The sequence below is a fragment of the Macaca nemestrina genome, chromosome 3 (assembly GCF_043159975.1).
Source record: "Macaca nemestrina isolate mMacNem1 chromosome 3, mMacNem.hap1, whole genome shotgun sequence".
Classification (NCBI taxonomy): Eukaryota; Metazoa; Chordata; class Mammalia; order Primates; family Cercopithecidae; genus Macaca; species Macaca nemestrina.
In genome coordinates this window covers 191,205,789-191,343,545 of record NC_092127.1, presented here as the reverse complement: position 1 = coordinate 191,343,545, position 137,757 = coordinate 191,205,789, and the positions used below count along the sequence as shown (strand labels likewise).

Below are 137,757 nucleotides of genomic sequence, written 5' to 3'. Positions count from 1 at the left end.
CCAAGCTGGAGTGCAGTGGCACAATCTCAGCTCACTGCAACCTTTACCTCCCAGGTTCAAGCGATTCTCCTGCCTCAGGCTCCCAAGTAACTGAGACTACAGATGTGCATCACCACACCTGCCAAATTTTTGTATTTTTAGTAGAGACAGGATTTCACCATGTTGGCCAGGCTGGTCTCCAACTCCTGAGCTCAGGTGATCTGCCCACCTCGGCCTCCCAAAGTGCTGGAATTACAGGCATGAGCCACTGCACTGAGCCAGGAGTTTTTTATTGATTATTTGGTGTTTTTACCTAGACAATCATGTCATCTGCAAACAAAGATAGCTTTCTTCCCTCTCAGTCTATATACATTGTATTTCTTTTTCTTGTCTTATTGCACTAGCGAGGACTTCAAGTATAATGTTGGATGTGAGTGGTGAGAGGAGGGAAACATCTTTGCCTTATTCCCAATCTTAGGAGAAAGCATCCGCTTTCTCACCATTAAGAATGACATCGGCCGGGCGCGGTGGCTCAAGCCTGTAATCCCAGCACTTTGGGAGGCCGAGATGGGTGGATCATGAGGTCAGGAGATCAAGACCATCCTGGCTAACACAGTGAAACCCCGTCTCTACTAAAAAACACAAAAAGCTAGCCAGGCGAGGTGGCGGGCGCCTGTAGTCCCAGCTACTCGGGAGGCTGAGGCAGGAGAATGGCGTGAACCCAGGAGGCAGAGCTTCCAGTGAGCTGAGATCCGGCCAGTGCACTGCAGCCTGGGCGACAGAGCCAGACTCCGCCTCAAAAAAAAAAAAAAAAAAAGAATGACATTGCCCAGCTAGGCACGGTGGCTCATGCCTGTAATCCCACCACTTTGGGAGACCGAGGTGGGTGGATCACCTGAGGTCGGGAGTTCGAGATCAGCCTGACCAACATGGAGAAACCCCCATCTCTACTAAAAATACAAAAAATTAGCCAGGCGTGGTGGCACATTTCTGTAAATTCAGCTACTCAGGAGGCTGAGGCAGGAGAATCGTTTGAACCTGGGAGGTGGAGGTTGAGGTGAGCCACGATTGTGCCATCACACTCCAGCCTGAGCAACAAGAGTGAAACTCCATCTGAAAAATAAAACAAAACAAAAAAAAGAATGACATTGTCCAGCGCGGTGGCTCATGCCTGTAATCCCAGCACTCTGGGCGGCTAAAGCAGGCAGATAGCTTGAGCCCAGGAGCTTGAGACAAGCCTGGGCAACATGGTCAAACACCATCTCCACAAAAATTGCAAAAATGTTAGCCAGGCATGGTGGTGTGTGCCAGCAGTCCCAGCAACTCACCACTGCGCTCCAACCTGGGCAACAGACACTGTCTCAAAAAAAGAAAAGAAAAGAAAAGAAAAAAAGAATGCCTTTAGCTCTAGGATTTTTGTTGAATTTTTAAAATCTAGTTGAGGAAGTTCCCTCTATTTCTAGTTTGCTAATTGTTTTTATTCTGAATGAATGTTGGATTTTTCAAATTTTTTTCTGCATTGATTGATAACATCATGTGTTTTTTGAACAAATTTTGAACAAGCTTTGCATAATTAGAATAAATGCCACCTGGTTATATAGTGTAATTATTATTTTCATACATTGTTAAATTGGTCTTGCCATGTTTTGTTAAGAATTTTGGCATCTATAGGCCGGGCACGGTGGCTCAAGCCTGTAATCCCAGCACTTTGGGAGGTTGAGGCGGGCAGATCACAAGGTCAAGAGATCGAGAGCATCCTGGCCAACATAGTGAAACCCTGTCTCTAGTAAAAATACAAAAATTAGCTGGGCGAGGTGGCAGGTGCCTGTAGTCCCAGCTACTCGGGAGGCTGAGGCAGGAGAATCACTTGAACCCGGAAGGTGGAGGTTGCAGTGAGCCAAGGTCACGCCACTGCACTCCAGCCTGACGACAGAATGAGATTCTATCTCAAAAAAAGGAAAAAAAAAGAATTTTTGCATCTATATTCGTGAACTACATTGGTCTGTAGTTTTTCTTTCTTATAATGTCTTTATCTGGTTTTGCTATTAGGATAATTTTGACCTCATTGAATAAATTAGAAGTGCTCCCTCTGCTTCTATTTTTGGAAGAGATTGTAGTGAATTGACATAATATCTTTCCTCAATGATTGGTCAGATTCACCAGTGAAACCATTAGGGACTGGTGCTTGCTTTTTGGATGATTATTAATTATTGATTCAATTTCTTTAATACTCAGAGGACTCTTCAGATTCTTCTAATTCTCCAGGTGTGAGTCTTGGTAGTTTGTGTCTTTCTAGTGATCAGTCTATTTCATCTCAGTTAAAATCAAATTTTGAGGCATAGAGTTGTCATAATTATTATTTATTTTCTTCTGCTTGCTTTAGGCTTGATTTGAAGTTCTTTTTCTAGTTTCTTAAGCTTTGAGTATTGATTTAGATCTTTCTTCCTTTTTATTGTGTGCACTGCTTTCCCTGCACCTGACAAATTCTGATAGGTTGTGTATTTTTACTCTTATTTAGTTCAAAATCTATTTTTTTTTTTTTTGACGGAGTCTCGCTCTGTCACCAGGCTGGAGTGCAGTGGCGCAATCTTGGCTTACTGCAACTTCTGCCTCCTGGGTTCACGCCATTCTCCTGCCTCAGCCTCCCGAGTAACTGGGACTACAGGCGCCCGCCACCACGCCCGGCTAATTTTTGTATTTTTAGTAGAGATGGGGTTTCACCGTGTTAGCCAGGTTGGTCTCGATCTCCTGACCTCATGATCCACCTGCCTTGGCCTCCAGAAGCGCTGGGATCACAGGCGTGAGCCACCGCGCCTGGCCGAGTTCAAACCCTTTTAAAAGGTCTCTTGAGACTCTGGCCCATCTGTTATTTAGAAGTGTGTTGTTAAATCCATTTTAAAGTTTTCAGCTGTATTTCTGTTATTGATTTCTAATTTAATTGCACTATAAGAACATATTTTTCATTATTTTTATTTTCAAAATTTTGTTAAGATGTATTTTATGGCCCAGAATGTGGTTTATCTTGCTGTATGCTCCATGTGACCTTGAGAAGAATGTGTATTGCGCTGTTGGTGGATAACATAATTTGTAGATGTCAATTATGTCCAGTCGAACAACAGTGTTGTTTATTATTTTTTATTTTTATCTTTTTTTTTTTTGAGACTGATTCTTTCTCTGTCGCTCAGGCTGGAGTGCAATGGTGCGATCTCAGCTCACTGCAACCTCCACCTTGTGATTCAGGTGATTCTCCTGCCTCAGCCTCCTGAGTAGCTGGGATTACAGGCACGTGCCACCACACCCACCTACTTCTTATATTTTTAAGTAGAGATGGAGTTTCACCATGTTGCCCAGGTTGGTCCCATGTTGCCCAGATTGGTCCCAAACTCCCAGCCTCAGGTGATCCACCCACCTCAGCCTCCCAAAGTGCTGGGATGACAGACGTGAGCCACCGCGCCTGGCCAACGGTGTTGTTTAGTTCAGCAATGTTCTTACTGAGCCTCTGCCTGCTGGATGTGCTCATTCTGATAGAGGGTAGTAAGTCTCCAACAGTAGTGGAGGATGTGTCTCTCCTTACAGCTTTATCAGCTTTTGTTTCATGTGTTTTGATGCTTTGTTATTAGATGTATGAACATGAATGATTTTTATGTCTTCATAGAGAAACAACCCCTTTATCATGTTGTGATGCCCCTTCTACCAATCATTTTCCTTGTTCTAAAGTACTCTTTGTCTAAATTAATATAGCTACCCCAGTGTCCTTGGATTCATTTTAGCATAGGATATATTTCTTCATTCCTTACTTTTAAACTATGTGTGTCTTTATACTTAAAGTGGGTTTTTTACAGACAACATATATATATAGGGTCAGGTCTTAGTTCTTTTTATCCACTCTGAAAATCTGTCAACTGGTGTATTTAGGCTATTCACACTTAAAGTGATTATTGATATAGTTGGATTAATATATATACCATATTCTTAACTCTTTTCTCTGCATTGCACTTAGTCTTCATTATTATCATCCCCTCTTTTTTCTGCCTTCTCTGGTTTTAATCGAGCATCTTATCCCATACTCTCTCCTCTCTTAGCTTATCAGTTATACTTGTTTTTCTTTTTCTTTTTCTTTCTTTCTTTTTTTTTTTTTTTGAGACAGAGTTTCACTCTTTTTGCCCAGGCTGGAGTGCAGTGGCGCAATCTCAGCTCACTGCAACCTCCGCCTCCCAGGTTCAAGTGATTCTTCTGCCTCAGCCTCCCGAGTAGCTGGGATTATAGGCATGTACCACCACCCCGGCTAATTTTGTATTTTTAGTAGAGACAGGGTTTCTCCATGTTGGTCAGGCTGATCTTGAACTCCCGACCTCAGGTGATCCACCTGCCTCGGCCTCCCAAAGTGCTGGGATTACAGGCGTAAGCCACTGCACCTGGCTATACTTGTTTTTCTAAAAAAAATTTAGCATTTCCCCAGAATTTGCAATAATCATTTATGACTACTCTAAGCCCTCTTCCAAATAGCATTATACTGCTTCACTAGAGTGCAGCTATCTCACAGCAATGTACCTACAATTTCTCACTTCCACACTTACAAAATTTCTGTCATTTATTTTACTCATCCATGTGCTATAATCATGTAATATACTGTTACTATTATTACTTTGAACAAATAGTTATTAGAGAAATTAAGAAAAAGAAAATATGTTACTTTCCTGTCATTTATTTGTTTTCTGCTGCTGTTCCTTTTTTCACGCATATCCGAGTTTCTGATCTATCTCATTCTTCCTGTTTCCAAGGAACTTCTTTGAACATTTTCTGCAGGGCCAGACCACTGGTAACACATTCCTCAGTTTCTGTTTATCTGAGAAAGTCTTTATTTCTCCTTCACTTCTGAAGGAGAACTTTACTGGATATAGAATTATAAGTTAGCACATTTTTCTTCTCAACACTTCCAATACTTCACTCCACTCTCCTCTCGCTCGCATTGTTTCTGATGAGCTGTTTCCAACGTCTGCTTCCACTCTTGGTCAGATGTTCCCCCACCCCCAGCTTCCCTCGAGGTTTTCAGGTTGGTTTTGTGCAGTTTGAATATGATGTGCCTTAGGATCCGTTTTTTGACATTTGTCTTTTTTCACAGTCACTGAGCATCCTAGACGTGCGGTTTGGTGTCTGTCAATAATGTGGGCAAATCTCAGCCATTATTACTCCCACCATGTCTTCCCCTTCCCTCTTTCGGCTCCTCCCGGCACCCGCCGCCCTCCGGCACCTTCTGTATCTGTCTCTCTGCTCTGCTGCCTCCGCTCGTGGTTCCCTCTGCATTTCTCCTTCAGACACGCGCAGCCTCCGGACGGGCCATGGTGCTCTGCATTTCTGCCTGGCATCTCCTGTGCTCCAGCAGCCTTGTCCTTCCAGAGCGTCCATCTCTTTGCTTATGTTACCGTCTGCTCTCATGTGCTGCCTCCTTTTTCTAGTAGCGCCATTAGCATATTGATCATCGTAATTTTACTTTTTTTTTTTTTTTTTTTTGAGACATTGTCTTGCTCTGTGGCCCTGGCTGGAGTGCAGTGGCAGCATCTTGGCTCACTGCAGTCTCCGCCTCCTGGGTTCTAGTGATTCTCCTGCCTCAGCCTCCTGAGTAGCTGGGATGACAGGCACCCACCACCACGGCCCAGCTAATTTTTGTATTTTTAGTAGAGATGGGTTGTCACCATGTTGGCCAGGCTGGTCTTGATCTCCTGACTTCAGTTGAACTGCCCGCCTCGGCCTCCCAAAGTGCTAGAATTACAGGCGTGCGCCACCTTGCCCAGCCTGATCATAGTAATTTTAAATTCCCAGTCTGATAATTCCCAACTTCGTGTCACATCTGAGTCTGGTTCTGAGCTTGCTTTGTCTTTATGGACTGTTGCTTTTTCTCGCCTTTTAGCGTGACTTGTAATTTTTGGCCAAAGCAGGAATTGGGGCAAATCAGCCTTGAGTGTGGGATTTGGGGTCCATCTGGCCCGGAACTGGGCTGTATTGAACATTGGCTGCAGCTGAGGGTGCCAGCAGCTTCCGCGCCCTTGCTTGTGGTTTGCTTTTGCTCCCGTATCAACTTGAGCTGCCATAACAAAATACCACACACCAAGCGCCTTAGACAGCAGGCATTCGCTTCTGACACTTCTGGAGGAGGCGAAGTTCCAGATGAAGGTGCTGACCAGTTCTGTTTCTGGCGAGGGCTCTCTCCCTGACTTGCTGTGTCCTCGTCCCATAAGGGCACCAATCCTCTCGTGGGGGCCCCACGCTCGTGACCTCACCTAACGCTAATCATCCCCCAGGGCCCCACCTCCACTCACCGTCACATCTGGGGTGAGGGCTTCACAGATGCACGGGGGGAGGGGCACGTAATCTGGTCCACAGCAGGGACCACCCAGCAACAGACCTCAGTTTTTTGTTGTTTTTTTTTTTTTTTTTTTTGAGACGGAGTCTCTCTCTGTCGCCCAGGCTGGAGTGCAGTGGCGCAATCTCGGCTCACTGCAAGCTCCACCTCCCAGGTTCACGCCATTCTCCTGCCTCAGCCTCCTGAGTAGCTGGGACTACAGGCGCCCGCCACTGTGCCCGGCTAATTTTTTTCTATTTTTAGTAGAGACGGGGTTTCACCATGGTCTCGATCTCCTGACCTTGTGATCCGCCCGCCTCGGCCTTCCAAAGTGCTGGGATTACAGGCGTGAGCCACCGCGCCCGGCCCAGACCTCAGTTTTAAAAGTGTGGCTCTGGCCAGGTGTGATGGCTCATGCCTGTAATCCCAGCACTTTGGGAGGCTAAGGAGGGCAGATCACCTGAGGTCAGGAGTTCGAGACCAGCCTGGCCAAAATGGTGAAATCCTGTCTCTACTAAAACATACAAAAAATTATCTGGGCATGGTGGTGTGGGCCTGTAACACCAGCTACTCAGGACACTGAGGCAGAAAAATTGCTTGAACCCAGGAGGCAGAGGTCGCAGTGAGCCGAGATCATGCCACTGCACTCTAGCCTGGGCAACAAGAGCAAAACTGCGTCAAGGAAGGAAGGAAGGAAGGAAGATCCAAGAGTCAGGCATGTTTGCCCATTCTGTTGTCTGGTCACCCCAGCTCTAAACCAGGCAATAAGTGAATTGCCAACACCTAGGAAACCCCTTGTTTCCAGCCTCTCAGCCTGCAGGCGTGTGGAGACCAGCTCAAGGTTCTAACACATGACCTTGTGTCTCCATGCGAGACTTTTGATTTTGCACCAGACGTTGCCCAATCCTAGGAAAAGCTGTTTCTGGGCCTTCCCCTCCGAACGGCATTTTTAGGCATCCTGACTTGCAGGAGGCACAGGCCTGCCTCACGGCTCTTTTTGAAAATAGAAGTTTGTGATGAGCAAAGATTGGCCCCCGAGGTCCACCCAATGCCTGCACTTTGTCTGCCTCCTCCTTGAGCTGTGGAAGGAAAGCTGGTCACTGGGATTAGAGCAGCCTCCGAGCATTCACCCCTCCCTCTGTCCAGGGCCGTCACCTGGACAATCAGGAACTACCTTCTGTCCCAGGCACCCTCCGGACTGGAGGCCCCTGCCACTCCCTTTCTGAAAAGCCTCTCGGACATTCCCATCAGAGCCAGTAGAAGCCACAGGGAAGCCACGGGTTAGGCCCTGTGGAGTTCAGGTTTCTGTCTGACCTGTCAGGACAGCTGCCAGTTGGGCTTAGTGGAGCAATTCCCACGGCCCAGCCATCTGAGCTGAAGCAAAGCTGCATGAAGGGCCTGTGGGTGCAGGGCTGTGGCTCCCACCTCCCTGCCGGCCACGCGTCAGGACCCAGAGGCTCGCTGCAAGGGCAGAGGACGTGCCTCGACTCTTGCATCCTGTGAGCAAGCAGAGCCATTCAGAAGTGAGAGGCAGCCAGGAGGAGCGGGCATGGTCTGTGCACACCCGGCAGTGGCGGGAGCCTGTTGAGCTGGCCAACTTCGTGACTCAGGGCCCCGCCATGATGCGCTAGATGGAGCTGTGGGGAGAGACACCCTAGCACAGCAACCCGTCTGCTGTAGCGAAGCCCCGGGCACAGGCAACAGTGACCCACAGTTAGGGGCGGGGTGGCTGGGCCTAGATGTCTATCACCTTCCCTTTTAATATAACTTTCTAGTTTATAGGTTACATGATTTAATTGTAAAAATGGCTATGTTTAACAACTGGCTCTCAGAATTCCTGAGGATTCAACAACTAGCTCAGAATCTCACCGTGAGTGAGAGGAAGCCCTCAGCCCTGATGCCAGGACACACAGTAGATCTGGCGGTGTCAAGGCCCTGGGCCCGGCAGGGAAACGTCTCCAGAAACAAGGCTCCTGAGCCGCAGGCCCCAGGGCTATGAAGAGCCATCTCCGTTCAGCAGGCCCCAGGGCTATGAAGAGCAGCCTAGCCTTGCTGTTTGCACCTGCTGTTTTCCTAAGTCCTGTTCTGGACCCACTAACTCCAGTTGGACTAAACTGACTTCTGCACACATGCACGGGACCAAAGCCCCTGACCAGTGCAGGGACACAGAGGGCGGGACATACTCAGATAAGGGCTGGGAAGCCTGGGAGCTTCTGCTGAGGGTGGCACCAGCAGCAGTTCCACGACCGTGACTGCAGCCAGGGAGGCTCAATGACGGTGACTGCGGCCAGGGCGGCTCCGGGACCAAAACTGCGGCCAGGGCGGCTCCAGGACCGTGACTGTGGCCAGGGCAGGAGAGTGCGGAGGCCACTGAGGAGAGTCCACGCCCATCGGTGAGGCAGGAGTCAGTGTAGGCTGCAGACCGGGCGGAGATTGGAAGGCAGGGGTCAGGGTCACTGGAGAAACATGGCTCAGGAAAGGCTTCAGGGAGAAAAAGGTGTCAGACACCGTGTGGAGAGAGGCTGGTGCTTGAGGGCTGCTGGGGGGCCGGGCCTCAGCAGGGAGGGAGGGAGGGGCTCTGGAAACAGCAGAGCTGGCACTGAGGACGTCACCAGGGAAGAACAGTGACGTGCATGGACCTGGAGGATGCCGTTGGCCGAAAGAAGCAAGGATCTCACTCACGTGTGGGATCCAAAAACCCTGAATTCATGGAAACAGCGAGTGGAAAGGGGGTTGCAGGAGGCCGGGGCAGGAAGAGAGAAAGCAGAGACATTGGTCAAAGGGTGCAAAGTGTTCGTTAGCTGGAGCTGTGGGCTTCAAGGTCAGCCGCGCTGCATGGCGGCCACCGCTGCTATTAATCACAGCACACAGGGTGCTCGGTAAGTGCGGTTTGCTTCCGAGGATTTATTAGGTGGGAAAAGTTTTAAGTTAAAAGAACAATAAGAATGTAAAACAATACAGTAGAACAGCCATTTTCATGGCATTGCATTGCACTGGGTGCTGAGTCATCGGAGATGGTTTAAGGTGTGGGGGGCGTGTGCAACCTCTGTGCAAACTCTAGACCATTTCCTATCTGGGACTTGAGCATCCTCGGATTTTGATATCAGAGCGGCGTCCTGGAACCAGTTTCCCTGAGGATACCGAGGGATGACTGTGTCATATACCAAATTGCTAGAAAATCGATTTGCAATGTTCTCACCACAAAAAAGTAAGTTGGTGAGGTGATGGATATGTTGATTAGCTTAATTGAATCTTTCTGCAACAAATACATAGATCAGAACATCACACCAAACCCCGTAACACATAAACCCCATAAATACACACAATTATTCAACCGAATATAAACTAAAATCAGTAAAATCAATGTATTGGGAAATAAAGCTACGAACGTCTCACTGCCCTTGGCAACAGGAGAGCCTGGTCCTGTTCCCACCATGAGCTGAGTGCCAGGGGGTGGAACTTCAGAGGGCCTGGTGGGGAGAGAGCCGGGCTAGGACGCCGCAGCGGAGGAGAGGGAGCTGGCACCACGCGGTAGGAGACCCAGCAGCTGCCGCGAGTGTGAGAAGGCGGGGCCTGGAGGGGCCTAGGTCTGGACCTTGACCAAGGAGGCAGAGAAAGGTGGACCCAGGAGGGCCCTGGGGTGAGTCTGAGCCTGGCGGCAGCACTAACCCAGCAGCCAGGGGCCCGTGCGGTGGGACGTCCTGCGCAGGGTCTGGCCAGGACCTCGTGGAGTGCGTCAGCAACGCTTCACTCTCAGACACTTAGCGGAAGCCACAGGAGGCCCCACATCCAGAAACCACGGCCGGATGTTCTCAAAGCCCAGCTCGCCACAGGCGGTTCTGCAGCAGCCGGGAGGAAGAAGGGCTGGTCGGATGTCTGCCTCTGTAGGTCCAAGCGGCGGATTCCACTTTCCACTCGTCCACTTGTGAGTGATGAGGGGATGTTTGCCTCTGAAGGTCAAAGCAGCAGATTCCACTTTCCGCTTGTCCACTCGTGAGTGATCAGGGACGTGACCGCAGCCTGGAGGCCTTACCGCCAGCCGGTTCCCAGGCCCCGCGCGTGTGGGTGCCACACGCTCAGATGAAACCTGGCCACGGAGCCGCCAATCAGGGTCTGTGCCGGGCTCCACGGCTGGGCAGGTGGTCAGATGCAGGAGCGCACCTGTGTGTCAGGCTTGAGTTGACCCCGTGCTGCTGTGGTCAGACAGGCGTGAGGGTGGGGTGGTCGCAGGCCCACAGGTGTGCCCCTCCCTGCAGGTGCTGCTGTGGTCGGCCAACAAGGTGTTTGAGGAGCTGACGGACATCGAGAGGCAGTTCCACAAGGCCTTCTACACGGTGCGGGCCTACCTCAACTGTGAGCGCTACTCTGTGGGCCTCCTGGACATGACCAAGGAGAAGGTGAGGCTTCGGCGGCTCAGGGACCCCCTGCCTGGCCCGACCCAGGTCCCACGCTGACCGCCCCACCCTCACCTCTTCTCTGCCCAGGAATTTTTTGACGTGTGGCCTGTGCTGATGGGAGAGTCCCAGCCGTACTCGGGCCCACGTACGCCGGATGGCCGGGTGAGTCTTAGGGGAGGGGCCCAGGGCCCGTCCACATGCCTCTGCTTCCCTGGCTCCAACTTCAGGGCAGGAGAAGGAGGGATAGGAGTAGGGTTTGGGGAAGTGGGAACTGGCGGGGGGGCTCCCGGGTGCCTATCTGTCGTCTCCACCAGGCTCCCCTACTGCTGCGCTCCAGGGATGGGGTGTCCAGGGCTGGTCCCCAAACGAGGGCCGCCAGGCTGGCTGTGAAGGCCCACGTCGGCTCTGATTGCGGGGACTCCTGCTGCCCCATCTCCCCGCGTGGGACCTCCTGTGCACGTGTAGGGTGTGTGTGTGTGTGTGTGTGTGTGAGAGTACGGGCCCAGCTTGTGCGTGGGATTGTGTGAGACACAGACTGGGAAGACAGATCTAAACCACGGCGTGAGATGCGTGTCCCGTGAGTATTGGTGACGGTCTGCTTGTGTGTGGACGTGGGTGTGAGTGCGTCCGCGCTCGTAGAATTCCTGTGCACGGCAGAAACATCTCGTCATGTGTGTACACATGCACAGTTACATGTGTGGGAGTGTGCATGTGTGTGCATGTGTGTGTCTGTGTGTAACTGTATGTGTGCGTGTGGGAGCCCCTGGGAGCTTGGCCAGGCTGTGTGTGTCTGCATGTAACTGTGTGTGTGTAACTGTGTGTGTGCGTGTGGAGCTTGGCCAGGCTGTGTGTGTCTGTATGTAACTGTGTGTGTGTAACTGTGTGTGTGTAACTGTGTGTGTGTAACTGTGTGTGTGTGTGTGTGGAGCTTGGCCAGGCTGTGTGTGTCTGTGTGTAACTGTGTGTGTGTGTAACTGTGTGTGTGCATGTGGAGCTTGGCCAGGCTGTGTGTGTCTGTGTGTAACTGTGTGTGTGTGTAACTGTGTGTGTGCATGTGGAGCTTGGCCAGGCTGTGTGTGTCTGTGTGTAACTGTGTGTGTGTAACTGTGTGTGTGTAACTGTGTGTGTGCGTGTGGAGCTTGGCCAGGCTGTGTGTGTCTGTGTGTAACTGTGTGTGTGTAACTGTGTGTGTGTGTGGAGCTTGGCCAGGCTGTGTGTGTCTGTGTGTAACTGTGTGTGTGTGTAACTGTGTGTGTGTAACTGTGTGTGTGCGTGTGGAGCTTGGCCAGGCAACCCACCAACCGAGGTCTTTTGTTTCTCAGGAAATCGTCTTCTACAAAGTGATCGACTACATCCTCCATGGCAAGGAGGAAATCAAGGTCATTCCGTAAGTGCCGGGTTTTGCCAGAAGCATCCCCGGGGGAGGGACCACCCCTCAGACCCGGGCTCAGCCTCCAGGGCCATCCTCCCAGGGCCTCCCATGGTGTGGTCAGCAGCGCCGGCCTGGTCTGGCCCCACCTGTGGTGCTCTGTGTGCCGTGGGGCATAGTGGAGTGGGGGGGTGAGACAGAAGCCAACTCACTGTTCTGGGAGATGGTGAGGAGGACGTGGGCAGCGGAGGAGCCTGAGTCACTGTGGACATCCAGAGTGGACGTCCAGGGACCAGGCAAGCTGTCCAGGTGGCCTCGTTAGCACCAATTGAGCATGAAGGCTCCAGGACCTGACCCTGTCTCCACCAGCCCAACCCAGACAGTGGAGCCTCCAGCTGGGAGGCCGAGTCTTGGCCCTGTGGGGCTGGAAGAGGAGGGAAGTCCAGTCCGGAGGTCAGGGCAGGACTCCAGCCAAGGGAGGGACAGCTGTGTGGCCCAGTGGCCCTGTGATCCCATAAGCCTATCGGGACCCTATCCCCAGACCCCAAGCAGGAACCAGGATCCAGATGCCAGGCTTGAGCACAAGTCAGGGTCAGGGTGGCAGGGCAGGCACCAACGCTGAGTCCTAGAAGACAGGCTGAAGCCACACAGCCTCCAGAGAGGGAAGGGTTCCAAGAGCGAGGGGCCCCAGCATGGCAGCATGGGGAGGAGGGAGAAGGAAGCACAGCCGTCCTCCAACCCGCACCCTGGCCTCCTCAGCCCCCTGGAGCTCAGAGAAGAGAGTAAATGCTGAGGATGGCACACTGCGCCAGAGACCCCCAGACCCCTGCACACATGCCCAGTCCATCTGACTCCTGCACATACACGTCCAGCCCAGCCCAGTCCCTCTGACCCCTGCACACACATGTCCAGTCCGGCCTGGTGCCTCTCATCCCTGCACACACACGTCCAGCCCAGCTCGGCCCCTCTCACCCCTGCACACCTACATCTAGGCCAGCCCTGCACTTCTGACCCCTACACACACACGTGCAGCCCAGCCCGGCCCCTCTCACCCCTGCACACACACGTCCAGCCCGGCCTGGTGCCCCTCACCCCTGCACACACACGTCCTGCCCAGCCCAGCCCCTCACCCCTGCACACACACGTCCATCCTGGCCCGGCCCCTTTCACTCCTGCACACACACGTCCATCCTGGCCCGGCCCCTTTCACCCCTGCACACACACGTCCAACCCAGGCCTGGCCCACCTGACCCCTGCACACACACGTCCTGCCCAGCCCAGCCCCTCACCCCTGCACACACACGTCCATCCTGGCCCGGCCCCTTTCACCCCTGCACACACACGTCCAACCCAGGCCTGGCCCACCTGACCCCTGCACACACACGTCCAGTCCAGCCCAGCCCCTCTCACCCCAGCACACACATGTCCAGTCCATGTGACTCGTGCACGCACACGTCCAGTCCGGCCTGGCCCATCTGACCCCTGCTCTCTGCCCGCAGCACACCCCCAGCCGATCACTGGGCCCTGGCCAGCGGCCTTCCAAGCTACGTGGCGGAAAGCGGCTTTGTGAGTCCCGTGCTGTCTGGAGCCCCCACAGCCTTACCCTCGCTGGGTGCAGCGATGTGTGCTTGTCCTTGTCTCTGCCACGTCCCAGGCTCCTGGCGGGCCTCCGTGTGCCTCAGCGAGCCCCCAGCTGCTCTGCTTTGCCTACTTAGAAGCTCACCTCGGCCGGGCGCGGTGGCTCAAGCCTGTAATCCGAGCACTTTGGGAGGCCGAGGCGGGTGGATCACGAGGTCAGGAGATCGAGACCATCCTGGCTAACATGGTGAAACCCCGTCTCTACTAAAAATACAAAAAACTAGCCGGGCGTGGTGGCGGGCGCCTGTAGTCTCAGCTACTCGGGAGGCTGAGGCGGGAGAATGGCGTGAACCCGGGAGGTGGAGCTTGCAGTGAGCCGAGATCACGCCACTGCACTCCAGCCTGGGAGACACAGCGAGACTCCGTCTCAAAAAAAAAAAAAAAAAAAGAAGCTCACCTCAGGGCCACATAGGCCATTTTAGATCACGATAGACCCTCAGCTGCTTTGGATGAAATCGTTTTTTGATCCTTTTTCAGATTTGTAACATCATGAATGCTTCCGCTGATGAAATGTTCACATTTCAGGTATCTGTCCGTGCCTTGGTAGAAATAATACTTGCTTACAAAAGAAGAGGTTTTGATTCAGCAATAATGAAGTGAATTAGTTTTTGCCACTTAAGAAACAACCTCAGCCGGTGTGGTGGCTCACGCCTGTTATCCCAGCACTTTGGGAGGCCGCGGCAGGTGGATCACCTGAGGTTAGGGGTTCAAGACCAACCTGGCCAACATGGTGAAACACTGTCTCTACTAAAAATACAAAAAATAATTAGAGGCTGGGCACGGTGGCTCACACCTGTGATCCCAGCACTTCTGGAGGCCGAGGCAGGCGGATCACGAGGTCAGGAGATCGAGACCATCCTGGCTAATACGATGAAACCCCGTCTCTACTAAAAATACAAAAAAAAAATTAGCCAGGCGTGGTGGCGGGCGCCTGTGGTCCCAGCTACATGGGAGGCTGAGGCAGGAGAATGGCGTGAACCCAGGAGGCAGAGCTTGCAGTGAGCTGAGATCCCGCCACTGCACTCCAGCCTGGGTGACACAGTGAGACCCCGTCTCAAAAAAAAAAAAAAAAAAAAAAAAAGACCGGGCACGGTGGCTCACGCCTGTAATCCCAGCACTTTGGGAGGCTAAGGCGGGCGGATCAAAGGGTCAGGAGGTCAAGACCACGGTGAAACCCCGTCTCTACTAAAAAAAAATACAAAAAACTAGCCGGGTGAGGTGGCGGGCGCCTGTAGTCCCAGCTACTCGGGAGGCTGAGGCAGGAGAATGGCGGGAACCCAGGAGGTGGAGCTTGCAGTGAGCCGAGATCGCGCCACTGCACTCCAGCCTGGGCGACAGAGCGAGACTCCGTCTCAAAAAAAAAAAAAAAAAAGAATTAGAATTAGCTGGGTGTGATCTCAGCTACTCAGGAGACTGAGGCAGGAGGATTGCTTGAATCCGGGAGGTGGAAGTGGTAGTGAGCTGAGATCACGTCACTGCACTCCAGCCTGGGTGACAGAGCAAGATTCCGTCTCAAAAAAACAAAAAAGAAACAAGTTCGAAATCCCAGCAGCTGGCCAGAAGCCTGTATTTCATGCTCACTGGTCTGGAGGTCGGCTGAGGCTCAGTGGGGCTAAGCTGATCTTAGCTGGACTCGCTGGGTTCGCTGGGCCAGACAGGGCTCGGCTGGACAAGGGTTTGAGTCTGCTCCACTCACGTCCATCTGGGGCTGCATGGCCAGGGCAGGCTCACTCCTGGGGAAGGTGGAGGGCCAACCGGGCTGGTCCAAACACACTTTGTCCCTGGGGGCCTCCTCTGGGAACCAGCCCACCGTCCATATTTCACTGGCCGGGCCCAGGACCCGTGGGATGGGAGACAGGAGCAACCATATCATTCCCAGGGTCCAGGGCAAATAAAAACATGGGGCCCCTTGATTAGCAATTAATTATGAAGAACTTTAAGAGGGTGACAGCAGAGCACTCAGCCACACACGGGACGGAGAGCGGCTCCTCGGGACCCCAGCCCCACACGCACCCGTGAGGCCGTGACCGCAGCCCCCACACACACATCTGTGAAACCACCCCTGGTGGGAAAACGGCCTCTACCTCCTCCGGTGGGAAAATATCATGACACAAAAACCATGGACATAAACTCCAAATGCAAAGAGGGAGAGCGGGAGAGAGGGAATGCAGAGAGCAGAGACAGGAATGAGTCCAGTTGTCACGGCTCTAGGGGAGAAGACGTGAGGTCACTCTCCCTGGCCACACTGGGTCAGGGCCAGCCTCAGGGCAGAGCTCAGCTCTGGACACCGCTCCCGCAGGAAGGGGCCCTGGATGACTCTGGGTGGCTCATCAAGAATGTGCTGTCCATGCCCATTGTCAACAAGAAGGAGGAGATCGTGGGGGTCGCCACGTTTTACAACAGGAAAGACGGGAAGCCCTTTGATGAACAGGACGAGGTTCTCATGGAGGTAAGCACCTGGGCAGACGTGGTTCCACCAGGGATGCCCTGCGAGGGGTGGGGCCTGTGCAGTGTGGGGGCCTCCCTACCACGCATTCAGCCGTGCGTGCGTGCTCATGTGCGTGTTATGTACGTGTGGTGCGCATGCGGCCAGGGAGAGGATGACAAAGGGCCCCCCCCCCGGGCAGGGGACTCTGTAGAGCACCCGGGAGACCCCGCACGGAAGCACTGCAACACCACGGTGGCAGCCCCAGGACCTGCCTGCCAAGCCACGGGCCCGGGCACATGGGCACACGGGAGGGGGCGCGCCAGGAGCACTGAGCGCCGGTGACACTGCCACCCCCTCCAGTCCCTGACACAGTTCCTGGGCTGGTCAGTGATGAACACCGACACCCACGACAAGATGAACAAGCTGGAGAACCGCAAGGACATCGCACAGGACATGGTCCTTTACCACGTGAAGTGTGACAGGGACGAGATCCAGCTCATCCTGGTGCGGCAGGGGCAGGTCGTCCAGGGGTCACCCAGGGGTCATGGCTGTGCGGCAGGGGCACGTCACCCAGGGGTCATAGCTGTGCGGTGGGAACAGATCGCCAGGGGTCACAGATGTGCGGCAGAGGCAGGTCGCCCAGGGGTCATGGCTCCCTCTGTGCAGTGGGGGGCCAGGTCACTCAGGGGTCACAGTGGGGGCAGGTCGCCCAGGGGTCACAGGTGTGCAGTGGGGCCAGGCTACCCAGGGGTCACAGCTCTCTGTGTGGCGGGGGCACGGCCCTGGGGCCAGAGCCGAGTACAGCCCTGGCATGCCCCCTGAGATCTCTCTGTCTGCATGGCTCCGGTACCCCTTCCCTGTGCTCAATCTCCCCAGCCAGTGTGGCCTTGTGTGGCCAGAGCCCTCCTGGTCATCATGAGAGAGTCCCATCATTATACCTGAGGACTGTAAAGCAGTGCCCAAGAGACAGGGCAGGTGGGAAAGTGAGCAGGCCGTGCACACGGTCGTTTGTCTCCAGATCAGAGGCTGCCACGGCCTTCCCAAGGAGAAAGCATGAGCTCTTGGCAGCACCTTCCTCCAGCTCACACGGGGTGGACGCACTGCTGTCACCTCGTCCCACACGCGAGGCTCCTTCTTGTGACACATCTGTGTCTCTGTGCTAGCCAACCAGAGCCCGCCTGGGGAAGGAGCCTGCTGACTGCGATGAGGACGAGCTGGGCGAAATCCTGGTAAGAACCTCACTCCCGTCCCTCCCGTGGAGGCCGGGCACGTGTGAGGCTGGGAGGAAGCATTCTCCATTCTCCGGGACCCGAGGGTGCTTTGCACACACAGTGACATCGGGGATGTTGGTGCTCTGTGTGTGTGTGTACTTGTGTATCTAAGCACCTCAGTGTACGTGTGTCTACCTAAGCTTTCAGTCTCAGCCAGTGTGTCTCTGAGTGTTTGCATGACCAGAATGTGGGTTTGATGTCTGCACTCCTGAGTGTATCTTCGTGTCTTCCTGTCTCCTCTGTGCTTTGCCAGATGTTTAGTCTTCACCAGATGTTTAGTGGGCCTGACTTGGACTAAGTGTCCGTCTACGTCATTTCTGCTGTCGAGTGCCTAGGTGCCTGCAACACCCAGTGTGTGTGCATCTGCATGTGTGCACATATGAGTGTGTGCATGCATATGAGTATGCACGTGTACATATGTGGGGGTGTGTGCACGTGTGTGTGCGCACACATGGGTGTTTATGTGTGTGTGCTCATGTGTGCACAGGTGGGTGTGTATTGTGTGCGCATGTGTGTGCATATGGGTATATAGAGACACATGCTTGTGTGTGTCTCCCAGAGACCATTGCTGGATCAGTGTGGGGATTACATGGTGTCCCCATCATCCTGTGTCTGCCTGTGCAATTCACCCAGAATCTCCCGGGGCCGTGTGCCTTGTGAGGAGGCCTTGGGCCGAGCATGGGAATGTGCTAGTGAGTCCACTATTGTGTGTGTTACCTCATGGCTGTGTGTGAGCCTACATGTGTGAGTCTGCACGTGTGTGCCTGCGTGTCTGTGGGTGTGCCTGGGTGCTCATGTGTGCGCCTGTGTGTCCACACTGGTGCCTTTGTATTCACGGGAGTGGCCGTGTGTCCAGGTGTGCCTGTGTCACGTGTGTGTCTGTATCCGTGTGTGTGTGTGTTTCTTTTCATGTGCACACCTTTGTGTTTTCTTATTTCAACAACATCACCCTGTCCACCCAACTGGGCAAGTTCTTCACTCTTGGGCCACAGGGTAGAAGAGGGGAGAGTGAGGCTGAGTCACGGGGGCATGTGAGCAGCCTGGGATACAGGCTGGAGCGCCGGAATGACACGTCTCCTCATAGATGCCTGGGGTGTCTGAGGCTTGACAGGGGATCCTGAGAGAAGAAAGGATGAGAAGTAAGTGGGGGCTGTGGCAAGCCAGCTTCCCTCAGCCCACAATCCCTCCCACAGAAGGAGGAGCTGCCAGGGCCCACCACATTTGACATCTACGAATTCCACTTCTCTGACCTGGAGTGCACTGAACTGGACCTGGTCAAATGTGGCATCCAGATGTACTACGAGCTGGGCGTGGTCCGAAAATTCCAGATCCCCCAGGAGGTGGGAGACACCGCAGGGCGCATAGTCAGGTCCCTGAGGGCGCCCAGGATGTGGGGATGGGGATGTGGTCACGGCCTCAGTTTCCCCAGGAGATAATGGGGACGGAATTGGGGGTTCCAGATCCCACAGGAAGTTTAGAAGGCAGACATGTTCATCACAGAACAGGTAAAATGCATACGGGAAGTAAGCATAAAACAAATAATTGGATGGCTGGATTGATGGGTGGCTGGGTGGGTGGAAAGGAGGAAGGAAGGAGGGAGGTTAGGAAGGAAGGAAGGAAGGAAGGAAGGAAGGAAGGAAGGAAGGAAGGAAGGAAAGAAGGCAGGCAAACAGGTAAGCAGAAAGAAACAAAGAATAAATGAATGGATGGGCGGGTGGGCCAGTGGCAGTTGGATGGTCGGATAAATGGGTGGATGGGCGGGTGGGCCAATGGTAGTTAGATGGTTGGATAAATGGGTGGATGGGCAGGTGGGCCAGTGGTAGTTGGATGGCTGGATAAATGGGTGGATGGGTGGGTGGGCCAGTGGTAGTTGGATGGTTGGATAAGTGAATGGATGGATGGATGGATGGATGGATGGAAGGAGAAGTGGGTGGATGAGTGATAGATGAGTAGGTGGGTCAATTCATGAATTAATAGATGGGTCGATGAATGGGTGAATGGATGGGTGGACAGCAGATGGATGGTGAATGGATAGATTTAAAGTTTTATTATTAGGAGTTCCAAGGGATTTGATCATTAGGCACATCATCCGGCAATCACAGGGGATCTGGTGTGGGGTGCTGAGGAAATGGAGGCATCCCGTCACCTAAACAGAGAGCACAAAGCGGCCATCCAGGTTTGGCCGCAGCGGCGCTCCTCGGAGACCCCATGGCTTTCCCAGCCCTCGTCCACAGCTCTGTGCCCTCCCTGGGTTCTCCTGCTCTGCCCTGCTTCCAACGTTGCATCTCAGGGGGCTTCCCACAGCCCAAGGAAGAGAATCCTCTTTTCTCATGCCCCTCTGAGAACAGGTGCAGCAGGCCGGCATTTTCAAAATAAATTTTACTAAATACTAAGGGAAAACACTCAAGAAAAGATGTATAGAAATATTTGCAGAATGAAAAATATTTCCAAATAATTTTCTGACCCTAAAAATCACAATGGCTGCAGGAAAAGCTCCCAGTGACCAGCATTCTCTTGCCCTGCAGACGTCGGCTCTACCATCCCAGCCTGCAGCCCACACATTCTGCTCATTCAAATGTCCATGCCTAAAACTGACATCTTAAAATATGCTGTGTCCCCAGGGGTCCTCCTCCCAGCTTGAGGCCAGGCAGTCGGATGGAGGCCGGGCAGCCCCTGAAGGCTGGGGCTGTTCTCAGCTCCTGCCCTGCCTGGCTCCACCCCATAGGTGCCAATGTGGCAGCCCCTACCCAGGAAGGCCAGCGGAGGCCAGGGGGAAACGCAGGGTTGGGGAAGGTCGGGGAGTCCAGGAGACAGGGTGTGGGGTTGACGGCACGGAGCAGAGCTTCCACTATGAAGTCAACCACATGTGCCACTCTGGCGACTTACACACTGGCCGCCGGAGCCCTGTGTCCTCTCGGCTCCCCTAGGTCCTGGTGCGGTTCCTGTTCTCCATCAGCAAAGGGTACCGGAGAATCACCTACCACAACTGGCGTCACGGCTTCAACGTGGCCCAGACGATGTTCACGCTGCTTATGGTGCGTGGCTGCCAGAATGACCAGGGTTGTGCAGGCCCTCCTGGTACCAAGGGCAGCGCTCATGCACCCGGGGGGATGAGATGGGGGTCCTCCCAGGGCAGAGGGATGGAGGAGGGCAATGCCCTCTGACACCGCACACCCCGCCCCCAAGTCCTGCAGTGGTTGGAGGGCACCCGGGCCGACTCCTCTGCCATCCCAGCCCCTCACCACTCCCCACCCTGCTGGAGCCAGGACCGGTGAGCAAGGCGGCCCTGTCTCTACAGACCGGCAAACTGAAGAGCTACTACACAGACCTGGAGGCCTTCGCCATGGTGACAGCCGGCCTGTGCCACGACATCGACCACCGCGGCACCAACAACCTGTACCAGATGAAGTAGGCACCGCAGGCAGGCGTGTGAACTAGCCCTCCATCAACTCCATGCCCTTGGCATGAATCAGGCTCCACATAGCAGACTATGTAGAAAGTGGAGTCCACAGCCGGGGCAGTGGTCCACACCTGTACTCCAGCACTGTGGGAGGCCAAGGCGAGCAGACTGCTTGAGCCCAGGAGTTCGAGACCAGCCTGGGCAATATGGCAAGATCTCTCCTCTACAAAAACTTAAAAAAAAAAAAAAATAGCTGTGTATGGTGGCGCACGCCTGTGGTCCCAGCTACTTAGGAGGCTGAGGTGGGAGGATCACTTGAGCCCAGGAGGTCAAAGCTGTGTTGAGCCATGACTGTACCACTGTACTCCAGCCTGGGTGACAGAGCCAGACTCTGTCTCAAAAAAAAGAAAGAAAGAAAGTGGGGCTCATCTGGAGGGGCTGCAGAGCAGAGGGTGGGCTGAGGGCAGGTCCCATCAGCCTCACCCCCACCACCTGTGTGACAGGTCCCAGAATCCCTTGGCTAAACTCCACGGCTCCTCGATTTTGGAGCGGCACCACCTGGAGTTTGGGAAGTTCCTGCTCTCCGAGGAGGTTGGTATCCTCGTTTTTGGTTTCTGCTGTGGGCGCTGGGGATGCAGCGTCCGCAGGACCGCAGAGCCCTATCCTGCGGAGCAGGGTTCTGATGCGGAGGGTGAGCACTGGGTGGGTGAGCACTGGGTGAGGGCGGCAGAGAAGGCCCAGGGCCGAGGCTGGGGGCAGGTGCATCGGAGGCTCTGGGAAGACGCTTGTGGGGCTTGAGCCACATCTGGAAAGGACCCCTCGTGGGGTGGGGTGGAAGCCGAGGGGGAAGCGGCCTGGGACCCACCAGCGGGGGAATGAGGGGCAGCCAAGCCCTGAGTGGCCCCCAAGGACCTGGACCCTCAGCGGCCCCCTCCCTGCCCTCCCCAGTGGTGACCTCTGAGGCCATCTGCGTCCCAAGCCGACGACCCCGGGCGGGAGCCGCTGGCGGAGGTCTGGGCACCCTGAGGAGGGCCCTGAGCAGCAGGAGGATTTAGGGGTCCCGCCCACCGAGGGCCGGAGGGCGTGAGAGGCACAGGCAGTTGGGGCGGAGGGGGCGGGGTCCCCGGGCACCCCAAGAGGTGACCGCAGGGCGCCTGACGCGCTGGGCACGACCTCTGCAGACCCTGAACATCTACCAGAACCTGAACCGGCGGCAGCACGAGCACGTGATCCACCTGATGGACATCGCCATCATCGCCACGGACCTGGCCCTGTACTTCAAGTGCGCGCCTTCCCGGGAGGGGCGCCTCGCGGGGCGGGCGGGAAGCCTGGGACCCCCAGCAGACACGGGGGCGCAGCGGCCGTTTAGCCCGGGGGACGCAGCCCCGGATTCTGTCCCTGCCCGCTGGTCCCGCACACCCCGATGGGGCCTCGCTCAGGCTGCGCTCCTCCCTGCAGACGGGCGCTTGGGGCGGGGTCTCCACACTTGCTCCCACCTGCACCTCCCTTGTTCCTGGGTTCAGGAAGAGAGCGATGTTTCAGAAGATCGTGGATGAGTCCAAGAACTACGAGGACAAGAAGAGCTGGGTGGAGTACCTGTCCCTGGAGACCACCCGGAAGGAGATCGTCATGTGAGCGCGGGCGGAGGGGGCACGAGCAGCTCCTAGAGGCCTGTGAAACAAATGCACCGTCCTTATTTCCCCCCAGCGCTCAGGGAGAGGGTGCAGAGGTGGGGAGCGCACAGGCACTGCCTTGGTCTGTAGCCCTTGGCAATAACTTACTTCATTTTGACTTTCCACTTTTTCACCTGTAAAATGGTGATTCACAGCCAGCGCCTTCCCAGTCTGGTCATCCCAGCACTTTGGGAGGCCAAGGTGAGTGGATCACCTGAGGTCAGGAGTTCGAGACCAGCCTGGCCAACATGGTGAAATCCCGTCTCTACTAAAAATATAAAAATTAGTCGGGTGTGGAGGCGGGCGCCTGTAATCCCAGCTACTCGGGAGGCTGAGGCACGAGAATCGGGAGGTGGAAGTTGCAGTGAGCTGAGATCGCGCCATTGCACTCCAGCCTAAGTGACAGAGCAAGACTCCATCTCAAAAAAGAAAACACATATAGACCACCTGCCCTGAGCAGATGCCCATCAGCACTCATGCCCATCAGCACACATGCCCATCAGCACTCATGCCCATCAGCATGCATGCCCATCAGCACTCATGCTGGCTTGTGTGTCTGTAGGGCCATGATGATGACAGCCTGTGATCTCTCTGCCATCACCAAGCCCTGGGAAGTCCAGAGCAAGGTTAGGACACAGGGCCCTCCAGACCCAGAGTCCGCACCTCTCAGCACAGGGGACTGCTGGCGGGGGAGGTGGGGGGCAATGGGAGCCTCGCAGACGAAAGACCATTGTTTGCAAGGAGCGCTGAGGGCTGCCTCCTCCTCCGCCTCTGGGCCAGGCCAGGGTGGCAAGGGTGGGGGTGCTGCAGTGTGCCCAACCAGAGCCCTGTTTGGTGAGGACCCTGGGGGTCTGGGGAGGAGAAGATCGAGGCTCGAGGCTCAGAGCCTCACGGGGCGGAACCAGGCCCCTCCGCATGGGCTCAGAGCTCCACAGACAGCTGCTTTCCTGTGCCTCCAGGTCGCACTCCTTGTGGCTGCTGAGTTCTGGGAGCAAGGTGACTTGGAAAGGACAGTCTTGGATCAGCAGCCCATTGTGAGTGCTGCTTCTGGAACCTTCCACTCCTGAAATGGGCGTTAGAGACCCTCTTGGTCCTCGGGAGCCTCAGGTCCTGGCTAGGGGTCAGGCAGGGGGTTCTGAGGTCCTGGGGCTTTATCTCAGTTTGTGGGGTCACATGACATGCGTATGGGTGGCTCGGATCTGGGTGCAGCTGTGGCTTGAGCGATGCTTATGCAGAGGTGACATCGTTGGCACTGAAGGAACGAGGGCCACTGGCTCATCACCAAGAGCCTCTGGGTCCAGACAGCTCTGCAGGTGAACCCCAGCGGGGCCGCGAGCCATGCCCCAGGAAAGCCCTGGGGAGGGTGCTGGGGCAGAGAACGCATGGGGAGTGTCCCGGGCCCACGCTGTGGTATGATGGACAATGCCAGGGTCCTCAGGTTAGCAGCAGGGTCTGGATACCTGCTGGCAGCAGGAGAGGCGCCAGCAAATGGGAGAGGTAGGATAGGCGCCGGGGAACAGGAGAGGCAGGGCTGCCCCAGCCCCACGTGGACCAGGTAGGAGCTGTGCTTTCTCACACACCTGCTCCAGTGGGTGGTGACGGGCTGTCTGGAGCCTGCAGTGGAGAGGGCTTAGGCCAGATGCAGCCTCGGCAGGAAAGGGGGCCTTGGTTGGTCAGCAAAGCCCCACAGGGGAAGGACAGGCAGCAGGTTCATCCCCTGGACCCGGCCTCTAGAGTCCTGTGTGGTTCACCCTCCATGGGGAGGCTGTGAGGGGACTGACAGATAGCCCAGGGCACTCAGGGTCTGACACTAGAAACAGCTCCAGAGCACGTCTGTCTGCCCCAGGCGAGTGCATGGCAAGGTCCTGGTCAGCCAAGTGTCTGGGCAGTGCAGCTTGTCCAGGCTCGGCACTGCGTACAGTGCCATCCCCCTCCCTGCCTCTCCCCATTTGCAAGAAGGGTCCCCAGAGCCAAGAGGGAGCGGCCCTCAGGGGACCATGGGCTGGAGCCAACAGCAGCTGTGGGAAGGAGCTGCCCACAGTTCCTAGGAGCTGTGGAGCAGCTGGCCAAGGGGGAGGGTGTCAGCTTCCCTTCCCGAGGGCCAGTTTCTGTCGGGCAGGCTCCGTCCCAGGCTGTGTCTCCATAAGCACATCTGTGTCGCAGGGTCAGGGGGCTGGGCGGGGTCCGAGGAGCTACCTCCCTGTCACTGTTCTCCCGCCCTCTGCTCCTCCCACCAGCCTATGATGGACCGAAACAAGGCGGCCGAGCTCCCCAAGCTCCAAGTGGGCTTCATCGACTTCGTGTGCACATTCGTGTACAAGGTTCGTGGTTCACGGGTGTTCCGAGGTGACTGGGGCAGTGTGGCTGGGAGCAGGCAAGGGGGCGTGGGCTGGAGTCGCGTGGACTCACACAGGGGCCCGGCGGGCGTCCTCACTGGAGCAGGGATGCCGGTGCTGGCTTCATGCCACTCTCGAGGAGGAACATCAGTGTCCGTACCCCCACAAGTGCCCCAGCCCGTCCTCACCCTGCTGCGCCCCTGGAAGCTCTGAGCCCTTTCCCAGCCCAGAATGTCCTCCGATGGCCTCCAGGCCCACCCCAGAAGTCCCTCCTCAGTGGCCCCCGCCGCAGCCAGCACACTCTGTTTTGGGGGCCCTGGCTGCAGCCCTGTGGGTTCATTCGTCCCATGTCTGTGAACCCTCGAGGCGGGGCTGGGTCGGCCTGTCTGCTGGTGTGCCTGCCCGCAGTGGCGTTTGGAAAAGCAGGAGGAGCCACATCCCTGCTAATCTGCCACAGTCCGATGCCAGCTGAGTCTCCAAAGATGCAAGGCGGGCACTGAGGGGGAGACTCGCTGGGGCAGGGGTCTGACCGTGGGGCCCCGGTGTGATGCCCACAAGAGCCACCTGCCTCCGGCTGCTCTCCCTGGTGATGGAATCCACGCCCCAAGGAGGATGCCATGGGTTCCACATGAAGTTGTCCTGGAGCGGGACGTGCCCACTCCCCGCCCTGGGTCATCAGTGCTAGGGAGAAGGTGGGACAAGGGAGGATATTTGGGCCTGAAGTGGCTGCAGGTCACGACCCCACTGCAGGTGCCCCCCACTGCCTTCCCCACCCCGCCACACTCCATGTGTGATGTGCGCGAGTACACACGTGTGGTGTGTTGCATGATGTGTGCCGTATGTCAGGGGGAGGGATGGGAGAAGGCACTGCAGGGCCTGCTGTCCACCTGCGCCCACCACTCCTCTGGCCAGCACCCTGCCCCCACCCTCTGAGCTGTTCTGCTCATTCTTGGGTTCCTCTCCCTGCAACACTGCGGCTTAAGCATTCACACCCTAAAGCTCCTGGCTTTAATGTCACCAACACCAGCCCCAAGGTTTCTCCCTTCGTAGGGCTCTGCTGGGAAGGTGACCCCTCCGTGGCGCTCCCTCCTCCTGCCAGGCAGTTCCCCTACGAGGGGGAGGGGCTGGGGAAGGGCTATCTTATTTTCGGAGAGCAGGCAGGACAGGACTCGTGGTGACTTCTCGACCCCCCTCAGGAGTTCTCCCGTTTCCACGAAGAGATCCTGCCCATGTTCGACCGACTGCAGAACAACAGGAAGGAGTGGAAGGCACTGGCTGATGAGTACGAGGCCAAAGTGAAGGCTCTGGAGGAGGAGAAGAAGGAGGAGGAGAGGGTGGCCCTCAAGAAAGGTCTGGCTCTGTGTGGCCTGCGGGGCAGGGACTCGGTGACTCTCCCAAGACGAAGTGAAAAGACAGGGCGCAGAGCAGAGTTAAAATGGAGAAAAGCAGAGCCACTTTCAAGCAGCCCCGAGGTGGACAGGGCCATGGTGCAGGGAGCGGGGCTACGGCAGGGGAGAGCAGCAGCTGACTCCATCTTGGTAGCAAACCCGAACTGAAAAGTTTCCTGTTCCTAGCCGATGAACCCCATTTTTCACTAAAGAAGTAACTACATGTTACATTCTTTATAAAACACATATAACAAGTTGTAACAAGTCAGCACACCCCCAAGTTCAAATCCCAAAGGCATCGTGGTCTTGCCATTTGCCCGCAATTGGCTACCTTAGCTCTGAGGTTTGGCATGCTATTCCCACTACCCCATGCTGCTCCCACTACCCTGTGCTGCTCCCACTATCCCACGCTATTCCCGCTACCCCATGCTAGTCCCACTATTCCATGCTGCTCCCACTACCCAAAGATATTCCAGCTACCCCATGCTATTCCCACTACCCCATGCTGCTCCCACTACCCCATGCTATTCCAGCTACCCTATGGTATTCCCACTATGCCATGCTATTTATCCCACTACCCCATGCTATTTCCCTACCCATGCTATTCCCGATGTCCCATGCTATTCCCCTATGCCATGCCAGTTCCCTACCCCATGTTATTCCCAGTATCCCATGCTATTCTTCACTATACCATGCTATTCCCATTATCTCATGCTATTCCCACTATCCCATGCTATTCCCCTATGCCATGCTATTTCCCTACTCCATGCTATTCTCACTGTCCCATGCTATTCTTCACCACACCATGCTATTCGCATTATCTCATGCTATTCCCACTACCCCATGCTATTCCCCTATCCCATGCTATTCTCACTACCCCATGCTATTCTCACTACCCCATGCTATTCTCACTGTCTCATGCTATTCCCACTACCCCATGCTATTCCCCTATGCCATGCTGTTTCCCTACCCCATGCTATTTTCACTATCCCATGCTATTCCCACTATGCCATGCTATTCCCACTATGCCATGCTATTCCCACTATCCCATGCTATTCCCCTATGCCATGCTGTTTCCCTACCCCATGCTATTCTCACTGTCCCATGCTATTCTTCACCACACCATGCTATTCCCACTACCCCATGCTATTCCCCACCCCATGCTATTCCCACTATGCTGCACTATTTATTCCCCTACCCCATGCTATTCCCACTATGCCATGCTATTCCCACTACCCCATGCTATTCCCACTACCCCATGCTATTCCCCTATGCCATGCTATTCCCACTACTCCATGCTAGTCCCCTATGCCATACTATTTCCTTACCCCATGCTATTCCCACTATCCCATGCTATTCCCCTATGCCATGCTATTTATTCCCCTATCCCCATTATGCCATGCTATTCCCACTACCCCATGCTATTCCCACTATGCCACGCTATTTATTCTCACTGCCCCATGCTATTCCCCTTCCCCATGCTATTCCCACTACCCCATGCTATTCCCCTATGCCATGCTGTTCCCACTACTCCATGCTAGTCCCCTATGCCATACTATTTCCCTACCCCATGCTATTCCCACTATCCCATGCTATTCCCCTATGCCATGCTATTTATTCCCCTATCCCCATTATGCCATGCTATTCCCACTACCCCATGCTATTCCCACTATGCCACGCTATTTATTCTCACTGCCCCATGCTATTCCCCATGCTATTCCCACTATCCCATGCTATTCCCCTATTTCATGCCATTTCACTACCCCACGCTATTCCCATTATCCCATGCTATTCCCCTACCCCATGCTATTCCCGCTATCGCATGCTACATAAACAAGGAGACTTCAGGGCTGTGGAAGGCCATGACGAGCATAATCAGGGCACAGTGTCAACAGGGGCTAAAGCACTAAGAAAGGCTCAGCCTGGCTAATCAGCTTGAACTGGTCACAGGCCCAGGCACTGTCGTTCCTCCTGCAGGGGTTGGTAGAGGTCACACCAAGCAGGAGGGAACGAACAGGGCTGGTGTGCACAGGTGGTCCCACTCACCATCTTCCGTCTTCCCTTGCAGTAGGCACAGAAATCTGCAATGGCGGCCCAGCACCCAAGTCTTCAACCTGCTGTATCCTGTGAGCACCAGCCTATGGGGACCCGATGGCTCCCTCAGTCTTCACCCACTAGGATGTGGGTTCTGCCTGTGGCCATTTGCTACCAGAGGTTAGGAAGTCCAAGAAAATGACTGAAGATCATTTTGGATATTTTAATTTTTTTTTTTTTTTGAGATGGAGTCTTGCTCTGTCACCCAGGCTGGATGGAGTGCCCTGGCACAATCTCAGCTCACTGCAACCTCCAACTCCCAGGTTCAAGCGATTCTCGTGCCTCAGCCTCCTGAGTAGTTCGGACTACAGGCGCCGCCACCACACGCAACTAATTTTTGTATTTTCAGTACAGATGGGGTTTCACCATATTGGGCAGGCTGGTCTCAAACTCCTGACCTCAGATGATCACCCCGCCTCAGCTTCCTGAAGTGCTGGGATTACAGGCATGAGCCACCATGCGTGTTTTTATAAACTGAAGCCAACTGTGAATAAATTGTAGCTTACATTACTCATCGTTTTTGGATAGTTACCACTGGGAGGTCTTTGAAAAGGGTCCATGCATGAACTCTGAAATCACTGAGAACATTTGCAGCCACACATGTACATATGTGTATACAGGTAGACAGATGGACACAGGCTGTTTCTCATCTGGTTTAGAAAAACACACATGCTCAGAAATTCAGAATAAAATAAACAGAAAACCACTTGCCCATTATTTGTGGTAAAATGATAGCAGAAGCCACACTACATTTGACCCATCAGAAAAATTCTGCCAGAAAGGTCAAGGCCACAGGTAGAGCGGCCATCCAACTTCAGTGGTCTGAGCAGAAATGATCTGTAATGAACACCACGCAGTGGCTCTGATGGCTCCAGATGGCACCAGGAGGGGAGGGCGGGGCTGGATGCCGATGCCTGTGCACCCCCATGACTAAATATTGGTGAGCCTGGAGTAAAGGACAGAGGCAAAGAAATGGACTTCCCAGTTGAAATGGGAATTATGTTAAATTCGGGATGTTCAACTCATGATGGGAGCTCCAAAGCATTTGCTCCCGACAATGACACTTAACTAGATGGGGTCATTGGGGTGGGTGTAGGAGAGCAGCAGACGTGCCCAGCACCGCCAGAGGCCTGCAGGAAAGGGGTGCTGGATTTTTTGTTTTGAGACAGTCTCACTCTGTCACCCAGGCTGGAATGTAGCGGCATGGTCTTGGCTCAATGCAACCTCCACCTTCTGGGTTCAAGCAATTCTCCTGCCTCAGCCTCCTGAGTAGCTGGGATTACAGGCACCCATCACCACAACCAGCTAATTTTTATATTTTTAGTAAAGACGGGGTTTTGCCATGTTGGCCAGACTGGTCTTGAACTCCTGACCTCAAGTGATCCGCCCACCTCAGCCTCCCAAAGTGCTGGGATTACAGGCGTGAACCACCGTGCCCAGCCTTCATTTTCATCTCACTGGTCAGAGACCCCTGGTATCCAGAGCCTGGGACTGGGATGAGGGGCTCCTAAGAGGTTCTGAAGGACCCTGCAACCAGCCCCTCTGGACGCCAGGACAGGATGTGAAAGCATCTTGCTCACTCAAACCTCACCTTAACCAAATGTCCTGAAAAGCTTGTAGGCTGCTCCTCCCTCTGGCCTCACATGTGCAAATGAACTCATTTTACAAACTGGGGCTCCAAGCCTAGATTTGTTCAAGGCATGTAATTGGGAAGTAGCAACTTCAATCTATCCATTGCAAACCACCAGGCCAAGGGTTAGAGTTGTTGGCAAGCTCACAGCCAGGAGGGTGAGAAGTCCAGGAAGCCTGTTGGAGAGGGAAGTCGCTCAGGCACCACAGGACCACCTTCCTGCACAGCTCAAACAGCACTCAGGCCCTGTCCTCATGAGGTCACATCACTGGACTTTTAGTCCCAAGTCTGACCTGGCCACCTCCTGGGATCAAAGGGAGGATTTGTGAAGTGGCAGGTGGGGGCAAGGAGTTATCGTGGAGGACCCAGCTTCCAACTGTAAGGGCAGCAGCCAGTGCCCACCTCTCCCCATCCAGGAGTCTGGGCTGCTGACAGCAGCAGCCTAGAACTCAGAATCAAGACAACCCCAGTACTCATGAGGCCTCCAGCTAACTGACCATTACAGACGCCCTTTGGGGCGCCCACCTGGATGCCCCAGACAGAACAGGCAGCGCGCGTCTGTCCTTCTCGCTGTGTTTGTATGATGCATTCTGGGTCTGTGAATGGTCACGTGGATTAATACTTTTGAAACCCCCTCCCTGTCTTCCACCTCATGTGAACTGGGAGATGGACAGAACTTCAACCTAGGAGTTTGACAACCAGTGACAGCAAATGAGAAGGAGCCAGAGTATCACACATCACAGGAAGCTTTATTCATCCGCTGCTGCTCCAGAGAGAGGGTCACGGGGTCACTCACTTTAATATGCTGTCATCTTGGGCTAGAAGGTTAGAAGAAAAGCACATGTTACTACACGCAGGTAACCTAAAAAGACGTCAGCTTCCCAGTTGTTTTTGTTTTTTTGTTTTGAGATGGAGTCTCCCTCTGTCACCCAGGCTGAAGTGCAATGGTGTGATTTCAGCTCACTGCAACCTCTGCATCCCAGGTTAAAGCGATTCTCCCGCCTCAGCCTCCTGAGTAGCTGGGATTACATGTACCTGCCATCATACCTGGCTAATTTTTTTTTTTTTAGACAAAGAGTTTTGCTTTGCTGCCCAGGCTGGAGTGCAGTGGTGTGATCTCAGCTCACTGCAACCTCTGCCTCCCGGATTCAAGCACCACCTCCCAGGTTCAAGCAATTCTCGTGCCTCAGCTGAGTAGCTGGGATTACATGCCTGCCACCATGCCCGGCTGATTTTTTGTATTTTAGTAGAAATGGGGTTTCACCATCTTGCCCAGGCTGGTCTCGAACTCCTGAACTCAGGCAGTCTGCCTGTCTCGGCCTCCCAAAGTGCTAGGATTACAGGCATGAGCCACCACACCCGGCCATGCCCAGCTAATTTTTGTAGAGACAGGGTTTTACCATGTTGGTCAGGCTGGTCTTGAACTCCTGACCTCAGGTGATCTGCCCGCCTCGGCCTCCCAAAATGTTGGGATCACAGGCATGAGCCACCATGCCTGGCCAGCTTCCCTGTTTTTAAACAATCCACATCTACTTAGCTCTGCTTGAATGTCCTTCTCCATTTTCCTTATCCCTGCACAAACCTGGGAGGGACAATCTATAAGAGCTAGTGTCACACGTACCTTCTGCCAATTCTCTGGCAATCCGTTTCAGTTCATCCTGCCTCTTCTTCTCCTCTGCTTCTATCCTCCTCTCCTCTTCTGCCCGAGGTTTTAGGTAATCTGTTTGGGGGAATGCAGGGGAATAAACTTCACTGGAAATGCTGCATAAAAGGAACTGAGTCCACAGGTCAAGGTATCTTCAGCGACGCTGTGAACCAGAAGCACCTGCTATCCCCTCTCTTTATGTCAACGAGAGTCAACGCCTGACCTTCACCCTAAAGAGTCCAATCCAGAGGCTACAGGGTCCCTGCTGCCCACTCCCTCATGCACTGGCTCACTCGTCCTCTGTGAACAGGGGCTGCCTCCCGTCAGACCTCAGCACTCCAACACCCACTCAGCACCCGTTTTCAACAAGCAGCAGCCGTTTTCGAGTCCCCCGCCCGAGCCTCAGAGGCCTGAGCTTTGGGTGAGCTGTTTCCACTCTAGGGGTCCCGCTCGGTGGAGGACACGGTCTGCCTCGCATGAGTCCCAGCCCCACTTCCAGAGCTGGAGTTCACCAAATGGCAGATGAAGAACTTCACAGGAAAGCCGAGCAGATCCCGCCCCGGCCCCGGGCCCGCCCGCGGTCACTCACTGTAGCGCGTGGCTCCGTAGGCCATACCGAGGAACAGGGCAGAGTAGCGGCCGAGCTGCGAGAGAGGTTGATCAGAGGCGGCGGGAAACCGGACTCGCGGGATGGGGGTCGCGGGAGGAGAGGGGGGGTCGCCGGGCAGAGGTCGCAGGAGGGGTGGGGGTCGGGTCGCCGGGCGAGGGTCGCCGGGCGGGGATCATGGGGGCGGGGGGCGGGGGGCGGGGGTCGCAGCCCGCGGGGTGGGAGCTGCGGGGCGGGACACGGAGGGGCCCAGAGCACTGCTCGGCGGCTGCAAAGCCTGGATCACCTTGATGAGCGGAGAGACCTCCACCGGCGGCACCATCTTGTCCCTGACCTCCGCACCGGAAGCACAACCCGCAGTCGGAGGCGGACGCCGCACAAGCCCGCAAAGCCTTGGAGGCAAAGGCGGAGCTGGACGGACGCATGCGCTGTCAGCAGCGAGAGAGCGGGGCAGGGGGGCGGGGCGCGCCTCCTGGTGGCTGGAGGGTGACTGCGCACTCCCGGGCCGTGGTGACGTCACGTGATGCGCACGCGCACAAGGGCCGGGGCGTGCGCGGATGACCGCCGGCTGCGCCCGCGCGGTTGCTTCGTGAGGCGGTGTCAGCGCCGAGTGGGCCGGGGGTTTCTTTTCGCCGCAGGGCTTGGGCCCGGCTGTCTCCCCGCGCCGCTGCTGAGGTCCTGTCGTGCGCGTCCTGGCCGTGTGTCCACACCCCAGACTGCGGACTGAGGCGCACTCGGTCTTCTTGCGGCGCGGAGCGTCCGGGACCTGAGGTCAGGGCGGCTCGGGCGGGTCCAGCCCCGCGGTCCGTGCCCACCTGAGGGCGGCCTGGGCAGGGGCCTGGGGGTCCTGGGAGCGGAGTGTGAGCCAAGCGCAGGTGGCTCCCCGGGCAGGTCCTTCCCCTACAGGGCAGTGACCCTCTGGCCAGTGTCTGTCGCCGGCCGGGCCGCGCTGGACTCCGCAGCCCGCGGTAGCATGGCCTCCAGGCCGCTCTGCCTGTGGCTGCTCTGCCTGGGGGCACCGGACGCCCTTCCCGCCGGAGCTGGAGCTTCCTCACCCCAGGATCTCCCATCACTTCCGTCCCGAGGAGGGGCTGGGATCTTCTTGGGAAGACCAGCCCCCAACAGAGGCTGCTCCCTGGGTCCCCCGACTCCAGCCTTCAGGACTCCACAGCTCCAAGGGCCTGCCCTGGCCCAGGCCTGGGGACCACTGAGCCCCTCACTGGTCTTTGCTGGCCTCTGTCCACCTCCCAGTAGCTGTGTGTCTCCCACAGCTGCCCAGAGATAGGGCCTGCGGTGCCCATGTAGCCTCCCCGCTGTACCCGGGGTGCTGACCTGGCAGCCCCATGGACACCAGGCCTGGAGTCTGGGCAGGAGCCTTGCCCCTCCCACGTTCTGGATCTTCCTGGCAGCAGCCATGCTGTCCGTGTTGGGCCATCTGCGGGCCCCCTTTGGCCCCATGCAGTAGTGACGCAAGGCCTCCTGTGTCCCCTCTCCTGGCCCTGCACTGCCACGGGCAGAAGCAACTGGAGAACTATGGCTCGGGCCTCGCTAAGGTGCAGCATCACAAACTCCAGGACTCCTGAAGCGGGCATGGGGAGGACCACAATCCTGGCGACCTGGGCTGCCTGCCCAGGCCTGAGCCACCTCTACCTTCTCTCCTGGCTTGTTCTGGGGTCCAGGGCCTGGGCCTCTCTGGCTGAGAAACTGGGAAGTCACTGGGCTCTGTTTCCTGGGCTGGGTATACCAAGACCAATCCTATAGGGCAGGGGTTCCCAGCCCCCAGCCACAGACCAGTACCAGCTGGTGGCCTGTTAGGAACCGGGCAGCACAGGATAAGGTGAGGGAGCATTGAGGGAGCATGACCGCCTGAGCTCCACCCACTGCCAGATCAGCCTGGGCATCAGATTCCCACAGGAGCATGAACCGTACTGTGAGCTGCGCACTTGGATCTGGATTGCGCTCTCCCTGTGAGAATCTAATGCCTGATGAACTAAGGTGGGACAGTTTCATCCCGAAACCTTCCTCCCCAACACGGAAAAATTGTCCTCCATGAAACCTGTCCCAAGTGCCAAAAAGGTTGGGGACTTGCTGTGGGGCCACCCTGATCTTTTCTCCAGCTTCTGTGAGGTTGACCTGCAGGCCCTGAAGACTCCTGCCTGAGGCCTCTGCCTGAACCCTGTCCTCAGGGGGCCAGAAGCAAGCCCCAGCTCTCCCCAGACCTCCTATTGCTTGCTGAGGACGCCGCAGGTGCACACTGGATCCGCCAGGCACAGAAGCATTCTGGCCCTCAGCAAAGCCCCCACCTTCCGCCAGGGCAGACGGCCTCGGGTGACCACGGGTGGTTTCCCTTCACTGGATTTTAAAATAAACCAGAGTCCTCAGCAACTCCTGCTTCCAGAATCAAAAATAAGTGTCTCTGGGGCCCAAGGTGGGGGGTGAGGGGGACATACCAGCAGCTTCCACCGGAGGTGGGGTGGGGCAGGGCAGGGCACCAGCAGGGAAAACACTCGGGCAAACACATACCGCCCAGGGAAGACCCCCTGAAGCCGGTGGAGACCTGCCTTTGCTCAGGGCCTTTCCTGAGAGCTCAGTGGTGGGAAGGGTCCCACCTGGCTCAAGACATGGCCTGTCGGGGCCTCTGCAGCTGTCGGGTCAGCTGTGGGTACAGAAGCTGATAGTCCCCCAGCTCAGGCTCTGCTGCTATCTTTAGTGCTGTGCTCAGACTCCAGTGGCCTGGGAACCCTCTGCAGGGAGCTCTGCAGCCCTTCTCACATTCCTGGTGGCCTCGGGGGGCCTCCCAACCATGCTTCCCCTTTCGGTGTGGTTCTTCTCACTCCTGCAGCCCAGCAATACCCCTTCAGGGTCATACCCAGACCCCACTGGACTAGCAGCAGGGGATGCCCTGGCCCTTGTTCCCAGCCCCAGGTTCCCACATCTGGTCACCTGGCCCCTTGCAGTCGGCCCCAGGTCCCTCCTGGGCAGGTCATGCCTCCCAGGGACCTCGAGCTCGAGCGTCAGTGCTGCATAGAGACCGTTGGACCTGGGGATGGAACCAGGCAGCATCTCAGGGGATGCCAACTGTAACCATGTGTCCCTCAGAGGGTAGGACCTCTGCTCAAAAGACACACAAGTGGCACCTGTCTTTTTAGCTTTGCAGACACAATGGTGCCCCCAGGGGATTCCACCCGACTGCTGTGGCTGCATACACTTACTCCCACCCCCGCCCCTGCAGCACCGAGGGGCAGCTGCCTCCCACCCAGACGCAGGCCTGGGGGGCTCCAAGAGCTAGTTCTCCACTCAGTCTGCAGTCCTCCTCTTTGATCCTGCTTGGCCTGCAGACCCTCCTCCCACCCCTTGAACCAGGGCATCTGGATTGACTCTGGTGGCCTCCGATATCTGGCACCACCAACAGACCCCAGGCCAGGTCCCTTCCCCAGACTCTGCCCTTGAGGCCATGGTATAGGGGGTAAGACCAGGCTCAGGGCCCTGGAGTCCCCTCCCAGGCCATCTGAGCAGCTTGGCCACCTCCGTGGCTCCTCCATCCCAGAAATGTCATCACCCATGGGCCAGGCAAGGAGCTCCCAGCCATGAGGTCAGACCGGGTGGTCCCAGGGCCAAGGCTATGGACTGACTTTTCTGTCACTGAGGCAGGGAAGGGCGTAAACACCCCTGACACACAGAGTGTGCTTGGCAGAAGCCTGGTGACCAGCTGCAGTCACCCACAGCAGCTTGGTGCAAATCCAGAAAAGATGCCCCCCCCTCTGGCTCCTGCAGTTCCAGGGTGCCCAGGCCCCCAGGCAAGAGCTTGTGCAGGTGGCCCTGGTGACACACAGCATCGTTGGGAGAACTAAGCCTCCCCGCGGGTGGGGGACACGTGGGGTAGGAGGTGGTCCTGGCCAGAGGTGCCTGGGGAGGCTGGGGGCCTTGCAGGGTGGGGCATGGCAAGGGTGTGAGTCACTGCTGGGCTGCCAAAGCTCACTCTGCAGTTGTCCAGTTCCCTGGGGTAGCCCCAAACCTGTCCTTGTAGGGAGTGGCAGCCGGAGTCTGAGCTGTCCTGGGGGACCAAGTGGGAGCTTAAGATGGGCAAGACCTGAGGCCCTGGGTAGACGCATCAAAGCAGGCAGAACCCTGGGCAGACGCATCGAAGCAGGCAGAAGCAGGCATGGTGAGCAGGCCACTGTGCATGCCTGGGGTAGGCATGTGGGTATGAGCTGTGCCGTGCGTGTGTACATGTGCACAGAAAAGAGCATGGGCATGTCTGTGCATGCCTGTGAGTGCAGGTGTGGGCGTGTGCTGTGTGTGCATGTGTGTGTGCATGAACATGTGTATGTGCGTGTGTGTGACCATGCAGGTGTGGGCGTGTGCTGTGTGGTGGGAGGTACATGCCCCACGCTGCTGCCCTGGTGAGAGTCTGGAGCAGGATGAGGGGGTTCCTGGCCTTCATGAAATCCCAGGACCCAGAACAAGCCCACCCAGAGTCCACTTGCCCGTCAAGCCTTCAGAGGCCAAGCTGGCTCCTGCTGGACGGCAGTCCCTGACCACTGTGCTCTGTGGGTCTTCCGGAAGCCACTGTCTCTCCCCCACTCCCTGTGCTGCAGCCAGACACCAGCAGCCGCCCTGCCCCCAACCCCAGCTACCCAGGCTTGAGGCTGGCATGCTCCTCAGCTGCCTGGCCCCCTCCAGCCCCACCCAAGGGCTGAGGTCCACCCTTCATCTGAGTTAAGTCTCTCAAAACTCTGGGTGCTCTGGAGGGTTTCCTCAGCCGGCCAGGACCCTCAGCCATGGTGCTCCCATTGCAGGCCAGCAGGAAGACCAAGAAGAAGGAAGGGGGTGCCCTCCGGGCCCAGAGAGCCTCATCCAATGTCTTCTCCAACTTCGAGCAGACTCAGATCCAGGAGTTCAAGGAGGTAAGACTTTCCTGCTTCACTGGGAGCCCCCGTCCCCAGAAGCCTGTGCTGGGAAGACCCCATGTGGGCTGGCTCCAGGGCCAGAGGATAGGAGTGGGAGCCTATCCTCAGTCAGGGGTGCTGAGGAGCTGGGAGCAGGGGGCAGGGGCAGAGCCCAGCCGGGTCGGCAGCACAGCAGCCCTGGCCTCGCTTCCCAGGCATTCACACTCATGGATCAGAACCGAGACGGCTTCATCGACAAGGAGGACCTGAAGGACACCTACGCCTCCCTGGGTAGGTACCCAGGCAGAACACCTCAGAGACCTTGGAGGAGGCGAATACAGAGCATCCTCCAGTCCCATACGCTGCGGCCCCTCCTCCTCCAGGGCCTGGGCTTTAAAGACCCATCCGACGGCCCCGAAGGCTGCGAGGGGATGGCCCTGGCCTCCCTTGGTTCCATCAGAGCTAGCAGAGAGTGTCGCAGGGTGAGACAGGGTGGGTGGTACAGCCCAAGCCTGGAAACTCAGAGTGGGCTTTGGGGCAGCAGGCTCCAGGGCAGGGCTGACGCTCCGGTAGGACACTCCGATAGGCAGGCGGCTTGCCCTAAGCCGGACCACAGAGCTGACAGAGGGCATGGAGACCCTGCCCAGCCGGAACACAGAGCTGGGGGAGGGCCTGGAGACCCTGGCCCGCCTCTGCAGCACAGCCCGAGTGTGGTGGGGCACACTGCCCTCCCCAGCCTCAGTTCTCCCTGTGGCATATTCTGTTCCCAGCAGCTGCCTCTGACCTGAGGCAGGAGGGCAGGGGGCTTCGGTCCCACCCTGGGAGCTATGGAGTGACTTCTCCTTGGGGTGGGAGGGTCACAAGTGACCCGTCTTCCTCTCAGTCCTGCTTATGCCCAAGTAAGAACAGCAGATCCCAGCACCTTCCCAAGCTCTGTGTCACCTCCCTCTCCATCAGCCCTTAGTCCTGGGGCTCAGGGTTTGGGGTGAGGTGGACACAGCCAGCCAGACGCACCCACTGCCCCACATGCCTGGGCCAAGTGCCTCCTTCCCGCTCCCTCCCCACCCCTCCCATCTGCCTGCCTGGCCCTGTGCTGGGGTCACCTGCTGGTGGGGCCTGGCCCTGTGCTGGGGTCACCTGCTGGTGGGACAGCAGACATAGCAACAAGCCCTGCCCTGTGACGCCCCCGCATCTGTGACAGGCAAGACCAATGTCAAGGACGATGAGCTGGACGCCATGCTCAAAGAGGCCTCGGGGCCCATCAACTTCACCATGTTTCTGAACATGTTTGGGGAGAAGCTGAGTGGTGAGCACTGTTGGGACAGTCCTTGCCCTCCTAGTTAATTCCTGACAGTTAGAGATCCAGACATTTCACGTAAAAATCCCTCTTTTCCTATCTCTGGAGAAGCCCTAGGGCCTGGCACTCTGGGAGCCAACAACTGTGGGGCCCCATCAGCCATCCCAGAGCCATGTGCTCAGGCTCGCCCTCCTGCCCCACATGCTGTGTGACCCGCCGTCGGGACCTCTATCCCTCACTCATGCGGCACTCACCCCCAGCTCCAGGCCTGGGCTGACCCTGGGCACTCCAAGACTCACTACATCCCAGGGCAGGAGTGCCCGACAAGGCCTCCTTGGGGCTCAGGAAAGGAGAAGGCCTTCAGGCAGTGGCCACCTTGTGGGCAGAGGCTTGGAGTCACCCCTTGCTTGGGGCAGGGGTCTCCCCTCCTGCCACCTGCCCTTGGCAGCCGAAGCAGGACTGCCACCCTGAAGGCCCAGGGCTGAAGGTGCCTTTGTGGCAGGTACCGATGCCGAGGAGACCATTCTAAACGCCTTCAAGATGCTGGACCCAGACGGGAAAGGGAAAATCAACAAGGAGTAGTGAGTGCCCGGCTGGGGGAGGGCGGCCGGGCCGCCGGGGGTCCCCAGTGATCTCACCCTGTCCCAAAAGGGACAATCACCCACCAGATGCCACGCCCACCTCCCTACCTCTGACCAGCTTCAGGACCATGAGGAGTGAACCCAGGATCCCAGCTAAGTGGGACACCAGCCCTGCCCACACAGGGACCAGCAGCCAGTGCCCAGGGGGCGGCTTCCCCTCAGCCCACTCCTCCATCTTCAGCTCCTGCCAGGCACTGGCCTGTGACCTCCTTCGGGCTCTGTTCCCATCAGCAGCCCCCAGGCGGGCCCCCCAGAAGTGATGACCCCTGAGTGTGTCCTCTAAGGTCCCTCAGGCTCTGTCCCCATCAGCGGCTCCCCCAACCGTGATGATCCCTGAGTGTGTTGGGAAGCGGCCTGCCCCAGGGCCACACTCCTGCGGGAAGGGCGGGAGTGCAGTGAGCAGGGGCAGCCTGGGGCCCCTGGAGCACCTGAGCCCCACGAGAAGGCTCCTGCGCCCCCGCATCAGCCCGCGCTGACCCCTTTCCTCGTCCTCAGCATCAAGCGTCTGCTGATGTCCCAGGCTGACAAGATGACAGCGGATGAGGTCTGGCCCGCGGCTCCCCTGCCAAGCCCACGAGGGGAGGGCGGGGCTCCCGGGGTCAGCTGGTTGGAGGCGCACGCGGAGCCCGAGGGGCTGCAGCGCCGCGGTTAGGACCCAGGACAGAACAGGCCCCCGGGGGGACCCCCAAAGTGCCCGTTTGAGGGACAGAACTGGCTCAGAGGGGTCAGGTCAGCGGCTGGAGACCCCTCCCCTCCGTTAGGTCAGCGGCTGGAGACCCCCTCCGCCGTCCGAGCGTCTGTCCCAGCTTGAGGGGCGGGGCTCACAGCTGTGCGGCCCCGCAGCCGCCCCCCACGCCTGACGCACCCCTCCCAGCCCCAGCCCCAGAGGGCGAGACCAATGCCCGGGCACCCCCAGGACCCCCGCACCTCCCCCAGACCCCACACGGTCCTCCCAGACGCTGCTGAAGGGCCGAGCCCCACACCTGCGCCCAGGCTATGGCTGCAGCCGCCCCCAGCACCGCCCCCAGCACCGCCCCCAGCACCGCCCCCAGCACCGCCCCCAGCACCGCCCCCAGCACCGCCCCCAGCACCGCCCCCAGCACCGCCCCCAGCACCGCCCTCATCCCCCGCCCCTGCCCCGCCCCTGCCCCGCCCCCGCTCCTCCCCGCTCCCTCTCCCCCGGCGCGGAAACCACACCCGCGACCGCTGCAGGTGCGCGTTTGTATTTCGCTCCCGGAGCCCGCAGGGGGCCCTTTCGCCCCCGCCCGCAGGTGGACCAGATGTTCCAGTTCGCCTCCATCGATGCCGCGGGCAACCTGGACTACAAGGCGCTGAGCTACGTGATCACCCACGGGGAGGAAAAGGAGGAGTGAGGCCCGGCCTGGTCAATAAACCTGGACGCTAGGACGCTGCCTGCGAGTCCGCCGGGGCGGGAGGGCGCGTCCGTGGCTGCTGGGCCCTGTGCGCGAGGGGTCGCTCGGCAGCAGATTGGGTGGGGGCTCTGGGGCTCTCTGGGGTCCTCTAGCGAGGCCCCCCGCCTTGCACTCCGGAGTCGCCCTGCTGGGCCCCAGGACCCCAGCCCTTCCCGCTCCCCCTCGGTCCACACCCCGCCTTGAGTCTGCGCCGCCCACGGCCGCCCTGCCTGGTCCGGGTCCACACAGCAGTAGCCCTCTCGCTCAGTCGCGCATCAGTCTCGGGCCCAGGGGCTCTCCCCAGGCCCTGAGTGCGCCGAACGCCTTGGGTCCCTCAGCCCAGCTGTCTGGCGTGGTGGGCACAGCCCCGGTGACCCGAGCCTGCCTCCCCTTCACCACACGTCCCTGGTCAGTCTCCGCATCTTGGGGCTCTGGGAGGAGGTGGCAGGACCCAGAGAAGCGGCTCCAGGAATGAGCTGGCCCTGAGCTTCCAAGCTGGGAGTGCCATGCTGGGGCCTCAAGGGGTAGTTTCCGGCGGGGACTCCTGGTCCTCGGCGCCTGGGCACGCGTTCTGGGTGGAGGAGGACTTGCCAGACTCTGCCTGCAGGCGCCGGTATGAGGTGTGGAAGAAGAGTACCAGGATGCAGCTGAAGAGGTTGCACAGGCCGGCCATCAGCAGCACAGACGCTGGGGACACATAGCACAGCTGTCCCCACAGCCAAGCCCCGGGGCCACAGATGGGCAGAGCCGGACGCTGGCCTATGGTGACACCACTACCCTTGACCACAGAGTGACCCCAGACAGAGCCCACTCCCAGTTCTTGACAGCCCTGAGGGGGTGTTTGCAGACCCAGGTCCTGAGAGAGGTCACCAGCATGGGGTCTGGGATATGGGTGTGCCAACCCACCTCTGATCTTGGCCACACCTGTCCTAGCTCACCTGTCCTGTTGCCCAGGGACTCCCTGCGTGGGGCTCATCTGTCCCGTTCCCTGGGAACTCTCCATGTGGTGCTCACCTGTCCAGTCAAGTGGATCCTCCCCCTGCTGGCAGGTGGAGAAGGACCGCTCCGAGCACTGCACAGTCAGTGCCATCATCGCCAGCGTGATGAATATTCCCTCGACCTGCCTAGACACATGTGGCCCTCAGCCCCCGCTGCACTGCCCATCCCCTCAGAGCCAGGTGCCACTTTGGGAAGTGTTGACATCAGTGCTGTCCCTTTTGCCACCACCCTCCCGAAGGCAGCACAGAGCTTCGGTCACGGGCCCTATCAGCTGGCCCGGCCTGCACACAGCAGGCGCTCAGAACCTGCTCGGCTCTTGCCAGAGCAGGCAGGTTCCCCACCTCCCCGAAAAGGGGCCTGGACCACAGGGTGCAACCCCAGGGGTGTAGGGGTGGAGCAAGAGGAGTATCTCTGGGGAGCAGCAGGGGCAGATGGATACTCACCCCAGCACAAAGATCAGGCCTACGGCAGCCCCCTCCCCCACGGGGAAGGAACACTCGACTGCCAACTCCATGGCCACGGGGGTCACCGAGAAGCCAAAGAGCCCGAGGAGCGAGCAGGTGGTGGCCAGGGCAAGGGCCTGTCCCTGCAGCAGGGACACCTGGGAGCAGCGGAACGGCAGGCAGACAGGTGGAGGGGGTGGCGGTCAGAATTGGACCTGGTTTCATGGGACACGGGGCATGGGGCGGGAGAACCCATCCCACCCAGGGGCCACCCTAGCTGGCAGAGGCCGGGCAGGAGACAGTCCGGACCTCTGTTCCAGCCAAGCTGCCAACCGCCCTCTCCGGGCCTCACCACCCACCCACCCCTGCAGGGCGGTCTTGGCTTGAGGAGACCCTCACCAGGGCAAAGGCCATGCAGGCCAGAGAGACCAGGCACAGGCCGATCTTGGTGGCCTCAGTGAAGTGCTTGGTCCGGTCCACGTAGGGGCCGAGAGCCAGCGCCCCCAGGATCCCAAACGCCATGAAGAGAGCTCCACAGAGGCCAGAAAACCCCTGGAGGAGGCGAAGGCAAAGGTGGAAACATGCCCCCAATCCTACACCGGGCACTGATCCCAGAGGGCAGAGGGCCAGCTCAGAATGTGTGAGCAGAGCAAGGCCCTCCCTGCTGCATGTCTGGATACCAGAAGATGGCCCTGTCCTGCAGACCCACAGGGGTGGGGTCTTGCTGGGAAGGGGCACTGGGAGCCCTGGGGGCCCCATCTTCCCAACCACGCACCATCAGTCCCTCCACTCCATCCCACAGCTGCACCACCTCGCTGCAGCTGTGCCCACCACCTCCACCGCCTGTGGACATAATGTCGCCCAAGGCATCTCGGGAGGGCCCACGGCACAGAAGGGCGTCAATGTGGCCCCTGCCAGGATCGGACACGGAGCACCCCAGAGGCAGCGGTGACTCCGTGGCCGTATGGGTTGGGTGACAGAGGCAGAGCCCCCATGGGTGGGGCCAGGGCTCACACTGGAGTAGCCGCTTGCACAGAGGATCTGCTGCAGGAGGGTTGAGAAGCTGTAGGAGATCCCGATGCATCCCCCGAAGCACACAGCCAGGATGACATAGGCCTTATTCCGCACCAGCTTCGGGGAAAGAGTGTCTCAGCCCTGCAGCCCCGGGTGCCCTTCCCAAACCCATCCCCTCCTCGGCCTCTAGCCCCAACCCCCAAATCCACCCTACCCTGGGGATCCCACAGCACTGACCAGCTTGAGCCCATCCAGGAACTTCTCTGAGGTGGAGCTGGCAGCCCCGGCAGAGGGCGGGGTGGGGGGCACGCTCTCCCGGAGGCAGATGGTGGACAGCAGGCAGACAACGCCAGCAGGGATGGCATAGACACCGAGCTGGGGAGGGGTGTGTGTGTGCACAGGGAGACCACGCAGACTGGCGCCCACACACGCTGCAGCCCTGCCTGCCCCAGGTGCCACCTCTCAGCTCCTCCTGCCCCACCACTGGCTGCCTCCCAACCCCTGGTCTGCAGCCACCCTCTGCGAGGCCCAGGCTGGGAAGGGCCTGCTTGACTTCATCCTGGCCTGCTCCAGGGGCTGATAGGGAGCCCTGGCTGTCAACACATCCCTCACCAGTGACACGCTCCTGGCTGACGTTAGCCCAGCACCCCCAGGCTCCAGACTCATCTCACCGTTGGCTGCACAGCCCGTGACAGGGCTCAACACACGGACACCGATGGGTGCAGAGGCACACATGCACACACGCTCACCCTCAGTACATAGTCACAAGCACAGACACACCACACACACCCGATGCACATGCACGAGCACACACAGGCACACACCACACAACACACATGGGCACAGGAACAGAGACATGCACCACACACACCACACACACTCGATACACATAGTCATGCATAGTAACATCACACACTGGCCGGGCACGGTGGCTCACGCCCGTAATCCCACTTTGGGAAGCCGAGGCAGAAGGATCACGAGGTCAGGAGTTTGAGACCAGCCTGGCCAACATGGTGAAACCCCACCCAACTCTACCAAAAATACAAAAAAAAAAAAAAAATTAGCCGAGCATGGTGGCGCACGCCTGTAGTCCCAGCTACTCCAGAGGATGAGGCGGGGAATTGCTTAAACCCAGGAGGTGGAGGTTGCAGTGAGCCGAGATTGCGCCACTGCAGTCCAGCCTGGGCGACAGGCTGAGACTCCTTCTTGGGGGTCGGGGCGGGGGGAATCACACACAGGCATAGGAACACGGACATGCTTGGGCTCAGGAACACACAGACACGCATGCGCACACACCACACAGGCCAGGCACGGGCGCCCCATGACCCCTCACCATTAACAGAATGTCCTCGCCCTTCTTGACCAGCGCAGGGGACAGCATGTTGGCCACAAGGACGCCCAGGGGGTTCGCTGGGTGGGCGGATGCACAGGGAAATGCATCAGCTCGGCTGTGGCCCGGCTTCCTCTCCAGCCCACAGGCAGAACCTTCTGGGCCCCAGCTCCTCCACCCTAGCCAGAGAGCCCGGGGAGCCGAGTATCTGTGCGTGGAGCCAGAAGAGACCCCGGGGTGCGCCCAGGCAGGCGGCCTCCCTCCCCGGAACTCACATATGGTGGTGAGCATGTTGGCCGTGGCTCGCTGGTGCTCTGGGAACCACAAGGCAGCCACCTTGGCTGGAGAGAAGATGACCAGGCTCTGGGCAAGGGCACAGAGGCTCTGGCCACCCATGAGGAAGGCAAATGGGTTTTGGGTCCCAACAACCACGCAGGGCACGATGCGTAGCACACTCCCAGCAAAGTTCAGCCACGCGCCCAGGATGGTCTGCGAGGAGGGTGTCAGGGACGGGGTCAGGATCTCTGCCGCCAACCCAGGTGCCCACCGCGTCCTCCCAGCACCTGCACTTCCCACGGCCGCCACCCTGACAGCTCTGCTGGGTCCCCAGCTGTTGGGACTGATGGGCCCTGGTCTGGGGAGGAGGCCTTGACTCTCGTACCCAAATGCAGGGGCCTTCACCCTGTCCCAGAGCGGGCCACGGTGTGAGGTCTGACTCACCGCCCCACGGAGCCCGACGGAGTCCAGGACCCAGATGGCCACCAGGCCAAACAGGGTGGATACCACGAGGTAGACCAGTGACAGCCAGTTGACCTGCGCCATGGACAGGACGAAGTGCTCGGCAACGATGTCAGCCACAGGTGCAAAGCTGAGCCACAGCTGCAGGGGCCAGGTGGGAGTCAGCACAGAGCCACAGACCCCGGACCTACGTGCTCTGGCCCCAGCCAGCCCGAGGGAGCCAGAGTGCCAGCAGGCCTGTGAGGCCGAGGGGATCCAGCAAGCTGGACACAGGGCCCTCCTGCCCAAGGAGAGCGCCACCTTGCCTTCCCCGAGGGAGGGCACCCAGCGCAGGGTCAGAAAGCATGCCCTGACCGGGGACCAGCCTGAGGGGCAGACGCTAAGGCCAAGGACCTGGCCAGAGCCCACAGGACCACGTGCCCCACCCAGACCAGACGTGGGGCTCCAAGGCAGGCCAGGGAAAGACGGGCATGACAGGGTCTCAGCTAGAACCTCTGGGATTGCAGGCCAGCCCCACCCAAAGCCAGCCCGACCTTCCCTCCCAGAAGGCCCAGGTGTTTGGGCAGAATGTTGACAGAGCGGATGCCATTCCCCACCCCGCAGGCATTATCAGGTGCTAGGGCTCTCCACCCCACAGACGTCTGGCACACAGCACGAGTGCACACTGCGGCCGAGGGGAAGGCCTCCTAGAGGAGGTGAGACTGGCTCATCCCTGAGGGAGGTCAAAGTGGAGCCGGTCACCAGGGCTCACTATAGGAGGGAGGAGGGCGTCCACGCGTGGGCCCCGAGGAGGCTGTGTCACTCAAGGTCAACTTCCATGAGTCCACCGAGCTCCAGGCCACACCCTCCGGCAGAGCAGCCAGACCCAGGCTCCACCCGGACGAGGTCTGACTCAGCCCACGGGACAGGACAGGGAGCTTGGGCAACAGCCACCTTGTCTTCCCTTTTCCGCAGTACAGGGCCAGGGGCAGATCTCCCAGGCACAGAACGAGCTCCCCAAGCCCAGCTGATGGCTGCCTGGCCAAGCCCACGGAAAGAAAGCCAGGCGTCCACTGACAAAGCCTGCCCTGCAGAGCCAAGCCCGCCGCTCCAGCCTCAGCCCTGTCCTGCTTCCTCGGGGGCCTGAGTGAGGCCCACAGCTGACTCACTGAGCAGAGATGCGTCTGAAGCGTGCAGGGCAACATGGGAGGACGATCTGTCCAACTCCCTTCCTCCTCTCCCAGCCTCGACCCTGCCCTCGCTCGCCCCCTTGGGTCCTTTGAGTCTCATCCAGAGCACTGGGCTTGGCTGTCTTCTAGGTGGGTGTTGACCCAAGCTCTGCTCCGCCCGCCCCTTACACTGCCCGCTGGAACCCAGGAGCCCTGGTCACTGGCTGCAGATGAGGAACTCCAGCCTCAAGGGCACTTGGCTGGAGTGAATGTGGTGCTCACGGCTCACTGTGGTGACCCAGGCAGAGACCATGATGACTCTTGGTGTCAGGGTGAGATTTCTGTGTGCTCCATGATGACTTGTGGGTATTGCTACAACGGTGAAGAACTGCAGTAGGAGGCCCTTGACTGTCCAAGGAATGCCCCACACCCAGGACACCTACTGACCGTCGAACCAGCCCACACCCTCAGACGCTCCAGCCAAAGTCAGTTATGGCTCCCCCAGTGCCTGGACACGGTGGGCCAGGACGCCAAGCCACAGCAGTGAGTTACGTACGGCGTGTGCCGGCATCTGTGGGCAGCAGGCAGCCCCCAGGCCCATCCAGCAGATCCCAGGCCTGTCTTGTCCGGGAGCTGGTTCTCCATTCCCAGCCAGCAAAGGAGGAGGGGAGAGGCCCCGGGGTCCACCTGGAAGAACCCTGACCCAGGCCTAACAGCGGCTCCTGCTCCTGACCCTGAGCTTCCTGACCATCCCCGTGACCCAGCGCCTCCCTAAGCTGTGGGTCCTGCTGCCAACTCTAGCTGTTCATTGCACATTGCCCAGATACTGCCCAACCAGTTCCTGAGGCTCCCTGGAATGGTTGATGAGGGCGCACAGGGCAGGAAAGGCTGCAGTGTGCAGCAAGGGAAGGGAGTGGGGGCAGGATGGAGCCCAGCCCAGCCCAGGAGCCGCCCCTCACTCAGAGTCAGGTGGAGGAGAGTGCGGCTCCAAGCCCACCTCTGCTCTGTGCCTGCTGTCCTGGGGCTGGGAGGCGTGGAGGGAGGGAGGGAGGGCCTTTGCAGGGCCACCTGTATGTGCTGGCTGGGGAAGAGGGACCCAGGCCACTGGCTGGAGCCACTGAAGGCTGGGAAGGGCTGGGACTCCATGACTGGCAGATCCCCCTGGGCACCCAGCCCTCCTGCTCTGTGCCCTGGGCCCCGACACCTCCAGGACAGACAGTGCCCCCAGTGCCCACACCCCCTAGCCACCCCCAGAAGGCACCCCCTGGCCCCGGCCCCAGCCAGCACCTGGCACCTCGGGCTGTGGCCACAGGAAAATGAAACCCAGCTGGTCCGAAGGGACCGAGGGTCCCGGAGCCCCCTGTCCCTGTCCCCGCCCCTACCATGGCGTTGGAGCAGCTGACCAGGCTGACTACGAGCAGGAACACCCAGCGGCGAGCGTAGGTGCGGTGGGCCTGTTGTGCACACAGGGCCCCGGGCTCGGCCAACCCGGGGTCTGCCCCCGTCTGTCCTGCCATCGTCCGCGGCTCCATGGGTCTCCATCGGTCCCATGGGCGGCCCGGGCTCAAGGACCTTCCAGCGTGGGCCGGGACCGCCCGCGGGTGGAGGTGGGGACAGGTGGAGCAACGGGGCCAGTTCCGCCCCAGGGACTACGGAGGAGGGTCCCGCCCCGTTGCAGTTAAGGAAGACCCAAAAAAGGGGATGAAAGGGGGGCCAAAGGTGAAGTTGGACCTTCCTCCTTTGGCCTCAGTTTGGAAGTCCCTGCCACAAAAACCGAATGTCCCCTCCAGAAAGGGCCCCCGGTCACAGCCTGTGTGGTCCTCAGGGTGGAAAGGCGCAGGAAAGGCGGCCTGGAAGTCACTCTGCCCAGCAGAAGCTCTGCATTTCCTGAAGGGGGCTGTGGATCCCAAGTTCCTGAGGTTCAAGCCAGCCACAGGAAGGGGCCAGAGGCCAGCCTGGAGGAAGAGGCTGGGCTCGCTTTGCACAGAGCCTCAAATCAGACCAGTCCCTCTAGTGCCCCTGTGGAAAGCAGGCATGGGGTAGGAGGGGCCAAAGGCTGCCCGCCAAGGTGGGAGGGAAGGCTGGGAAGGCCTGTGGGCCCTACCCTGGGGTAGGCAGTCTCCCACACACGCACCAGATTGTTACCTGCATTTTACAACCGAGGACACAGCTCTCAGAGGAGTAGGCGCAGGTTTCTGTTTGTTTAGGATGGAGAGGTCTGTGTGTTGGAAGGCAGAGAGGAGGGAGTTTCGACTTAGTCTTGTCTGCAAGAACCTGCTGATCCCACAACTGCACCTGGCCCACCCTGGGAGAGCCCAAGGGGCTTCAGGCCCTGTTGCTGAGGCCAGTATAGGGGTGGGGTGGAGGCTGGCCTGGTCAGATGTGCAAACAGATTCCAAACAAGAAGGCTTTCTTGGGCCGGGCGCGGTGGCTCACGCCTGTAATCCCAGCACTTTGGGAGGCCGAGGCGGGCGGATCACGAGGTCAGGAGATCGAGACCATCCTGGCTAACACGGTGAAACCTCGTCTCTATTAAGAAATACATAAAACTAGCCGGGCGAGGTGGCGGGCGCCTGTAGTCCCAGCTACTGGGGAGGCTGAGGCTGGAGAATGGCGGGAACCCGGGAGGCGGAGCTTGCAGTGAGCTGAGATCCGGCCACTGCACTCCAGCCTGGGCGACAGAGCGAGACTCCGTCTCAAAAAAAAAAAAAAAAAAAAAAAAAAGAAGGCTTTCTTGACCCTGAAACACATCCCTGTTTTCTGATACTCACAATATTATTCCTGTTTTTTTTGTTTTTTGTTTTTTGTTTTTGAGATGGAGTCTTGCTCTGTTGCCCAGGCTGGAGCACAGTGGCGTGATCTCGGCTCACTGCAAGCTCCACCTCCCAAGTTCACACCATTCTCCTGTCTCAGCCTCCTTAGTAGCTGGGACTATAGGCGCCCGCCACCACACCTGGCTAATTTTTTGTATTTTTCATAGAGACAGGGTTTCACCATGTTAGCCAGGATGGTCTCAATCTCCTGACCTCGTGATCCACCCACCTTGGCCTCCCAAAGTGCTGGGATTACAGGCATGAGCCACCAGGCCTGGCCTGGTTTTTGTCTTAAACATTCATCTCCTTTGCCAGGGTCTGTCCGTTGTCCACACCTGAGTCTGAACAGGCTGATCATGAGGCCTCAACTTTCACTGTGCAATCTTCTGCAGAGATTGGGTGTGTGTCTCAGATAGAGCTGTGCACGTTGAGATTTTTCTTTTTTTTTGCATAGCGTCCCATCCAGTAACAAAGAGAAAATGGGGCTCACCCAGGGGTGTCCTGAGATGGGCGGGCCCCAAGGGAGTTCCACTCTCTTGAGACATGTGATGGGGCCCTGTGATCCTTGCTCCCTTTATCTCCTCTGCCTTTCCCCCGTCTAGCCTCCCTCCTCATCTTTGTTCCCCATTCCCCCACCAGTTCCTTCTGTTCTCCTTCTCCTCACCTCTTGCTCGCCCTGTCCTGAGGACCTAGCCCCCTTACAACCTTCCTTCATAGCCCAGTGCCAATGTTGGCCTGGGGCCTTCAACATCCCCTAACCCCCCCTGGCAGAGGGGGAGTTGCAATGCAGGCTTCCCTGTTGAGGGACCTCACTATTATGGAGCACTGCTTCTGACAGGTGGTGTCTGAGCCTGTCACCATGAAATGGGGCAGCCACAGTAGCTACTTTCATCATTCAGTCTCTGTTGAGCATGCATTGTTGAGGGGCTCCTCCCCTCTACATGTCAGAACTCTTGGGTTGAGCAGGTGAGCTCAGCAACATTGCAGAATGCAAGATTAGCACACAACAATCAATTGCATTGATGTATACCAACAAGAAACATGAAAACCAAAGTTAAAGACATTTATAATTACTCCAAGGAAAATTAAATACTTTGCTATAAACTTAGCAAACCATCTACAGAACTTGCATGTAAAATTAAAAACCATGGGCCGGGCGTGGTGGCTCACACCTTAATCCCAGCACTTTGGGAGGCCAAGGCAGGCAGATCACAAAGTCAGGAGTTTGAGACCAGCCTGGCCAACATGGTGAAACCCCGTCTCCAGTAAAAATGCAAAAATTAGCCAGGTGTGGTGGCGTGCACCTGTAGTCCCAGCTACTTGGGAGGCTGAGGTAGGAGAATCTCTTGAACCCAGGAGGCGGAGGTTGTAGTGAGTTGAGATCGTGCCACTGCACTCCAGCCTAGACAACAGAGTGAGACTCCATCTCAAAAAAAAAAAAAAAAAAATTACACACCATGGCTGGGCAAGGTGGCTCACGTCTGTAATCCCAGCACTTTGGGAGGCCAAGGTGGGTGGATCACCTGAGGTCAGGAGTTCAAGAACAGCCTGGCCAATATGGTGAAATCCTGTCTTTACTAAAAATACAAAAAATTAGCTGGGCGTGGTGGTGCACGCCTGTAATCTCAGCTACTCAGGAGGCTGTGAGGTGAGAATTGATTGAATCTAGGAGACAGAGGTTGCAATCAGCTGAGACTGTGCCACTGCACTCCAGTCTGGGCAACAGAGTGAGACTCTGTTTCAAAAAAAAAAAAATTGCACACCATTAATAAAAGACATCATCAATAAACACCTAAAGAAATGGATAGGCATACAATGTTCATGGATTGGAAAATCCAACATAGTAACAATGTCAGTTCTCCCTAAATTGATCTATACATTTAATTCACTTCCATCAAAAGGTTTTTGTACTTGTAGACTGGGAAAAATATTTGCAAACCACATATCCAACAAAGGTCTAGTATCGAGAATATATAAAGAGCCTTCAAAACTCAACAGTTTAAAAACCCAATTGGTAGCCAAGTATGGTTTCACATGCCTGTAATTCCAGCTACTCAAGAGGCTGAGGCCGGAGAATTGCTTGAACCCAGGAGATGGAGGTTGCAGTGAGCCAAGATTGCACCACCACACTCCAGCCTGGGTGACAGAGTGAGACTGCATCTCAAACAGACAAACAAAAATCCAATTAGAAAATGGGCGGCCTGGCGCAGTGGCTCATGCCTGTAGTCCCAGCACTTCGGGAGGCCAAGGTGGGCAGATCACGAGGTCAGGAGATTGAGACCATCCTGGGCTAACACAGTGAAACCCCATCTCTACTAAAAATACAAAAATTAGCCAAGCGTGGTGGCAGTTGCCTGTAATCCCAGCTGCTTGGGAGGCTGAGGCAGAAGAATCGCTTGAATCTGGGAGGCAGAGATTGCAGTGAGCTGAGATCGCACCTTTGCACTCCAGCCTGGGTGACAGAGCAAGACTCCATCTTGGAAAAAAAAGGAAAAAGAATGTAAAGTGTTATAGCTGCTGTGGAAAACAGGTTGGCAGTTTCTCATAAAACTAAATATGCAATCACCATATGGTCCAGCAATTGTACTCTCGGGCATTTATCCCAAAGAAATAAAGACTTATGTTCACCCCAACTGGGCACGGTGACTCACGCCTGTAATCTCAGCACTTCGGGAGACTGAGGTGGGTGGATCACAAGGTCAAGAGTTTGAGGCCAGCCTGGCCAATATGGTGAAACCTCAATTACACTAAAAATACAAAAATTAGCCAGGCATGGTGGCAGGTGTCTGTAGTCCCAGCTACTCAGGAGGCTGAGGCAGGAGAATCGCTTGAACCTGGGCAGTGGAGGTCACAGTGAGCCGAGATTATGCCACTGCACTCCAGCCTGGGCAACAGAATAAGACTCTGTCTCAAAAAAAAAAAAACAAAACAAAAAAAAACCAAAACAACAACAAAAAAACACTTATGTTCACCCCAAAAATAGTGCCCAAATGTTCATAGTAGTTACCTGTGATAGCCCCAAACTGGAAACAAGGCAGGTGTCTCTCAGTCAGTGATGGCTGAGCAAAGTGGACTCAGCAGGAACCAACCGTTAATACATAGAACAACCTGATGAATCTTCAGGTAATGACACAAAGTGAAAAAAAAGCCAAGCCTAAAAAGCACACCCTCTATCATTCCATTTATGTTCCATTTTGAAAAGGTAGCGTCTTAGAAGTGGAGAACAGGTCAGCAGTTGCAAAGGTTTAGGGACTGGGGGTGTGGGGCAACAGGAGGGACCCTTGTGGTATGGAAGCGTTCTGCATCTCAAGTGTGGCGGATACAGGAACCCACACGTGCGAGATAAGTACAGGCACACCAATGAACATGAGTGTGGCGGAAACAGGAACCCACACGTGTGAGATAAGTACACCCACACGAATGAACATGACTGTGGCGGATACAGGAACCCACATGTGTGAGATAAGTACACCCACACGAATGAACACGACTGTGGCAGATACAGGAACCCACACGTGTGAGATAAGTACAGGCCCATGAATGAACACGAGTGTGGCGGAAACAGGAACCCACACGTGTGAGATAAGTACACCCACACGAATGAACACGACTGTGGCGGATATAGGAACCCACACGTGTGAGGTAAGTACACCCACACGAATGAACACGACTGTGGCGGATACAGGAACCCACACGTGTGAGATAAGTACACCCACACGAATGAACACGACTGTGGTGGATACAGGAACCCACACATGTGAGATAAGTACACCCACACGAGTGAACACGAGTGTGGCAGAAACAGGAACCCACACGTGCGAGATAAGTAAACCCACACGAATGAACACGACTGTGGCAGATACAGGAACCCACACGTGTGAGATAAGTACACCCACACAAATGAACACAATGAAAACCGGGGAAATCTGAGCAGCACAGGCAGATTGTGTCAATGTCAGTATCATGAATATGATATTGTACATTTGGGTTCTGCAAGCTGTTACCGTTGAGGGAAAACTGGGCAAAGTGTACAAGTGATCTCTCTACTACGCATGTGCATCTATAATTAGCCGAAAATAAGAAGTTTAATTTTTGGCCGGGCGTGGTGGCTTACGTCTGTAATCCCAGCACTTTGGAAGGCCGAGGTGGGCAGATCAACTGAGGCCAGGAGTTCGAGACCAGCCTGGCCAACATGGCGAAACCCCATCTCTACTAAAAATACAAAAATTAGCCGGGCGTGGTTGTGGTTGCCTGTAATCCCAGCTACTCGGGAGGTTGTGGCAGGAGAATTGCTTGAACCCAGGAGGCAGAGGTTGCAGTGAGCTGAGATCATGCCATTGCACTCCAGCCTGAGTGACAGAGCAAGACTTCATTTCAAAAAAAAAAAAGTTGACCAGGCTCGGTGGCTCACGCCTGTAATCCCAACACTTTGGGAGGCCAAGGCAGGTGGAGTACAAGGTCAGGAGATCGAGGCCATCCTGGCTAATACAGTGAAACCCTGTCTCTACTAAAAATACAAAAAATTAGCCGGGCAAGGTGGTGGGCGCCTGTAGTCCCAGCAACTCGGGAGGCTGAAGCAGGAGAATGGCGTGAACCTGGGAGGCGGAGCTTGCAGTGAGCCGAGATCACGCCACTGCACTCCAGCCTGGGCGACAGAGCGAGACTCTGTCTCAAAACAAACAAACAAAAACCACAAGCTGTGCCCCAACACCTTAAGCACATGCCATCAGGACTGTCTGAGGCTGTGTCACAGGCACGTCCTTAACCTTGGCAAAATAACCTTCCTAAGTCGGCCAGGTGCAGTGTCTCACGCCTGTAATCCCAGCACTTTGGGAGGCCAAAGTAGGCGGATCACTTGAGGTCAGGAGTTTGAGACCAGCCTGGCCAAAATGGTGAAACCGCATTTCTACTAAAAATAGAAAAACTAGCCGGGTGTGGTGGCACACACCTGTAATCCCAGCTACTCAGGAGGCTGGGGCAGGAGAATAATTTGAACCCGGGACAGGGAGGTTGCAGTGAGCCGAGATCGAGCCATTGCACTCCAGCCTGGGGGACAAGAGCGAGACTTCATCTAAAAAAAAAAAAAGTTTATTTATTTATTTTTTATTTATTTTTTTTTTTTGAGACGGAGTCTTACTCTGTCGCCCAGGCTGGAGTGCAGTGGCCAGATCTCAGCTCACTGCAAGCTCCGCCTCTCGGGTTTACGCCATTCTCCTGCCTCAGCCTCCCGAGTAGCTGGGACTACAGGCGCCCACCACCTCGATTGGCTAGTTTTTTTTTTCTTTTTTTTTTTTTTTTTTTTTTTAGTAGAGACGGGGTTTCACCGTGTTAGCCAGGATGGTCTTGATCTCCTGACCTCGTGATCCGCCCGTCTCGGCCTCCCAAAGTGCTGGGATTACAGGCTTGAGCCACTGCGCTCGGTCAAAAAAAAGTTTATTTTAAAAAAAATCGCATAGTATAAGTGCACTCATCTGGAAACAATGACTTTTTCCAGTCTCACATCTAATGAAACAGTTTTGTTTAAATTTCTCCACAAGCACCTTCAGTGCACTCATCTAAGCTGCCTGGGTTTTGGATCCGGGTACAGCACCATCCTGGGATCTTCACCCTGAGCCCAGAATTGTCTGTGCACCTTTAGATGGTGACCTCCACACAAGGGTTTCCAGCATCTTGCTTTTCAAAAGGATCTTCGGCCAGGTTCAGTGGCTCATGCCTGACATCCCAGCACTTTGAGAGGCCAAGGCGAGCAAATTACCTGAGGTCGGGAGTTCGAGACCAGCCTGGCCAACATGGTGAAACCCTGTCTCTACTAAAAATACAGAAAAAATTAGCTGGGCTTGGTGGTGGGCACCTGTAGTCCCAGCTACTTGGGAGGCTGAGGTAGGAGAATCGCCTGAACCAGGGAGGCGGAGGTTGCAGTAACCTGAGATCGCACCATTGCACACCAGCCTGGGCGACGGAGTGAGACGCTGACTCAAAAAAAAAAAAAAAAAGAAAAGAAAAGGATCTTCAAAAGTTTATTTAAATAATCCTTAGTGTACACAGTTATGGCTAAATTTGCATTTCAGTGCTGTTATCTCTCTTCTTGTAACCCAACATAGACTTCTGTCAGCATCCCAGACTAGCATTCATTAATTTCGGGCTAATGTGTCTTCCCTAAACAGTATCTTGCTCACAATGAAGCCACTGGGAACAGTTGCTCTGCCAAGACTGAAGGAGGAGGCAGGCTGCCTTTTGCGAGGCTGTCAGGGAGGGAATCTCACGTGCCGCGCCTGCCTGTCCTGCTGCTCCTCTGCGTGGTTTTTATCTGCTCCTCCCAGAGAACCTCAGCAATGTAAGGGCAGGAGCCATCTGCCCATCCCAAAGCCCTGGGGGAAGGGCTGCCCAGCACAGCTCCAGGGTAAAAACAGAAACCATGGGCCGCGTGGCCTCTCTGCTATGGGTCCCTCCACCGCCCCGGGCCTGCCGGACAGGTTCCTCCATGGGGTGCCCACTTCCTGTGTGGAGCCTTCTGGACCTGTCTGGTTCCATGTGTACCCGCCCCGTCTCCACGCGCCTGCATGCCATCACTCCCACCTGTCTCTGCTCCTCCCTCCGGGGCCCGGCTGCCAATAGCCCATGCGGGACAGCGCCTGTGGCCGGGACTGAGTCAGCACACACAGACCCGGATGCACAGACTGCCCCAGAGTGACAACGTGATGGCATCCTCAAGCATGTGGAAGACCCATCCCTTTCCAGAGATGTGCACAGGAACGGGAGCCTATTTATTTACTTAGACGAGGGAGGGCTCTGGCCACGGTCAGGCCACATGCCACTCCAGTCGGGCCACCAGAGAGGAGGACTCCGTGTCCTCCTCCCCTCCCCATCCCGCCTGGGGGCTCCCGTGAGCCCCGAAGTCAGGGCACCTTGAATCTGGAGTCCAGGGGACCCTTCCTGTCTCTCCTCCACAGAGGATTTGGTGTAAGCAGTCGAAGGACCTGGTGTTCTCATTTGTGTGTAAATGAAAATTAAAATTTTAAGCCCCTAACCAAAGGATGGACCCTCCCCTTGGCAAGCGACATTCCAAATTATCCAGAAAAACTGCTTCAGGCCATGAGGGGAAGTGGGAATCAGACCAGCCTCATAAACATCAACACAGAGACCTTCAGTCTCTTTGAGTCTGATAAGCATTTACCGTCTATTCTCTCTGAGGCCTTCTCCCTGGAGGCTTCATTCGCAATAAAACCTTGGTCTCTACAACTGCTCATCTTAGCCCAGGGATTCCTTTCTGTTTGATTCCGGGTCTTTAGATGATAACTCTTTTAACCAATGGCCAAGCAGAAAATCTTTAAATCTACCTGTGACCTGAAGCCCCCCACCTCCTCACATTGTTCTGCCTTACCAGACTGAACAATGTTACATGTATTGATCAAGGTCTCATGTCTCTCTAAAATGTAAAAACCAAGCTGTGGGCCGGGCATGGTGGCTCACGCCTGTAACCCCAGCACTTTGGGAGGCCGAAGCGGGAGGATCACCTGAGGTCAGGAGTTCGAGACCAGTCTGACCAACATGGTGAAACCCCGTCTCTACTAAAAGTACAAAAATTAGCCGGGCGCAGTGGCGGGCGCCTGTAATCCCAGCTACTCCAGAGGCTGAGGCAGGAGAATGGTGAACCCGGGAGGCGGAGCTTGCAGTGAGCCGAGATCACGCCACTGCACTCCAGCCTGGGCGACAGACAGAGACTCTGTCTCAAAAACAAACAAACAAAATAAAAACAAGTTGTGCCCCAACACCTTGCGTGCCATCAGGACTGCCTGAGGCTGTGTCACAGGAGCGTCCTTAACCTTGGCAAAATAAACTTTCTAAGTTGGCCAGGTGCGGTCTCTCACACCTGTAATCCCAGCACTTTGGGAGGCCAAGGTAGGCGGATCATTTGAGGTCAGGAGTCTGAGACCGGCCTGGCCAAAATGGTGAAACCCCATTTCTACTAAAAATATAAAAATTAGCCAAGCGTGGTGCCGCATGTCTGTAATCCCAGCTACTCGGGAGGCTGAGGCAGGGAGGGCAGAGGTTGCAGTGAGCCGAGATCGTGCCATTGCACTCCAGCCTGGGTGACAGAATAAGACTCCGTCTCAAAAAATAAAATAAAATAAAATAAATATATAATATAATATATATATTATATATAATACATATAATATAAATATATTATATATTTATATATTATATATATTTATATAATATATATTTATATTATATGTATTATATATAATATATTTATATAATATATCTATTATATATAATATATAAATATATGTGTATGTGTATATATATGTATATAAAAAACAAACTTTCTAAATCACTTGAGGCCAGGCAAGTGGCTCACGCCTGTAATCCCAGCACTTTGGGAGGCCGAGGTGGATGGAACACTTGAGGTCAGGAGTTTGAGACTAGCCTGGCCAACACGGTGAAATCCCTCAAAAATACCAAAAAAAAGCCAGGCGGGGTGATGCGCGCCTGTAATCCCAGCTACTTGGGAGGCTGTAAAAACTAAAGTAGACGTTCCTCTTCAAAGACTTTCCTCCCCGTCTAATTAGGAATAAATAGTAACTTCTCTTAGAAGCAAAATGTATTCAAAGACCTGTGCTGACATTCTTAAGTATCTGCTAGCTATAATAAATAAATCAATGTACTTTACTTTCTTAGCTCCCACAATCTAGCCTAATATTTGCCCTGGCATGCTTATACTGGTCCAAGCAAGCATTAGTTCAAAGCCTGTTCCTCTTCCTTATTTGAAGGTGTTTTTACCTTTCTCAGCATTCCACAAGTGACTTCCTCCTTCCTTTGTTCTCCTCTGCCTTTGCCTCTTAAAAAGTTCTAAGTTGCTAGCCAATCGGGACAAATACAGAATGTGAGGTCCTGTTCCAGCCAGTGGAAGCCGGACACAGCAGGAGGGTGGGTGCGTCAGGTTCTAAATGACCCTCTCTCCTTTGTTCGGTATACTCTCTGGCAAAACTGCTGGCAAGTGTACCCTTTCTGCAGGAAGTAAAAATGGCCTTGCTGAATAAATTAAATTTATTTTCAAGTGCTATTTCTTTACGGCACCGGGGAACAAGCATTTCAAACAAGGCTGAGGCAAGAGAATCATTTGAACTGGGGAGGCGGAGGTTGCAATGAACTGAGATCTCACCACTGCACTGCAGCCTGGGTGACAGAGTGAGACTCTTGTCTCAAAAAAAAAAGAAAAAAATAATTTGTGTGTGTGTGTGTGTGTGTGTGTGTGTGTAGGGTTTAAAAAGTTACCCAATATTGTGTACATTGTGTGATCAGGTATCCACTTTCTTATCTACATGGTGTGAAATGAGTGTGTGTGTGTTATAAAATGAGCATGTGTTAAACCAGAGACTTGAAGTGTCTGAGATTTTGCTCTGCTCACAGGCTAAGAAGCTGATCAGCCAGTTTCACACATACACGGACACGGGAAAGATTAGCTCCTGTCAGAGCCAAAAGCATTCACCACTCCCGCCAATGGCAGTCGCCGATCCCGTCCCCGATCCCATCCCCATGTCTCAGCCTCAGACGATGTGGGTAGAACCTGGACAGGCAGCAGGTGCATGTTGGGGAAGTTGGGGAAGAACCCCGAGTTTAGGAAACTCTCTTATCCTTTTTTTTTTTTTTTTTTTCCCAGCGGAGTCTCGCTCTGTCGCCCAGGCTGGAGTGCAATGGCGCAGTCTCAGCTCACTGCAACCTCCCCGTCCTGGGTTCAAGCAATTCTCCTGCCTCAGCCTCCTGAGTAGCTGGGATTACAGGCATGTGCCACCACACCCAGCTAATTTTTGTATTATTAGTAGAGATGGGGTTTCACCATGTCGGTCAGGCTGGTCTCGAACTCCTGACCTCAAGTGATCCACTCGCCTCAGCCTCCCAAAGTGCTGGGATTACAGCCGTGTGGCTGCTGGGGGCCTCCACATCCTCCCTGCCAGAGAGACAAACCTGGTCCCTTCTCTGGAGTGTAAGTAAGCCTTCTCCAGGGACAGAGGTAGGTGGGGGATGTTGTGTGGGTGGAGGAGGTCTTTGTCCTTTCTGACCTGAAACGTCTCCAGAGAGGGAGACTTCCTGAGCCTCACTACCCTAAAGCATCTCCAGAACAAACATCCTTTTTTTTTTTTTTTTTTTTGAGACAGAGTCTCGCTCCGCTGTCCAGGTTGGAGCGCAGTAGCACAATCTTGGCTCACTGCAGCATCTGCCTCCTGAGTTCAAGCAATTCTCCTGCCTCAGCCTCCCAGAGCAGCTGGGATTACGGGCACATGCCAATACATCTGGCTAATTTTGTATTTTTAGCAGAGACAGGGTTTCACCATGTTGGCCAGGCTGGTCTTGAACTGACCTCAAGTGATCTGCCTGCCTCAGCCTCCCAAAGTGCTGGGATTACAGACACGAGCCACCGCGCCCGGCCTGGACAAACATTCTTAACGTGGTTTCAGTGACCCTGAGGACCTGGACCGTGGAGAAGCACGAGGTGTGGAGAATTGCCTCCCAACAGGGTCTAACCTGCTTTAAGACTTTGAGAAGGAGGCTGGGCGCAGTGGCTCACGCCTGTAATCCCAGCACTTTGGGAGGCCGAGGCGGGCGGATCACGAGGTCAGGAGATCGAGACCATCCTGGCTAACATGGTGAAAACCCATCTCTACTAAAAATACAAAAAGTTAGCCGGGTGTGGTGGCGGGCGCCTGTAGTCCCAGCTACTCAGGAGGCTGAGGCAGGAGAATCGCTTGAACCCGGGAGGCGAAGGTTGCATGGGCCAAGATCGTGCCATTGTACTCCATCCTGGGCAATAGAGCAAGACTCCATCTCAAAAAAAAAAAAAGACTTTGAGATGGGTATTTAATTTTTTTGCATATGGGTGTCGTGTGGTATCTTTTGGCAGGTAGGTATTGTGTGTGTTTGTGTGCACACAGCTGTGTGTAGTGTACGTGTCTAATTTCTCTATAGGTATGACTGATATCTAACCTTTTGTGTATTGAGTGGCGTAACTACTTTGTGTATATTATCAAGTTTTTGTTGACTATGTTGGAAATGAGCATCTATTTTTGTTTTTTTGTTTTTTGTTTTTTTTTGAGATGGGGTCTTGCTCTGTCACCCAGGCTGGAGTGCAGTGGTGCCATCTCAGCTCACTGCAACCTCCACCTCCTGGGTTCAAGCGATTCTCCTGCCTCAGCCTCTGGAGTAGCTGGGATTACAGGTGTCCGCCACCACGTCTGGCTAATATTTGTATTTTTAGTAGAGACGGGGGTTTGCCATGTTGGCCAGGCTGGTCTGGAACTCCTGACCTCAGGTGATCCACCCGCCTCGGCCTCCTAAAGTGCTGCACTTACAAGTGTAAGCCACCGCGCCTGACCAATTTTGTTCTTTTTAAGGTTGTTTTGGCTATTCTGAGTCCCCTGAATTTCCATATAAATTTTAGGATCAGCTTGTCAATTTCTGGAAAAAGCTCACTAGGACTTTGATATGGATTATGTCGAATGATGAGGTTGGAAGACACCTTAACGATATTGTCTTCCCACCACGGACGCAGGAGATCTTTCCATTTACTTAGATCTTCTTTAGATTCTTTTGGTCATAGTTTGTAGTTGTAGCCTTCAGAATATTTGTTTTGCATTCTTTGGCTACATTTATTAGTAAGTTGCTTTTTAAAATGATTAGACTTTATGTTTCAGAGCAATTTTAGGTTTTTTTTTTTTTTTTTTTTTGAGACGGAGTCTCACGCTGTTGCCCAGGCTGGAGTGTAGTGGCGCGATCTCGGCTCACTGCAAGCTCCGCCTCCCGGGTTCACGCCATTCTCCTGCCTCAGCCTCCTGAGTAGCTGGGACTACAGGCGCCGCCACCTCGCCCGGCTAATTTTTTGTATTTTTAGTAGAGACGGGGTTTCACTGTGGTCTCGATCTCCTGACCTTGTGATCCGCCCGCCTCGGCCTCCCAAAGTGCTGGGATTACAGGCTTGAGCCACCGCGCCCGGCCAATTTTAGGTTTATGGAGAAATCTATCAGAAAGTACAGCATTCTCACATACCCCTCTCTCCCCCAAAACCCTGCGCTCTACTTCCCCATCATTTACATCTTGCATGAGTTTGGTACCTTTGTCATGATTGATGAACCGATATTGACACGCTCTTCTTAATTGAAGTCCATCCTGAAGCCCACACTGGCTGCTCTTTGTGTGGTGTGTTCCATGTTGGTTAGTTAGTTAGTTTGTTTGTTGGAGACAGAGTCTCCCTCTGTCACCCAGGCTGGAGTGCAGTGGTACAATCTCGGCTCACTGCAATCTCCACCTCCCGGGTTCAAGCGATTCTCCTGCCTCAGCCTCCCAAGTAGCTAGAATTACAGGCATGCGCCACCGCATCCGGCTAATTTTTGTATTTTTAGTAGAGACGGTTTTGCCGACGGGAGGGAATTCAGGGAGATACAAAATTCTTGCTACTGTCACCATCTTCCCAGAATCCACAATGATTTATTTATTTATTTTGAGACAGGGTCTTCCTCTGTCATCTGGGCTGGAGTGCAGTGGTACAATCTCGGCTCACTGCAACTTCCACCTGCCAGGCTCAATCTATCCTCCCACCTCAACCTCCTAAGGAGCTGGGGCCACAGGACACACCACCACGCACCACCATGCCCAGCTACTTGTTGTTGTTGTTTTAGGAGAAACAGCGTTTCGCCATGTTGCTCAGGCTGGTCTTGAACTCCTGGGTTCAAGTGATCCACCAGTCTTGGCCTCTCAAAGTGGTGGGGTCATAGGCGTGGGCCACTGCACCCGCCTATTTTTATTTTTATTTATTTATTTATTTTTTTTGTTTTGTTTTGTTTTTTGAGACGGAGTCTCGCGCTGTCGCCCAGGCTGGAGTGCAGTGGCGCGATCTCGGCTCACTGCAAGCTCCGCCTCCTGGGTTTACGCCATTCTCCTGCCTCAGCCTCCTGAGTAGCTGGGACTACAGGCGCCCACCACCGCGCCTGGCTAATTTTTTGTATTTTTAGTAGAGACGGGGTTTCACCGTGGTCTCGATCTCCTGACCTTGTGATCCGCCCACCTCGGCCTCCCAAAGTGCTGGGATTACAGGCGTGAGCCACCGCGCCCGGCCTATTTTTTAACTTTTTATTTTTTTAAAGATAGGGGCCAGGCATGGTGGCTCATGCCTGTAATCCCAGTACTTTGGGAGGCCGAGACAGGTGAACCACCTGAGGTTAAGAGTTCGAGACCAACCTGGCCAACATGCCAAGACTCCATCTCTACTAAAAATTCAAAAATTAGCTGGGCGTGGTGGCTCATGCCTGTAATCCCGGCTACTAGAGAGAGGGTGAGGCAAGAGAATTGCTTGAACCCGGGAGGTAGAGGCTGCAGTGAGCCGAGATCATGCCACTGCACTCCAGCCTAGGTGACAGTGTGAGACTGTATCAAAAAAAAACGAGATGGGGTCTCACTATGTTATTCCAGGCTGGTCGCAAACTCCTGCACCCAAGCAATCCTCCTGCCTCAGCCTCCCAAAGTGCTGGGACTACAAGCGTGAGCCGCACTGGCCTCCACAAAGCATTTTTAGCACAGGCAAATGGGTAGAATGTTCAATGGTAAATGGGTAGAACTTCAATAGTCCCTGCTCTAGGTAAATGGCAGCAGCTGTGTGCCCTTTTCTCATCTCGCAGGAGAGCATATCCTGGATACCGGAGGTCACTCTGTAACAGCATGTGGTGCCGTCTGTCTCTTCTTTATCAGCTATCCAAGGTGTGGAGGTTTAAGAGTGTATCTGATTAACCGTGTGGATGGCCATGTTTTCAATTTTTCTGTTATACATTATGCTGCAATTAATAGTCTTGGTCACCCATCTTTTTTATTCCTGCCATTTATCTCTGGAATAAAGTCCAATTGGGGGCTGCTGGGCTGAAAGATAAATGCCCATGTACTTTGCTGGATACTGTCAAACGCTCCTCTGCTTCCACCACTCACGTCTGAGAGCCCTGTTTCTTGACAGTCTTGCCAACAAGGTAAATGAGTGTCAGGGAGAGCCCTGGGCGGAGTGAGCTTGGGGAAGCAGGCAGAGGTGGGAGCAGCAGAGGTGGGAGCAGGGACCTCAGAGGAGGTCCTTATCGTCATGTGCTGGGCGGAGCGCTCCCACCTGGATGTGATGGGACCTGCTGGTTGGCCGCTCTGTTCAGGATAGACTGGGGGTGGGGGGCCTGGGGCTGTGGCACCAACTCCAGCAGGACAGGGCGGGTTTGGGCCAGAGCAGCCTTGGAAAGCCATGGCTGGATGATGGAAAGTTTCCAAGACAGAGCTGGCAGGACTTCCTGATGAATTGGAGGCTGGAAAACAGGAGGAACTGGGAACCAGTCCACATGTCTGTACCCCAGCAACAGAAAGGGTAGTGACAAAGGCAGTTGGATTTACCCCACAAAGTCCTGGAGCATTTGGTTGAGATATGGGGGTGGGAGCAGACGCCTGATGTGTTTAAGAGAGAACTCGAGGGGGGAAATTGGAGAAAGAGTTCCTGAAGAGTGATGCTGTGAAGACAGCAGAGAAGCACAGGGTCCAGAGAGCTCTTTCTGTTCTGCTCTGTCCTTAAGGATGGGCAGCCCTTCTGCAAGTTTGTGAGTGACTAGAATGATCCACCAGAGAGGCACCTGATAGCCCTAGGAGGCCCTAGTGACTGGGCGGGCGGGGAGGGCAGACCAGCACCCTGGGGAAGGTTGGGGCCCCCCCGGGGGGGGGACAGGGGCCTCCCCTCTCCCCCAGTCTGCTTGTGCCATGATTTTTGCCTCCTTTCTTTACAGCTCTGCTGAGGAATACGTACATGTATGTAACATGTGCACACGCCTGAACTCACACAGGACAACACAAACTGCGAACACCCTAGGCTTCTTTGGCCCCCATGCCCCCACCCTCAGGCCTTGGCTGAGTGAGGTCCCTGGAGGGTGCAGGTGGGAGACCTGGCTGGCTGCCGATGGGCCACGGATGGCCGGTGTGGGCATGAGAGGAAGAGGGTACAGAGGACTCCAGGGTCTTGCCTCAGGACTGGCGGTGGGGGCTGGGGGGGTGCTGGGGTACACAGCAGACTCAGAAGGGCCTGGGGAAGCCATCCTGCCATGTGGCGTTTGAGCTTCCTAATGACATTCAGCAGAAACAGAGCTGGACACAGGAGCCCAGGGTTCAGGGTCGAGGTCTGGGCACCACTGGCAGCCACCCAGGAGAGTAGTGGGCCGCCCAGAGGTAGGGTCTGAGTCTCCCTGAGGAGGGGCCTGGGGCCTGGAGTGAGTTCTGAACTGCAGCTTACGCTCTGCCTCTTCCTGGGGCCACCACACACAGTCCAGGACTGTTTCTGGCCTGCTGGCCACACCCCCTTGCACTTCAGCACCCATACCTTGCCCCTGCCCTCCTTCCAGGATGACCCTCCAGCCCTCCCCTCCACATCTGGGGCCTGCCTCCCCCAACTGAAAATGGCAGTCAGGGCTCTTGTAGAGGGCCAGCACCCCAGCACCCCAATCCCAGGCAGCCCTCTCCAATGGGCCCCTCCCCTGCACTGGGCCACCCTTTGGCTCCACAGAGCCCTCCCTGCCTCCCCTCCCGCGGGGGCAGCAGCGGCCACATTTAGCCCCTCCCCTTCACAGCAGCACACCTGGGAATGCTGTGCACATTCACATCTCTGCTTTCTGCCCTCCTGCCACCCCAATAACGCACCCACCCAGTGCTGGAGGTTTCAGCAGGCCACCAGCCCTTCTCAGGCCCCTCTCAGCGCGGACTCAAGCTGCTTCCCCACGCCATGCGCCATACCTGGGCCCTGGGCCGCCAGCCCGGTGCCTGCGCCCGGGATCCGACTCTGGACTTCTCTATGTGGACGGTCGCGGGGCCACTCCCTCAGATCCCCTCTCCAGGCGGCACGAGCTAAGGACTCCCCACTCCTGCTCCACGCCAGCACCCCACAGCCTCGCAGCGACTCCCCCTGGGCCTGCAGGGCCTCGCCTCTCCCCACGCACCCTCCACACTGCGCGGCGCCCCAGACGCCCGGAACCTCGGTAGTCTAGCTTCCCAACCAAGACCCAGCCTGCCCTCACGTCCTGGGCCGCCCGCCCTAGACCCCGCAAACCTGGAGACACTAGGACCCCGCGCGACTGCACGCCCGCCTCAAACCCGCACGCGCCCGCCCAGTCCGTCCTGAAGCTGGGCATAACCCTAAATGCAAGCCTATCCCTAGACCAGATCCTAACCCCTGACCCTGACCCCACCCCTAATCCTGACCCTAACCGTAAAACCAACCCTAACCCCTAATGCTGACCCGAACCCTAAACCCGGCCCTAACCCTGACTCTAACCCCTAACCCTGACCCTAACCCCGACCCCTAACCCTGCCGGGAGGGCGCTCAGTCCCGGCTCCCAGAAAGGACAGCAGCACCCGGACCGGACGGCACCCCGGAGGGACCCAGACTTGAGGACTCTGCTGCTCCAGCGCCCCAGCTCACGATCTTCCAGGACCAGGCGGGTCCCTCAGCGCAGCGCGGCCCTGTCGCTCTCCTGACCACGCCCCTCGTGGCCCCGCCCTATTCCCCGCCCCTGCCCCTCGCGCCCGGCCGGTCCCTTGCCCGAGTCCAGGCCCGACGCGCCTGCGCCTCTGACCACGCCCCTCCCCGCCCCTATCCCCGCCCTTATCACTCGGCCCCGCCCACGCCCCTTGCGGCGGGGTGGGAGCCCAGCCGCACACCGCGCATGCTCCGAGCGCGGCGCCCCCGACGCGGCGTTCGGCTCGGCTCGGGCATTTCCGCCTCTTTGTTTTAAACTCCGGACGGGCTTTTTTCTCCTCCTCTTGGGGGGGACCCAGAGGGAGCGGCGCCCCCTCCCCCCCTCCGGCGCGGACCCCGCGTGCGCCTTGCTCGCCCGCAGCCCCGAGACCGCAGGTCAGTGAGTCCGCCCCGCCTGGCCTGGGCCCGCGGCGCCCGCTCCTCAGGCTGCGGCCTCGGCCCGTGTCCGGCCCGGAAGGCTCCGAACCCCGGGCCCGCGCTCCAGCGTCCCCGTCGGCCTGGCCCGGGAAGCCCTTGGCAGGCCCCGGAGAGGGCTGGAGCCCGGGAAGGCCGGCACCCCAGCCCAGGAAGGACTCCGGGAGGTCGAAGACCCCAGCTCAGGCAGGACCCCGGGAGGGCCGGGACTCCAGCCTAGGCAGGATCCCGGGAGGGCCAAGACCCCAGCCCAGGCAGGACCCCGGGAGGGCTGGGACTCCAGCCCAGGCAGGACCCCGGGAGGTCGAAGACCCCAGCCCAGGCAGGAACCCGGGAGGTCCAAGACCCCAGCCCAGGCAGGAACCCGGGAGGTCCAAGACCCCAGCCCAGGCAGGACTCCGGGAGGTCGAAGACTCCAGCCCAGGCAGGGCGCAGGGAGGGCAAAAAAAAAAAAACAAAAAACATCAAAAAAAAAAAAAAAAAAACCTTACGGGGAGGAGGCCCTCAGAGAGAGATACACACTCTATCAGATTCCCGGAGGGCCAAGACCCAGCACAGGCAGGACGCAGGGAGGGCCAAGACCCCAGCCCAGGCAGGACCCCGGGAGGGCCAAGATCCCAGCCCAGGCAGGACCCCGGGAAGGCTGGGTCCTCAGACCAGGCAGGACCTGAAGAGAGTTGGGCTCTGGGACTGCCAGGACCCCCAGAGTGCCAGGACACCATGACAGGTCATCCAGGAGGGTCTGACCCTGGGACAGGTCACCGAGAAGGGCTGGGACCCCAAGATGGGTCACCAAGGAGGGTCGGACCTGGCCACCTGGCAGGGCCCAGGGAGGGCTAGGACCCTGGGAAGAATCGCGGAGAAGGGCCAGATCTAGGGACCAGGCAGAACCCAAAGAATGCCGGGACCCCAGAATAGGTTCCCCAGGAAGGTCCTGCCTTAATGTGGGTCACAGATGAGGGCCAGGACCCCATGACCATGACTCAGGAGGACCTGACCCTGGAGCAGTCCTGTGAGTCCTGTGAGCACTGCTCGGACCCTGAGACCACCCCATCTCCTCTGGGGGGCTGGGACCCTAAGACAGCCCTATCTCCCCCGGAGGCTCAGACCCTGAGACCACCCCATCTCCTCCAGAGGCTCAGACTCTGAGACAGCCCTGTCTTCCCCGGAGGCTCAGACCCTGAGACAGCCCTGTCTCCCCCGGAGGCTCAGACCCTGAGACCACCCCATCTCCCCCGGAGGCTCAGACCCTGAGACAGCCCTGTCTCCCCCGGAGGCTCGGACCCTGAGACAGCCCTGTCTTCCCCTGGGAGTCAGGACCCTGAGACTGGACAGAGACAAGGGCTCCTGACATGGACAGGCTCCTAGATGACCAGGACCTCAAATGGGGTCACTTAGGGTCAGGACACTGGTGTGGACAGGGAAGAAGGCTAGGCTCTCAAGGAGGACCTGATGAGAGCTGGAACTTCCAGACAGGTCCTCAGAGGGTGGGGACTCCTGAACAAGTCACTGAGGAGCATGTAGACCCCAAGACTAGACTGTAAGGAGTACTGGGACCCTGGAGGGGGGTTCCTGCAGTGTCCTGAATCTGCCCAGCCCCCTCAGCTGGACGCACCTGCTGTGAAGGCCAGGCATCTGGTATCCTGGTACCCGAGGCCCTTTCCATGAGACGCTGGGCCAGCCCCACAGCCCCACAGCCCCTGCACACAAACTGCCTAGGTGGTTCCTGGGGCAGGTATGAGCCAGGGGTTTCAGGGTTCCAGGAGCTCCCAGCCTACGGGCTCCATGCCTCAGGGTGGCACTGTGCTCTCCCCTCTCAGCCCCTTGTCCAGGGCTGCTGTCCTGTCCTTGCCTTGGCCATGGTCCGTGTCCAACACCTTCAACCCCTCCTGCCCCTCTCCCCATCTTCAAGGTCACGTGAGTGTCCCGCTTCCTCAGTATAGAGGCGTTTCCTGTGTCCGGGAGACTCGGAGGAGGGATGGGGTCTGAGCTGGGATGTGGAATCCTGGGCATATTTTGGGGACAATTGGTCCAAGTCAGGAAAGCTGGAGCAGGCAAGGCTGTTTCCCACTCCCTCTCCAGTAAGGGAAGGAATTAAAGGATCCTGGTGGTGGTGGTAGGGGGGGTGGTTTATTTCTCTGAAACCTTTGAATCAGCGTTTCATCGAGAACTTGTGGGTATTTTCCTTTAATTTGGAAGTGGTAATGAAAAAGTGGGGTGCAGTTTTTATACTGCATGAGGTATTCAGAAGCGAGCGATCTATGCTGTCCTTTGACTAGGGAAGGGTTGTCTAGTGAGATCTTGTCAAGGGCGTTTCAAGAAGGTGGTCATCCCAGGAACCCCGCTCCCAGAGGGCGCCGTGTGGCTGCTGGGTGTGCCGCACGTTTTCCAAAGGAGTGAATGATGCATGAACGAGTGAATGAAAGGCAGGGTCGCTCTTCAGGCACATCCCCTCAGATTAGGCGTGCGGGCTTGCCTGGAAGTTGGGCAATAAGATGAGGTGTAACCCTAAAACTCTGAGCTATCTGGACTCCCAAGAGAGACACTGTGAATTAGATGGTTCGGGATTTCATCTCTGCTACAGCTTCACTTCCTGGTGACTTAGGAGAAGACCGTGTTAGGGTTTCAGCTTAACATTTCGGGGTACTCAGTGTCAGCCACATTGTGTCCCCGCATGGTCAGCCTGGGCCTAGAAGCTTTTACTTGCCCAGTGTAACCGCCAGGGACCTTTTTACTCAACATTTCCTTCCGATTTGCTCTTTTGACATATCCTTTACTGTTTTTTAAACTTCATTTGCTTTGTGAAATTGTGGAGAGGCTTGTGAAGCTGAGTGTTCAGGTTTGTTTGGGTCTGTGCTGTCTGGTTCCCAGGTTTTTAGAGGTGTGGCTGTGCTGAGTGGCTGTATTATTTATATATTGCTGTGCGGCAGATTACCCCAGAACCCATGACTTAAACCAACAGTCCAATAGTATCTTACTGTTTCTGTGGGTCGGGACTGCAGGCAGGCTCTGGCTCAGGGACCTCCCATATGGGGTTGTGTCTCTGAAGGCTGGACTGGGGAGGGTCCGCATCCAGGCTGCGTCATGTGACTGTGGGCTGGAGACCTCGGTTCCTTTCTCAACATGGCAGCTCTGAGGGAGCCCATGCCAAGTCAGAGAGGGACAGGAAGGACGTCCCAGTCTTTGTGGAGTGACATTCTACCACTTTTGCCAAATTCTCTTTGCCAGGAGTCATTAGGCCCCTACACATTTGAGGGGAGGGGACTCCAAAACGGTGAGCATACGATGGGCAGATGGGGTCACTGGAACACCTTAAAGCCTGTACAGCACGGCAGTGCTGTGAGCCTGGCACCTGTCAGGGCACCGGCGAGACTTCCTGTAAGTAAGTCAGCGATTGCATGTGGAGTCACGCATTAAGACGAGGATGTGACCATTCAGCTGTCTCTTTAATTGGTGCGGGTTTCTCCAGTGTCACCGTCATGACTGAGATATTTGTGATATGTAAAGGAAGATAAATTACAGATAGAAAAGATTCTTAGGAATTAACTTGTAATTTGGAATACCAGTAGCAAGCCATAAGACCCCCACAAATTAAATTGCAGGGTGTGTGTCACTGATGTCAAATTCTTTCCGACAGCTTCAGGTGCAATGATTGTACTTGTTCCCAGAGTCCCCTCATTTTCTTCATGCTAGTGATTTTGCTCCAGAAATTATCAACCGACTTCTGTTAAGTTTTCCTAAACCATTTTAAATATGTGGGGGAAATGTTTTTACTGGTTACGGTAGACCTTGTGCACGCGGTTATTTGTGACTTCATAAAAATGCCGTGGGAGACGTGAGACCCTGACCATGTTGGACATTTGACCTGTGTGAGGACTTAACTCCAGGGTCGAGGCACTACTGCGAGCCAGAGCCTCTGCTCCCAGCAGCCACCCCCGCTCCACAGGGAGCCGGACCCCATGCCTCCCTCGGGTTCTGGGCTGGAGCGAGGGCCGGGAAGGGGACCTGTCCTGGACTCTGGAGACCTCAGCTGCCCCCTCCCACCACGCTGCCCTCTCTAGATCATCAGCTCCTCCTGTGACAAAATCGAGGAGCTGCAGGGTACGGCAGGGGCCCTTTGCCACGGGCTAGAATTGTTTACTTGGGTTTTTTGAATTGGATTATAAAGTGAGCCTTGTTTTGATGTATACTGTTACTCTTTATTAAATGGCAGGATTTATTTTGTTTGCAGCCTTATTTGGTTTATGGTTAGAATTGAAGTTGAAAATGTAATTTTTCTACATAATTAGCCAAGCGTGTGTAATTTTTCTGCAAAAATTAGCTGGGCATGGTGGCAGGTACCTGTAATCCCAGCTACTCGGGAGGCTGAGGCAGAAGAATCGTTTGAACCCGCGAGGCGGAGGTTGCAGTGATCTGAGATCGCACCACTGCACTCCAGACTGGGCGACAGAGTGAGACTCTGTCTCAAAAAAATAAAAAATAAAATAAAAAAAAGAAAATGTAATTTTTCTTTTACCATTGAAATATAGTGAGGTTTAGGGACAGTTTCCTATTGTTTATCTATTTTTTTATTATGATATTTGCTGTTAATATTGTAAAAATGTGGTACAATTCATTGTGCTTCAAAAATTGAAATTATTTTTAATTTCATACATTAATAGTTTATCATTTAATTTTAAAAATGTGAGGCCTTAAGAAAAACAAAACAAAGCTACTTTCCTGATCTGCCGTGTTTCTCCCGACAAGAACTGAATTATGTAAACGCCAAAATGACAAAGAACAATAGTGAATGTTGCCTAGGTGCATTTTTGTAGAATTATCCACTAAATTAAGCAAAACTGCCATTGATAGGAACTGATACTCTCTAGAAAATATAGCCCTTCAACCTATTATTGTAATTGACTTGCTTTTTTTAAGATAAACTCTAATATTTTTGTTTGTTTTTGTTTTTTTGTTTGTTTGTTTTGAGTTGGAGTTTAGCTCTCGTAACCCAGGCTGGAGTGCAGTGGCGCGATCTCGGCTCACTGCCACCTCTGCCTCCCAGGTTCAAGTGATTCTCCTGCCTCAGCTCCCTAAGTAGCTGGGTTTACAAGTGCCTGCCACCACGCCCTGCTAATTTTTTGTAATTTTAGTAGAGACGGGGTTTCACCATGTTGGCCAGGCTGGTCTTGAACTCCTAACCTCAGGTGATCCACCCATCTCAGCCTCCCAAAGTGCTGGGGTTACAGATGTGAGCCATCGCACCCGGCCAATAAACTCTAATATTTAGGTACATTTAGAGAGTGGATTTGTTGGCTTGGGTTTTTTTTTTTTTTTTGCAAATTCAGTGATATTTGCTGGGCTTTGCTACATTAACAGCAAATTCCAGATGTTTAATAAGAAATAGATGCAAAGAGAGGAAGTCTGTCCGCAGACCTCCTTTGAAACTCCCTGTAATCCATGGGTCCTGTTGGCCTGGTGGGTCTTATGGGGGCTGTGGGCCTCGTGGAAGCTGTGGACCTCATGGGGGCTGTATGGCCTTGTTGGGGGCCTGTGGGCCTGGTGGGGGCTGTGTGGCCTCTGTGGGCCATGTGGGGGCTGTGTGGGCTCATGGGGGTTATGGCCTGGTGGGGGCTCATGGGTCCTTTGTGGCCTGGTGGGGGCTGTGGGCCTGATGGGGGCTGTGTGGGCTCATGAGGGCTGCGTGCCTCATGGGGGCTATGGGCCTGGTGGGTCCTTTGTGGCCTCATGGGTCCTGTGTGGCCTGGTGGGGGCTGTGTGCCTCCTTGGGGCTGTGGCCTTGTGGGTCCTATGTGCCTTGTGGGTCCTGTGTGACTTTGTGGGGGCTGTGGCCTCCTGGGGGCTGTAGCCTTGTGGCTCCTGTGTCCCTTGTGGGTCCTGTGTGGCCTGGTGGGGGCTGTGGCCGTGTGGGTCCTGTGTGCCTCATGGGTCCTGTGTGGCCTAGTGGGGGCTGTGGCCTTGTGGGTCATATGTGGCCTTGTTGGTCCTATGTGGCCTGGCAGGGGCTGTGTGCCTCCTGGGGGCTGTGGCCTTGTGGGTCCTATGTGCCTTGTGGGTCCTGTGTGCTTCGTGGGTCCTGTGGGGACCTGTGGTGGGGGCTGTGTGGCCTTGTGGGGACTGTGGCCTCATGGGGGCTGTAGCCTTGTGGGTCCTGTGTGGCTTGATGGGGGCTGTGGCCTCGTGGGGGCTGTGGCTTTGTGGGTTCTGTGTGACCTTGTGGGTCCTGTGTGGCCTTGTGGGGGCTGTGGCCTCGTGGCTGCATCTCCTGTCTGGGTCCTGTGAGCTGTTACGTTTCCAGGTTCTTGATCAGGCCTGGCCCGTATTAGATGCTCAATAAATAGTAACCAGAAGCTGATCCTTGTGGCTACTGTGTGGAGCTCCTGTGTGGAGCTGTTCTGAGGCGTGTTAACTTGTTGAATTCCTGATGCCACCCAGGAATCAGACCATAAAAGCTGTGCTTGTTTCTCAGCATGAGCCTGGCATGGCAGAGGGCGCACAGGGCAGGCATGGTTGGAATGTGGGGGCAATGAGGGCTCACCTTAAAACTTTTTAAATGTTAAGTGATTTTAATTTATTTTTTCACCCAAATTTTTACGAAGAAAAAAATCGCAATAGAGAACAATGGAGAAAATTATACAGTGAGTACTTGCTGTGGTCCAAATGTCTGTGTCCCCCAGAATCCATGGGGGACCCTAACCCCCAAGGTGGTGGTGTCGAGCGTGGGGCCCTAGGGAGGCTCTGCCCTGATGACCAGGGCCCTTTCTGTCATTGAGGACATGAGAGAAGGCGCTGCCTGTGAGGACTCCGACCCCACCAGCCCCCAAATCTGCCAGTGTCTTGATTCTGGACTCCCAGCCTGCAGAACTGAGAAGTGAGTTCTGTGGTTTGTCAGCTGCTCAGTGTCAGGTGCTTTGGTCACTGAACACACCGGGACGGCACCCTCTACCGCCGTTCGGCCACGTTTGCTTCCGCGCCTTCTCTCAGTACATCCTGGACCCACCTGTGAGTGGCTCTGGACAGGAGCCTTGCTGGGAAGGTGAGAGTCCCAGCTGAGAGCAAGAACCAGGGGAGGCCCCCACACCGCTGTGATCCTGGGACGGGGAGACCCCCACATCGCTGCAGCCCCACTGTGACTCCGGGACGGGGAGGCCCCCACACCACTGCGGCCCCACTGTGACCCCGGGATGGGGAGGCCCCCACACTGCTGTGACTCCGGGACGGGGAGGCCCCCACACCGCTGTGATCCTGGGACGGGGAGGCCCCCACACTGCTGTGACCCTGGGATGGGGAGGCCCCCACACCACTGTGATCCTGGGACGGGGAGGCCCCCACACCACTGTGATCCTGGGATGGGGAGGCCCCCACACCGCTGTGGCCCCACTGTGACCCCGGGACGGGGAGGCCCCCACACCGCTGTGATCCTGGGATGGGGAGGCCCCCACACTGCTGCGGCCCCACTGTGACCCCGGGACGGGGAGGCCCCCACACCGCTGTGATCCTGGGATGGGGAGGCCCCCACACGGCTGTGACCCCGGGACGGGGGTGCCTACTTCACGGCGTTAGCTGATTTCCAGGCCGCCTTACCTCTCCCCAGCTGAGAATGTCTCCGTGTCTTCCAGAACCAGAGTCAGCCAGGGCCTGGCCTTGCCCTGGCCCTGCTGACTGTGCCAGGTGAGACCCCCTGGCGCTGTGGTCTTGTCTCCCTGTCCGTGGACCGGGCTCGCGTCCTTCCCACCCCACTGCCTTCTGCCAGGCCGGCGGAGACATGGCTCCTGATGTCCTCTTCAGTCTCAGCTGGAGAAAGCTGCTCTGGAGGGACTCTTGTCATTAGGCCAGGCACACCTGGGCACTCCCGATTTTGAGGTAGCTTATTTGGGACCTTAGTTACAGCTTCAAGAGTCCCTTTACAGCAGTCCGTGGGTCAGTATGTGAGAAACAGGACAAGATCTGTGTACACCAGAGGCCCAGAATCTTGGTGCCATTTCCGAATTCTGCCTCCCACAGTCTGGCCTCTGGTCACCCCAAATTTATATCCCTCCCACATGCACACTGCACTCACCCCTTACGAGGTTCCCAGGATCCCATCAAGGGTGGCATCAGCTCAGAGTCCCGAGGGCACCCCCAGGGGATCTGCTCAGCTGCTTCCAGCCCTACAGTGACGGGGTCCCACCGCCTCCGGGCCTGTTTTTACTTTATCCTGCTTCTGTGCAGATTGAGCAAGAGAACTGGGTGTCGGTGCTGGGACGCTGTAGACCCTGTGGGTGAGAACTGGGCTTCGGCGCTGGGCTAATGTAGACCCTGAGGGTGAGAACTGGGTGTCGGTGCTGGGACGCTGTAGACCCTGCGGGTGAGAACTAGGCTTCGGTGCTGGGACGCTGTAGACTTTGAGGGTGAGAACTGGGCGTCGGTGCCGGGACGCTGTAGACCCTGAGGGTGAGAACTGGGCGTCGGTGCTGGGACGCTGTAGACCCTGAGGGTGAGAACTGGGCGTCGGTGCCGGGACGCTGTAGACTTTGAGGGTGAGAACTGGGCGTCGGTGCCGGGACGCTGTAGACCCCGAGGGTGAGAACTGGGCGTCGGTGCCGGGACGCTGTAGACCCCGAGGGTGAGAACTGGGCGTCGGTGCCGGGACGCTGTAGACCCTGAGGGTGAGAACTGGGCGTCGGTGCCGGGACGCTGTAGACCCTGAGGGTGAGAACTGGGCGTCGGTGCCGGGACGCTGTAGACCCTGAGGGTGAGAACTGGGCGTCGGTGCCGGGACGCTGTAGACTTTGAGGGTGAGAACTGGGCGTCGGTGCCGGGACGCTGTAGACTTTGAGGGTGAGAACTGGGCGTCGGTGCCGGGACGCTGTAGACCCCGAGGGTGAGAACTGGGCGTCGGTGCCGGGACGCTGTAGACTTTGAGGGTGAGAACTGGGCGTCGGTGCCGGGACGCTGTAGACTTTGAGGGTGAGAACTGGGCGTCGGTGCCGGGACGCTGTAGACTTTGAGGGTGAGAACTGGGCGTCGGTGCCGGGACGCTGTAGACTTTGAGGGTGAGAACTGGGCGTCGGTGCCGGGACGCTGTAGACTTTGAGGGTGAGAACTGGGCGTCGGTGCCGGGACGCTGTAGACCCTGAGGGTGAGAACTGGGCGTCGGTGCCGGGACGCTGTAGACCCTGAGGGTGAGAACTGGGCGTCGGTGCCGGGACGCTGTAGACCCTGAGGGTGAGAACTGGGCGTCAGTGCTGGGGCACTGTAGACACCATTAATTGCGTTCTGACCTTGCCTCTCTTTTCCTGGTGTTGTCTGGCTTTACCATCTCCAGCTCTACCTCCTGAGGGTCACGTCATAGCCCCCAGCCCCCCTTGGCCTCTGTTCGTGTTCTCCTGTCTGAGGGCCGTGTTCTCCAGCCACCTCCTGGTGGTCCCTCGGGCCCCTGTTGTTGCCTCTGTCTCTGGCCCTCTTGCCTCTGTCTGGGGTTGCCCGCTGCCTTCGCAGCCTCGCCCTCCTGGGCTGGGTCTCCCGCCTTGGTCTGTCCCTCTTCTTGCCGTAGGTGTGTTTTTCCAGAGTCATCACTCCCTGGCCACTGTTGTGCCAGTCCCAGCTCGAGCCTGATCGCAGTCGGCTGTGGCTGAGCCGGACTGGTGCCAGTGCTGCCAACACCGCCTGGCGCAGAAAAGGTGCTCGGCAGGCATTTTCTGAGTGAACGTTGAAGCTCAACCTTCCTGAGACCTCTGGAAACACCTTTGCTTCCTCTCATCCTGAGTAGTCGAGTGGCTGGGCAGGGAATTCTGTGTGGAAGGTCATTTTCTTCAGAGTGAAGGATGGTGTCTTTGGCTTGTAGAATTCAGTGTTGCCATTGTGAAGCCTGACACGGAACCCCAGTCCTTTGTGGGGCTTCTGCCCCAGGGAGCTGCGGGGCCCCTCTGTGCCCTGAGACCCCACAGTCGGGGGGTGGCGCTCTGTGGCCCTTCATTCCGGCGGGCAGTGCTGGTGAGGGATTGTTTCAGCTTCTGAGGTGAAGGCCTGCCGTGGGCCTGGAGAATGACGGAGAATGATACAATGTCTGTGTGCTCGTTGCCCTGCTGAGGACATAAAATTAAGGTATAATTCAAAGCTCCTTCTCTCACGTTTCTCTCTTCTTTCTACAAAACCTATTAATGAGATGTTGGAACTTTTCGCTTACATGTCCTGTCTTTTTCTAGTGTTTGGGAAGATTTTCTCAACTTGATCATCCAGTCCTTCTCCTGAATTTTAATATTGCCAGGCACATGGCTGACACAGGGAGATGGGCAGGGAACAAAATAAGTCAGTAAATTATAAGGTTGGAGCCCTGCTGCGTGGGCACATGTGTGTGTGGATGTGTGTGCATGCATGTATGTGTGTGCATGTATGTGTGTGCGTGCGTGTGGGGGTGTGTGCATGCGTGTGGGGGTGTGTGCATGCATCTTTGGGTGTGTGCATGTGTGTGCGTGCGTGTTGGGGTGTGCATGCATGCATGGGTGTGTGTGCGTGGGCTTGCGTGTGTGTGCTTACTTTTTTTTTTTTTTTTGAGACAGAGTCTTGCTTTGTCACTCAGGCTGGAGTGCAGTGATGCAGTCTCGGCTCACTGCAACCTCCACCTCCCGGGTTCAAGTGATTCTCCTGCCTCAGCCTCTTGAGTAGCTGGGACTACAGGCGCCTGCCACCATACCCAGCTAATTTTTGTATTTTTAGTAGGGATGGGGTTTCACCATATTGGCCAAGTGGCTCTCTAACTCCTGACCTCGTGATCTGCCTGCCTTGGCCTCCCAAAGTGCTGGGATTACAGGTGTGAGCCACTGTGTCTGGCCGTGTGCGCTTACAAGGTGGTCTCTGCAGCGTCACTGAGATGACATTGAGAAGAGGCTTGATAAGGTGCAGGAGGACGTGTTCTGGGCACAGGGCACCATGAGCAGGAGGGCCGAGAATGTCCTGCGGTAAGTGAGGAGTCCACGCGGCGGGGGCAGAGGCAGGTGTGGGCTGATGGCAGGGCCAGGGCCTGACCTCGATGGCCCTGAGGAGCCTCTGCGTCCACTCGGGCTTGTGTGTTCGGGGACCCTGTGGGTACTGCGTTGAGGTCAGTGAGGCCTGGTATGGCAGAGGTGAGGGTGCTGTGTGGGTGCTGGGTGTCCTTCAAGGCACAGCAGATTGGTTTCTAGTGGGGCCCAGTGTGAGGGAGGCGCAGGTGGCTCAGAGGTGCTGGGACTCCCCGGGGTACAAGGCTGTCAGAGGAGGTCAGGGCAGAAAGGTCCCAAGGGATGTGCCGGCCGCCCACTGACGTGCAGCCATCAGACGTCTGGATGGGAGTTCAAGGCAGCGTTGGGCTGGAGGTGCCTGGAGAGGAAACGTGGAGTCGGGGGGTCTGTGGGGCAGTCCCAGGGGCGGCACTGGCGGCCAGGCTGCTGAAGCGCCCCCCAGCTCCCTGGTGTAACCTGCCTGCGCCTCCTGGAGGGCTGCAGGCCTGCGGGGCCTGTGTTGAAGGGGGATGTCACTGGGCTGCACTCTGAGGCTGGTAGTGACTCTTCTCTGGGTCCCACCTTAGTGAATGTACCTCAGGTCTTTGTACAAACTCAAATATTTGTATAAACACTTAATTTAAGAAATGAGAGCTGGCGCTCGCCTGTAATCCCACCTACTGAGAAATGTCAGCCCAGCAGCGAGGCCTGTCTGGTCTCAGCCCTGTCCGTGTGAGCTCCATGCTGTGTGCGTGGCCCCCATAGCACCATGGTCCATGGAGATGGGGTCAGCTGGCTCTGGCTGGGGGTTGGGGGCCCGGCTACTCTAATGCAGGCAGGACCCTGAGTGGGGCTAGGAGGCAAGGACCAGGTTGGGGGGCTCGATGTCACAGGCGTGGGCAGGAACCCATGGCCCTCTGAGAGCTTCGTGGCCACAGTAGGGGCTGGGCCATGGGGGAAGCGACTTTATTGCCTGGGGTCAGTTCCTGGCAGGGATTCTTACTGTCTTTCTAGACACGGAACTCTTTTGAGAATTAAATTCAAAGCACTGTCATGTTATATCATTGTTTTTCATTTTTTTTTTTTTTGGAGATATAGAGTCTTGCTCTGTCGCCCAGGCTGGAGTGCAATGGCACGATCTCAGCTCAGTGCAACCTCTGCTATACAGATTCAAGCAATTCTCCTGCCTCAGCCTCCTGAGTAGCTGGGATTACAGGCGCCCGCCACCATGCCTGGCTACTTTTTGTATTTTTAGTAGAGACAGGGTTTCACTATGTTGGTCACACTGGTCTTGAACTCCTGACCTTGTGATCTGCCCATCTCGGCCTCCCAAAGTGCTGGGATTACAGGCGTGAGCTACCTCGCCCGGCTGTTTTTCATTTTCTTAAAAAAACTTTCAGGGTGACATAGCTGTTCAGAGAACCATGCAAAGTTCCCTTTTCCTCCTAACCTGGCTCCTCTCCAGCGGGAAGGAGCAGAGAGTGCTTGTGGTGTGGTTCTGCGTGTCCACACGAGGTTGATGAGAACCCTCGGTGCCTGGACTGTCTTCTCGCCAGGGGCAGCTCAGGGACATGCTGGTGCTGGAGAGTGGTTTGTGTCTGTACCTCCCTGGCTGCTGTGAGCCGCCTCCCCGCGTCCTCTGTCCTCAGCACGGGTTGGCGAGGGAGCCGTGTGTGTCTGTGGTGCAGGTGCGACGTGGGGTCCTGTCAGGGAACAGGAGCAAGGCGTTCATGCCATAGGGAGGTGGAGAAGGGACGCTGTGTGAGTTTGGCAGGTGCTGAGGGCTGCAGCAGAGCTGAGGGGCAGGGCGGTGCAGACGGGGTGTTTGGGGTCAGGCCAGCCGTGGAAAGACCGCAGTGGACCAGGTGCGGAGACACAGAGCTCGAGGCGTCCAGTGGCCTGGCTGGGCCTCGTCCATGTGCTGCCGCAGGCATGCAAGGGACCCCAGCCCAGCTCCCTCCCTTGGCAGTGGGGGCATGAGGGTTGCATTACACAGGAAGGGACTGTCCGGATGATGGGAATGTGTCTGGGATCATAGCTGTGGTGTAGCTCACAGTGTTGTGAACAGCGGGTGTTGGGTTGGGGGCATCTGTGAGGCCAGTTTCAGCAGTGTGGTCATTTTTGTGAAAATAAATGAAAACAGGTTTTGCAGAGCCCGTTGGTGAAGGCAGGGGTGCCTCTGGCGTCGACTGGACGGCCTTTCCCTCCTGAGTGACAGCCCTGGACGCACTGTCCCCTCATGAGGATGCTGATGTGGCCCTGCTGCCAGAGTGTGCCGTGCACGAGGGGGCCAGGCCGCACACGCACCCGTGTGTCACCGAGGAGGGTGACTGTGGGAGGAGCACCCATGTGTCACCGAGGAGGGTGACTGTGCGGGAGGACACAGTGCCACAAGGGAGGGCGGCAGAGTGGTTTCAGCTCCAGGAGGTGGGGCAGCCCGTGCAGAGAGGTGCAGGGTCTCTTGTCTGGTGGACAGGAGCTGGCCCACCTGTGAGTGGGTAGGGCCTCCTGCCAGGGAGCCTTGTGCATGGCTGGGAGGAGGGCGCAGCTGATGTGGACGCAGCCCCAACGTGAACAGGACTCACGTGGATGGGTGATGTGCGTGTGGACCCCGCGTGGACACAGCCCCGACGTGAACAGGACCTCGCGTGGATGGACGATGACGTGCGTGTGGACCTGGTGTGGACAGGCGATGATGTGCGTGTGGACCCCAAATGGACACAGCCCCGACATGAACAGGACCTTGCATGGACAGGCGATGATGTACGTGTGGACCTGGCGTGGACGGGCGATGATGTGCGTGTGGACCTTGCGTGGACAGGCGATGATGTGCGTGTGGACCTGGCGTGGATGGGCGATGATGTGCGTGTGGACCTGGCGTGGACGGGCGATGATGTGCGTGTGGACCTTGGCGTGGACGGGTGATGACGTGCGTGTGGACCCGGCGTGGACAGGCAATGACGTGCGTGTGGACCCGGCGTGGACGCAGCCCCGACGTGAATGGATTTGGTTCCGACGTGACCACACTGGCACGGGAAGCAGAGGGTGAGGCCCTGCTCTGCTGTCAGGACGACGTGTCAGATTTCTGTCTCTAAGATGCTGCTCAGACTTGTCTGGAGGGTGAATTAGTGGGAGGGTGGCTTGGAGAAGGCTATCCTGGGCGGGTTTCACCACTTGGACGTGAGCTCTGGCATGGGCCAGGGAGTGGCCGAGGACAGCAAGGAGCAGAGGATGACCCCATGGGCAGCAGGAGCTCAGACGGGAGATGTGGAGCAGACGGGACTCCATGTGGCACCGTCCCTCCCACCTGGGCTGGGCACCCGCGAGGCTGAGGACACTGGGGAGGGAACGCTGCCTGTCGGGTGGTGGTGACGATTTCATGGGTGTGTGTGAAACCAACCTCGCTGCACGATGCAGCAGTGCAGGCCCCGACTCTCCGTGCTCCCCAGTGGGGCTGCTCCATGCAGCACAGGACACGCCTGCAGCTCTGTGCCTGTGAGTCTCAGGAGCTGTTTTCTGGGAAGTTCATAACTCAGCAAAACTGACTCACAAACAACAGAAACTTCAGGCTGTCCTAAGACATGGGTGGCAGAAGAAAATGTGCCCCAGGGGTGGGCTTGTGATGCCACCTCTTCCTCCTGGCAGAGCCCCCCCAGAGGAAGCCTGGGCTGGGCAGTCCGCCAGGCGGGGGAGGGGGCCGAGGCGTCCAGGCTGCAGAGGGTGCCGGGGTGGACAGCGGAGGAGAGAGGGAGTCGGTGCCTGAGGAGGCTGTGGGCGAGGCGGAGCAAGGGCAGAGTGCACTCACTGGGGGTCACCCTGCCCCCCGGGACTCCCCTCATAGGACAGAGAAGCCCCCGGTGAGCGGGGCTGCTGAACGCAGGCCCCAGGGCCTGTAGTTTCCTTAGGGAGACGGGTGGCTCTGTATGTGGGCGTGGAGAGAGGCCCATGGGAGACGGTGGATGGGTGTCTCTGTGTGTGGGTGGGCAGAGGCCTGTGGGAGGTGGGTAGACGGGTGACTCTGTGTGTGGGCGTGGAGAGAGGCCTGCGGGAGACGGTGGATGGGTGTCTCCGCATGTGGGCATGGGGAGAGGCCCGCAAGAGATGGGTGGACGGGTGACTCTGTGTGTGGGCGTGGAGAGAGGCCTGCGGGAGACGGTGGATGGGTGTCTCCGCATGTGGGCATGGGGAGAGGCCCGCAAGAGATGGGTGGATGGGTGACTCTGTGTGTGGGCGTGGAGAGAGGCCTGCGGGAGACGGTGGATGGGTGTCTCCGCATGTGGGCATGGGGAGAGGCCCGCAAGAGATGGGTGGACGGGTGACTCTGTGTGTGGGCGTGGAGAGAGGCCTGCGGGAGACGGTGGATGGGTGTCTCCGCATGTGGGCATGGGGAGAGGCCCGCAAGAGATGGGTGGACGGGTGACTCTGTGTGTGGGCGTGGAGAGACCCGTGGGAGACTGGTGGACGGGTTGCTCTGTGTGTGGGCGTGGAGAGGCCTGTGGGAGGCGGATGGGTTGGTTGGCTCTGCGTGTGGGCGGGAGAGAGGCCTGTGGGAGGTGGGTGGACCGGTGTCTCTGCGTGTGGGCATGGAGAGAGGCGGATAGGTTGGGAGGCCGATAGGTTGGGTGGCTCTGCATGTGGGCATAGAGAGAGGCCTGTGGGAGGCGGATGGGTTGGGTGTTTCTGCGTGTGGGCGGGAGAGAGGCCTGTGGGAGGTGGATGGGTTGGGCTGTTGGGTGGCTCTGCGTGTGGGTGTGGAGAGGCCCGTGGCAGCTCCTTCGTTGCAGAAACCGCATCAGAGCACATCTCACGTAGTGCAGGACACACGGGGCGTGGGACAGCGTCTGTATGAGAGCAGCATCTGTGCGTATGCAGTGTTATTTAAGGACACACCCACAGACACGGACGGACACGTCCTTACACGGAGAACGGCCATTGCCTCTGAGTGTTCAGGATCATACGTTTTTCCTTAATATCATCCTTCGCTTTGCTCATCATACTGAATACGTGTGTATGTGAGTTTTACTGCAAAACAAAACCAACAAGCCACTGTGTTATCCAGACGGCTCTGTGCTGTGGGCGCGACTCAGGACAGCGGCTCCTCCCAGCGTCCGGTAGCAGCAGCTAAATGACAGGGGCTGGAGGCCGCTCCAGGCAGTGGTGTGGCTGGTGTGCAGGGTGTTTTGGGGGTGTCTGAGCTAGGTGGAGAGGAAGGCATATGTCACGCTGAGACATCAGAGACACATCCATTCACGTCAGGGCTGCGCCCGCGCCGAATCCACACTCACGTCAATGCCGCCCACGCCGGGATGTGTCTGAAGAGTGTGGTGACAGCCGTGTGCCCTGTGCATTTCTGAAGGCTCCTAGCGGCTGCAGTTGCCGGGAGCCATGGAGCCATGTGACCTTGAGGTCCACCGGGGAGGGGAGGGTGTATTTCGGAGGCTGGAAGTGGCACCTGGAGGGGCTGGCCCTGGGTGTGATAGCTGAGAGGAGGGAGGTGGAAAAAGATCTGGAAGATGCCCACGGGAAGCAGGAGAAGGTGAGTGACCAGAGTGGGGTGCCCAGAGGGTAGCCCAGGGCAGACCAGAGGAGGGGGCGGGTTTCGCACCCCGGGAAGGGGGAGGGGCTCTGTGAAAGTGAGAGCTGTGTGGACGTGGAGCTTGTGAGTCTGACCGGGAAAGACAGAGGGTTCCAGACGGTGCGGGAGCCCCTTCGGTCTGGCTGTGTGGGGCAGGGTCCTCATCCCCGGGGAGGGGCCTCGTAGGGCGGATTCCTAGAAGATCCTCAGGACGCAGGAGCGGAGGCTGCTGGCTGGATGAGGATGGAGCTGAGACCTGAGCGGGCAGCCTGGGCCTGAAGGACAGCACAGGGGCTTGTGTGAGGCCACGAGGGGCTAGAGTAGGATGCCCGTGTGATCCAGGTCTGGTGTGTGACGCGTCAGGCCCCACGGCGCCCCAGGCTGACTGGCCCCCTAGAAGGCCTGTGGTCTCCATGGCCGCAGTGCGTTCTGGGGACAGGGCAGAGTGGAGTCAGCAGAGGGAGGAGGTGCGTGGGGCATCCAGGGATCCAGGGGTCTCCGGGCCACGCTCCCCTCCCCAGCAGCTGTGAGGATGGTGCGGGCTACTGTCTGCCCAGGACTGTAAGTGTCAGGCATAGCAGCTGCTGTTAACAGTCAAGGAATGTTCGGGTCAATTCGAGAACTTCAGGGCCCAACAGCAGAGCCCTGGCAGACAGACTCAAGACAGGTGGTGGTTGTCAGCCAGGAGGGGGCGCGGAGCCCTGGGGGTGGTCAGGCCCATGTGGCCTTGGGACAACAGCGAAGAGATGGGATCGGCTGCGAGAGACAGGGAAGTGGGTGACAGGGAGGCTCAGGGGCTGCAGCCAAGGCCCCGGAGGCTCTTCCACACCAGAGCCCATGTTTGGCCATGCCGGCCAGGTCAGGGGCTCAGTCCGGTGGGCCACCACAGCCGGCAGCACAGGCGGGAAGGTGAAGCTCCATGGAGCACCCTGGTGGACAGTGGTGCTGTGGGAGCTGTGGACCAGAAGACGGAGCCCATGCTTTGTCTGGATGGGTGGGGTGGCAGCTGCCAGTTCAAGGTCTGTCTTTTGTTTATTTACTTCATAAAACGCTCCAGGTGTTTTGTGAGAAATTATTCTTGGCCGGGTGTGGTGGCTCACACCTGTAATCCCAGCACTTTGGGCCGGGTGTGGTGGCTCACACCTGTAATCCCAGCACTTTGGGCCGGGTGTGGTGGCTCACACCTGTAATCCCAGCACTTTGGGCCGGGTGTGGTGGCTCACACCTGTAATCCCAGCACTTTGGGCCGGGTGTGGTGGCTCACACCTGTAATCCCAGCACTTTGGGCCGGGTGTGGTGGCTCACACCTGTAATCCCAGCACTTTGGGCCGGGTGTGGTGGCTCACACCTGTAATCCCAGCACTTTGGGCCGGGTGTGGTGGCTCACACCTGTAATCCCAGCACTTTGGGCCGGGTGTGGTGGCTCACACCTGTAATCCCAGCACTTTGGGCCGGGTGTGGTGGCTCACACCTGTAATCCCAGCACTTTGGGAGGCCTTGTGGGTGGATCACCTGAGGTCAGGAGTTGAGACCAGCCTGGCCAGTGTAGTGACACCCCCGTCTCTACTAAAAATACAAGAAATTAGCTGGGTATGGTGGTGCACGCCTGTAGTCCCAGCTACATGGGAGGCTGAGGTAGGACAGTTGCTTGAATCTGGAAGGCGGAAGTTGCAGTGAGATGAGATCACACCACTGCACTCCAGCCTGGTGACACAGCAAGACTCTGTCTCAAAAAAAAAAAAAAAAAAAGAAATTATTATCTTAGTGTTGATAAATTTGCCTTTATACATACCAATAGTTGTGCACACTGAGAGAAGTAGGCAGTTTGGGATCTGAAACTGGCCTGGTGACACTGCAGGCGTGGGCAGGCAGGCAGATGCGGGCACAGGCGGGCGCTTCCCGCACTGTTGAGGCCACCAGAGCTTGCGCTTCTGTGGTTGGTTTTGACGAGGACTCCCTCCGTGTCGGAGGCCGTGTGAGGCACGTATCACGGACCGCCGGCTGCGTTGTGAGGCGTGCACACGTGGAGCTGTGACAGTCATGGGAAGTTCTGTTTCCAGCTTTAAGCTTTTGTTTAAATCTCTGCATATCAGGAAACGATAAATTAAGACCGAATGAGGAGTTGTGGACTAGACGTGGGGTGTGGGGTGTGTAGGCTGCTAGGAGGAGGGGCAGCAGCCCCGAGGGGTTGTGGGGCCCACGGGACCATCTGACGCAGTGCCTGGCGGAGCTGCGTTTCCCTGTGGAGGAGGGAGTAGGAATGGGCTCTGGGCCGCGGCTCTGTGGGCTGCTGAGGGCTGCTGTCGGTTCTGCTCTTATTTGCCCAGGGGAAACCTGAGTCGCTGCCCCTCCTGTCCGGCCTTAGCAGTCGTCCCCGGGTTCCCCAGCAGGTGACCACAGATGATGACGGAGCCTCCTGGAGCTGCCTCAGTTTCCCCAGCCGGCCCCTCACTGTCCTCCCCATCTCAGGAGCCCCGGAGCCACTCTCTGCCAGGCTCTCTGTGGCTCCAGTTAACCCTCAGGTCATCCCAGCCTCTTCCGAGCCATGGTTAGGATCGTTAGGATCAGCCCCGTCCACTGTGTGTCCATGGAAGTGAAACAGGCCACCAGCAGCAGGTGGCCGTGGGCGGGACAGGCTGTGGGGCAGAGGCTGGAGTGGTCTCGCGGGTGCACACCTGGGCCGCGGGGTGCTGCGGCCGTGGCTCCTGCACGCCGGGGTCAGCAGCCATCTCATTGGGTTTTAACGTGCATTTCCCAGTTTACAATTGAGCGTTTAAAACATGCTTATTTGACATTTCTCTGTCGTGAAGCTCTCTATTGGCTAGAGTGGGGCTGGCGAACTCTGAGGGAGGGAGCAGATGGTGATCATGGTGTGCCTCAGGCCTCCTTCCAATGAGCGGCGCTGTGTGCTGTGGTGGGAGCAGGCCCTGCGGGGCCACAAACCCGCGCACACAGCCACGTTGGCCAGGCCCTGGTCTAGGTTGTGGCCCTGGAGGCACTGCCAAAATTTCCCTCAGGCCTCGGCTTTTTTTCTCCATGGTGCTTTTGGATAACTCAGGGTGCTTCTCTTTGACTTGTCATTTCCTTCATGGTCAGTTTTGTTTTCTGTCTCATAAATCTTTTCCTCACCCACAATCATGACGATACCCTCCTTAGCAACCTCCAAAGGTTCATGGTCGCCTTTTCCAGTGTCCTCACCCACCCGGCCTTGGTTATTTTCGGAGTAGGATGGTTTAATACAAGCTGAGAGTTTGGCTTTTTTTTTCTAATTTCAGCACCAGGAACGATGTTTGTGGTCTGTATTTTTAATTGTAAGATACACACTAAAATTCACCAGTTTCATTGTGCAGTTTGGGGACTTTTCACCCCTGTCCAGTCTCACAGACTCGCGGACTCGCCGGCAGTGCTGGCCCAGAGCTCGGTCCCCACAGGCCTCCCTCAGGCCCCTCTGGCCAGTCCCTGTCCGGCCTGGACTGTGCATCCCGCCTGCATCCTCCCACCAGACTTGCTGTTGTTCTGGAATTGCGTGGCGTGTGGGAACATGCTCCTGCGTCTGCCCCCCTCCCCCGTGGCTTCGTGGGCGCCTGCGTTCACTCTCACTGCGGAGCCACGTCTGCGTGGGGAGGGGTTACGCTGTGTTTATCAGCCGCCTCCTGAGGGACTAGGTGCTTGTTTCCAGTTTGGGGCTGTTAGGAAAAGGGCTGCTTTGAACATGCTTGTATAAGACTTTGAGAGGATGTGTGTGTTAGTGTCTTTTTTTTTTTTTTTTTTTTTTTTTTTTTGAGATGGAGTTCCCCAGGCTTGTTCCCCAGGCTGGAGTGCAGTGGCGCGATCTCAGCTCACCACAACCTCCACCTCCCAGGTTTAAGCGATTCTCCTGTCTCAGCCTCCCCAAAAGTTGGGATTACAGGCACACGCCACCATGTCCGGCTGATTTTGTATTTTTAGTAGAGACGGGGTTTCTCTATGTTGGTCAGGCTGGTCTCGAACTCCCAACCTCAGGTGATCTGCCTGCCTCAGCCTCCCAAAGTCCTGGGATTACAGGCGTGAGCAACTGCACCTGGCTGTGTCTTTTTTTTTTTTTTTTTTTTTGAGATGAAGTCTCACTCTGTCACCCAGGCTGGAATGCAGTGCAGTCATCTCAGCTCACTACAGCCTCCGCCTCCCAGGTTCAAGTGATTCTCCTGCCTCAGCCTCCTGAGTAGCTGGGACCACAGACACCTGCTACCACGCCCAGCTAATTTTTTGTATTTTTGGTAGAGACGGGGTTTCACCACGTTGCCGGGCTGGTCTCAAACTCCTGATCTCATGTGATCCACCTGCCTTGGCCTCCCAAAGTGCTAGGATTACAGGCGTGAGCCACTGCACAACCAGCTGAGGGTCTTCAACAGAAAATTTATTTGGTTAAAGGTATTTCCTTCTCTTCTTAGTTTGCTAAGAGTTTTGTGTTTTGTTTGTTTGTTCGTTTGTTTGTTTTTGAGATGGAGTCTCGCTCTGATGCTCATGCTGGAGTGCAGTGGCATGATCTCGGCTCACTGCAACCTCTGCCTCCCGGGTTCAAGCGATTCTCCTGCCTCAGCCTCCCGAGTAGCTGGGACTACAGGCACCTGCCACCACACCTGGCTAATTTTTTGTATTTTTTAGTAGAGACAGACTTTCACCATGTTAGCCAGAATGGTCTCCATCTCCTGACCTCATGATCTGCCAGCCTTGGCCTCCCAAAGTGCTGGGATTACAGGCGTGAGCCACTGTGCCCAGCTGAGTTTTGTTTTTTTTAAATCATGAATGGACAATGATTTTGTCAAATGATTTTTATGCACCTGCTGGGAAGATCATGTGATTTTTCTCCTTGTATCTTTTGTCATAAATTGTATCTTTTTTCCATACACATTAAGCTCACTTTGTTTTCTAGGACTCTGAGTTTGTCAAGAATGATTATCTTTTTGTATATTGCTAAATAAGGGTGACTAACCTTTTTCTTTGGATTTTTACCTCTGTGTTTCCTGGTGAGGTTAATGTTGAGTTCTTGCCGTCTGCCCTTGTCAGGGTCTGGTTATGTCAGGCTCTTAGCATGAGTTCTCCAAGAAGAGTTTGAGACTGAATTGTTTGTGCCCTGAGCATCTGGTGAAACCACCTGCAGCCCTCTGGGGCCTGGCGCTGTCTTGGAATGGACTTTCTGACCATTCTGGAACTTTCTGGGTTTCCTCTGCTGGTCTCAATGCTGGTGAATTACTGTTCTAGGAACTTATCAGTTTCACGTAAACTTTCCATTTTATTAGGGTCAAGTTCATCATATCCTGTCTGTGCTCAGACATCACCTGCTTTAGGTGCACCCGGTTTAATAGTGCACAGCCAGCTCCCCCGAATCCGTGGGTCCAGTCAACACAGATTGAAAATGTTTGGGAACCAAAACAATAAAAAAAAAATACAACAATAACAATAATGCAGAGCTTAGAAATACAGTAGAACAACTATTGATACAGCGTTTACAGCATGTTAAGTGTTGCAAGTAATCTGGGGATGGCATAGAACGCATGGGGGGGTGGCGTGCACAGCTTCTGTGCAGACTTGACACCACTTCACGTCCAGGACTTGAACACCTGTGGATTTTGGTATCAGAGCGGCGTCCTGGAACTAGTCCCCCACGGATACCAAGGGATGGCTGCGTTTGTCGCCTTCTAACCATAGTAAATAATTGGCCTGTTTGTTAGTGATTGTCTGCCTTCATTAGAATGCTGGCTCCAAGGTCTGCGTCTTGTGTTTTCACTGAAGTCCCAGAACCCCTGTCAGGAGCCGCCAGCTGTGCCAGCCAACACAGGAACCACTGGCCACAGTTTAATTAAAATTAAATACAATTAAAAATTCATTCGGTTGGCCAGGTGTGTTGGCTCACACCTGTAATCCCAGCACTTTGGGAGGCTGAGGTGGGCGGACCACTGGAGGCCAGGAGTTCGAGACCAGCCTGGGCAACATAGTAAAACCCCGTCTCTACTAAAAATACAAAAGGCTGGGCATGGTGGCAGACGTCTGTAATCCCAGTTACTTGGGAGGATGAGGCACAAGAATCGCTTGAACATGGGAAGTGGAGGTTACAGTGAGCCGAGATTGCACCACTGCACTCTAGCGTGGGTGACAGAGCAAGACTCCATCTCAAAAAAAAACAAATGGGCTGGGCACGGTGGCTCACACCTGTAATCTCAGCACTTTGGGAGACTGAGGCAGGAGGATCACTTGAGCCCAGAAGTTCGCAGCCAGCGAACTGCCCTGGATAACAGACTGAGACCCTGCCTCTACTAAAAATACAAAAAGTAGCCAGGTGTAGTGGTGCATGCTTGTAATCCCAGCTACTCAGGAGGCTGAGGTGGGAGGATTGCTCAAGCCCACGAGGTCAAGGCTGCAGTGAGCCAAGATCATGCCACTGCACTCCAGCCTGGGTGGCAGAGCAAGACGCTGTCTCAAAAAAAAGAATAATAATTATGAGATCCTTCAGTCCCACAAGCCACAGTTCAAGTGCTCCACACCATGTGTGGTCAGCAGCTGTGCTGTTGGGCAGTGGAGATGTGGAAGCTCCCAGTGTTGCAGAATGTTCCGGAAGCCTGGCTTTGAGCCTGGCTTCATTCTCTTCATCTTGTTTCTCTTCTCCCTCCCTCAAGAGCCTCAGACATGCCTGCTGATCTCCCCTTATACTTGCCTGGCAAGACTGACTCTACTCTTTCCCTTCTTCCTCCCTTTTTATGTAAAAGTTAACTGAGCTTCAAAGACTATTTAATAAAAAGTGCAGTTATGGGAAACTGGAATAGAAATGATACAAATGGGGTAGAAAATGAAGAGTGTGAAAGTATTTAATCTCTGTCAGTAAGCCACAGACACTGTACGTCATCCCAGGCCCCCACTTTCCGCAGTCTGACCCCAGCCACCCGTTTCCCAAGCTCAGACAGGAACATGGGAGAGGCCACCAAGGTTCCTGGGGAAGCCTTCCCAGCATGGCAGTCACCCTGGTGCCTCATCCCAGAGGCGGGGTCCCCACGTGGTCCCCTGGGTCCTATGGTGCCTGCTGCCTGTCTTTCAGGTGGGGACCATGTCCCTACCCTGCCCCTCCCTGTCTGCGGCCCCAGGTGCCCTCCCTGGCCCCAACGGAGCACTGCGCGTGCCGTGTCACCATCCTGTCCCCACAGAACGCACGTGTCCTCATCCCCGCTGAGCCTAGTACCAGGCTCAGTGCCTGCACTGGGGCCCTTGGTGTACATCTGCCAGGCGCAGGCAGGTCTGTGACTGGGAAAGAACACAGTGCTTGGGCAGGGCGTGGTGGCTCAAGCCTGTAATCCCAGCACTTTGGGAGGCCGAGACGGGCGGATCACGAGGTCAGGAGATCGAGACCATCCTGGCTAACACGGTGAAACCCCGTCTCTACTAAAAAATACAAAAAACTAGCTGGGCAAGGTGGAGGTCGCCTGTAGTCCCAGCTACTCGGGAGGCTGAGGCAGGAGAATGGCGTAAACCTGGGAGGCGGAGCTTGCAGTGAGCTGAGATCCGGCCACTGCACTCCAGCCCGGGCGACAGAGCGAGATTCCATCTCAAAAAAAAAAAAAAAAAAAAAAAAAGAACACAGCGCTCTGTGCACAGCGGCAGAACTGCGGGGCTCTCGTGCTGCCTCGTGGACCCGGCCCTCACTGCCTTGCCTCTGAGGCCCTGCATTTCCCCAGATCACCCCTGAAATTCACCCCTCCTCGGGGAGCTTCCACCCAAGAGCTTCCTCTTGGGCCCAAAACAGCATGATGGGGCCCCCAGCTGCCCCCCACCCCCGTGGGCCGCGTGCCCACTCCTGCTGTCTCTGATGCCTTGGGCCTCCCAGGTAGAGTCTGTTCTTCACGGTCCCTGAAGAACTTTCGTTTATTTTAAGCAAACAGACCAGTGTAACCGAGCAAGGCTTGGTACCGCGGTGGGATGGGGGCCGTCCGCCTGCAGTCCAAGGGTAACCCTGTTGTGCTTTTTCTCCGCAGGCGTCACAATGTAGCAGGGACCCCAGGCGTCGTGCTCAGGTAAGTGCACGTAGGCCGACTGCCCTCCTCTTTCCGCGCCTGTGAACTGCCGGACTTTGCCGAGACCACGCTTTGTGCATGTGGTCGCCATGCCTTGCAGCGCCTCTTAAACGCCGGCTCTGGGGACAGGCTGGAGCCGTGCGTGGGTCCTTAGCTTTTCTCTCGGTCAGTACTTCTGATTGACCCCATTCCGCCTTTTGCTCGGTGGGGCTTGGTTGCGAGTTCTAGTCTAAATGGCGGAGTTGTGGCAGTCACATAGCCATGACACGAAGTGAACAGGTGCCATTTCTGTGCTAGAAAATGGAAAAAGAGCCAGGGCCGGAAGGAGGGTGCAGAAGCGAGCCCGCGTGCGGAGCCAGGAGGCAGCGTCGCGTGGGAGTGCTGGCCTGAAGCCTCCATGCCCCGGCAGAGGGACGGACACGCGGACGTCTAGCGGAGGTGAGGCCCACGTCCCCGACCCCGGAGGTGCTGCTGACTCCTTGCCCAGCCCTGTTGCCTGTTGTGGGGAGGGCGGGCGATCATGAGTAGCAGGCGGGTCAGGACACGGTGCAGCATTCACGGTTCACTGCCGAGTTTTCCTGGCCCTTCCTGTAAGAGTCCAAGATCCAGCCAGCTGTGGAGGGCCCAGGCCTTGATGGCAGCGCGGGGTGCAGAGGGCTGGTTTTCTTCCGTCACTGGTTCACTTGGGTGCCCTCCGGACGGCGTGTGGCGGAGGAGCAGTGCTGTGTGGGGGCGCAGCCTGGGGCTTTTGCCCAGTGAGTTGTGAGGCAGTTGATTAGCACTGGGAGATCCTCCGGCACAGGGCGGGGCTCCCCGTCCCAGGTGGGTGTGGTCCTCAGGGGCTCAGGGCGGGGCTCCCTGTCCCAGGTGGGTGTGGTCCTCAAGTGCGCAGGGCGGGGCTCCCCGTCCCAGGTGGGTGTGTCCTCAAGTGCGCAGGGTGGGGCTCCCCCTCCCAAATGGGTGTGATCCTCAGGGGCTCAGGGTGGGGCTCCCCTCCCCTCCTGTGTGGGCGTAGTCCTCAGGTACGCAGGGTGGGGCTCCCCCTCCCAGGTGGGTGTGGTTCTCAGGGGCGCAGGGAGGGGCTCCCCTCCCCTCCTGGGTGAGCGTGGTCCTCGGGCTCAGGGCGGGGCTCCGCCCCCCTCCCCTCCGTCTGCCTTCCCCTTCCTGGGCAGGCTCCTTATCCTCAGTGCGCATCAGGTCTCCCGAACCTCACAGCCCCACAGGGAGGAGGAGGGGAGGATTTGACTTTGGAAGTCTCTGACCAGGTGAGGACCGCAGGCGTAAAGGTGGTGGCATAGTGGTCCGGGACAGGCCTCACCCACAGGCATGTGACCCCTGGATGAGCCCAGCTTTCGGCTGCTTCGTGGGACCCCCAGGCCCGCGCCTGCAGCAGGCGACGTGGGGCTCAGCAGAGAGCTCCAGGCTGGGCCTCTTGGTGGCGGTGATGACGGAAGTGGTGTCACGCATGCAGCAGTTTGGGTCGCGGCTTTCCCTCCTCACTGAGGGAGACTCGTGCCTGCTTCTCCCCTGGTGAAAGGTCTGGGGAGCGAACTCCCAGTAGTGGGGTGCACCCCGGCCAGCCTGAGTCCCCGCCAGCCTCCACCCACGCAGCGGTCCTGCTCTCTTGCTGCGGGTGTGCGGTGACGTCGGGGGTCTGCTCCCTGAAGGCACAGGTCTGGTGGGCGAGCAGAGCGGCTGCGGCAGCTCTCAAGGCAGGGCCTCCGCCAGCCACTGTGGCCTGGCCTTGTGCCCGCCCTGCGAGGGTAGAGTGGGGCCCCGGGGCGACGCGGCCCCTGCCCCGTGCTGCCTCAGGCTCTGGGAGACACAGCCTCGGGACACCCGGTGGAAGCGGCGCCGGCCCGGAAGTGAATGAGGAGGAAGGGGGAAGGGCGCACAGCCCAGACTCTTAAACTGGGCCCAGGGGCCGCGCTGTGAGCCAGCCGCACAGGGTCCAGGTGCCCAGAGCCTGCCCATCCTTATCCCATCTGGCAGCTCTGCCCTCGCAGGCTCCTCCTGCTCCCTCCGCCTTCACAGACAGAGGGTCCCGGGATCCTGCCTCTCTGAAGCTTTATGGACCCTTCTCAGTCCTCGCTGCGAGAGGAGAGGAAGGGGTGTCAGGCACAGAGAGAAGCCAGTGCCGGGGGAGCCGGGGGCTTTTGAAAAGGTGGGCTTGTCCCAGTGCACACAGACACTGGATTGCTGACCGTGCCCTGCACATGGGAGCCTGGGACCCAGTGAGCCCAGGAGGCTCCTGCTGCCGGGGCCGGGGGCCTGCACCTTCCTCCCAGCCTGCATGCTCTTCCTTGGAGGGCCGCTGTCAGAACTAAGCCAAGGATGAAAGGCTTTGGAGAGTTTCAGGTGTTAATTAATCGCATTTTGTCTTGCAGAAGCCAAAGATGTTGACCAGGAAGATCAAGCTGTGGGACATCAACGCCCACATCACCTGCCGCCTGTGCAGTGGGTACCTCATCGACGCCACCACGGTGACGGAGTGCCTGCACACCTGTGCGTGCCCCACCCAGGCCACCCAGGGAGGGCGTGCCCTTCCCAGCTGTGTGCTCTTCAGAACCTTGGCCTTTGTTTTACCACGAGCTTTGAGCTCAAGCCCCGACAAAAGCAGGACCCAGGACCAGGGGCAGAGAGGATCTTGAGGATAAGTCAGAAAAGTCATTTCACACTAAAGGTCCTGTGGGTGGTTTCAGAGCAGATGAGGCCTCACTTAGGAGAGCTAAACACAGGAGGGGCCACGCTCCTGCCACTGAGCAGCAGGGCCAGTGGCCGCTGTGACACGGCGCTCACTGCTGGCGGTTTCCACATCTCCGAAGGAGTTCCTTAAATCCTTCAAAGGGGAACCTGCCAGTGTGCTCCTCACACTGGATGTGCGTCCGCACACCTGATGAGCCTGTGCGTTGGTGTTAGAGGACTCACAACTGGGGCTAGACCTGGGTGTTTCTCTAAGTGTGGCTGCAGCTGACGGGCAGGCGTCATCAGTCAGGCTGAGGCTCAGTTCTTGTGCTAACATGAGGCCTCATGGCTGGCGGCCCTGCTGGTGTGGACGACCGCTGTGTGCGTCTCTTGATGGCTGAGGACCATTTCGCTTAAACAGGATCTTTAAAATAAAGTGTACACTTATAATACAAGTGATGCTTGTGTATTTCTCATTTTAGAAAATAAAATATTTGCCAAGTTGATAGAATTTTGACTTTAACGTTAATCGTATTTTTAGATACTGGTTAGCATATTTTATGTTAGGTTATTTTCATTTGATTTTATCTAGTTGTACATAGAAGATACTGTCATCTTTTAGGACAAAGTATTGTAAAATTATCTATATTAGCCCATGTTCTGATGACCCACAGCTCTCTCACCTTTGAGCATCATATCCCCATTCTAAGTGTTTCTTCCCACTTAAATCCTAACCCTGCCTCTTTGAGGAAGCCCATTGACAGGACAGTTAAAACTTTCTTGTTGCTTCTGATACCAGAACGGCAAGATGTTTCCTTTTCAGAAGCCAAGAGCCGTAAGGAGGACAGCAGTGAGCATCTGCACAAAAATGAGCTCAGAAATGCCCGTGTTCAGTGGAGCACATGGGTGGGCTGGGTGCCCTGGCTCTGGACTCTCTCCTAACACACTTGTGTTTTGATGACAGTCTGCAGGAGCTGCCTGGTGAAGTACCTGGAGGAGAACAACACCTGCCCCACCTGCAGGATCGTGATCCACCAGAGCCACCCCCTGCAGTACATCGGGTGAGTGTGGGCCTCCCCAGGCCACAGTACGTCGGGTGAGTGCCCCCCAGGCATCTCTGTGAGTGTGGGCCTTCCCAGGCCACCGTACGGAGTGAGTGCCCCCAGGAGTCTCTGTGAGTGTGGGCCTTCCTAGGCCACAGTACGTCGGGTGAGTGCCCCCAGGCATCTCTGTGAGTGTGGGCCTTCCCAGGCCACCGTACGGAGTGAGTGCCCCCAGGAGTCTCTGTGAGTGTGGGTGTTCCGAGGCCACAGTATGTGGGGTGAGTGCCCCCAGGCGTCTCTGAGAGTGTGGGCCTTCCCAGGCCACAGTACGTCGGGTGAGTGCCCCCGGGCGTCTCTGTGAGTGTGGGCCTTCCCAGGCCATAGTGCTGTACCCCCATCCTGCCTTGGCAGCAGCCTCTCCTGACCAAGGGCACCCCAGGAGCTTCACACGAAGAACCTGGGTCCAGCACTTACCAGGCCACCCTGCCAGGCCTGCCCACACTGTGCCTGCAGATACATTTCCATCAATACTTAGTCAAGTAGACTGGGTATAGTGGGTCACACCTGTAATCCCAGCACTTTGGGAGACCGAGGCGGGCGGATCACCTGAGGTCGGGAGTTTGAGACCAGCCTGACCAACATGGAGAAACCCCATCTCTACTAAAAATACAAAATCAGCCAGGCGTGGTGGCGCATGCCTGTAATCCCAGCTATTCGGGAGACTGAGACAGGAGAATCGCTTGAACCCAGGAGGTGGAGGTTGCAGTAAGCGGAGACTGTGCCGTTGCACACCAGCCTGGCAACAGAGCAAGACTCTGTCTCAAAAAAAGAGAAAAATCACTTAGTCAAGTCAAATCATTGGAGAACCCTCAGGACCCAGGTTGAATGTCATGAGTTTTATGCAGAATTTGCTGAAGTTAAATTTGATGTGAGCTGGCCCTTGGATCCACCTTCCACCTTTCTGCCGTGGAACAGGTGGTCCTGGCCCTGCTGCCCCTGGCACATGGCCGGGGTCTGTCTCCCTGTGCCACGCTCTTCGGCCCAGGGTCACAGAGAGCCTCAACTCACCACTGGGCCAGCCACTGTTTCTGGAGAAGGCAACTCTGGCCTGGACGTGAGCAGGAGGCCAAGGGGCCAGCCAGGTGGAGCATGTGGTTCTCACACAGACTTGGGGGGTTGCTCCAAAGGAAGGGAAATGCTCCTCATACCACAGAGGGTAGTAGAGATAATTCTGAAGACATTTTGAAGGAGGAAAGGCCGATGTGTTTGTTTTTCCCTTTTATTTTTATTATTATTATTTTTAAATTTTATTTATTTTTGAGACGGAATCTCGCTGTCACCAGGCTGGAGTACAATGGCGCCATCTCAGCCTGCTGCAAGCTTCGCCTCCTGGGTTCAAACGATTCTTCTGCCTCAGCCTCCCAAATAGCTGGGATTACAGGCGCCTGCCACCAAGCCTGTCTAATTTTTACTTTTTTTTTTTTTTTTTTTTGAGACGGAGTCTCGCTCTGTCGCCCAGGCTGGAGTGCAGTGGCCGGATCTCAGCTCACTGCAAGCTCCGCCTCCTGGATTTACGCCATTCTCCTGCCTCAGCCTCCCGAGTAGCTGGGACTACAGGCACCCGCCACCTCGCCCGGCTAGTTTTTTGTATTTTTTTTTAGTAGAGATGGGGTTTCACCATGTTAGCCAGGATGGTCTCAATCTCTTGACCTCGTGATCCGCCCGTCTCGGCCTCCCAAAGTACTGGGATAACAGGCTTGAGCCACCGCGCCCGGCCAATTTTTGCATTTTTAGTAGAGATGGGATTTCACCTTGTTGGCCAGGCTGGTTTCAAACTCCTGACTTTAGGTCATCCGCCCACCTCGGCCTCCCGAAGTGCTAGGATTACAGGTGTGAGCCACCGCACCCAACTCTTACAGACTTTTCTTTACATTATTTGGAAACATTCCAGAAAGGCCTCTGTTCAGTGGAAATCCCACAAAGACCAGGATACCCCAGGAAGCAGTTGGTGGGAGGGGCAGGGACAGTGTCCCCTGAGCGCACAGGACGCAGGGAACCTCGGGTGTCCGCAGGGACACTGTCCCCTGAGCGCATGGGACGCAGGGAACCTCGGGTGTCCGCAGGGACACTGTCCCCTGAGCGCACGGGACGAAGGGAACCTCGGGTGTCCGCAGGGAGAGTGTCCCCTGAGCGCACGGGACGCAGAGAACCTGGGATGTCCGCAGGGACAGTGTCCCCTGGGACGCGGGGAACCTCGGGTGTCCGCAGGGACAGTGTCCCCTGAGCGCATGGGACGCAGGGGACCTCGGGTGTCTGCAGGGACAGTGTCTCCTGAGCGCACGGGACGCAGGGAACCTGGGGTGTCCAGCAGACAGAAGCACGGGTTCCCAGAATAACCTTATCTGTCATTATTTTGAATGTTTGTAAGCAGCCAGAGCCCAAATTAAATGATGCATTAATTCAAGTCATACATAGCTTTTGGTGACACAAACATTTTTTCATTTGTAAACTAGAAGTAAAATTCCAACAGAGTTCCCAACTGGTGATTCTGAACTTTGATATTGTTAAATGGAAAATGTACAAGAATTATAGAATTAACATTTCTAGCTAACTCCACCTTTCTGTTCTTTCGCCAGTCATGACAGAACCATGCAAGATATTGTTTACAAATTGGTACCAGGCCTCCAAGAAGGTGAGTGTCCGACTGTCTCGCTGATCTCTGAGGTCCTGGCCTGGCCTCTGCAGCTGCTGCTCTCCTGGAAGTTTGGTTCTCAGATGGGAGGCCCCTTTCCTTTTGGTCGAATCACTGTCTTCTCATCCCTGCTCTCAGCCCATCTTTATCTCCTTGGCTGGTCTCTTCTTTTGTCTGTCTAGGATCCGTAGACATCTTTCTGCCCCTTCTCTGTATTCATTCAGCAAGTATGGATCGCATGTTTAGTGCATGGGACCCCCAGTGCTCAATGCAGCTCCTGCCCCGCCCAGGACCCTGCCTTCTTCCTGGGCCCCACCTCCTGTCCCAGACTTGCCTCTCCCCATCCCACAGCACCAGCCTCCCCACAACAGAGGAGCAGCACATTGGCAGAGCGGGTAGCTGGTGTTTCTAGAAAAACTTCACTGTAAAGTCAAATTTCATTTAGAATTAAAGGAAATACCAAGTAGTACAAATACCCTGCAAGTGGAAATCGGTTGCTTGGGGATCGCTCGGCGGAAAGCTCCCTGGCTCCCGCCGCTCGCACGGTGGTGGTGGCCCTCCGCTGGCGACCGGGAAGGAGGCCAAGGAGGGGCCGGGTCAGCGCCAGGTGGGCTGTCCTGGCATTCTGCTCATCAGACCTTTCAAAGGCAGATAGAGAAGCTGAGAATTCACTTGGGCTGGTTCTCACTGTATCTCAGAAGAGGGTTAGAATTCAAAACACAGCTGAATATGCCAGATCCATAGAAATCGTATCTCACCTTTAATGCGTGACCCAGAGAATCACACTGTTCAGAGGCTTCTTTCCCTACTCACAGAGTTCATTCATGCAGGAAGAATTTAGATTTCCTGAGTAAACGTAGATGAAACAATTAGTCTTTTAATATCTGAAAGTTTTTTCGTCCTGGGAAAAGGCAAAGGATACATTCGAGTAAAATGCTGACACCTTAAGAAACGTTTGCACCGAGTGTTTCAGACGCGTAGCAGTGGGTGGGATTGGGGCAGGACCCTGAGTTTTGTGACCCCCACCAGTGCTGACACCTTAAGAAACATTAGTGGCCGGGCGCAATGGCTTATGCTTGTAATCCCAGCACTTTGGGAGGCCGAGGTAGGTGGATCATCAGGTCAGGAGTTTGAGACCAGCCTGACCAACATAGTGAAACCCTGTCTCTACTAAAAATACTAAAAATACAAAAAAAAAAAAAAAATGAGCCAGACGTGGTGGCAGGTGCCTGTAATCCCAGCTACTCAGGAGGCTGAGGCAGGAGAATCGCTTGAACCCGGGAGGCAGAGGTTGCAGTGAGCCGAGATCACACCACTGCGCTCCAGGCTGCATGACAGAGCAAGACTCTGTCTTAAAAAAAAAGTTTGCACTGGAGTGTTTCAAACGCATAGCAGTGGACAGGATTGGGGCAAGAACCTCGAGTTTTGTGACCCCCCACCCCCCGCCAGCAGTTTCCAGGCTTTGCTACACCTACTGCTCCCTCAGCCTCGCCCCGTGGCCTTTGATCTGTAAAGGGTACAGTACTATCCCGAGAAGATAAGGGTTCTTAAAGCTCATAACCACATACCTTTATAACATTTAGGTTAAAACCAAATAGTCCCTCAGCGCGGACATTTCTAGTTGTCTCATAAATGCTGTGGTTTTTGGTTGTTGTTTATTTATTTTTTATTATTTTTTTGAGACCCGGTCCCTGTCGCCCAGGCTAGAGTGCAGCGGTGCTATCACAGCTCACCGAAGCTTCAACCTCCCGGGCTCAAGTGCTTCTCCCGCCTCAGCCTGCCGGGTAGCTGGAACTACAGGCAAGCACCACCATGCCTGGCTAATTGTTTGTAGGGATAGGGTTTTGCTGTGTTGCCCAGGGTGGTCTTGAACTTCTGGTCTCAAGCAGTCCTCCTGCCTTGGCCTCCCAAAGTGCTGGGATTACAGGTGTGAGCCCCCACACCCAGCCTGTTTTTATTCCAGTCCAGATCCAGAGAATGCCACTGACTCACGGGCCTCTTTCTGGCTCCCTCTTGCCTCTGCCTTCCCATCGTCCTGGGCTGTCCTGTGGCAGTAGACCTGGGTCGCATTCCGGCTGTGTTTTTGGCAAGCCCACTTCTGGGAGTCCCTCAGGGCAGGTGTCGTCCGCGTGCTGAGGAGGGTGGCACTGAGATCTGCATGCCGCCCCGTTCCATCACTTGTCTTTGTGTGTTAGTTGGAGTGCTTCCAGAAAACCAGAAAGACACACTTTGCTATTTGGTCCATTTTGTGTAGGAAGGGCTGAAAAAAAACTATTTCCTTCATTTGTGTTCAAAACAGCAAGCTGGTTTCCCTGCCTCTGCAGTCAGGGGTTTGACCTGTGTGTTCTGCATGCGCCATGCTTGTGTCCTTCCTGATGCTCCAGTCCTCATCTGCAGCCAGCGGGCACCTCTTCATGCCCCGGGGTCTTGGGTGGTCCCTGTCCAGGACACGAGGCTCTTGGGGCTGCCCTGCCTCTTTGCCTGAGGGCTCAGGTTCCTCCTCAGGGCTGCCCTGCCTCTTTGCCCAAGAGCCCGGCTTCCTCCTCGGGGGACAGTGGTGTCTCAAGGCCAGCAGACCCGTGCACAGTGCCACCTTCCCATAGAACTTGAGCTTGTGCAGGGAGGGCACAGTGCGTCCAGCCTGGAGCAAGTTGTGTGTTCTCGTCCACCTCAGCACGCTCTTGTCCAGCATGGATGCTGCCAACTCCAGTCTACACTGAAGAAGTCGAGAGGGAGGAGGTTCCGGAGTGCTCCAGATTCACACCCCCAGGGCACGGTGGCCCCGAGCCGTCTCCCTGACAAGCTCCTCTCTCTGGCCACCGTATTTTCCATTGAGTCAATATTCTTTTTGTTGTTGTTTCTCAAACTTTCAGTCATTTATGGCTCTTTAGAAGGAGGATTCTAACTTTAAAACTCTTAGCAGTGCACCTGTTTACTTGATAGAGGCTACTTGCAATTTGTTTAGTTTTATCTGTGGGGCAGACAATCATAAACCTGATTTCTCCGACCAGAGACCTCTTCCTGAAATGCGCATTAGCTGCGAGGATGCAGTGGTGAGGTGAAGCGAGGCGTCAGCCCTTGAGGGTCTAGGTGCCTGTTTTGGAGGAGACGCCGACTGAGTCCTGCCCCTCCCACCTGGGTGCCGGGCAGGCCCTCCACGCTGTCCCCGCTCCCGGCCGTGGTGGAGGCTTGCTGGAAGAGAGTTCCCTGCTAGACCACAGGTGGGGTTAGGGTTTTAGTGGTTTGTTGTTTCTTTTTGTTTTTATAGATTTTTTTTTTTTTTTTTTTTTGAGACGGAGTCTCGCTCTGTCACCCAGGCTGGAGTGCGGTGGCATGATCTCGGCTAACTGCAAGCTCCGCCTCCCGGGTTCACGCCATTCTCCTGCCTCAGCCTCCCGAGTAGCTGGGACTACAGGCGCCCGCCACCACACTCGGCTAATTTTTTTTTTTTTTTTTTTGTATTTTTAGTAGAGACGGGGTCTCACCGTGTTAGCCAGGATGGTCTCAATCTCCTGACCTCATGATCCACCCACCTCGGCCTCCCAAAGTGCTGGGATTGCAGGCGTGAGCCACCGCGCCCGGCCTATCAAAGTGTCCATTCTCAGTCTCTGCCCATTCTGCGTTCTTTCACTCGGTGGGCGTGTCGTAGTCTTTGGTGTGCCAGGCTCCTCTCCGTTCCTGGGGAGGGCCGTGGGGCTTGCGTGCTCACCAGTCCTCTCTCCACGGATCCTGAACATGCCTGTCACCTCTTGCTTTAGAAACGTGGGGACCGGACACAGTGTCTCATGCCTGTAGTCCTAGCACTGTGGGAGGCCGAGGCAAGAGGATCCCATGAGCTAAGAATGTTTCTTTACATTTTTAAATAGTCCGAAAAAATCAAAAGCATCGTATTTTATGATGTGAAAATTTAAGAATTGAAATTTCATGGTGCGTAGTCTGATTGGAACCGGCCCCGCTGGCTCAGCGGTGGTCTGCCTTCACCCGTCCGTGGTGCAGTTGAGTGTGCGCTGGGCGTGTGCTGCCTGCCTGCTGGTGGCTTTGAGCAGCTCTCTGTGCGCCCTGGCTGGAACTCATCATCACTGCGTCGGGACGTTTTCACGCCCACTGCATGGCCTGCACGTCAGAATGAAGAAAGGAGAAAAGGAGACTTCAGGGTTGCACTTCGAAGCCACAGTGAACTCTGAGTTGTTTTGTTGTTGAACTGTCATTGTTGATGGCAAAGCACGGAGTTTCTCATCCGTGATACTGTAGCTATGCCGAGAGCAAACAGCTGACAGTGGAGTCACCGACTCAACACCAGCAATATCCGCCCTTACGGGAAAGCAGTATTTAGACACCAGCAATATTCCCCACTCACAGGAAAGCAGTATTTAGAAAATACTGAAAATTTAAAATGGAATGTCTCATCACAGCAGAATTTCCTCTCGAAGTGAAAATGAAATACGGCTGTAGTCAGAGTAAGCTTCCAATTGTCTGATTCGTTAGCCTTGTGCCAACAGTGAGCTCATCAGATCAGGCTGGACTGCCACAGCTTAAGAGCAGTGTCCGGAGACAGTGAGCTCTTATTCATTCATTCATTCATTCATTCATTCACTTTTGAGATGGAGTTTCACTCTTGTTGCCCAGGCTGAGTGCAGTGGCACTATCTCAGCTCACCGCAACCTCCGCCTCCCAGGTTCACACGGTTCTCCTGTCTCAGCCTCCTGAGTAGCTGGGATTACAGGCATCCGCCACCACGCCCAGCTAATTTTTTGTATTTTAGTAGAGATGGGGTTTCACTGTGTTGGCCAGGCTGGTCTCAAACTCCTGACCTCAGGTGATCCACCTGCCTCAGCCTCCCAAACTGCCAGGATTACAGGTGTGAGCCACGCCCAGCCCCAATAAATGTTTGGATGCCTCTATACACCTGACACTGAGTGCTACTATTTTTAATCCTTTTTTCTTCTTCTAGGTGAAAATTAAAGAAATGGGAATTAGAGCCAAGGGTCTGAAGCTGAGTTGTTTTCCACTGTGTCCACGGGGCTCTCTCCTTTGCATGGACCATGTGACCTTTTTTCTATCATTCCCATTACAGCTCTTCTGGAGACTGATGGGCACAGCCTCCTGCTGTCAGCCCCCGTCTTCCAGGCCTCCGTTTCAGCTGCTGGGATGTGATTATTTAAGGGAAACATTTTCTTTCAAGCTGCTCTCAGATTGTCCAGGCCAGTCTTTCAGCATTTCCCTTGTGAAGCTCCAGCACTCCATCCACCTGAGGCCGGCCACACCTATCCCATTGGCTCTCGGGGTCCCCTCCTGTCTCTACCCAGGCTCTCGGGGTCCCTTCCTCTCCCCAGGCTCTCGGGGTCCCCCCCCTCTACCCAGGCCCTTGGGGTCCCCTCCTGTCTCTATCCAGGCTCTCGGGGTCCCTTCCTCTCCCCAGGCTCTCAGGGTCCCCTCTTCCCAGGCTCTCGGGGTCCCTTCCTCTCTCTTCCTAGGCTCTCGGGGTCCCCTCCTCTCTCTTCCTAGGCTCTCGGGGCCCCCTCCTCTCTCTGCCCAGGCTCTCGGGGCCCCCTCCTCTCTCTACCTAGGCTACTGTGTTCCTGAGCAGTGACCCACGTCGTCCACTCCGTTGCCTGGATGTGAACTTAAGGTCACATTTAGGGGGCCTTTGCTGAGAGTCCGTTTGCTTTTCCCTGGAACCTGCAAGGTTCTGGCCTGCTCTTGCTGGCCATCCCTGGAGGGTCAGGCCTCTTCTGGTCCAACCAGCGGAGGCCGCATGCTGACCGCCTCGAGCTGGAGTGACCCAATGGCAGGTGTGGGTGAGGAGGATGCTGCCTGTCTGTGGCCGGGCAGTCTCTTCCCTGGAATTTGTGCCTGTGGTTGTGGCCACAGACACCAGGGGGCGCTCTTAACCCACTGCCAGGCAATGTGGCGCCAGAGCCCATAGCTGTGAGCAGCCGTCGCAGCAGGCTGTGGACTCAGGCACCCGGGACACATGGTCCCTGGGGCTGTCGGGCCCTCGAGGGCTCTCTTGGGGTTCCTCAATGGCGGCCTTAGGTGCCTGTGAGCTGGCAGGGTCTGCCACCGCGCAGAAGCGTGGGGAGAGCCCAGTGGCAGGTTCATTCTCTGAGCTGTGGGCGTCCAGGCAGTTCACTGGCTCAGCCGTGAGGTCAGCAATGATGTTTGACGCGGCACCCATGTGGCTGCAGTATTTATCAAGCCCCTGGTGATGGTTGGTTCTGTGACATTGGACACTCACAGGCGGTGGCCGAGATGGGAATGACAGTCCCACAGCTGGGCTTCCTGGGCTCCATGCCTGTCCTAGGCCTGGAAGAGCCGGCCTGCGACTCAGCGTCCCATGTGGGCTGGTGGGGCGGGTGCCCGGGGGGGGCACCTCCTGCTGTGCTGAGCCCCGAAAACATCCCAGTCTTAATTTGCTGCTTTCTTATTAGTAGCCTTCAAACTTCATAATGCAAATCCGTAATTTTCTTTATGTGATGTTTATGAACAGTTTAATATAATCCACTGCCTGTGTAAGATTAAAGACTGTGTGTTGATTTTCCATAGCGGAAATGAGAAAGCAGAGGGAGTTCTATCACAAATTGGGCATGGAGGTGCCTGGAGACATCAAGGGGGAGACCTGCTCTGCAAAACAGCACTTAGATTCCCATCGGAATGGTGAGTGCTCTGCGTGCCCATCGAGAAGCCCCAGGAATCCCTGCACAAGGCCTTTTCTTAAAGAGCCGGCACAGTCTGCCAGGCTCTCCCACACGTACTCGGGAGAAAATGAAGGAACCTGAGGGTGCGGGGAGGTTAGGGTTCGAGGCGTTCCTCCTCACTCCTGGTACCAGTGGGAATGTGGGCAGAGGGGAGAAGCGGGGGTCCTGGAGGGGTGAGGCCAGCAGGGGAGAGCAGGAGGGCCCCCCGAGAGTGCCTTGGGGGCAGAGGTCAGGGGTCGGAGAGCCTGTGGAAAAAGTAGTGGAAGGTGAACTTCCTGAGACTTGGCTTGGCTTGGTTTACTGTAAAATGGCAAAATAATGGTTTGGTTTCTGTGTAAAGGGAATGGTATGTTCACATCCAAGTGTATCACAACAGATTTTCATGTCTTGAGGACATTTTATTTTCCTAATGGACCACACAAACTCTTAAGAAATTTTTTTTTATTTTATTTTTTTTTTTTTTGAGACGGAGTCTCACTCTTTCGCCCAGGCTGGAGTGCAGTGGCCGGATCTCAGCTCACTGCAAGCTCCGCCTCCCGGGTTCCCGCCATTCTCCTGCCTCAGCCTCCCGAGTAGCTGGGACTCCAGGCGCCCGCCACCTCGCCCGGCTAGTTTTTTTGTATTTTTTAGTAGAGACGGGGTTTCACCGTGTTAGCCAGGATGGTCTCGATCTCCTGACCTCGTGATCCGCCTGTCTCGGCCTCCCAAAGTGCTGGGATTACAGGCTTGAGCCACCGCGCCCGGCCACTCTTAAGAAATGTTTAGGCTCCTCTGTGTATCTGTGAGGGTTGGAGGGGTAAGAGGGGCCTGGCTCTGTCACTCCCACGGCTTTGCGGGTCCCAGGAAACGCAGCCGTGAGGGGTGCTTGGGAAGCGTGTCTGGGAACCAAGCAGTCCTGTCAGACCCGTTTTACCGAGGGGAAGTTTTCATTTTAAATGCAGTGTTAGAATAGTGGATTTTTAGCAGAAGGCTTTCAGATGGAGGGCTGATGGGGTCAGCACTGAGCAGCTCTGGGCGGGCCTGGCCAGGTGGGTGCGAAGCATGTGTGTGTCCCACACCGGCTCCGGCTGCCCCGTCCCTGTCTTCTGTGCTCCCCACATCTGCACCCACAGACCCATGCGCCCGTTCCGCCTCCCGGGGAGACCCCTGCAGACGCTTTGCAGACGGCTTTCCTTTGACTCTTACTCTGCTCCGGGGGTTCGGTCTCCTAATGGAATGAATTTTTGATGGCATTTGGAGTACAGTGGAGTTTTTTAAATGGCTTGACAGTTTGGATTTCATGGTGCACTATGTTCTGTTTATGCTAAAAGGTGAAACCAAAGCAGACGACAGTTCAAACAAAGAGGCCGCGGAGGAGAAGCCGGAGGAGGACAACGACTACCACCGCAGCGACGAGCAGGTGGGTGGGGCCCTGGGGCTTCCGGATGCTACTGTATTTGGAACCATGAGCAGGTGGACGGGGCCCCGGGGCTTCCGGATGCTCCTGTATTTGGAACCATGAGCAGGTGGGCGGGGCCCCGGGGCTTCTGTATTAGTGCTCCCCAGGGAGCCTTGAGCAGGTAGGTAGGCCCCAGGGTTTCTGTATTAGTGCTCCCCAGGGAGCCCTGAGCAGGTGGATGGGGCCCCAGGGCTTCTGTGTTATTGCTCCCCAGGGACCCTGAGCAGGTGGGCGGGGCCCCAGGGCTTCTGTATTAGTGCTCCCCAGGGACCCTGAGCAGGTAGGTGGGGCCCTGGGGCTCCAGGACGCTCCTGTATTAGTCTTCCTGTAATAGTGCAGTGCCAGGAGCACCGAGGGAGGGCTCACACCAGAAACCTTCCCTCAGGATGAAGTGATGCCCAGCACCCAAGGGCTGCAGTTTTCTTCCTCCCGACTTCTTCCTTTGTTTTTCTTTTTTAAAAATTACCAGAGGAGCACGTGCTTAGGGTAAAGCATGGCAGATATAAAACGTGGCAGGTCAGCGGCCGGCTCTGGCCTCTCAGCCCCGTGGCCCGAGTTGTGTGCCTTTTCCTCCGGGCACGTCTCTGTGCGTCTGTGAATGTTATGTGAAAGGAGGCAAAGCCCAGCAGTGTGTTGAAAGTGGGAGTGAATGTCGAAGGCCTCTTCGTGTGTCCGTGTGTCATTTACTGTGTTACCAGATGAAGACAGAAAAACTACATGGTCACAGACATGCAGAAAAAGAATTTAGTGAAATTCCATACCCACGTCTAAAGAACTTTTTTTGGGGGGTGGAGTTTTACTCTTGACTGCCAGGCTGGAGTGCAGTGGCACCATCTTGGCTCACTACGGCCTCTGCCTCCTGGGTTCAAGCGATTCTCCTGCCTCAGCATCCTGAGTAGCTGGGACTATAGGCACCTGTCACCACGCCCGGCTAACTTTTGTATTTTTAGTAGAGACAGAATTTCACCACATTGGCCAGGCTGGTCTTGAACACCTGACCTCAGGTGACCTGCCTGCCTCAGCCTCCCAAAGTGCTGGGATTACAGGCGTGAGCCACCGCGCCCGGCTGAGTAATGGGACCTTAACTTTTTAGTTTATACTTATGCATTGTTTAAAAGGTTCAGTGAGCATTACAGAAATAGACACGTGTGTCCAACGTGGGATATGATGGCGTTGCCTTTTGGGTCAGTAGAGAAGAGCAGCCAGTTCAGAGAAGGGGCAGGGGCAGGAAGAGAGGAAATCGCCCTCTTCTTTAATGACCCCTGGTTTCACTGCCATGCTTGGTTCCTGGTGTTTAAGTGCCTGATGCTTCCTCTGTTGGTGGCTTGGCGGCTCTTCTGGAACTACGCTGTTCTTCTCTCTGTGGCGTTGGTCTCGTCTGCGCTGAGGCCCCAGGTCTTTCCTGGTTGGCCTTTGTTAGTTACTTGTCCTTAGAGCAGTTCCCCCCTGGGAGGAGCCCCCTGGGATCTTGTGGAAATTCAGTTTTGGGGTCTGCTGGGTGGGCTGGTGTTCCAGAGGGGCGCAGGCTGCTGCTCCCCTTTCCTCTGGTGTGGTTTTCCACGGATCGATGTAAAGCTGTGTGTGATGTCCTCCTCCAGTTTAATCTCTGTTTTGCAGTTTTAAATTTATATCAGTGCTTATTTTTACTAATATTTACCTTTTCTTTTGATCCTTGATGTGCTCAAGATGTATTTGTTGCTTTCAAAAGAGCCAATTTTTTTTTTAATTGATCAAACATTGAATTTTCTTTTTTCTTTTTTGAGATGAAATTTTGCTCTTGTTGCCCAGGCTGGAGTGCAATGGCACGATCTCGGCTCACTGCAACCTTTGCCTCCCATGTTCAAGTGATTCTCCTGCCTCAGCCTCCTGAGTAGCTGGGATTACAGGCATGCGCCACTACGCCCGGCTAATTTTGTATTTTTAGTAGAGACGGAGTTTCTCCATGTTGGTCAGGCTGGTCTTGGACTCCCGACCTCAGGTGATCTGCCTGCCTCGGCCTCCGAAAGTGCTAGAATTACAGGCATGAGCCACCACGCCCTACAGAATTTTCTTTTTTCTTTTTTCTTTTTTTTGAGACAGGCCTCAGCCTCCCAAGTAGCTGGGATTACAGGCATGCCCTTCCACGCCCGGCTAATTTTTATATTTTTAGTAGAGATGGGGTTTTACCATGTTAGCCAGGCTGGTCTTGAACTCCTGACCTCGTGATCCACCCACCTCGGCCTCCCAAAGTGCTGGGATTACAGGCGTGAGCCCCCATGCCCAGCCTTGCTGAATTTTCTTAAAACATTTTTTTTTTCTGACATCTTGAGTTAAAAGTCTTTTGTTGGCCAGGCGCGGTGGCTCACGCCTGTAATCCCAGCACTTTGGGAGGCTGAGGCAGGCAGACCACGAGGTTAGGAGATCAAGACATCCTGGTTAACATGATGAAATCCCGTCTCTACTAAAAATACAAAAAAAATGGCCGGGCACAGTGGCTCACACCTGTAGTCCCAGCTGCTCGCGAAGCTGAGGCAGGAGAATGACGTGAACCCGGGAGGTGGAGCTTGCAGTGTGCAGAGATCGCGCCACTGCACTCCAGCCTGGGCGACAGAGCAAGACTCCATTTCAAAAAAAAAAAAAAATAAAAGTCTTTTGTTGTTCTTTGAGACAGGATCTGGCTCTCTCATCCAGCCTGGAGTGCAGTGGTACAATCACAGCTCCCTGCACCCTCCGCCTCCTGGGCTCCTGCCCAAGCCTCCAGAGTAGCAGACACTGTTGGCACACCACACCAGTTAACTTTTTAAATTTTTTGTAGCAATGGAGTCTTGCTGTGTTGCCTAGGCCAGTCTGAACTCCTGGGCTCAAGCAGTCCGCCTGCCTCAGTCTTCCAAAGTGCCAGGATTCCAGGCATGAGCCCGCATGCCTGCCCGGTCTTTGTAAGTGCATTTCTGGCTGTGTGTTTCCTGTGTGCTCCTGGCTTCTCCCTGCACTTTTTTTTTTTTTTTTTTGAGACGGAGTCTCGCTCTGTTGGCCAGGCTGGAGTGCAGTGGCCGGATCTCAGCTCACTGCAAGCTCCGCCTCCCGGGTTTACGCCATTCTCCTGCCTCAGCCTCCCGAGTAGCTGGGACTACAGGCGCCGCCACCACGCCCGGCTAGTTTTTTGTATTTTTTAGTAGAGACGGGGTTTCACTGTGTTAGCCAGGATGGTCTCGATCTCCTGACCTCGTGATCTGCCTGTCTCGGCCTCCCAAAGTGCTGGGATTACAGGCTTGAGCCACCGCGCCCGGCCCTCCCTGCACACTTTTATGAGTAACATTTTCACTGGCATTCATTTCTAAAGAAGCTGTAATTTCATCAGAGTTCCTTTTTGATCGAGAAGTTTGTTCTGAAGTATTCGAGTAACATGGCCTTTTTGGGTTCCATCCACTCTCCTTTCTAGTCTCCTTCCCGAGCGGTCAGGGAGTGTTGTCTACGCGGACCTCCGCCTTGGGGGATTGAGATCTTCTTTCTTGTTCACTTGGGTGCAGATTTTCCAGGGGTCCTGGGGTGATTTTCCTTTGGCTGAGTTTGCTGGTTGGTGTGGTGGGTAAAGAAGCAGACCCCGGGGGCCAGTTGTCCACGTCCTGCTCTGCCTTTAGCCAGGGCGTGGCCTTCACAAGTGACCTACCTCTGCCTCAGTTTCTCTGTCTGTGGTGTGAGGTGGTGATGAGATTGCCTCGAGGTTTTTAGGAAGATTAAATGATTTCCTACTTGTGAGGCACCTTGAGGTGTTACGTTGAATGAGTGAGAAGCAAGCCGGCATCCTGGGAGATGGTTAACTCCGACATTCAAGTTCGGTGGTTTTTCTTGTTGACGCACCCTTTAGATTCCTGTTCTCTCTGTTGCTCTAACCTCGCAGTGATGCTTAGGAGCCGTGCTGCTGGGTGTGCAGGCTGGTGGTTCTTACATAGTTTCGATGACTTGCACCTTTTGCCAGCGTGGATTCTTTTTTTTCTCTTTTTTTCCTGTTCAGTGTGTTTTTGCTCCAACCCCCGTTTGTCTTGTACTAACATCGCTACTGTTGCTGTTGGGCTCTGCTTCCACCCTCCCTGTCATTTGTCTCAGGTGTGTTACGGAGGCTTTTGCTTTGCTTTTTTACACCCATCTCAGGTTATCTTTGATAGGGGAGTTTAACCCGTTGTCTTTGTGAGAAAACACATCTTCTTCCCCTCTACCCTTGAGGGCCTGGATCAGGTTTGTTGACTTCTTTCTCTGCTCTGATGGTTTGGGAATTTTGCATTCTCTTTCTGTTCTTCTTGTGGCTGCTCTTAAACTTGGATTCCGTGTCCGTTTGTGGGATTATCTGCGTCTGTAACTTTGTGATGAGTTCCTGATCCCCATCTTCCAAAACTTGGAAGTCATCTGAGGGTTTGTTCTAGATTGTTTTTGGTAATTTTAAAATTTTATTTCTCACTAGTTTTATTCTAGGAATCGCTTCCTCATCTTACTGAAGTTTGGATGCGACATTACGGTTATTTAGACTTAGCCAGAGGTTGCGTGGGTTTTCTGAGTGTTTCTGGTGTCTTCCTGCTGTGTTTGGATTTGTGCTTTGCCACGTCCTCATGTCACTTCCGAGCCCAGCACAGTGGCCCCTAAACTCCTGCCAGTCACGGGCTCTATGTTGTCCCCCTCACACCAGTGACAGTCGTTTCTTCTCTTAACTCTTAAACCCTTCTCAGTCATTCGGATGACCTGATTAAATTATGTACTTTTCATACTAAGCATTAAAAAAAAAAAAAAAACACACAGATGAGGGAAGCACCCGCCACCCAGGCCCAGGCCCATGTCTCTGCTCCCAGCCTTGTGCCCTCCCCTGGTGGCCCCTCCGAAGGGCATGAGGGTGTGGATGCTGTGCCTGTGCCTGGAGGCTCTGGCCCCTCCGACCCCTCTGGCCTCTGGCTGGGCTCCAGCTCTAGGTTGGTTCAGCAGCCAGCTTGGAGCAGCCGAGGCTCAGGGTGGCATCAGCCGGCCATGCTGGCTTCACAGGCAACCTCTTCTCCATCATCGAACGGGCGCAGGCCCCCTCACCCCCACCCACCGCTGGTGGGCACTCAGCCTCAAGGCACAGGCCTCCTGGGACCGGTGGCTCCTCCGAATCTTCCCGAGGGAGGCAAGTTTAGTCATCGCTGAGCAACGCAAAAGCCTGTCGGGTTTCTTTACTCACGACGTCTTCGAAACCAAAGTACTTGACGAGGCCGTTCTTTCTGTTTTACGAGGGGGGACGGGGATCCTCCTGGAAGACGCTCGCCCTGCACAGGTGAATGGTGCTTCCCACACTTGACCTTGGGAGTTCGGAAATGGGCGGAAGCCACCTCTTCCGCTGCCCTTGCTGTTCCCTCCTGAGGTCCCTGGTCGTTCTTTCTCCTCTCAGTTCTGCCTCCTGCAGTCCCTGCATCTGCCACCTTCTCTGTGTGACCCCATTCCTTTCACCGCCGGAAGCCTCAGGTGACTCATTTGCTTCACAGCTGTTCTTCGCTCTCATCTGTTTTTAAGTGTAAGCCATCGGTCTGTTTAATTCCAGAACTCTGCTTTCTGGAGCCTGACTTCTTTGGGAGCAGCCGGCGGGTTTCCTGGATGTGTGGCCTGCAGCTGTTCTGCTCCTTCCCCCACAGCCACCGCTTCCAGAGCCTGGCTTTGCGTGGGCATCCTGAGGCCTCTGGAGACTGGGCAGCCAAGGGTGGGGTTTGTGGATAAGGAGTGAGGTGGGGGCCGGGCCTGCTGCCCTGAGCTGGGGTCCTGAGTGTCCACCAGGACTTGGGGGTGGGGTGTGGTGCAGTCTTGGGGGTACAGGGGCTCTACGTGGACTTTGACCCCTGTGCATGCAGCCTCCTACTCCGGTTCCAGGCCCCCGGGGTCTCCCCACCAGACTGAGGCTGGGCAGACAGGAGGGGCCGGCACGTGGCCGTGACCCTGTCAGCGCAACCCCAGAGATTCCCACCCCCTTCAGGCCTCTGTCCGATCCAGACGCTCAGCCCCCGCCCATCTTCGTTTTCAGAGCCTCGGGATTGCCAGTCCCCTCCTGGTGCCCGTCCGTCTGGGGCTCTTCTGAACATGTCCCTGATGAAACTCTTTTGTCTCACTTCAGTAGGCTTTGTCCTCTGTTGAACCACAAAGGTTTGTGTTTGAGATTAGCTCAGTCACCTGGATAGTGGGAGACAGATCCCAGCCCTCACTGGAGGCCCGTCTGGGCCCTGATGGCTCACACACCTGAGCTGCCAGGTGGCCCAGGAGAGGGCGTGGGCAGCTTCTCTCCCAGAGCTGAGAAGCCCCGGAGCAAATGGTAAGGAAATTAGAATAGAACTTTAAAGTTTTTTTTAATTTTCTGAGACAGGATCTCACTTTCTTGACTAGGCTGGAGTATAGTAGCACAATCTCAGCTCCCTGCAGCCTCGACCTCCTGGGCTCAAGCGATTCTCCCACCTCAGCCTCCCGAGTAGGAACCACAGGTTGAGCCACCGTACCCAGCCTAGAACTTAATGTTTAAGAAGACTCTTGGCCGGGCGCGGTGGCTCACGCCTGTAGTCCCAGCACTTTGGGAGGCCGAGGTGGGTGGATCATGAGGTCAGGAGATCGAGACCATCCTGGCCAACACGGTGAAACCCCGTCTCTACTAAAAATACAAAAAATTAGCCGGGCATGGTGGCGGGCACCTGTACTCGGAGGCTGAGGCAGGAAATGGCGTGAACCCGGGAGGCGGAGCTTGCAGCGAGCCGAGATTGTGCCACTGCACTTCAGCCTGGGCGACAGAGCGAGACTCCATCTCAAAAGAAGAAAAAAAAAAGAACACTCTGGGCCAGGCGTGGTGGCTCATGCCTGTAATCCCAGTACTTTGGGAGGCCGAGGCAGGCAGGTTGCCTAAGCTCAGGAGTTTGAGACCAGCCTGGGCAACAAGGTGAAACCCCATCTCTACTAAAATACAAAAAATTAGCCTGGGTGTGGTGATGGGCGCCTGTATTCCCAGCTACTCAGGAGGCTGAGGCAGTAGAATCGCTTGAACCTGAGAGGCAGAGGTTGCAGTGAGCTGAGTTCAAGGCACTGCACTCCAGCCTGGGCAACGAGAGTGAGACTCTGACCTCCTACAAACCCTACATTCAGCTTCCCTTGGAGCGAGCAGCTGCCCAGTGAACTTCAGGGGCCTTCTGGGTCCTGGGAGGAGTTGCGTCTGTCTTTGGTGGTCCTGGCACCCACAGACCCCAGTGGGGTTGCGGAGCTGGTGTGGTCTGTGCTCGTCTTCACTCGTACGGAGTTAGGAAACCTTTACTGGGCCTGTGACGTGGTGGGTGTGGTGTCCCAGCACCAGAAACAGGGGAAATGGCTCCTGTGCCCTGAACAGGCTGGGGGCCTGGTGTGGAGCCCCTCCCGCCCTCTAGAGGCTCCAGTGGCTCCTGTATGTGGAGTTGGAAATGTGGTTTGTTTTCACTCCTCTGAGTTCTGCCTTCCTGGCCCGCCAGCTCCTGTCCACACCCTTGGGCTCCTGGGACTTCGCACCCGAGAGCCGGACCCCTGCTCCTGCTGCACGGCTGCTGGAAGTGGGCTCTGCCTGCAGGGACCTCACAGCCGGCGTGGTGAGGGTTGGCTGGTGGGGAGCAGAGAGCACATGCATCCAAGCCAGACCCCCTGGACGTGGAAGGGGCAGAGGGTGGAAAGAGCGTCTCCTGGACTGCAGAGGTGAGGCAGGGGGCAGTGAGCTGGGAACTGGTGCCAAGCTGCCCCACGTGCCATGGGCAGCGAGTTCGGGGCAGAGTGAACGAGCCAAGGCTGGAGGTGAGGTTGGGGACCTTGGGGGCCCATGGTGAGAACTTGCTGTTTACCCAGAGGAGGGAGATGAGGCAGATGGAATGTGAGGTCAGGGTGTGCTGTGGGATGCAGCCGGGCGTGGCTTTATCCCCAGATAAAGCCAGCTGCTCTGCAGTGAGCGGCCTGCGTGGCCAGGATGGCCATGCGGAGACCAGGCAGGAGTCGGAGCCGGAGGCCCAGGCAGGTGGCAATGCGTGTGCAGCACTGGGTTGGGGCATATTTAAAAGGGAGGGAGCGGCCGGGCGCGGTGGCTCAAGCCTGTAATCCCAGCACTTTGGGAGGCTGAGGTGGGCAGATCGCAAGGTCAGGAGATCAAGATCATCCTGGCTAACACGGTGAAGCCCCGTCTCCACTAAAAATACAAAAAAAAAAAAAATTAGCCGGGCAAGGTGGCGGGCGCCTGTAGTCCCAGCTACTCGGGAGGCTGAGGCAGGAGAATGGCGTGCACCCGGGAGGCGGAGCTTGCAGTGAGCCGAGATCGTGTCACTGTACTCCAGCCTGGGCGACAGAGCAAGACTCTGTCCCCCCCCCCCCAAAAAAAGGGAGAGAGCCTGTAGGAATCGCTGGTGACCCAGATGCAGATGCCAGATCTTGGGCTCTTTTTCATTTCCAGGTGGATAAGGAGCTCAGTGTTCTCAGGCAGGCCGATGGGTAGGCATAGAAAGCGACAGGTCCTTCTGTAGTGCCCTCTTTACAATCAAAGTTGCATTTCGAGCTGTGTAACGTAACCGCTTGATGGTGACGGCCGTGTACACACAGGGCCACGTGGTGTCGCGGAGCGCGCAGTGTGTGCACAGTGTGTGCGTGGCACGTGTTGGTACGCTGTGACGTTTTTATACTTAATTTCCCATCTGTTCTAACATTGGAGACTTTTAGGTGGTGACCGGCCCATCACTCTTCTAAGACATTGCACCTGTCCCCCTGGGCAGGTGTGTTCCACGGTATCTGTGTTATTTCTGATCAGTCTCCTGTGTGTGGGGTGTCCAGCGGCTCATCGCACGTCTCTGGGCTCCTCTGCGTGTGAGTTGCTTACTTGTTCTTTGCCCGTCTCTGTCCTGGGCAGCCTGACTTTTCCTCACGTGAGCTGCAGGGCTGCCTCTTCCCTCACCGCCCCGCGCTCACCGCAGCGATCGTCTTTCCTTCTGTGGCTGTTGGCTTTCTTCAACCTACCATCATCCACAGTTTTAAATTTGACATAATTAAATTTCTCGGTATTTTCTTTTGTGTCTTAAAAATGTTTCCCCATTCTAAGGTCATAAATACATTCTTCTACGTTGTCTTGTAACATATTTGAAAGGTTTGCTTTTCCCAGTTGGGTTGTAAGCCCCTACAGTTGACCTTGTGTGTAGAATGGACGGGTGGGTTCAACTTTGCCAGGTTTCCACACTGTCAGGTCCCCCCGGGCTCTCTGCTCTGTTCTGCTGATCTCTTGTCTCCCATTGTGCCAAAACAACAAGGAACTTAACTGAATTGCAATGATTTATTTTACCATTAAGCTGTGGTCTTCTGGGAGAGTAGGTCCCCCTCATTTTTCTTCTTCAGAATTGTCCTTTTTTTTTTTTTTTTTTTTTTGAGATGGAGTTTCATTCTTGTTGCCCAGGCTGGAGTGCAAGGCACGATCTCGGCTCACCGCAACCTCTGCCTGCCGGATTCAAGCTATTCTCCTGTCTCAGCCTTCCAGAGTAGCTGGGATTACAGGCGCACGCCACCACATCCGGCTAATTTTTTGTATTTTTAGTAGAGACAGGGTTTCTCCGTGTTGATCAGGCTAGTCTTGAACTCCCAACCTCAGGTGATCCACCTGCCTTGGCCTCTCAAAATACGGGGATTACAGGCATGAGCCACCACACCCAGCCTTTGTTTTTTTTTGTTTTTTGGGGGTTTTTTTTGAGACGAAGTCTTACTCTATATTCCAGGATGGAGTGTGGGGGCGCAATCTCGGCTCACTGCAACCTCTGCCTCCTTGGTTCAAGTGAGTCTCCCACCTCCGCCTCCTGAGTAGCTGGGATTACAGGCACACGCCACTATGCCCATCTAATTTTTGTATTTTTATTATGGACGGGATTTCACTATGTTGGCCCAGCTGGTCTCGAACTCCTGACCTCAAATGATCCAGCCGCCTCAGTCTCCTGAGGTGCTGGGATTACAGGTGTGAGCCACTGCACCCGGCTCTTTTCTAAACTCTAGAGTTGAACATTCCTTTACTTTCCAGCTGCATAATTTGGTTCTTATTAAAATAATTTTTAAATTTTCATTTTTTTTTTACCAGCTTTCTAAATTGTGTTAAATGCACATAAAATATGCCATTTTAACCATTTTCAGGTGTGTGGTTCAGTGGCCTTGGGTACAAACCCAGTGTTGTACAGCCGCCACCACCATCATCTCCAGAGCCTTTTTATCTTCCCAAACTGAAGCTCTGCCCCCATTAAACACTCACTCCCCACCCCACTCCCCCAGCAGGGTCAGATTGCAGAAGGGCCTGATGGGGGGTTCTGAGGTGATGGAAACCATCCCAGACTGCCATGGCGATCATCGAGAAAGTCTGTGAATGTATGGAAGATTATTGCATCATATACATAAAAGAGGTGTGTAAACTGTGCCATAATAAAGCCTAAAAATTAGAAGTGTGCTTGTAACTTAAAGTGTATTTAAATAGGTAATACATTGGTTTAGTCCTAAGATTAATATTATAGAAAAGGTTTAATTTTGTTCTCATCTGTGTCACTGTCTGTAGTGACCTATAGAGAACCACTGTGTGATTACCTCCTGTATGTATGCAAATCTGAGCAAATGTAAACATTTTCTTGTTTTCCTTCCACAATCCCCCCCCACCCCTGACCCCGCCCCCGCCTGTATGTGTCTGCGTTTTCCCTCAGGTGCATGCAGGCCGGCATTCATCAGTGCAGCCCCTTCCTGCTGCCCTGTGGGCCCCACACACTGCAGACCCTGCTGCCTCAGACTTGTGCGTGCGTGCCTGGCGCGCCTGTTCCCTGAGCCTGAGACGGCGGCTGCCTGTTGAGGGCAGGGCACGTCCGCTGCTTACAGAGACGTGAAGCCCACCATGGCCATTCTGTCGGCGCGCTTTTGTCACCAGCTGTGTCCCGTATAGAAATGTTTCTTGTCTTTAGGGGGCTTCTTCCTCATTAAGCTCTGTTTCTTTTTTTTTTTTTTTTTTGAGACGGGGTCTTGCTCTGTCCCCCAGGCTGGAGTGCAGTGGCGCGATCTCGGCTCACTGCAAGCTCCGCCTCCCGGGTTCACGCCATTCTCCTGGCTCAGCCTCCCAAGTAGCTGGGACTACAGGCGCCCGCCATCTCGTCCGGCTAGTTTTTTGTGTTTTTAGTAGAGACGGGGTTTCACCGTGTTAGCCAGGATGGTCTCGATCTCCTGACCTTGTGATCCGCCCGCCTCAGCCTCCCAAAGTGCTGGGATTACAGGCTTGAGCCACTGCGCCCGGCCTAAGCTCTGTTTCTTAAAGTCTGCTTGACTAATACTAATCTAGCTATACCAACTTTCTGTTGGTTAATACTTGTGTGGTATTTCTGTTCTTAAAGTGTCTTAAATGTGACACTGTTTACAACATAGAGTTAGGTTTTTTTAAAAATCAGAAACTTTTGGCCGGGCGCGGTGGCTCACGCCTGTAATCCCAGTACTTTGGGAGGCCGAGACGGGCGGATCACGAGGTCAGGAGATCGAGACCATCCTGGCTAACACGGTGAAACTCCGTCTCTACTAAAAAAAAAATACAAAAAACTAGCCGGGCGAGGTGGCGGGCGCCTGTAGTCCCAGCTACTCGGGAGGCTGAGGCAGGAGAATGGCGTGAACCCAGGAGGCGGAGGTTGCAGTGAGCTGAGATTGCGCCACTGCATTCCAGCCTGGGCGACAGAGCGAGACTCCGTCTCAAAAAAAAAAAAAAAAAAAAAAAAAATCAGGAACTTTTTTAGCTGGCACATTACCTTATACATTCCACGATTTTTCCATGGAGGATCTGAGTTGGTTCCTGCTTTATTTTTTTATTTTGCTCTTTTCATCAGTTTTTTCCTATGCTTTCTTCCTCCCTGTTGTCAAGTGAATTACTAACTTTAATCTCTTTCTTTCTTCCCCTAGTTTACAAGGTATAAGCTCTACTTCTGTTTTACTAGTGGTTACAAAATGTTTAAACTATTTATATTTTTAAAAGTCCAAAGTGGGCTGGGCGTGGTGGCTCACACCTGTAATCCCAGCACTTTGGGAAGCCGAGGCGGGCAGATCACGAGGTCAGGAGATCGAGACCATCCTGGCCAACATGGTGAAACCCTGTCTCTACTAAAATAGAAAAAATTAGCCAGGCGTGGTGGCAGGCACCTGTAGTCCCAGCTATGGGAGGCTGAGGCAGGAGAATCGCTTGAACCCAGGAGGCAGAGGTTGCAGTGAGCTGAGATCGAGTCACTGCACTCCAGCCTGGCGACAGAGGGAGACTCTGTCCAAAAAAAAAAAACAAGTCCAAAGTTACCGTAAGTCTGTGCCCCTCCCCGCACAAGCACCTCTACCGCCGCTCTCACTGGGCACGCCCTTTCTCCCGCTTCTCACTTCTTCCGCCAAACTCCAGGTCTCTCTCCCCTCGCTGCCCCTCTCCCGAGTTCTTCCTCTCCCGAGTTCTTCTGCCTCCGGACTCCGGGTCTTTCTCCCCGCGCGGCTCCTCTCCTGTGTTCTTCTCCCTCCGAACTCTAGGTCTTTCTCCCCGTGCTGCCCCTCTCCTGTGATGCTTGCAGGCAGCCCCTCACTCCATCCTCACCCTACAGCAAGGATCTCTCTCTTGCTCTTTGCACGGAATCCACTTCTCTTCTTAGTGGCTCTTGCGGGGGCCTGTAATGGGCTGTGCTCAGTCACTGCACCATGTCGGGGTGTGTATTTCTTTTTATTTCTTTTATTTTGGATTATTTTGCTTCCTGAAACTGAGAATCTGACCTTCACTGTTGTAGGAAATCCTTAGTCACTGTTTCTTAACACTTCCTTTCCTTTCTGTTCTTTTCTCTGGGGCTCCCATCTTCCCCCCTTTCTCTTAGCCTTCCTTTTATTGTTTTAATTGGTGTGTTTGTCTCTACTCCTCATGGGTAACTTCCTCCAGTGATTTTTTTTTAGGATATCAGTCTCTCCTCAGCTGAGATGAATCTGTGGTTCAGCCATCCACTGAGGTGTTAGTTTCTGTCAGTGTTTTTATTTTTAGAAATTGTGTCTGATTACCTTCAACACCTGCCTGTCTGTACCCCTGGTGTCCTCCCTTTTGTATCTTTTGTAATTTTAGACATACATATTTCAGTTAACCCCCTGGTCATCCTTCCACTGCATTTTTAGGGCCTAACTGTGCCGTTTGTTGTGGCTCCACCTCTAGAAGTGTTTGCCGTGAGCATCGCCCTTCCTTGTCAGGCCCTTCCTTGGGGGCCGAGCAGCCAGGCCCTCAGGTGAAGACTCGTCCTGAGCCTGGTCCTGGGCAGATTCCTTTTCGCACCCACTGGGACCCTGTGGCTGCTGGGACTCCACAATCCCCTTCCGTCACTTTTTATCCTGCGGGTCTCCTGCCAAGCTGCTGGTCACCTGGAAGGCAGCTGTGACCTTCCACCTGAGGCTCTGCTCAAGCCTTCTCCCTACTGTCTTCCTGCAGTCGTTGCTGTCTCCCTGAGTGCATTCGCAGACACAGAGCCACCCACTCTTCTTTGCCCCGTGTTTGTCCAGACAGACTTAGCTGGAGACCAAGAACTCAGTGCCTGCGATGGATAAATAACTCTGGAATTAACTCTCAAATATTATGTTAATAACACACAGAATTAACGGGGTGAGGTGATAGTTCACAAAATGGCAAGCAGATGATAAACAGGTTTTCAGATAAGGTATGTAAGATTATTTTTCTGCACTGTTGAAGTCAAAGCAGATGTCTGATCTTAAAAAGGTCAGCAGTCCTAGATTGAGGAATTAGTGAAATATGTCTAAGGAAGCCTCCAGAACCGTCCGGGGGAGCCTGTCTGCTGTGTTCTCACCAGCGTCCTTTCCTGCAGGTGAGCATCTGCCTGGAGTGTAACAGCAGCAAACTGCGGGGACTGAAGCGGAAGTGGATCCGCTGCTCCGCCCAGGCGACCGTCTTGCATCTAAAGAAGTTCATCGCCAAAAAACTCAACCTTTCGTCCTTTAACGAGGTAACAGTTGATCCCCAAGTAGAAACCATAACAAGTCCTCTCTTATTTGTAAAAGTGACACTTCTAAGATTCTTTGCTTAGTTTCGTTTTGTTTTTAACAACTTTGGAGATTTTAATCAGAAAAAAATCAGTTTTCCCTGCTCCACCAGGGAGCAGGATAGGAGGATGCCCAGAGACAGGGAACGTGGAACGCCACTGTGAGTGGAAGAGAGAACTAGGGCGGGGATGATGAGATTGTTTTAAAATAGGGTAAAGGTTTTCCTCGCAACGAGAAATTCTGTGCTTTAATTTCACAAGGGGAGACGTGGGCGGATGGAGAGAGGGAGGACCTTTCCAGGCTGTGGTGCGTAAGGAGATGAAGGAATACTGGCGTGAGGTGGCCTTGGCAGCGGGTGCATCACGAACATGCCAGTGTGGGTCCCTGTGAGCCCCCAAGGCGGTGACACCATGGAGATGCAGGCGTCAGCAGGGTCCAGCTCTTCGTGGAGAGAGAAGGCACTGGTGGCTGTGGGCAGGAGCATGGGTCTGAGGTGTCGTTTTTGAAAATTGCTCAGGCTGTGCAGAAACGGACACAGGAGAGGCCGGCACCAGGAGTCGCAGAAGAGGAGGACTGTGGTGGGGGCAGTCAGGGTGGAGAAGTGGACAGACTTGAGATGCTCTCTGGAGCAGCAGTGAGCTCAGCGGTGGGCCCCAGAAGATAAGCCATGTCCTCACCCCCAGAGCCTACAAATGGGACCTTATTTGGAAAAAGATCTTTGTAGATATAATTGAGTGAAGGATTTTGAGATGAAATAATCCTGGAATGTATGGGTGGAGCCTAAATCCCATGACAAGTGAGGCAGAGGAAGACTCAAGATGGGACAGGAGGCCCTGGTGAGGACAGAGCAGAGGACGGATTGGAGGCTGGAGGGAGGCAGCCTTGAGGCGAGCCAGGGAGTGCCTGGGCCACCAGCAGCTGGAAGCCAGGGCAGGCTCCCCTGCTGTGGTCCAAAGGCATCCCCCAGATTCATATGTTGGAAATTCCATCCCCAGCGGGGCAGTGCTGGGAGTTAGGGCCTGGGGGAGGCACTCAGACCGAGGGCCCTGCCCCATGCACAGATCGATGCTGCTGTGAAAGGACTGGCCAGCATGGGTTCTCCCTCTTCTTTCCCAACGTGCGGACGCAGCAGAAGGCCTTCACAAGTGGCAACGTGGTGACCTTGAATGCCGCAGCTCCCAGAACTGTGCTGAAGTTCTGGGTTATGAAGAACTGGGTTCTTCATAAATCACCCAGTGTGTGGCGTGCTGTGGCAGCAACACGGAATGGACTGTGCTTCTCCCTGGGAGCCTGCAGAGGGAGCGTGACTCTTATGGACTCTGGAACTGAGTACATTTCTATTGTTTGAAGCCACCACGCTCATTGTGCTAATTTCCATGGTAGCCGTGGGAGACTAATTCAGAGAAAGCCACAATAAGTTGCTGATGTATTTGGGTGGCGATGCAGAGAAAAGGAAGGGGTCAGGAATGACTGCAGGCCTGCGGCTGCTCGGTTGGCGGACGGGGGGGTGTGGCGTCTCGGAACAGGCGTAGCTGCTGTGGTGACACAGAGCAGAGGCTGTGTCAGATCATGGGGGGCTAGTGCCAGCCTTGAGTGTCCCACATGTTGGCAGGGGATACAGACAGCACACTGGGGTTGGGGAGACTCAGTGAGCACGGGCTGCCTGGAGCCCATGGAGAAAAGTCAGGACATTGCAGGAAGGGAGAGGAGGAAATGGGGAAAGTCTTTTTGCTAAGTTTCAGTTGTTTTGTTTGCTTTTCTGTGTAGCGAAACAGAAAAGATGGATGGTAGCCGGGGACGGAGCAGGCCGAGGAAGTCCTTGGATTTTCATGTGGAGGTGGAGCGGGAAGCCACGGGGGCAGTGGGGCTGCAGGGCGTGGGGAAGAGGTCGGCCATTTCCCAGCACAGGGCTGGTTCCTCCAGGGAAGAGTGTGAGGTTTTCGCTGTTGCTGCGGTGACCGTGCCTCTCAGCCCCGCAACCCAGCCACTCAGACAGACGGGGCTGCTTCACGTCTTCCCCAGAAAGGAATCTGAAGAACTGTCTACATCATCAGGGAAATGCAAGTAAAACCACGTGGCACCACACGCACCTCGTAGAACTGCCATAATCCCAAGCACTGACAACACACTCCGGGGATGCGGGGAACGCAGATTCATTCCTGTGGGAAGCGGAACCTGCAACCCCTGTGGAGAGCAGCTTGGCGGCTGCTGACAACACAAAACACACTCTTGGCAAACCCTCCAGCAGCCATACCCCCTGTTGTTTAAACGAAATCTCCTGCCCCCACAAAAAACTGCACCCGGATGTTGATAGCAGCTTTCTTCATAGTTACCAAAACTTGGAAGCGACCAAGATGGCCTTCAGTAGATGAGTGGGTAGATAAACTGTTGTGCGTCCATACTGGAATATTATCCACCACTGAAAAGAAACGAGCAGTCAGGCCAGGAGCAGGCATGGGGGAGAAAAATCAAGTGTCTGTTACTAAGTAGAGAAGCCCCTCTGAAAAGGCTGCAGGCTGTGCGACTCCAGCTTTGCGGCATGGCGCACTGGAAAAGGCAGAACCATCTGGAGGCTGCAGGGGCTTGGGGAGGGTGGTAGGAGTGGACAGGCACAGGGCTCCTGGGCAGCAATGCTGCTGTATGTGCACCTGTGGCTTTGCCACTAGGGCAACCTGACATCAGCTCTGGACTCTAGAGGTGACGTCAATGCAGGTTCCTGGGTGGTGACTAATGTGCTACCATGCAGGGTGTTGGTTGGGGGGTGGCCAAGGGGGACGGGAACTCCCTGTACCTTCCTCTCAATTTTGCTGTGAACCTTAAATTGTTGTTTAAAAAGTCTGTTTAATTTTTGTAAAAGACTGGGGAGCCCAGTGCCTTTTTGCACTGTGGTGAGAGGGAGGGACAGCCTGGACCCAAGGTAAGGCTTGTGGGGAGAGGTGCCCCTGGAGGCTGCAGCTGTGGGAGGGGGCTGGTGTGGACCAGGCCTGGGTGGTATGGGGAGGGAAACACATCAGCCCTGTGGGCCTCTCAGGTGCTTGTGCCACCTGGGGAACCAGGGTACCCGATTCCGGAGCTGTCTGGGCTGCTCATGGGGCTGCAAACCACCTCTTCCCATTTCTCAGTACAGCAGGTTTGGTAGATGGGGTGTGATGGGGCCTGGGCGTCAAGAGAAAAAGGGTACGGGGCAGCTGCAGGCCAGGTGGGGGTGGAATGGGAGCCCACAACCGCAAGGAGCTAGTCCCTGCGCCTGCACCCCCTGCAGAAATGTCATCCCCCTAACTGGCACAGGCCTGCTCTGTCATAGCTTGTATGTTGCACTGGATTTCCATTTAGGTGTGAAGTAGGGACAGAGGAATACATGAACCACACCCTGTCTCTAGGCTGTGAGGTAAGGATGGAGGAATACGTGAACCACATCCCGTCTCTAGGCTGTGAGGTAGGAGCAGAGGAATACGTGAGTCACATCCCGTCTCTAGGCTGTGAGGTAGGAATGAAGGAATACGTGAACCACACCCCGTGTCTAGGCTGTGAGGTAGGGATGGAGGAATACGTGAACCACCACCACCGTCTCTAGCCACATTCTTGCATGATTGGGGAAGGGCTGCAGATTTCACACCAGCATCGAGGTGGCCATGTCAGCATGGATTGAGCACCTCCCCGCTTCTAATCAAACCTGCTTCTCCCCCAGCTGGACATTTTATGCAACGAGGAGATCCTGGGCAAGGACCACACGCTCAAGTTCGTTGTTGTCACGAGGTGGAGATTCAAGGTGAGACGCGTGATTTGATTTTCAGAGTCTGCTCTGAATGGCAGTGACTTTGCTGTGCATCTCTTTTTTTTTTTTTTTTTTTTGTTTTTGTTTTTGAGACAGAACCTTGCTCTGTCGCCCAGGCTGGAGTGCTGTGGCACGATCTCGTTTCACTGCAAGCTCCGCCTCCCGGGTTCACGCCATTCTCCTGCCTCAGCCTCCCCAGTAGCTGGGACTACAGGTGCCTGCCACTGCACCTGGCTAATTTTGTGTATTTTTTAGTAGAGATGGGGTTTCACCATGGTCTCGATCTCCTGACCTCGTGATCCGCCTGCCTCAGCCTCCCAAAGTGCTGGGATTACAGGCATGAGCCACCGCGCCTGGCCCCACATCTCTTATCTAAAAGCTTAAAAGTGATGACTCTGGCCAGGCACAGTGGCTCACGCCTGTAATCCCAGCACTTTGGGAGGCTGAGGTGGGCAGATCACAAGGTCAGGAGACTGAGACCATCCTGGCTAACATAGTGAAATCCCATCTCTACTAAAAATACAAAAAATTAGTTGGGCATGGTGGCCGGCGCCTGTAGTCCCAGCTACTCAGGAGGCTGAGGCAGGAGAATGGTATGAACCTGATAGGTGGAGCTTGCACGCCTTGCAGTGAGCTGAGATCATGCCACTGCACTCCAGCCTGAGCGACAGATCAAGACTCCGTATCAAAAAAAAAAAAAAGTGATGACTCAGCTACAGAGATGGTTATGAAACACAGTTCTGGTCTTTCTGAAATCATCAACCCCAGAGCTAGCTTGGAAGGCGCCAGCTGAGCTCTGAGGGGCACAGTCCCCGGTGGGAAACTGCCGAGTCCATGAGTGCCATGAGCAGAGGGTCCCCTGGGGCCTTTGGGCCCCTCTGAAGCAGGAAACCAGTGGTGGAATTCTCCCACCTCAGCTGGTGCTGCTGCCTGGGGAGGGGGATAAGGAGCCAAGGCTGGCCTGGGGCTGGGCCAGAGGGTTTGAGGGAGAAGGGGGCAAGGGAGTGGTGGCCAGGGCCACATCAGGTAAAGGTGGTCACCTGGGGCCAGGGGAGAGGGCGCATGTCTTCCCAGCCTGTCTCCCCCACTGGCATCTTGACATTGCTCAGAACAGAAGGGTCTCTATGTAGTCCTCCGTGTGGACTGTGTCTCACGGGACGCAATTCCTCAGTGCCCTTCCCGATGAAGTAAGTCTGTTTCCTCGCCTCCACCCCTGCTAAGCAGGCGCTGTGTTCTTGTGTCTTCCAGAAGGCGCCGCTCCTGCTGCACTACAGACCCAAGATGGACTTGCTGTGAATGGCGCCGCACAGCACCCGCAGACTGGGCCCTTGCACCCCTGGGTGCTCCCGGCCACCGCGCTTAAGAACGTTGCCTCTGGGTGTCTTGTGGACCAGACTTCTGAATAGAGAATATTTATAACTTTTGTATGAGAGAGAATTCACACTCAACAAGACACTACCAGCACCACGTTTACAGAGGATGAAAACACTTCACAGTCTCCCAGAGCCGATCGTCCTCTCCCCAACCCCCCACCCTGTGCTTCAGCCTCGAAGGCGAGAGTGATTCTCGCAGGCAACACGGTTCTGAGTCACCTTCTGACACGAGCTCCCTCTGCTTGCTTTCCAGGTCTTGAAAATCTGAATTCACTTCAGTTTAGTTTATGAATTAGGTTTCATGATAAGCCTCAAATAATAGTTGGACTTTTATTGAATCCTTCCTAAGTTATTGAAAAAATGTCTTCATGGTGAATGACAATATTTATGTTGCCTTTAGCTTCTTGAAGATTTAGAAGTTATATGAAAAATTAATTTAAAAGCAAATCAAAAGAGGTTTCCATTAACATTATGATTTGACCATTGTATTCAATTTCCCACCTTATGAAACACGACAGCAGCTCCCTGACTGGTTCACCCTTCATTGTGTGAGGTCGGCACTTGGGACTCATTCGAACTGTCACTCGCCTGGGGCCGACACACCCAGCCCTGGAAACGGGACCCCAGACTCCACATTGCGGTTTCTGACACGCTCAGCAGGTAGACCAGAGGCCATGTGACCAACTCAGTGCTGGTTTGCAGAACAATTCTTATTTTTAAAAATCACTTGTATTAAAAACGGCACAAATTGTTGAGTGCCGCCATTTGGTTTCCTACGTTTTCTTTCCCCGTTTTTTGCTGAAGGGAGAGGTGGTGGTGGTTGGGATCAGAGCTCTCCTGGCGTCCGTGGGGAGGATTTGCTGGTGGTTGCTTCGGGCTCATGCCCAGACGCACTCACTGCCCCCTCTGTCCAAGGTCTCCCCTTCCCCTTTGCTGGTGGGAGGAGCTTGTTGTGCTCCTCGGCCCATTACTGGAAGGGTGTTTTTCTGAGCTGCAGGGACAGGGTGAGCAGCTGAAGGGCTCGGAGGGAAGATGACCCCTGCTCTGCAGATGCTGCATTTCAGCTGAAGCTGTGTTTCAGCCTCAGTTGGTTGCAGTGTCAGCCCCTCTCCTCCTGGATGGTCATGTTTTTGTCACATTAGAGAATAAACTGTCAGCACACACACACTTTTTTTTCCTTTAAAACAGTAACTTGGAAGTGTGGAAAGGCCAGAAGGAGGAGCAAGGGCTGTTTTCTGGAGCAATTGAGGTGTTGTCCTGCAGTTGTCATTGTCTTCTCCGCCAGGCTGTTCCCATTTATTTCCTGTGGAACTGAATCCCTCCTCCCTCCGCTCCCTGGGAGCCCAGGTGGTCCCTGGCCACCACTCAGGCTTTCCAGGAAGCCATCCACCTTGGACATTTTTTTCTTGAATTTCGCTGTTTTCTTCTGCTTCCTTTAGATAAAAAGCAGCTCAAGAGACCTCATCTGAGGGATGAGGAAAACATGCATATTAATTCCATTTGAGTGATTGTCAGTGTAAGGCCTTTTAAAACAAAAGCAAGTTCTTTGTTAGGAATTGGTCAAAATTCACCTCTTTCTTTAAGCCCATCAACTCCCAGGATGGTTTGAGTTACTCAGTTACCTAAGCTTGCTGTTCATCCAAATCATTTTCTAGAGTCACTGTATAAGGGTCTATGAGTAGCTGTGTATGAATAAATATTACCTGTCTACCTCAAAATATACATACTGCTGAAGCATTCTGTACAACCGTGTGTTATCACAGTGCAGTTTTAAGTGTAACATTAGAACTTAGGCATTTTCCTGTGTGGCGGAATAAGAAAGGATTAAACAGTTACAAGCCTCCAAATTAAAATAAAATTAAATCACAGTTCAGATTAAACTGAATATCATTGTAATAATGTCATAATATATATTTGTAACTTTGTAGCTATCTTTGAAATCACTTGACTTTGCTATGGTGCTAAGCTGATATATTTAAATACACAGAGAGACGGGTGAGTGGAGCCCGTGTTGATGTCTCCAGCTGGTGGTGACCCTGCTTTTGTAACCGCGTTAACCTGACAAAACCTCAGCAGCAGAAGTCCCTATTTTTCTAGGAGTTCATCGTGCAGACAGTCTTCACTACAGGACTCGGCCCTGGGGCCTCTGCCTCTCGTCTGACCTTGCAGCCTTAGTCGTTGGAGGCTGGAGTGCAATGGCCCCGCCGTCCGTGGAGCCTCTGGGCGGCCTTCTTTCCTTTCTGTCAAGCTCTCATTTCACAGAAAAAGGCTGAATTTCATTTTTTCCAGCATGAAAGCCAGGATCGGTTAATGATTGGATTCTATTAAATGGTTTTTTTTTTGTTTTTTGTTTTTTTTTAAACAGATGGAGTTACTGTGAAGAAGTTTTCACAACTATTTATGCTGGTAAAACAAATGCTGTTAAATCACCTTATGCGTCGTTTTCAACAGCAGTGGGGCTAATTACCCGGAATACGGTCTCACCAATGCAGTTTTCATGGAAATAGAAAATTCAAATAGAATATATAATATTGAATTTAAGATTTGGGGGGTTAAAAAAGAAAACTTAACTTTATAAAATTATTTATTCTATTTTAAGCCTTCTATCATATTTTCCCATCCAATTGTTTGGTTTCAGTGGTCCAGCTTTATTTACAGGCATATAAAATGAAATTGTGAGATGTTTTGCAAGCTTCTTTTTACTTTGAGTAGCTTTTAATTTGTATGTTTTTGTTTTATGTGGATGAAGAGCATTTTTTATGCTTTTGTGCAATAGGTTCCAACACACATTTATTAGACATCTGTTTAAATTGTAATGTAGCATTTATTCTGCTAAATTGAAAGGGAACATAGATGGAATTCTAAAATATATACATTCAGCTTTTGGTTTTTCCTTTTTCATTGTTATTGTGAGAATGCTGTCATTGGGGTTGTGTGTGAGTGCCTGTCAGCCAGTGATGCCTCGGGCCACGCTGTGGGGCCACCTCGGTCCTGCCTGGGTCCTGGTGCCTTGGACCCCACGTGCTTGTGGCCAGGCCGCCCCAAGGCGGGGCCACATGGCCTCAGACCACAAGAGCAGAGCTGCCCTGGCCCAAACACTGCAGCTGCCTGCACCCCCGGGCTTTGCAGCCTTGCTTGTTTTCTCTGAATGGCAACAGAACGGCATTCACAGTGATTCAAAGGGTGGCATTGGGTTGGACGTTCTGGGTATGAGCCAGCCTGTTCCCACATTGTACGTGAATGTTTAATGTGCTCTCAAAACATGGAAAATAAGTTTAGTGCACATAGCTAAATCACAAAACATCCAATTCTCTGTTTCCTCAGGAAGTCATTACTGCGCCACCACATCACGTGACCTTAACATGATCAATATCTTTCTCTGCCTTGACATTTAAATAAATAAATTGAGATAAGTAGATTAGAAAATCATTCAAATGATACCATAATCTGTACAAATATTGTGTCCCCTGCCAGGCAGGGGACAGGGTGCGGGCGATGGCCACGTGGCCAAGGACCCGCAGGAACGCGCCGAGGTCTCCCTCACCCTCCAGGTGTCCTTCGCATCCAATAGTGCGTCTGAGGAACGAACTGCAGTTTGAGCGTCCCCTGAGATGTGCGTAGCCTCCGTGTAAATGTCCACTCCCATGGCTTAATTGGCTATCAGACGCATTTTCCCAGACGAAAGCAATGTTGGGTTAGGGGACGATGGTGCAGCCACCCAGCCATTACCAGCAGTGTGCGGCAGACGAAGGCAGTCGAGGTGTGGAGGTGATCACGCAGATACATGTTTTTAACTGTTTAATTTGAAAGTTTACATTTTTTATGCTTTGTGTTGGTGTGTAATTTTTGTACTCTTGGTGGCTAGTTTTTGTCAAATCTTTTTTGGAATATTGCTTAAATGTTTTGATTTTATGATAGTGAAGCTTGTATTCAGTGTTTTGCCAATTAATATTATATGCTTGTAATAAAAGCAAAAGAAAAGCTTAAGTGAAAGTGTTTCTGGCTGGAAATGTATTATATAAATCATTTGTACGAGCACGAGAGATGACTTGCTCATGGGATGAACAATGCCGTGGGTATTGGATGGACCACTCAGGTAGCCTGGCCGCAGACACACTGGCCACACACACATGCATGCTACATATGTGTGCGCTCAGACCACATGCCTGCACATATGTGCACATATGTCCACACAAAAAGCACACATCAGCCCACGGCTCCCTTCCTCACCCCAGCCCTCCCCACTCCCAGGTTAACCAACGTCTCGATTTGCTCCGGGCAGCATTTGTAAATTGTCACCCTGGTTGCCAACCCTCATTTAAATTGGTCCGGCATTTGCTACCAGAGTTTGGGCCAGAAACTTTGTAAAGCTCATTCAGTTTGTCTCCTTGCAGAAAGAGGTCGCTGCAGCTTGGAGCTGATTACGCCAAGGAAAATACAGCTAAAAAAGAACTTACTGATTCCCATAGGTGTGTCAACTAACGAATGTTCCGTCTCCCTATGACAATTTGCCGCCCGTCCCCCAAAAAAGCACTATGGCCAAAACTTCAGTTTTTAAAAGTTAAGAAATATACAACAATTTTGAAACTCTGAGAAAACTAGAAATGGAAGGAAAGGAGAATATGGCCAAAATTACATTCTCACAACCTAAAGCAGTAAACTTTAAAAATAGGTTCAGTCTGACTTAACTGACTTAGGCTGGGCATAGTGGCTCACGCCTGTAATCCCAGCACTGTGGGAGGCCAAGGCAGTCTGATCACCAGCCTGGCTGACATGGTGAAACCCTGTCTCTACTAAAAATAAAAATTAGTCGGGCGTGGTGGCAGGAGCCTGTAGTCCCTAGCTACTCAGGAGGCTGAGGCAGGAGAATCACTGGAACCCAGGAGGCAGAGGTTGCAGTGAGCCAAGATCACCCCACTGCACTCCAGCATGAACTACAGAGCAAGACTCCATCTCATTAAAAAAAAAAAAAAAAAAAAAAAAAAAAAAGAGGCCGGGCGCAGTGGCTCAAGCCCGTAATCCCAGCATTTAGTGAGGCCGAGACGGGTGGATCACAAGGTCAGGAGATCGAAACCATCCTGGCTAACACGGTGAAACCCCCGTTTCTACTAAAAAATACAAAAAACTAACCGGGTGAGGTGGTGGGCGCCTGTAGTCCCAGCTACTCGGGAGGCTGAGGCAGAAGAATGGTGTAAACCTGGGAGGCAGAGCTTGCAGTGTGAGCTGAGATCCGGCCACTGCCCTCCAGCCTGGGTGACAAAGTGAGACTCCATCTCAAAAAAAAAAAAAAAAGACTTGGCCGGGTGTGGTGGCTCATGCCTATAATCTCAGCACTTTGGAGGCTGAGGCGGGTGGATCACAAGGTCAAGAAATCGAGACCATCCTGGCCAGCATGGTGAAACCCTGTCTGTCTCTACTAAAAATACAAAAATTGGCCAGGCGCGGTGGCTCAAGCCTGTAATCCCAGCACTTTGGCAGGCCGAGACGGGCGGATCATGAGGTCAGGAGATCAAGACCATCCTGGCTAACCCGGTGAAACCCCGTCTCTACTAAAAAATACAAAAAAAAAAAAAAAAAAACTAGCCGGGCGAGGTGGCGGGCGCCTGTAGTCCCAGCTACTCGGGAGGCTGAGGCAGGAGAATGGCGTAAACCCAGGAGGCGGAGCTTACAGTGAGCTGAGATCCGGCCACTGCACTCCAGCCTGGGCGACAGAGCGAGACTCCGTCTCAAAAAAAAAAAAAAAAATACAAAAATTAGCCGGGCCTGATGGCACGCACCTGTAGTCCCAGCTTCTCAGGAGGCTGAGGAAGGAGAATCACTTGAACTCGGGAGATGGAGGTTGGAGTGAGCTGAGATTGCACCACTGCACTCCAGCCTGGGCAACAGAGCGAGACCCCATCTCAAAAAAAACAAAAACAAAAAAGACTTCACTGACTCAAAGTATATTTTACTTATTTTCGGCAAGTCCCTCTTAAGAAATGTCAAGATATTGGCCGGGCGCGGTGGCTCAAGCCTGTAATCCCAGCACTTTGGGAGGCCGAGACGGGCGGATCACGAGGTCAGGAGATCGAGACCATCCTGGCTAACACAGTGAAACCCCGTCTCTACTAAAAAATACAAAAAACTAGCCGGGCGAGGTGGCAGGCACCTGTAGTCCCAGCTACTCGGGAGGCTGAGGCAGGAGAATGGCGTGAACCCGGGAGACGGAGCTTGCAGTGAGCCGAGATCCGGCCACTGCACTCCAGCCTGGGCGACAGAGCGAGACTCCGTCTCCAGAAAAAAAAAAAAAAAAAAAAAGAAATGTCAAGATATTGACTGAAACCACAAGCAGACACCGATGTCAGCGTCAACTGCAGGGAGTAGGGGAAACACAAGTCCTCAAAATTGGGTCCACCCACTTTGGGGACTTGGCCACAAAGCCCGGTGATGGTAGCCACGGGAGCCTAGGGTCTAAGAGCTTCAAGCTCCACCTGAGAACGGTGGGTGGGGCCCTGCACCAGGACCCCAGAAAAAAGCTCTGGAAGTCAGTTCCTGTGGGTTCTGCAGCAGCTCGGGGCTGCAGGGACCTTGGCAATCTCACAGCAGAGCCAGGCCTCGGCCTCTCTGCTAGCTGGTGGTTTTGTTTCTGCCATGCAGTTCTGTATGCCTAAGGCAAAAATCCTGTGAGTCATGTGTGTTAGTACACCTGTGACTGGGTGAAGGCTGAACAGTGTCCCCTGAAATGCAGCAGAGGAACAGAAAAACAAGGGGGTTCGCTGCGATGAGACCCGCACCATCTGTGTTCAGGAAGCCAAGGCCTTCTGCTGCTAGAAGTCCCGAGGCCCACCAAATCCACCCAAGGTAGATGTCCATGTGGCTTCTGGTTTTTAAGGATAAAACTCCCTTGAGATGTACTGAGTCCCTCCTGAGGGGCAGTGGAGGCCCGGGCCTGCGTTGGTGGGGAGGCCTGTGTCCTGACAGTGCTCTGCAGTAGCTGCACTGAACGTCCCCTTTAATAGAAAGAATTATATTGCTGTCTTCCGCTTACACAGAGATGCAACTATGCTTACATAAATCAGCACAGAGTCCTAAATACATAAATAAGCAGAGTCCTTTCTCTTACCCACATTACTCCTCAGTCAACGAAAGTACACAAAGTACATTTGTTTTTTCGGTGGCTTATGCTCCAATTGTGAGGAAGGAGATGCTGCCCTGGGCCCACCCCACCCACCCCAGAGTATCTGCCCGCGCCAATTCGTGGGGAGAATGTGGCCTGCTCAAGGGATGACACTCCTGTCGCAGTTGGACAAACAAGCATTTGACCTCTACATTTATTCCTATGTTTTTTCTTTTCTTTTTTTTTTTTTTTTTTTGGGAGACAGAGTCTCACTGTGTCGCCCAGGCTGGAGGGCAGTGGTGTGATCTTGGCTCACGGCAACCTCTGCCTCCTCGGTTCAAGCCATTCTCCTGCCTCAGCCTCTCAAGTAGCTGGGATTACAGGCACCTGCCACCACGCCAGGCTAATTTTTATTTTTAGTAGAGACAGGGTTTCACCATGTTGGCTGGGCTGGTTTCTAACTCCTGACCTCTGGTGATCCACCCGCCTCGGCCTCCCAAAGTGCTGGGATTACAGGTGTCAGCCAGCATGCCCGGCCAAAGGTTGCTTCTTTAAAGCATTTTTAGTCAGTCTTTTGAAAGATGAAAGGGTCTGGCCTTGGTAACAGTAGGCCTGCTGTGAAGAGGCATGGGAGCCTTGGGTCAGGGGAGCAGCTGATTTCACTGAGACCCTGGGACACACAACCAAGACCTGACCTCTTGCTGGGAGATCACCCCGAGACTTCAGTCATCACCATACACACTGCCTTATAGGAAGGCTGGGACCCCTCAGGTGGAGACAGCCCCTGGTCGCCCAGGGCCCCTGAGGTTGAGGGGATAGGGTTCCCCTTTACATTTCTCACCTACAGCTGGTGCCACAACTGTGAATATTGTAGTTGTCCAGCCCCACAGCTTCCTCTACCCCACAGCGCAGGGCAGACTGGCCTGTAGGGCCTCATCACCCCCATTCTCTGAGAGGAGATGTGGCTATCTCTGGCAGACCTCCCTCTGACTGGTAGCTTTCTCCTGGGCTGCCATCTTCTGGTACCAGTGAGGACTCTGGTCGTCTCACCTGCTTAATTCCTGTACTGTGTTGCCCATGGCTCTGCTCAGGTCTGGTAGGACCCCCTTTATGGTGTGGTTTTTTTTTTTCGAGACAGGGTCTCGCTCTGTCACCCAGGCTGGAGTGCAGTGGTGCAATCACAGCTCACGGTAACCTCAGGCTCCTGGGCTCAAGCCATACTCCCACCTCAGCCTCCAGAGTAGCTGGGACTACAGGCACTACCACACCCAGCTAATTTTTTATTTTTGTAGAGATGGGGTTTTGCCATGTTGCCCAGGTTGGTCTCAAACTGAGCTCAAGCAATCTGCCCGCCCACCTCAGTTTCCCAAAGTGCTGGGATTATGGCAGGAGCCTCCATGCCCGTCCTTTTTCTTTCTTTATTTATTATTTATTTATTATGTGTGTGGGGGGGGCAGGGTACCATTTTGTCACCCAAGCTGGAATGCAGTGGCGCAATCTCGGCTCACCACCAACCTCCACCTCCCAGGCCCAAGGAATTCTGCCTCAGCTTCCCGAGTAGCTGGGATTACAGGTGCCTGCCACCATACCCAGCTAATTTTTGTATTTTTAGTAGAGACAGGGTTTCATCATGTTGGCCAGGCTGACCACACAAGACACTCCTGACCACAAATGATTTGCCTAATTCAGCCTCCCAAAGTGTTGGGATTACAGACATGAGCCACCTCACCCGTCTTTTTTTTTTTTTTCTTTTAATGTTGGCTTTTCTTCTGTTAGATCAGCTCCAGAGGCAGCTTATCCTGTGTCATTTAGTCTCATCAGAATTTAATTGGGATTTAAATGAATGTACAGTTTACTTTGTGGGGTAGCTGACATCCTTCATCCACGATGTGGCATGTTTGCCGACTCACCCTCTTTTAGCATCTTCCTCAGGCGGTCCTTACACACTTCTCTTCCGGCTTGTTTTGTGATTCTTTCATAGGGAGGTGGAGGCTTGTGGCTCACGCTCTGATGGGTTATTGTGGAGTAGAGAAACCCACTGGATCCGGCACGGACTGAACTCTTCAGCTGGTCCTCAGGGTTCTTCAGGGGATTTCCTTGGATTTACACGCAGATGATTGTATCGTCAACAAACTACTAAACCCTGTCTCTGATATTCATCTCCTTCCCTCTTTTTTGGTTCTCTCACCCTGCTGGGATGTCTGGAGAAACACTGACAGCGATAGCAAGGAGAACTGTGCTTTTCTGACTTTAATGGGAATACTTTAAATATCTTGACTTAAGCATGACTGTTGGAAGGTTTCGATATGTACCATTTGCCAAGTAATTTTTCTTCTGTTACAGTTTCTTAAAAATCAGGAATGCCGGGGGCAGTGGCTCATACCTGTAATCCCAACACTTTGGGAGGCCGAGGCAGGCAGATCACCTGAGGTCAGGAGTTCGAGACCAGCCTGACCAATATGGAGAAACCCTGTCTCTATTAAAAAAAAATACAAAATTAGCCGGGCGTGGTGGCACATGCCTGTAATCCCAGCTACTCAGGAGGCTGAGGCAGGAGAATCGCTTGAACCAGGAAGCCGAGGTTGTGGTGAGCCGAGATGGCACCATTACACTCCAGCCTGGGCAACAAGAGCAAAACTCCATCTCAAAAAAAACAAAACAAAACAAAACAAAATCAGGAATACGTGTCAGTTTAAAAAAATGTTTTAATATTTTAAATTAAAAGTTTTAACTTTTTTGTTTCAGTTTGAAGTTTTAACACACGTACAGAGTCATGTGACCACCACCACAGTCCACACACACAATGGTTCCATCCCCCAAATCTCCTTAGTGCCACACCTTACCACGGTGCCTTTCCCCAACCTTCCTTCACCTCTTCCCACCCCCATGGTGCCGAATGTGTCAATATCTCCCCATCGTCACTGCAAAGTAGTATTTCACTGCATAGATACGCCACAGTTTACCAGTTCACCCAGTGAAAGGCATTTGAATTTCAGCTTTTAATGATTATGAATAAAGCATCAATAAACATTTACGTACGGTTTTTATGTGGACATGTTTTTCTTTCTCTAAATACCCGAGTGGGATTGCTGGGTCATGTGGCCGTGTACCATTTCCAGCAGGTCCACACCCTGGCAGCTTGGGGCACCACCAGCATTCTCCTGCGCTGCGACTGTGGTGCAGGTGCCTTGTGGCCTGCGTGGTGGCTGAATCTGCATTTCCTGGTGGCCGGTGGTGTCAAGCCTCTTCTCCTGTGCCCAGTAGTCAACCTTGTATCATCGCTGGTGCATGTCTGGTCAGGTCTCTTCCACTTTTTAGTTGGACTATTTTCTTACTGTTAAGTTTTAAGGGCTCTCTGTGTATTCTAAATACAGGTCCTTAGTTGGACAGATGATTTGTGAGTATTTTCTCCTCATCTTTTCATTCTTTTCGCATTGTCTTTGGTAGATCAAACGTTTTTAGGTCAGGCACGGTGGCTCATGCCTGTAATATCTACTACTTTGGGGCCAAAGGTGGGAGGATCACTTAAAGCCAGGAATTTGAGCCTGGGCAACACAGCCTGGACAACACAACAAAACCCAGACTCAGGAAAAAAAATTTAAAATTAGCCAGGCGCGGTGGCACGCATCTCTAGTCCCAGCTACTCAGGAGGCTGAGGAAGCAGGATGGCTCGAGCCCAAGAGGTCAAGGCTGCAGTGAGCTATGACTGTACCACCACACTCCAACCTGGACAAAAGAGCATGACTCTGTCTCAAAAAAATAAACTTTTAATTTTGATAAAGTCCAATTTACAAATTTTTCTTTTATGGATTCTTCTGTAGATTATGCCTTTGGTATCATGTCTAAGAACTCTATCAAATGTCAGGTACAAAGGTATTTTTGTTTTCTTCCAAACATTTTATAGTTTTGTTTTTCATTTATATATGATTCATTTTGAGTTAATTAGGTACAATGTAAGGTTTAGGTCAAGGATCCAATTTTTCCATATGGATGACCAACTGCCCTATTGCTATCTGTTGAACTGATGATCCTTTCTCCACAGGGTTGCTTTTGTTTGCACTGCTGTCAAAGATCAAATGGCCATATTTATGTGGGTCTGCTTCTAGTGACCCATCTGTCTCTTCTTTGCCAATACCACAGTCTTGATTTTTGTGGCTTTAAAGCATGTGTTGAAACTTTGTAATGTGATTCATCTAACTTTTTTGCTCTTTTTTAAAACATTGTTTTATCTATCCTTTTTACTGTTTTAGCTAGCTCCTTCACCATTCCGTATACATTTTAAAATCATCTTCTCTAAATCTAAAAAGAAGTCCTACTGAAATGTTTTGGAATTTTGTTAACTTCACAGATCCTTCTGAGATTGGCATCTTGACTATGTTCAGTCTTCCAGTCCATGAGCGTGCCATGTGCCGTCTCTCCACATATGTAGGTCTTCTTTAATTGGCATTTTGTAGTTTTTTAGCATACAGACCCTGTTTTGTCTCGTTAAATTTATACCTCTCTCTCTCTCAGGAGCTACTGTGTTTTTAACTTGTTTCCAACGTCTTATTGCTTGTCTATAGTAATAAGATTTTTTTTTTTAGACACAGTCTGGCTCTGTTGCCTAGGCTGGAGAGAAGTGATGCAATCTCAGCTCACTGCAGCCTCTGCTTCTCAGGTTCAAGTGTGGCATGATCTCAGCTCACTGCAACCTCTGCCTCCCAAGTTCAAGCAATTCTCCCATCTCAGCCTCCTGAGTAGCTGGGATTACAGGCGCATGCCACCACACCCGGCTAATTTTTGTATTTTTAGTAGAGATGGGGTTTCACCATGTTAGTCAGGCTGGTCTCCAACTCCTAACCTTGTGATCCACCTGTCTTGGCCTCTCAAAGTGTTGGGATTACAGGCGTGAGCCACCACACCGGGACTTTTTTTTTTGTTTTTTTTTTTTTGAGACAGAGTTCCACTCTTGGTGCTCAGGCTGGAGCGCAATGGTGTGATCTTGGCTCACTGCAACCTCTGCTTCCTGGGTTCAAGCGATTCTCCTGCCTCAGCCTCCTCAGTAGCTGGGATTACAGGTGCATGCCACCATGCCCGACTAGTGTTTCTATTTTTAGACAGGGGGTTTCACCATGTTGGTCAGGCTGGTCTCGAACTCCTGACCTTAGGCCATCCACCAGCCTCAGCCTCAGCCTCCCAAAGTGCTGGAATTACAGGCATGAGCCACTGCACGCAGCACTAAGATTAATTTGTATGTGTTACTGGTGAACATGCCAAACTCACTTACTGGCTCTACAAGGGTCTTTGCTGCAATCACTGCTGTTGCTTTAGATGAGTGTTCTCTATATAGACAATCATGTAGTCTGTGAATAAGGAAGTTTTATATCTCACCTGTAATCCCAGTACTTTGGGAGGCTAAAGTGGGAAGATCACCTGAACCCAGGAGTTCAAGCAGCCTGGGCAACACAGTGAGACCCTGTCTTGACTAAAAATACAAAAATTAGTCAGGCTGGTGGTGCATGTCTATAATCCCAGCTACTCTGGAGGCTGAGGCACATGCTCTCTGGAAGGAGGTGCCCACATGTGGCTCACCCTCCTCCTTTTCCCTGCTACCTAAAAGGAGGTCCCAGGTGAGGCTCCCTCACAACTCAGGAAGTTCAGGTCACCTCTGTGAGGGCATATCTGCATACACTATTCAGACTCAGCTGGATGTGCATGCTTGTGGTTCCAGCTACTTGGGACGCTGAGGTGGGACAACTGCCTGAGTCCAGGAGGTCCAGGCTGCAGTAAGGCAACAGTGTGCCATTGCACTCCAGCCTTCTGAATGACAGAGTAAAATCCTGTCTCAAAGAAAAAATATTTGGATTCCTCTTGCATGGTCAATTGTCTCCTCTCTCCCATCTACTTATTTATTCAGTCCTTTGTTTTTTGAAATGGGATATTGCTATGTTGCCCAGGCTGGCCTCGACTCCCGAGCTCAACTGATGCTCCCACTTCAGCCTCTGAGTAGCTGAACTACAGGTCCCACTTTGCCCGGCTCATTCAGTCACTTATTACATCAGCAAAGAATCATCGATATTTCTTTAGCACTGTGCATTATAATCCAACGCTACTCTATTGTGCTATTCAAGTCATTCCAGCCTCGGCCACTGGGACCCCTTGCTGCTGTGTCCCTTTGGCTCACTGTTGTGGTTTTTTTTTTTTTTTTTTGAGACGGAGTTTCACTCTTGCTGTCCTGGCTGGATTGCAATTGTGTGATCTTAGCTCACCCCAACCTCCGTCTCTCAGGTTCAAGTGATTCTCCTGCCTCAGCTTCCCCAGGAGCTGGGATTACAGGCATGTACCACCATGCCTGGCTAATTTTGTATTTTTAGTGGAGACGGGGTTTCTCCATGTTGGTAGGGCTGGTCTCGAACTTTTGACCTCAAGTGATTTGCCCGCCTCAGTCTCCCAAAGTGCTGGGACTACAGGTGTAAGCCACCACGCCCAGCCTGTGTTCATTGTTTTTTTTTTTTTT

General features: G+C 54.7%; 5 protein-coding genes and 2 long non-coding RNA genes across 11 annotated transcripts in view; 3 read left to right on the top strand and 4 right to left on the bottom strand.

Annotated features, from left to right (window-relative positions):
* The window catches only part of LOC105483810 (phosphodiesterase 6B), a 43,832-nt gene extending 14,812 nt beyond the window's left edge, over positions 1–29,020 (top strand). The window contains exons 4-22 of one of the 2 annotated variants that reach the window (XM_071093933.1): positions 10,576–10,716; positions 10,804–10,878; positions 12,039–12,103; positions 13,585–13,651; positions 14,201–14,248; positions 16,023–16,172; positions 16,512–16,655; positions 17,315–17,380; positions 18,616–18,762; positions 20,350–20,457; positions 20,721–20,830; positions 21,326–21,413; positions 22,004–22,104; positions 22,346–22,453; positions 23,058–23,121; positions 23,455–23,529; positions 24,733–24,816; positions 26,028–26,181; positions 28,288–29,020. In XM_071093933.1, the coding sequence (XP_070950034.1) occupies positions 10,576–10,716; positions 10,804–10,878; positions 12,039–12,103; positions 13,585–13,651; positions 14,201–14,248; positions 16,023–16,172; positions 16,512–16,655; positions 17,315–17,380; positions 18,616–18,762; positions 20,350–20,457; positions 20,721–20,830; positions 21,326–21,413; positions 22,004–22,104; positions 22,346–22,453; positions 23,058–23,121; positions 23,455–23,529; positions 24,733–24,816; positions 26,028–26,181; positions 28,288–28,349 (1,857 nt within the window). In that variant the 3' untranslated portion in view covers positions 28,350–29,020. The remainder of the gene's footprint in view (positions 1–10,575; positions 10,717–10,803; positions 10,879–12,038; positions 12,104–13,584; positions 13,652–14,200; positions 14,249–16,022; positions 16,173–16,511; positions 16,656–17,314; positions 17,381–18,615; positions 18,763–20,349; positions 20,458–20,720; positions 20,831–21,325; positions 21,414–22,003; positions 22,105–22,345; positions 22,454–23,057; positions 23,122–23,454; positions 23,530–24,732; positions 24,817–26,027; positions 26,182–28,287) is intronic. The other variant, XM_071093934.1, reaches the window with a different exon arrangement.
* LOC105483809 (uncharacterized) lies at positions 10,616–13,084 on the bottom strand. Its single transcript, XR_988599.3, has 3 exons — positions 12,298–13,084; positions 10,789–10,937; positions 10,616–10,695 (listed from the first exon to the last, which is right to left on the bottom strand). It is a non-coding gene; the product is annotated as an uncharacterized lncRNA (long non-coding RNA).
* Positions 29,021–30,673: 1,653 nt separating the features above from the next.
* LOC112427083 (ATP synthase membrane subunit e) lies at positions 30,674–32,640 on the bottom strand. The gene is made up of 4 exons (XM_024793387.2): positions 32,482–32,640; positions 32,178–32,232; positions 31,565–31,663; positions 30,674–30,761 (listed from the first exon to the last, which is right to left on the bottom strand). Exons 1-4 carry the CDS (start codon positions 32,515–32,517, stop codon positions 30,736–30,738), a joined length of 216 nt encoding a protein of 71 aa, XP_024649155.1. The 5' UTR covers positions 32,518–32,640; the 3' UTR covers positions 30,674–30,735.
* A 106-nt stretch (positions 32,641–32,746) lies between these two features.
* LOC105483812 (myosin light chain 5) lies at positions 32,747–40,434 on the top strand. 2 transcript variants are annotated; one of them, XM_011744787.3, is made up of 8 exons: positions 32,747–32,966; positions 36,223–36,360; positions 36,995–37,102; positions 37,300–37,375; positions 38,286–38,390; positions 38,884–38,962; positions 39,518–39,566; positions 40,294–40,434. In XM_011744787.3, the coding sequence occupies exons 2-8, from the start codon at positions 36,358–36,360 to the stop codon at positions 40,393–40,395; spliced, it is 522 nt and encodes a 173-aa protein (XP_011743089.2). In that variant the 5' UTR covers positions 32,747–32,966; positions 36,223–36,357; the 3' UTR covers positions 40,396–40,434. The 2 variants fall into 2 exon arrangements, with proteins under 2 accessions (XP_011743089.2, XP_070950037.1); XM_071093936.1 differs by lacking the exon at positions 36,223–36,360.
* Positions 40,359–48,614, bottom strand: SLC49A3 (solute carrier family 49 member 3). The gene is given in 12 exon segments (XM_011744786.3): positions 40,359–40,563; positions 40,565–40,660; positions 41,001–41,121; positions 41,449–41,558; positions 41,877–42,034; positions 42,276–42,428; positions 42,891–43,007; positions 43,128–43,265; positions 44,224–44,300; positions 44,496–44,709; positions 44,941–45,099; positions 47,489–48,614. Coding segments are annotated over 12 exon segments (1,698 nt in total). The 5' UTR covers positions 47,639–48,614.
* Positions 48,615–65,678: 17,064 nt separating this feature from the next.
* Positions 65,679–128,158, top strand: LOC105483813 (polycomb group ring finger 3). 3 transcript variants are annotated; one of them, XM_011744790.3, is made up of 11 exons: positions 65,684–65,831; positions 90,404–90,442; positions 90,740–90,880; positions 92,830–92,947; positions 94,092–94,188; positions 96,807–96,862; positions 103,409–103,519; positions 104,871–104,959; positions 118,843–118,980; positions 122,706–122,786; positions 124,041–128,158. In XM_011744790.3, exons 4-11 carry the CDS (start codon positions 92,839–92,841, stop codon positions 124,086–124,088), a joined length of 729 nt encoding a protein of 242 aa, XP_011743092.1. In that variant the 5' UTR covers positions 65,684–65,831; positions 90,404–90,442; positions 90,740–90,880; positions 92,830–92,838; the 3' UTR covers positions 124,089–128,158. The 3 variants fall into 3 exon arrangements, with proteins under 3 accessions (XP_070950032.1, XP_011743092.1, XP_070950033.1); XM_071093931.1 differs by lacking the exons at positions 122,706–122,786; positions 124,041–128,158 and adding an exon at positions 120,150–122,699 and having other exon boundaries at positions 65,679–65,831; XM_071093932.1 differs by lacking the exons at positions 65,684–65,831; positions 90,404–90,442; positions 122,706–122,786; positions 124,041–128,158 and adding exons at positions 90,456–90,607; positions 120,150–122,699.
* Positions 81,889–82,636, bottom strand: LOC139362464 (uncharacterized). The gene is made up of 3 exons (XR_011621572.1): positions 82,499–82,636; positions 82,114–82,308; positions 81,889–82,023 (listed from the first exon to the last, which is right to left on the bottom strand). It is a non-coding gene; the product is annotated as an uncharacterized lncRNA (long non-coding RNA).
* Positions 128,159–137,757: the final 9,599 nt, after the last annotated feature.

Excerpts from the sequence above, each read along its gene's own strand:
- LOC112427083 (XM_024793387.2), bottom strand. The coding sequence starts at position 32,517 with ATGGTGCCGCCGGTGGAGGTCTCTCCGCTCATCAAG. Across the intron at positions 32,233-32,481 it reads AGGTCTCTCCGCTCATCAAG|CTCGGCCGCTACTCTGCCCT; the intron begins GTGATCCAGGCT and ends CCTCTCTCGCAG. Across the intron at positions 30,762-31,564 it reads TGCCAGAGAATTGGCAGAAG|CCCAAGATGACAGCATATTA; the intron begins GTACGTGTGACA and ends CTAACCTTCTAG.
- LOC105483812 (XM_011744787.3), top strand. Across the intron at positions 37,103-37,299 it reads AGATCCAGGAGTTCAAGGAG|GCATTCACACTCATGGATCA; the intron begins GTAAGACTTTCC and ends CTCGCTTCCCAG. Across the intron at positions 38,963-39,517 it reads GGGAAAATCAACAAGGAGTA|CATCAAGCGTCTGCTGATGT; the intron begins GTGAGTGCCCGG and ends CCTCGTCCTCAG.
- LOC105483813 (XM_071093931.1), top strand. The coding sequence starts at position 92,839 with ATGTTGACCAGGAAGATCAAGCTGTGGGACATCAACGCCCACATCACC. Across the intron at positions 92,948-94,091 it reads GACGGAGTGCCTGCACACCT|TCTGCAGGAGCTGCCTGGTG; the intron begins GTGCGTGCCCCA and ends TTTTGATGACAG. Across the intron at positions 118,981-120,149 it reads ACCTTTCGTCCTTTAACGAG|AAGGCCTTCACAAGTGGCAA; the intron begins GTAACAGTTGAT and ends CGGACGCAGCAG.